The sequence below is a fragment of the Pongo pygmaeus genome, chromosome 22, assembly GCF_028885625.2.
Source record: "Pongo pygmaeus isolate AG05252 chromosome 22, NHGRI_mPonPyg2-v2.0_pri, whole genome shotgun sequence".
Lineage (NCBI taxonomy): Eukaryota > Metazoa > Chordata > Mammalia > Primates > Hominidae > Pongo > Pongo pygmaeus.
This window is the reverse complement of record NC_072395.2, coordinates 11,132,091-11,276,269: the sequence shown is the minus strand read 5'-3', so window position 1 is coordinate 11,276,269 and position 144,179 is coordinate 11,132,091.

Below are 144,179 nucleotides of genomic sequence, written 5' to 3'. Positions count from 1 at the left end.
GATTCTACAAAAAGACTGTTTCCAAACTGTTCAATCAAACCAAAGCTTCAAATGTGTGAGATGAATGCACACTTCCAGAGAAGTTTCTCAGAAAGCTTCCGTCTAGTTTTCATGTGAGTATATTTCCTTTTTCACCATACTCCTCAAAGCACTCCAAATATGCAATTGCAGATTCTACAAAAAGACTGTTTCCAAACTGCACAATCAAAATAAGGTTTCAACTCTGTGAGATGAATGTTCACATCACAAAGAAGTTTCTCAGGAAATTTCTGTCTAGTTTTTATGTGAATATATTTCCTTTTTCACCATAGTGCACAAACCACTCACAAATATCCCTTTGTAGAGTCTACATAAAGACTGTTTCCAAACTGCTCAATCAACGGAAAGTTTCAATTCTCTGAGGTGAATGAACACATCACAAAGAAGTTTCTCAAACAGCTTCTGTCTAGTTTTTATGTGAATGTATTTCCTTTGACATAGTAGGGTTCAAACCACTCACAAATATCCGTTTGCAGATTCTACAAAAAGACTGTTTAGAAACTGCTCAATCAAAGGAAAGTTTCAACTCTGTGAGATGAATGCACACATCACAAAGAAGTTTCTCAGAAAGCTTCTGTCTAGTTTTCATGTGAGGATATTTCCTTTTTCACCACAGCCCTCAAAGGCCTCCAAATATCCATTTAGAGATTCTACAAAAAGACTGTTTCCAAACTGTTCAATCAAAAGAAAGATTCAACTCTGTGAGATAAATGCACACATCACAAAAATTTCTCAGAAAACTTCTGTCTAATTTTTATGTGAAGATAGGTCCCTTTTCTCCATAGGCCTCAAACAGCTCACAAATATCCATTTGGTGGTTCTACAAAATGATTGTTTCTACACTGCTCAATCAAAAGAAAGTTTCAACTGGGTCAGATGAATGCAAAGATCACAAGTAAGTTTCCCAGAAAGTTTCTGTCTAGTTTTTATGTGAAGATATTTCCTTTTTCACCATAGTACTCAAAGGGCTCAAAATTATCCCTTTATAGATTTTACAAAAAGATGGTTTCCAAACTTCTCAATGAAAAGAAAGGTACAACTCTGTGAGATGATAGTACAAATCACAAAGAAGTTACTCAGAAAGATTCTGACTAGTTTTTATGTGAAGATATTTCCTTTTTCACCATAGGCCTCAAAGTGCTCCAAATATCCCTTTGCCAATTCTACAGAATGACTGTTTCCAAACTGCTCAATCAAAAGAAAGGTTCAACTCTGTGAGATGAATGCACACATCACAAAGAAGTTTCTCAGAAAGCTTCTGTCTAGTTTTTATGTGAATATATTTCCTTTTTCACCCTAGGCCTAAAAGCGGTCCAAATATCAATTGGCAGATTCTACCAAAAGACCTTTTCAAAAGTGCTCAATGAAAAAAAAAGTTCACCGATGTGAGATGAAATCACATACCACAAATAAGTTTCTAAGAATGCTTCTGTATACTTTTTATATGAAGATATTTCCTTTTTCACCATAAGCCTCAAAGCGCTCCAAATATCCCTTTGCAGGTTCTACAAAAAGACAGTTTCCAAACTGATGAATCAAAAGAAAGTTTCGACTGGGTGAGGTGACTGCACACATCACCAAGAAGTTTCTCAAACATCTTCTGTCTAGTTTTTATGTGAAGATATTTCGTTTTTCACCATAGGATTCAAAGCACACCAAATATCCATTTGCCAATTCTTCAAAATGCTGTTTGCAAACTGCTCAATACATAGAAAGGTTCAACTGTTTGAAGTGAAAGCACACATCAAAAAGAAATTTCTCAGAAAGCTTCTGTCTAGTTATTATTTGAAGATATTTCCTTTTTCACCATAGGCCTCAAGGGCTCAAGAATATCACATTACAGATTCCTCATAAAGACTGTTTCCAAACTGCTCAATCAAAAGAAAGTTTCAACTCTGTGAAATGAATGCACACATCACAAAGAAGTTTCTCAGAAAGTTTCTGTCTAGGTTTCTGAGATGATAATTCTTTTTTCAGCATAGGCCTCAAAGCGCTCTCAACTAACCCTTTGCAGATTCTAGAAAAAGACTGTTTCCAAACTGTGCAATCAAAAGAAAGGTTCAACACTGTGAGGTGAAATCCCGCATCAAAAAGGAATTTCTCAGAATGCTTGTGTCTAGTTTTCACGTGAAGATATTTCCTTTTCCACCATAGTCCACAAATCGCTCACAAATATGCCTTTGCAGATTCTACAAAAAGAGTGCTTCCAAGTTTCTCAGAAAGTTTCTGTCTAGGTTTCTGAGATGATAATTCTTTTTTCAGCATAGGCCTCAAAGCGCTCTCAACTAACCCTTTGCAGATTCTAGAAAAAGACTGTTTCCAAACTGCTCAATCAAAAGAAAGTTTTAACTCTGTGATATGAATGCAGACATCACAAAGAAGTTTCTCAGAAAGCTTCTGTCTGGTTTTTATGTGAAGATATTTCCTTTTTCGCCATAGGCCTCAAATTGCTCACAAATATCCCTTTGCAGATTGTACAACAAGATTTTTCCCAAACTCCTCAGTCAATGCAACGGTTTAACTCTGTGAAATTACTGCACAAAACACAAAAAAAATTACTCAGAAAGCTTCTGTCTAGGTTTTACGTGAAGGTATTTCCTTTTACACCATATGCCTCAAACCACTCACAAATATCCCTTTGCAGATTCTAGAAGAACAGATTTTCCAATCTGCTCAAACACTAGAAACTTTTAACTCTTTGAGATGAATGCCCACATCACAAAGCTATTTCTTAGAAACCTTTTGTCTAGTTTTTATGTGAAGATATTTCGTTTTTCACCATAGGCCTCAAAGGGCTCACAAATATCCCCTTAAAGATTCTACAAAAGGACTGTTTCCAAACTACTCAATCAAAACAAAGGTCCAAATCTGTGAGATGGAAGCACAAATCACAAAGCAGTTTCTCAGAAACATTCTGTCAAATTTTTTGTAAAGATATTTCCTTATACAGGATAGGCCTCAAATGGCTAAAAAATATCCGTTTGCAGATTCCACAAAAAGTCTGTTTCCAAACAGCTCAATCAAAAGAAAGGTTCAAATCTGTGAGATGAATGCACACGTCACAAAGAAGTTTCTCAGAAAGTTTCTGTCTAGTTTTTATGTGAAGATATTTCCTTTTTCAACATAGGCCTCAAAGTGCTCACAAATAACCCTTTGCAGATTCTACAACAGGATTGTTTCCAAACTGCTCAATCAAAAAAGAGGTTCAATTCTGTGAGATAAATGCACACATCACAAAGAAGTTTCTCAGAATTTTTCTGTCTAGTTTTTATGTGGAGATATTTCCTATTTCATCATAGGCCTCAAACTGCTCACAAATATCCCTATGCAGATTCTACAAGAACGGAGTTTCCAATCTGCTCAAGTAATAGAAAGGTTTACCTCTGTGAGTAAATGTGCACATCACAAGGCAGTTTCTCAGAAACCCTCTGTCTAGTTTTAATGTGAAGATATTTCTTTTTTCACTATAGGTCTCAAGGGGCTCACAAATATCCCTTTGCAGATTCTAGAAAAAGAATGTTTCTTAACTACTCAATCAAAAGAGAGGTTCAAGTCTGAGATGAATGCACACATCACAAAGCATTTTCCAACAAAGCCTTTGTCTAGATTTTATGTGAAGATATTGCCTTTTACACCATAGGCCGCAAAGGGCTCACACATATCCCTTTGCTGATTCTACAAAAAGACTGTTTCTAAATGGCTCAATCAGCAGAAAAGTTCAAGTCTGTGAGATGAATGTACACATCACAGAGAAGTTTCTCAGAAAGCTTCTGTGTATTTTTTATGTGAAGATATTTCCTATTTCACCATAGGCCTCAAAATGCTCACAAGTATACATTTGCAGATTCTAAATGAAGACTGTTTCCAAACTGCTTAATCAAAAGAAAGGTTCAACCCGATGAGATGAATGCATACATTACAAAGAAGTTCCTCAGAACGCTTTATCTAGGTTTTATGTGAAGATATTTTCTTTTTCACCATAGGCCTCAAAGTGCTCCCAAATATCCCTTTGCAGATTCTACAAAAAGACTGTTTCCAAACTGCTAAATCAAAAGAAAGATTCTACTCTGTTAGATGAATTCATACATCACAAAGCATTTTCTCAGAAAGCTTCTGTCTAGTTTTTTTTGTGAAGATATTTCCTTTTTCACCTTAGGCCTCAAAGGGCTCAGAAATAATCCTTTGCAGAGTCTACAAAAAGACTGTTCTGAACCTGCTCAATCAAAATAAACATTTTAATCTGTGAGATAAATGCACACATAACAAACAGATTTCTCAGCAAACTTCTGTCTAGTTTTTATTTGAAGATATTTCCTTTTTCACCAAAGGCCTCAAATCGCTCTAAATATCCCTTGGAAGATTCTACAAAAAGTGTGCTTGGAAATGTCTCAAGCAAAAGAAAGGTTCAAGTCTGCGAGAGGAAAGCACACATCACAGAGAAGTTTATCAGAAAGCTTCTGTCTAGTTTTTATGTGAAGATATTTCCTTTTACACAATGGTCTTCAAACCAATCAAAAATATCCCTTTGCAGGTTTTGCAAAAAGACTGTTTCTCAACTGTTCCATCAAAAGAAAGTTTCAACTCCTTGAGATGAATGCACACATCACAAAGAAGTTTCTCAGAAAGCTTCTGTCTAGTTTTTATGTGATGATATTTCCCTTTTCTCCATAGGCCTCAAAGCACTCAGAAATATGCCTTTGTAGATTCTACAAGAAAAGAGTTTCCAACCTTCAAAATGAAAAGAAATGTTTATCTCTTTGAGATGAATGCACAAATCACAAAGGAGTTTCTCAGAAAGCTTCTATCTAGTTTTTATGTTAATATATTTCCTTTTTCACCATATGCCTCAAAGTGTTCAAAAATATCACTTTGCAGATTCTACAAAAGACTCTTTCCAAACTGCTCAAGCAAAAGAAAGATTTAACTCTGTCAGATGAATGCATCTATCACAAAGAAGTTTCTCAGAAAAATTCTGTCTTGTTTTTATGTGAAGATGTGTCATTTTTCACCATTCGGCCAAAGCACTCACAAATATCCCTTTGCAGATTCTACAAGAACAGATTTTCAACTCTACTCAATGAAAAGAATCATTTACATCTTTGAGTTGAATGCACACTTCACAAAGGAGTTTCTCAGAAACCTTCTCTCTAGATTTCATGTGATGATATTTCATTTTTCACCATAGGCCTCAAAAGGCTCACAAATATCCCTTTGCAGAATCTACAAAAAGACTCTTTCCAAACTGCTCAATCAAAAGAAAGGTTCACCTCTGTGAGATGAATGGACATATCAGAAAGACGTTTCTCAAAAAGATTCTGTCTAGTTTTTATGTGAAGATATTTCCTTTTTCATCATAGGTCTCAAATGGCTCACAAATATCCCTTTTCAGATTCTACAAAAAGACTGTTTCCAAACTGCACAATCAAAAGACTGTTTCATCTCTTTGAGATGAATGCATGTAGCACAAAGAAGTTTCTCAGAAAGCTTCTGTATAGTTCTATGTGAAGATATTGCCTTTTTCACCAGAGGCCTCAAACTGCTGACAAATATCACTTTTGCACATTCTATAAAAAGACTGTATCAAAGCTGCTCAATGAAAAGAAAGGTTCAACTGTGTGAATCGAATGCACACATCACCAAGAAATTTCTCAGAAAGCTTCTGTCTAGGTTTTCTGTTTAGATATTTCATTTTTCACTGTAGGCTTCAAAGCGCTCCAAGTATCCCTTGGCAGATTCTACAAAAAGACTCTTTCCAAACTGTTCAATCAAAAGAAAGGTTCAACTCTGTTAGATGAAAGCATACATCACAAAGCAGTTTCTCAGAAACCTATCTGGTTTTTAGGTGAAGATATTTCCTTTTTCAGCATTGGCCTCACAGGGCTCACAAATATCCCTTTGCAGATTCCTCAAAAAGACTGTTTGCAAACTGCTCAGGCAATAGAAAGGTTTGCCTCTGTCAGATGAATGCACATGTAACAAATAAATTCCTCAGAAAGCTTCTGTCTTGTTTTACTGTGAAGATATTTCATTTTTCACCACAAACCACAAAGCCCTCAAAAATATCCCTTTGCAGATTCTATAAGAACAGAGTTTCCTATCTGCTCAATGAAAAGAAATATTTACCCCTGTGAGATGAATGCACACATCACAAAGGAGTTTCTCAAAAACTTTCTGTCTAGATATTATGTGAAGATATTCTCTTTTTCATCATAGGCCTCAAAGTACTTCCACATATCCCTTTGCAGATTCCACAAAAAGACTGTTTCCAAACTGCTCAATCAAATGAAATTTTCAACTCTGTGAGATGAGTGCACACATCACAAAAAAGTTTCTCAGAAAACTTCTGTCTAGTTTTTATATAAAGGTATTTGCTTTTTCAACGTAGGCCTCAAAAACCTCACAAATATCCTTTTGCGGATACTGCAAAAAGACTGTTTCCAAAGTGCTATATCAAAAGAAAGTTTCAACTCTGTGAAATGAATGCACACATCCCAAAGAAGTTTCTCAGAAAGCTTCAGTCTACTTTTTATGTTAAGATAATTCATTTTTCACCATAGGCCTCAAACCGCTGACAAATATCCCTTTGCAGATCATACAAAAAAACTGAATCCAAACTGCTAAATCAAAAAAATTTCAACTCTGTGAGATGAATGCACACAACACAAAGCAGTTTCTCAGAAACCTTCTGTCTAGTTTTTATGTGAAGATGTTTCCTTTTTCACTGTAGGCCTCAACCCACTCAAAATTATCCCTCTGCAGATTCTACAAAAATACTGTTTCAAAATTGCTCAATCAAAAGCAAGGTTCAACTCTGGGAAATTAATTCACACATACCAAAGAAGTTTGTCCAACAGCTTCTGTCTAATTTTTATGTGAAGATATTTCCTTTTGCACCATAGGCCTCAAAGTGCTCTCAAATATCCCTTTTCATACTAAAGAAGAACAGAGTTTACAATCTGCTCAATGAAAACAACTGTTTACCTCTGTGAGATGAATGCACACATCACAAAGATGTTTCTCAGAAAGCTTCTGTCTGGTTTTGGTGTGAAAATATTTCCTTTTTCACCATAGGCCACAAAGCACTCACAAATATTCCTTTACAGATTCTACTAGAACAAATTTTCCTGTCTTCTCAATGAAAAGAAACGTTTACCTCTGTGAAATGAATGCTCACATCCCAAAGCAGTTTCTCAGAAACATTCTGTCTAGTTTTTATGTTAAGATATTTGCTTTTTCACCATATTCCTCAAAGGGCTCACAAATATCCCTTTGCAGATTCTACAAAAACACTGTTTCCAAACTTCTCAATGAAAAGGAGGTTTCAACTCTGTGAGATGAATTCATATATTACAAACAAGTTTCTCAGAAAGCTTCTGTCTAGTTTTGATGTGAAGATATTTCGTTTTTCACCATAGGCCTCTAACTTTTCACAAATTTCCCTTTGCAGATTCGAGAAAAAAGACTGCTTCCAATCTGCACAATCAAAAGAAAGTTTCAACTGTGTGAGATGAATGCACGTATCACAATGAAGTTTCTCGGAAAGCTTCTGTCTAGTTTTATGTGAAGATATTTCCTTTTTCACCATTGGCCCCAAAGCACTCAAGAATATCCCTTTGCAGATTCTACAAAAATACTGTTTCCAAACTGATCAAGAAAAAGAAATGTTCAACTTTGGGAGATGAATGCACACATCACAAAGAAGTTTCTCAGACAGCTTCTGTCTAGCTTTTATGTGAAGATATTTCTGTTTTCTCCATAGGCCTCCAATTGCTCACAAATATCCCTTTTCAGACCCAACAAGAACTGATTTTACAATCTTCTCAATGAAAACAAACGTTTACCTCTGTGACATGAATGCACACATCACAAAATATTTTCTCAGAATGCTTCTGTGTGGTTTATGTGTGAAGATATTTCCTTTTTCACCATAGTCCTCAAGGCGCTCCAAATATCCCTGTGTAGATTCTACAAAAAGACTGTTTTTGAACTACTCGATCAAAAGAAATGTTCAACTCTTTGAGAAGAATGCCCAGATCACAAAATGTTTCTCGGAAACCTTCTTTCTAGTTTTTATGTGAAGATATTTACTTTTTCAACGAATGCCTCAAAGCACTCACAAATATCCCTTTGCAGATTCTACAAAAAGACTGTTTCCCAACTCTTCAATCAAAGGAAATTTTCAACTCTGTGAGATGAATGTAGACATCAGAAAGCATTTCCTCAGAAAGCTTCTGTCTAGTTTTGTGTGAAGATATTTCCTTTTTCACCGTAGGCCTCAAAGTGCTCGCAAATGTCCCTTTGCAGATTCTTAAATAACAGAGTTTCCAATCTGCTGACTGAAAAGAAACGTTTATCTCTGTGAGATGAATTGACACATCACAAATCAATTTCTCACAAACCTGCCATCTAGTTTTTATGTGAAGATATTTCCTTTTTCACCTTAGGCCTCAAAGGTCTCACAAATATCCCTTTGCAGATTCTACAAAGAGACTGTTTCCAAACTGCTCAATCAAAAGTAATGTTCATCTCTGTGAAATGAGTACACACATCACAAGGTAGTTTCTCAGAAACCTTCTGTCTAGGATGGATTTATGTGAAAATACTTACTTTTTCGCCATAGGCCTCAAAGGGCTCACAAATATCCCTTTGCCAATTCCAAAGAAAGACTGTTTTCAAAGGCTCAATGAAAAGGAAGGTTCATCTCTTTGAGATGAATAAACAAATCAAAGCAGTTTCTCAGAAATCTTCTGTTTAGTTTTGATTTGTAGATATTTCCTTTTTCACCATAGGCCTCAAAGTACTCAGAGATATCACTTTGCAGATTCTACAGGAACAGTTTCCAATCTGCTGAATGAAAAGAAACGTTTACCTCTGTGAGATGAATGCACACATCACAAATCAGATTCTCAGAAACCTTCTGTCTAGTTGTTACGTGAAGATATTTCCTTTTTCACCGTAGGCCCCAAAGCGCTCCAAATATCCCTTGGCAGATTCTACAAAAAGACTATTTCCAAACTACTCAGTCAAAAGAGAGTTTCAAATCTGTGAAATGAAAGCACACAATACAAAGCAGTTTCTGAGAAACATTCTGTCTAGTTTTTATATGAAGGTATTTCCTTATTCAACATAGGCTTCAAAGGGCTCAAAAATATCCTTTTGCAGATTCTACAAAAAGACTATCTCCAAACAGCTCGATCAAAAGAAAGGTTAAACTCTGTGAGATGAACACACACATCACAAGAACTTTCTCAGAAAGTTTCTGTCCAGTTTTTATGTGAAGTTATTTCCTTCTTCAGCATAGGCCTCAAACTGCTCACAAATATCCCTTTGCAGATTCTACAAGAACAGAGTTTGTAATCTGCTCAATTAAAGGAAACATTTACCTCAGTGAGATGAATGCACACATCACAAAGCAGGTTCTCAGCAACCTTCTGTCTGGTTTTTATGAGAAGATATTTCCTTTTTCACCATAGGCCTCAAAGGGCTCACAAATATCCCTTTGCAGAGTCTATAAAAAGACTGTTTCCAAACTGTGCAATAAAAAGAAAAGTCGAACTCTGTGAGATAATTGCACACATCAAAAAGAAGTTTCACAGAAAACTCTGTCTAGTTTTTATGTGAAGATATTTTCTCTATCACCATAGGCCTCAACCCGTATACAAATATCCCTTAGCAGATTCTACAAAAAGACTGTTTCCAAACTGCTCAATCAAATGAAAGGTTCAACTCTTTGAGATGAGTGCACACATCACAAAGAAGTTTCTTAGAAAGCTTCTGTCTAGTTTTTATATAAAGGTATTTGCTTTTTCACCATAGGCCTCAAATGGCTCACCAATATCCTTTTGCAGATACTACAAAAAGACTGTTTCCAAAGTGCTCAATCAAAAGAAAGTTTCAACTCTGTGAGATGAATGTACACATCACAAAGACGTTTCTCAGAAATCTTCTATCTAGTATTTATGTGAAGATAATTCTTTTTTCAAAATAGGCCTCTATCCACTGACAAATATCACTTTGCAGATTCTACAAAAAGACTGCATCCAAACTGCTCAACAAAAGAAAGTTTCAACTCTGTCAGATGAATGCACACAACCTAAAGCAGTTCCTCAGAAACTTTCTGTTTACTTTTTATGTGAAGATGTTTCGTTTTTCAATATAGGCCTCAAATGACTTAAAAATATCCACTTGCATATTCTACAAAAATACTTTTTTGTAATTGCTCAATGAAAAGAAAAGTTCAATTCTTGGAGATGAATGCACACATTACAAAGAAGTTTCTCAGACAGCTTCTGTCTAGTTTTTATGTGCAGATATTTCCTTTATCACCATAGGCCTCCAAGCGCTGAGAAATATCTCTTTTCAGACTCTACAAGAACAGAGTTTACAATCTGCTCAATGAACACAACCGTTTACCTCTGTGAGATGAATGCACACATCTCAAAGTAGTTTCTCAGAAAGCTTCTGCCTGGTTTGTGTGTGATGATATTTCCTTTTTCTCCATATGCCTCAAAGGGCTAAAAATATCCCTGTGCAGATTCTACAAAAAGACAGTTTCCGAACTGCTCAATCAAAAGTACGGTTCAATGCTGTGAGATGCATGCACACATCACAAAGGAGTTTCTCAGAAACCTTCTGTCTGGTTTTTATGTTAAGATACTTCGTTTTTCACAGTAGGCCTCAAAGGGCTCCAAAATATCCTATTGTTGGTACTACAAAAGGACTGTTTCCAAACTGCTCAATCAGAAGAAAGGTTCTAATCTGTGAGTTGAATCACACATCATGAAGAAGTTTGTCAGAAAGATTCTTTCTGGTTTTTGTTTGAAGATATTTCCTTTTTCACCATAGGCCTCAAAGCCCTCAGAAGTATCCCTTTGAAGATTCTACAAGAACAGAGTTTCCAATCTGCTCAATGAAAAGAAACATTTACCTCTGTGAGATGAATGCACACATCACAAAGCAGTTTCTCAGAAACATTATATATAGATTTTATGTGAATATATTTCCTTCTTTACCATATTCCTCAAAGGGCTCACAAATATCTCTTTGCAGATTCTACAAAAAGACTGTTTCCAGACAGCTCAATGATAAGAAATGTTCAACTCTGTGAGATGAATGCACATATTACAAACAAGTTTCTTAGAATGCTTCTGTCTAGTTTTGATGTGAAGATATTTCCTTTTTACCATAGGCCTCAAACTCCTCGCAAATATCCGTTTGCAGATTCTACAAAAATAGTGTTTCCAATCTGCACAATCAAAAGAAAGATACAATTCTGTGAGATGAATGAACACATCACAAAGAAGTTTCTCAGAAAGCTTCTGTTTATTTTTTATGTGAAGATAATTCCTTTCTAACCATTGGCCACAAAGCGCTCACAAACATCCCTTGGCAGACTCTACAAGAACAGAGTTACCAATCTGTTCAATGAAAGGGAATGTTTACCTCTGTGAGATGAATGCATACATCACAAATCATTTTCCCAGAAACTTTCTGTCTAGTTTTTATGTGAAGATATAACTTTTTTCACCATAGGCCTCCAAGGGCTCACAAATAACCCTTTGCAGATTCTGCAAACAGACTGCTTCGAAACTGCTCAATCAAAAGAAAGGTTTAACTCTGTGAGAGGAATGCACATATCACAAAGCAGTTTCTCAGAAACCTTCTGTCTAGTTTTTATGTGAAGATATTTCATTTCCCACCATAGGCCTCAAAGAGATCACAAATATCCCTTTGCATATTCTACAAGAACAAAGATCCCAATCTGCTCAATGACAAGAAACGTTTATCTCTGTGAGATGAATGCACACATCAAAAAGAAATTTCCCAGAATACTTCTGTCTAGATTTGATGTCAAGATGTTTTCTTTTTCACCGTAGGCCTCAAACCGCTCAAAAAATATCCCTTTGCAGATTCTACAAAAAGACTGTTTGCAAACTGATCAATCAAAAGAAAGGTTCAACTCTGTGAGATGAATGCACAAATCACAAGGAAGTTTCTCAGAAAGCTTCTGTCTAGTTTTTCTGGGAAGATATTTTTCTTTCACCATTGGCCTCTAACCACTGAAAACTATCCCTTTGCAGTTACTACAAAAATATTATTTCCAAACTGCTCAATCAAAAGAAAGTTTCAACTCTGGGAGATGAGTGCACACATCACAAAGAAGTTTCTCAGACAGCTTTTGTCTAGTTTTTATGTGAAGATATTTCCTGTTTCACCATAGGCCTCAAAGCGCTCTCAAATATCCCTTTTCAGACCCTACAAGAACAGGGTTTACAAGCTGCTTAATGAAAACAACCGTTTACCTCTGTGAGATGAATGCACACATCACAAAGGAGTTTCTCAGAAAGCTTCTGTGTGGTATTTGTGTGAAGGTATTTCCTTTTTCACCATATGCCTCAAAGTGCTACAAATATCCCTGTGCAGATTCTAGAAAAAGACTGTTTCTGAACTGCTTATTGAAAAGAAATGTTCAACGCTGTGAGATGAATGTACACATCTGAAAGCAGTTTCTCAGAAACTTTCTCTCTAGTTTTTATGTTAAGATATTTTATTTTTCACTATAGGCCTCAAAGTGCCCACAAATATTCCTTTGTGGATGCTACAAAAAGACTGTTCCAAACTGCTCAATCAAAAGAAATTTTCAACTCAGTGAGATAAATGCTCACATCAGAAATAAGTTTCTCAGAAAGCTTCTGTCTAATTTGTTTTAATTTTTTTAATTTTATTATTATTATACTTTAAGTTTTTGGGTACATGTGCACAGTGTGCAGGTTTGTTACATATGTATATATGTGCCATGTTGGTGTGCTACACCCTTTACCTCGTCATTTAACATTAGGTTTATCTCCTATTGCTACCCCTTCCCCTCTAATCCCACCCTACAACCATCCCCAGTGTGTGATGTTCCCCTTCCTGTGTCCATGTGTTCTCATTGTTCAATTCCCACCTATGAGTGAGAACATGTGGTGTTTCATTTTTTGTCCTAGAGATAGTTTGCTGAGAATGATGGTTTCCATTTTCATCCATGTTCCTACTAAGACATGAACTCACCATTTTTTATGACTGCATAGTGCTCCATGGTGTATATGTGCGACATTTTCTTAATCCAGTCTGTCATTTTTGGACATTTTGGGTTGGTTCCAAGTCTTTGCTATTGTGAATAGTGCTGCAGTAAACATACGTGTTCATGTGTCTTTATAGAAGCATGATTTATAATCCTTTGGGTATACATCCAGTAATGGGATGGCTGGGTCAAATGGTACTATTAGCTCTAGATCGCTGAGGAATCGCCACACTAACTTCCAGAATGACTGAACTAGTCTCACCCACAGTGTAAAAGTGTTTCTATTTCTCCACATCCTCTCCAGCAGCTGTTGTTTCCTGACTTTTTAATGATCGCCATTCTAACTGGTGTGAGATGGTATCTCATTGTGGTTTTGATTTGTATTTCTCTGATGGCCTGTGATGATGAGCATTTTTTCACGTGTTTTTTGGCTGCATAAATGTCTTCTTTTGAGAAGTGTCTGTTCATTTCCTTCACCCACTTTCTGATGGGGTTGTTTGTTTTTTTCTTGTAAATTTGTTGGAGTTCATTGTAGACTCTGGATATTAGCCCTTAGTCAGATGAGTAGATTGCAAAAATTTTCTCCCATTCTGTATGTTGCCTGTTAACTCTGATGGTAGTTTCTTTTGCTGTGCAGAAGCTCTTGAGTTTAATTAGATCCCATTTGTCAATTGTGGCTTTTGTTGCCATTGCTTTTGGTGTTTTAGAAATGAAGTTCTTTCCCATGCCTATGTCTTGAATGGTATTGCTTAGGTTTTCTTCTAGGGTTTTTATGGTTTTTGGTCTAACATTTAAGTCTTTAATTCATCTTGAATTAATTTTTTTATAAGGTGTAAGGAAGGGATCAAATTTCAGCTTTCTACATATGGCTAGCCAGTTTTCCCAGCACCATTTGTTAAATAGGGAATCCTTTCCCCATTGCTTGTTTTTGTCAGGTTTGTCAAAGATCAGATAGTTGTAGATATGCGGCATTATTTCTGAGGGCTCTCTTCTGTTCCATTGATCTATATCCCTGTTTTGGTACCAGTACCATGCTGTTTTGGTTACTGTAGCCTTGTAGTTTAGTTTGAGGTCTGGTAGTGTGATACCTCCGGCTTTGTTCTTTTGGCTTAGGATTGACTTGGTGTTGAGGGCTCTTTTTTGGTTCTATATGAACTTTAAGGTAGTTTTTCCCAATTCTGTGAAGAAAGTCATTGGTAGATCGATGGGGATAACATTGACTCTATAAATTACCTTGGGCAGCATGGCCATTTTCATGATATTGATTATTCCTACCCATGAGCATGGAATGTTCTTCTATTTTTTTGTATCCTCTTTTATTTCCTTGAGCAGTGGTTTGTAGTTCTCCTTGAAGAGGTCCTTCACATCCCTTGTCAGTTGGATTCCTAGGTATTTTATTCTCTTTGAAGCAATTGTGAATGGAATTTCACTCATGATTTGGCTCTCTGTTTGTCTGTTATTGGTGTATAAGAATGCTTGTGATTTTTGTACATTGATTTTGTATCCTGAGACTTTGCTGAAATTGCTTATCAGCTTGAGGAGATTTTTGGGCTGAGACAATGGGATTTTCTAGATATACAATCATGTCATCTGCAAACAGGGACAATTTGACTTCCTCTTTTCCTAATTGAATACGTTTTATTTCCTTCTCTTGCCTGATTGCCCTGGCCAGAACTTCCAACATTATGTTGAATAGGAGTGGTGAGAGAGGGCATCCCTCTCTTGTACCAGTTTTCAAAAGGAATGCTTCTGGTTTTTGCCCATTCAGCATGATATTGGCTGTGGGTTTGTCATAAATAGCTCTCATTATTTTGAGATACGTCCCATCAATACCTAATTAATTGAGAGTTTTTAACATGAAGGGCTGTTGAATTTTGTCAAAGGCCTTTTCTACATCTATTGAGGAAATCATGTCATTTTTGTCTTTTGTTCTGTTTATATGCTGGATTACATTCATTGATTTGCATATGTTGAACCAGTCTTGCATCCCAGGGATGAAGCCCACTTGATCATGGTGGATAAGCTTTTTGATGTGTTGCTGGATTCGGTTTGCCAGTATTTTATTGAGGATTTTTGCATTGATGTTCATCAGGAATATTGGTCTAAAATACTCTTTTTTGGTTGTGTCTCTGTGTGGCTTTGGTATCAGGATGATGCTGGCCTCATAAAATGGGTTAGGAAGCATTCCTTCGTTTTCTATCATTTGGAATAGTTTCAGAAGGAATGGTACCAGCTCCTCGTTGTACCTCTGGTAGAATTCGGCTGTGACTCTGTCTGGTCCAGAACTTTTTTTGGTTGGTAAGCTATTAATAATTTTCTCAATTTCAGAGCCTGTTATTGGTCTATTCAGAGATTCAACTTCTTCCTGGTTTAGTCTTGGGAGGGTGTATGTGTCGAGGAATTTATCCATTTCTTCTAGATTTTCTAGTTTATTTGCATAGAGGTGTTCATAGTATTCTCTGATTGTAGTTTGTATTTCTGTGGGATCGGTGGTGATATCCCCTTTATCATTTTTTATTGCATCTTTTTGATTCTTCTCTCTTTTCTTCTTTATTAGTCTTGCTAGCAGTCTATCAATTTTTATAATCTTTTCAAAAAACCCGCTCCTGTATTCATTGATTTTGTTCATGTGTTTCTGGCATCTCTATTTCCTTCAGTTCTACTCTGATCTTAGTTATTTCTTGCCTTCTGCTAGCTTTTGAATGTGTTTGCTCTTGCTTCTCAAGTTCTTTTAATTGTGATGTTAGGGTGTCAATTTTACATCTTTCCTGCTTTCTCTTGTGGGCATTTAGTGCTATAAATTTCTCTCTACACACTGCTTTGAATGTGTCCCAGAGATTCTGGTATGCTTTGTCTTTGTTTTCATTAGTTTCAAAGAACATCTTTATTTCTGCCTTCATTTTGTTGTGTACCCAGTAGTCATTCAGGAGCAGGTTGTTCAGTTTCCATGTAGTTTAGTGGTTTTCAGTGAGTTTCTTAATCCTGAGTTCTAGTTTGATTGCACTGTGGTCTGAGAGACAGTTTGTTATGATTTCTATTCTTTTACATTTGCTGAGGAGTACTTTACCTCCAACTATGTGGTCAATTTGGGAATATGTGTGGTGTGGTGCTGAAAAGAATGTATATTCTGTTGATTTGGGGTGGAGAGTTCTGTAGATGTCTATTAGGTCCTCTTGGTGCAGAGCTGAGTTCAATTCCTGGGTATCCTTGTTAACTTTCTGTCTCGTTGATCGGTCTAATGTTGACAGTGAGATGTTAAAGTCTCCCATTATTATTGTGTGGGAGTCTAAGTCTCCTTCTAGGTCTCTAAGGAGTTGCTTTATGTATCTGGGTGCTCCTGTATTGGGTTCATATATGTTTAGGACAGTTAGCTCTTCTTGTTGAATTGATCCCTCTATCATTATGTAATGGGCTTCTTTGTCTCTTTTGATCTTTGTTGGTTTAAAGTCTGTTTTATCAGAAACTAGGATTGCAACCCCTGCCTTTTTTGTTTTCCATTTGCTTGGTAGGTCTTCCTACATCCCTTTATTTTGAGCCTATGTGTGTCTCTGCACATGAGATGGGTTTCCTGAATACAGCACACTGATGGGTCTTGAGTCTTTATCCAATTTGGCAGTCTGTGTCTTAATTGGAGCATTTAGCCCATTTGCATTTAAGGTTAATATTGTTATGTGTGAATTTGATCCTGTCATTATGATATTAGGTGGTTGTTTTGCTCGTTAGTTGATGCAGTTTCTTCCTAGCCTTGATGGTCTTTACAATTTGGCATGTTTTTGCAGTAGTTGGTACCGATTGTTCCTTTCCATGTTTAGCGTTTCCTTCAGGAGCTCCTTTAGGGCAGGCCTGGTGGTGAAAAAATCTCTCAGCACTTGCTTGTCTGTAAAGTATTTTATTTCTCCTTCACTTATGAAGCTTAGTTTGCCTGGATATCAAATTCTGGGTTGAAAATTCTTTTCTTTAAGAATGTTGACTATTGACCCCCAGACTCTTCTGGCTTGTAGAGTTTCTGCCGAGAGAACAGGTGTTAGTCTGATGGGCTTCTCTTTGTGGGTAACCCGACCTTTGTCTCTGGCTGCCCTTAATATTTTTTCCTTCATTTCAGCTTTGGTGAATCTGACAATTATGTTTCCTGGAGTTGCTCTTCTTGAGGAGTATCTTTGTGGTTTTCTCTGTATTTCCTGAATTTTAATGTTGGCCTGCCTTGCTAGATTGGGGAAGTTCTCCTGGATAATATCCTGCAGAATGTTTTCCAACTTCACTCCATTCTCCCCGTCACTTTCCGGTACACCAGTCAGACGTAGATTCAGTCTTTTCACATAGTCCCATATTTCTTGGAGGCTTTTTTTGGTTTCTTTTTATTCTTTTTTCTCTAAACTTCTCTTTTCACTTCATTTCATTCATTTTATCTTCCATCACTGATACCCTTTCTTCCAGTAGATCGAATTGGCTACTGAGGCTTGTGCATTCATCACATAGTTCTCATGCCTTGGTTTTCAGCTCCATCAAGTCGTTTAGGGACTGCTCTGCACTGGTTATTCTAGTTAGCCATTCGTCTAATTTTTTTTCAAGTTTTTAACTTCTTTGCCATGGGTTTGAACTTCCTCCTTTAGCTTGGAGTAGTTTGATCGTATGAAGACTTCTTCTCTCAACTCGTCAAAGTCATTCTCCATCCAGCTTTGTTCCATTGCTGGTGAGGAGCTCCATTCGTTTGGAGGAGGAGAGGCACTCTGATTTGTAGAGTTTTTCCAGTTCTTCTGCTCTGTTTTTTCCCCATCTTTGTGTTTTTATCTACCTTTGGTCTTTGATGATGGTGATGTACAGCTAGGGTTTTGGTATGGGTGTCCTTTCTGTTTGTTAGTTTTCCTTCTAACAGTCGGGTCCTTCAGCTGAAGGTCTGTTGGAGTCTGCTGGAGATCCACTCCAGACTCTGTTTTCCTGGGTGTCAGCAGCAGAGGCTGCAGAACAGTGGATATTGGTGAACAGCAAATTTTGTGCCTGATCTTTCCTCTGGAAGTTTTGTCTCAGAGTTGTACCCGGCCATGTGAGGTGTCAGTCTGCTCCTACTGGGAGTTGCCTCCCTGTTTGGCTACTCTGGGGTCAGGGACCAACTTGAGGAGGCAGTCTGTCCGTTCTCAGATATCCAGCTGCATGCTGGGAGAATGACTACTATCTTCAAAGCTGTCAGACATGGACATTTAAGTCTGCAGAGGTTTCTACTGCCTTTTGTTTGGCTATGCCTTGCCCCCAGAGGTAGAGTCTACAGAGACAGGCAGGCCTTCTTGAGCTGTAGTGCACTCCCCCCTAGTTCAACCTTCCCAGCCGCTTTGTTTACTTACTCAAGCCTCAGCAATTGTGAATGCCCCTCCCCCAGCCACCCTGCCACCTTGAAGTTTGGTCTCAGTCTGCTGTGCTAGCAATGAGCGAGGCTCCATGGGCATAGGGCCCTCTGAGCCATGCATGGGATATAATCTGGTTTGCCATTTCCTAAAACAATTGGAAAAGCACAGTATTAGGGTGGGAGTGACCCGATTTTCCAGGTGCCATCTGTTACCCCTTTCTTTGACTAGGAAAGGGAATTCCCTGACCCCTTGTGCTTCCCAGGTGAGGTGATGCCTCGCTCTGCTTTGGCTTATGCTCAGTGCACTACACCTACTACCCTGCATGCACCATCTGACACTCCCCAGTGAGATGAAGCTGGTACCTCAGTTGGAAATGCAGAAATCACCCATCTTCTGCATTGCTCATGCTGGGAGCTGTGGACTAGACCTGTTCCTATTCAGCCCTCTGAAGATCAGCATCTGTGATAGTCTAGAGGGCTTCTGAGGCAAACAGGCAGCATCATTCTTCAGCCACTAAACCAAGAAGATCTGGGAAGGAGTCAATCAGAGAGCCTTGGGCCAGAGTTCCAGTTAATCTAGAAGTGGCTGCCAGGTTAGATGAACAGTCCGATTTTCAGTAGAGTCCCAACATAAAATTGGTGAGGTGTTCCTTGGGGTGGTCCGTCTGAGGACCCGAGGTCATAGGTGGATCTTTCTCATGTAGCAAATAGCTGGAGGACAGGTGGCTGACCTCCCAAGGGAGGTCTCCTGTTCCAAGTCATGGCACTAAAATTTCACTCACATCCATGTGAAGAGACCACCAGTCTTTGTATGAGTAACAAGGCTGTTTATTTCACATGGGTGCAGGCAGGCTGAGTCTGAAATGAGAGTGACCCTCTTGTTTCTAGTTTTTGTCTCAGTTATTTCCTTTTTCACCGTAGGCTTCATGCACTCCCAAATATCCCTTCGCACATTCTTCAAAAACAGTGTTCCCAAACTGATCAATCAAAAGAAAGTTTTAACTCTGTGAGATAAATGCACATATCACAAAGCAATTTCTCAAAGAGCTTCTTTCTAGTTTTTAACAGAAGATATTTCCTTTTTCACCATAGGGTTAATTGCACTTTCAAATATCCCATTGCAGATTCTACAAGCAGAGTTTCCAAACCGCTCAATCAAAAGAAAGATTTAAATCTGTGAGAAGAAGGTACACATCACAAAAGGGTTTCTCAGAAAGCTTATTTGTAGTTTTTATCCAAAGTTATTTCCTTTTTCACAATAGGCCTCAGTGTGTTAAAAATATCTCTTTGCAGATACTATAAAAAGAGTGTTTCCAAATTGCTCAATGAAAGAAATATTTACCTCTTTGAGATGAATGCACACATCAAAAAGCAGTGTCTCAGAAAGATTCTTTCTAGTTTTTAATCTGGAGATATTTCCTTTTTCACCATAAGCCTCGACACATTCCAAAATAATTCTTCGCAGCCCCGTCCAAAAGGGTATTTCCAAATGACTCCATCAAAGGAAAGATTAAAACTGTGAAATGAAGGCACACATCACAAATCAGTGTCTCAGAAAGCTTCTTTCCAGTTTTTATCTGAAGATATTTCCTTTTTCACCCTAGGCCTCAATGCGCTCCCAAATATTCCTTCGCAGATTCTATAAAAACAGTGTTTCTGAACTGCTCCATCAAAAGAAGGATTTAACTCTGTGAGACTAATGCAGACATCAGAAATCAGTTTCTCATAATGCTTCTTTCCAGTTTTTATCTGAAGATATTTCCTTGTTCACCATAGGCCTTATTGTGCTTCCTAACATCGCTTCAGAGTTTATACAAAAACAATGTTTCCAAACTGCTCATTCAAAAAAAAGTTTAATTCTCTGACATGAATGCATACATTACAAAATAGTTTCTAAAAAAGCTTCTGTCTAGTTTTTATCTGAAGATATTTACTTTTTCAACATAGGCCTCTCTGCACTCACAAATATCCCTTTGCAGATTCTACAAAAACAGTGTGTCCAAACTGCTCAATTGAAAGAAACCTTTAACTCTGTGAGAAGAATGCACACATCACAAAATTGTTTCTCAGAAAGATTCTTTCTAGTTTTTATCTGAAGTTATTTCCTTTTTCACCATAGGCTACGTGCACTGCCAAGTATTCCTTAGCAGATTCTACAAAAACTGTATTTCTAAACTGATTAATCAAAAGAAAGTTTTAACTCTGTGAGATGAATGCACACATCACAAAGCACTTTTTCAAAAAGCTTCGTCTAGTTTTAATCACAAGATATTTTCTTTTTCACCCTAGGGTTCAATGCGCTCCAAAACATCCCTTTGCAGATTCTACAAAAACAGTGTATTCAAACTGCTAAATCAAAAGAAAAGTCTAACTCAGTTAGCTGAAAGCACACATCACAAAGCAGTTTCACAGAAAGCTTCTGTCTAGTTCTTCTCTGAAGAGATTTCCTTTCCAATATAGACTTCAATGCCCTCCCAAATATCTTTTGGAAGATTCTAGAAAAAACATTGTTTAAAAACTTCTCAATCAAAAAACAGGTTTAACTCTGCCAGTTGAATGCACACATCACAGAGCAGTTTCTCAAAAATCTTATTTCTAGTTTTTATCCGACAATAGTTCCTTTTACACCATAGGCTTTTTCACACTACCTAATATTGCTTCACAAATTTTGGAAAAAAAATGTTTCTATACTGTTCCATCAAAAGAAAGTTTTAAATCTGTGAGATGAATGCACACATTACAAAACAATTTCTGAAAAAAGCTTCTTTCTCGTTTTTATCTGAAGATATTTCCTTTTTTACAATAGACTTCAATGTGCTCCCAAATATCCCTTCACAGATTCTGGAAAAACATTGTTTCCAAACTGAGCAATCAAAAGAAAGTTTTAACTCTGTGAGATGAAGGCACACATCCCAAAGAAGTTTCTCAGAAAGATTCAGTCTAGTTCTTCTCTGAAGATATTTCCTTTTCCACAGTAGGCCTCAATGCGCTCCCATATATCCCTTCACAGATTCTACAAAAACAGTGGTTCAATACGCTTAATCAAGAAACAGGTTTGACTCTGTGAGTTGTATGCACACATCACATAGTACTTTCTCAAAAATCTTCTTTCTACTTTTTATCTGAAGATATTTACTTTTTGACCATAGGCCTCAGTGTGCTCCCAAATATACCTTTGCAGATACTACAAAAACATTGTTTCCAAACATCTCAAACAAAAGGAAGGTTTAACTCTGTGAGATGAATGCCTGTATCACAAAGCAGTTTCTCAGATAGTTTCTGTCTAGTTCTTCTCTGAAATTATTTCCTTTTCTACTATAGGCCTCAATGCACTCCCAAATATCCTTTCACAGATTCTCTAAAATCAGTGTTTCCAAACTCTTCCATCAAAAGAAGCATTTAACTCTGTGAGATGAATGCACAGATTGGAACGCAGATTCTCATAATGCTTCTTTCCAGTTTTTATCTGAAGATTTTTCCTTTTTCACCTTTTTGCACTACATATCATCGCTTCACAGATTCTACAAGAACAGTGATTCCAAACTGCTCAGTCAAAGGAAAGTTTAACTCTGCGAGATGAATGCATACATCACAAAGCAGTTTCTCAAAAAGCTCCTTTCTTGTTTTTCTCCAAAGTATACCTTTTTCCCAATAGACTTCAATGCACTTCTATACCTCCCTTCACAGATTCTACAAAAACAGTGTTTACACCATTAAATGAAAAGAAAGGTTTAACACAGTGAGTTGAATGCACGCTTCACAAAGCAGTATCTCAGAAAGCTTCTGCCTAGTTCTTCTCTGAAGATATTTCCTATTCCACCATAGACGTTAATGTGCTCCAAAATATCCCTTCACAGATTCTACAAAATTAGTGTTTCAAAACTGCTCAATAAAAAAACTGGTTTAACTCTGTGAGATGAATGCACTCATAACATAGCAGTTTCTCAGAAATCTTCTTTCTAGTTTTTATCCTAAGATATTTCCTTTTTCAACTTAGGCTTCAATTCACTCCCAGATATCCCTTTGCAGATTCTACAAAAACAGTGTTTCCAAACTGCTCAATACAAAAACGGGTTTAACTCTGAGAGAGGATTGCACACATCAGAAAGCAGTTTCTCAGAAAGCTTCTTTCTAGTTTTCATCTGAAGTTATTTCCTTTTTCACCATAGGCCTCATATACTCCCAAATATCACTTGGCAGTTTCTTAAAAAAACAGTGTTTCTAAACTGCTCAATCAGAAAACAGGTTTGACCCTGTGAGATCAATGCACACATCACAAAGCCATTTCTCAAAAAGCTTCTTTCTAGTTTTTATCTGAAAATATTTCCCTTTTCACCCTAGGCTTCAATGCACTCCAAATATCCCTTTGCAGATTCTACAAAAACAGTGTTTTCAAAATGATCAATCAAAAGAAAGGTTTACCTCTGTGAGATGAATGCACTCATTAAAAACTAGTTTATGAGATAGCTTCTGTCTGGTTCTTCTTTGAAGATATTTCCTTTTCCACCATAGGCCTCAAAGCGCTCTCATATATCCCTTCACATATTCTATAAAAACACTGTTTCTGAGCTGTTCCAACAGAAGGATTTAACTCTGTGAAATGAACACACACTTCAGAATGCAGCTTGTTATAATGCTTCTTTCCAGTTTTCATAAGATATTTCCTTGTTCATCATAGGCCTTTTAGCACTACTAAACATTGCTTCACAGATTATACAAATCAGCGTTTCCAAACTCCTCAGTCAAAAGAAAACTTTAATTCAATGATATGAATGCATATATCACAACGCAGTTTACCAAAACCTTCTTTCTAGTTTTAATCCGAAGATAAGTCCTTTTTCGCCATACTCCTCAGTGTGCTCCCAAATATGCCTTAGCAGATTCTACAAAAACAGTTTTTCCAAACTTCTCAATCAAAAGAAACATTAACTCTGTAAGAAGAATGCACATATCACAAAGCTGTTTCTCAGAAAGCATCCTTGTAGTTTTTATCCAAAGATATTTCCTTTTTCACCATAGGCTTCAAAGTGCTCCCAAATACACCATCGCAGATTCCACAAAAACAGTGTTTGCAAACTGTTCAGTAAAAAGCAAGTTTAACTCTGTGAGATGAATGCACACATAGCAGAATGTTCCTCAAAAATCTTCTTTCTTATGTTTATCTGAAGATATTTCCTTTTTCATCCTATGTGTCATTGTGCTCCCATTTGCAGATTCTACAAAAACAGTGTTTCTAAACTCCTCAATCAAAAGAAACATCTAACTCTGTGAGGAGAATGCACACATCACAATGCAGTTTCTCAGAAAGCTTCTTTCCAGTTTTTATTTGAAGATATTTACTTTTTCACCATAAGCCTCTTTGTGCTACTTAATATTACCTCACAGATTCTACAAAAACAGTGTTTTGAAGCTGCTCAATCAAAAAATAGGTTTAACTCTGTGAGTTGAATGCACACCTCACAAAGCAATTTCTCAAAATGCTTTTTTCTAGTTTTTACCCAAAGATATTTCCTTTTTCACCGTAGGCCTCAGTGCACTCCCAAATATCCCTTTGCAGATTCTGCAAAAACAGTGTTTCCAAAATGCTCAATCAAAAGAATGGTTTAACTGTGTGACATGAATGTGCACATCACAAAGCAGTTTCTCAGATTGTCTCTTTCTAATTCCTCTCTGAAGACATTTCCTTTTCCACCATAAGCCACAATGTGCTCCCAAATATCCCTTCACAGATCCTATAAAAACACGGTTTCCTAACTGTTCCATCAAAAGAAGGTTTTAACTCTGTGATGTGAGCACACACATCAGAAAGCAGTTCCTCATGACGCTTCTTTCTAGATTTTTTTCTGAAGATATTTCCTTGTTCACCACAGGCCTTTTTGCACTAACATCACTTCTCATATTATACAAAAACAGTGTTTCTAAATGGATCAGTCAAAGGAAAAGTTTAACCCTGTGAGATGAAGGCATACATCACAAAGCAGTTTCTCAAAAACCTTCTTTCTACTTTTCTTCTGAAGATATTTGTTTTTCACCATAGACATAGTCCATGACTAAATATCCCTTTGCAGGTTCTACAAAAACGGTGTTTCCAAAGTGCTCAATCAAAAGAAACATTTAAATCTCTGAGATGAATGCACACATCACAAAGCCATTTCTCAGAAACTTTCCTTCTTGTTTTTATCAGGAGTTATTTCCTTTTTCACTGTAGGTTTCAATGCACTCCCAAATATCCCTTCACAGATTCTACAAAAAAAGTGTTTTGAAAAGTCTCAATGAAAAGAATGTTTAAACTCTGTGAGATGAATGTAGATATTCTCAAAAAGTTTCTTTCTGGTTTTTCAAATGGCTCCATCAAACGAAAAACTTACACTGTTTAATGAATGCACACATCACAATGCAGTGTCTCAGAAAGCTTCTTTCCAGTTTTTATCTGAAGATATTTCCTTTTTCACCATAGACCTCTTTGTGCTACTTAATATCACTTCACAGATTATACAAAAACAGTGTTTCCAAAGTACTCCATCAAAAGAAAAGTTTAACTCTGTCAGATGAATGCACGCATCACAAAGCAGTTTCTCAAAAACCTTCTTTCTAGTTTTTATCAGAACTTATTTTCTTTTTCATCATAGGCTTCAATATACTCCCAAATACTCCATCTCAGATTCTACAAAAACTGTTTTTGCAAATTGGTCAATAAAAAACAAGTTAAACTTGTGAGATGAATGCACTCATTGCAAGCAGTTTCTCAAAAAGCTTTTCTTATTATTATGCAAATATATTTCCGTTTTCACCCTGGGCTTCAAAGTGCTCCCAAATATACCTTTTCTGATTCTACAAAAACAGTGTTTCCAGTGATTCTACAAAAACAGTCAATCAATAGATATGTTTAACTCTGTGAGAAGAATACACAAATCACAAAGGAGTTTCTCAGAAAGCTTCTTTCCAGTTTTAATCTGAAGATATTTCCTTTTTCACCATAGGCCACTTTGTGCTACAAAATATAAATTTGTAGATTATAAAATAACAGTGTTTCCAAACTGCTCTATCAAAAGAAAGGTTTAGCTCTGTGAGATGAATGCACACATCACAAAGCAGTTTATCAAGAAACTTCTTTCTAGTTTTTATCTGAAGATATTTCCTTTTTCTCCATAGGCTTCAGAGAGCTCCCAAATATCCCTTCACAGATTCTACAAAAACAGTGTTTCCAAAAGGTCCAACCAAAAGAAAGTTTAACTTTGTGAGATGAATGCTGACATAACAAAGCAGTGTATCAGAAAGCTTCTCTCTACTTCTTCTCTGATGATATTTCCTTTTCCACCACAGGCGTCAAAGCTCTGCCAAATATCCTTTCACATATTTTACAAAAACAGTGTTTCAAAATTGTTCCATTAGGAGAATGACTTAACTCTGTGAGATGAATGCACACATGAGAAAGCAGTATCTCATCACACTTCTTTCCATTTTTTGTCTGAAGATATTTGCTTTTTCATCGTTGCTTTTGGAGCTACCTAATATTGCTTCACAGAATACACAAAAACAGTGTTTCCAAACTGCTTAGACAAATGAAATATTTAACTATATGAGATGAATGCACACATCACAAAGAAGTTTGTCAAAAAGCTACTTTCTAGTTTTTTTCCAATGATATTTCCTTTTCCAACATAGGCCTAACAGTACTTTCAAATATCAGATTGCAGATTCTATGAAACAAATGTTTCAAAACTGCTCAATCAAAAGAAATGTATAAATCTGTGACAAGAATGCACACATAACAAAGTGGGTTGCCAGTAAGCTTTTTGTATTTTTTATCCGAATATATTTCCTTTTTCCCTGTATGCCTCAATGCGCTCCCAATTTCCCCTTCACAGATTCTATAAAAACAGTGTTTCCAAACTGTTTCATCAAAAGAAGGACTTAACTCTGTGAAATGAACACATACATTAGAAAGCAGTTTCTCATAACACTTCTTTCCAGTTTCTATCTGAAGATATTTCCATTTTCAGCACAGTCCTTTTTGTGCTACCTAGCATCACTTCGCAGATTACAAAGAAACAGTGTTTCCAAACTGCTCAATCAAAAAGCCATGTTTAATTCTGTGAGGTGAATGCACTCATTACAAAGCAGTTTCTCAAAAAGCTTCCTTCTAGTTTTTATCCAAAGATATTTCCTTTTCCACCATAGGCTTCATTGCGCTCTCAAATATCCCATTGCAGTTTCTACAAAACAGTGTTTCCAAACTGCTCAATCAAAAGAAAGTTTCAACTCCATGAGATGAATACACACATCACAAAGAAGTTTCTCAGAAAGCTTCTGTCTAGTTTTTATGTGAAGATATTTCCTTTTTCAGCGTACGCCTCAATGTGCTACAAAATATCCCTTTGCAGGTTCTATAAAACAGTGTTTAGGAACTGTTCCATCAAAAGAAGGATGTAACTCTGTGAGATGAACACACATATCAGAACCAGTTTTTCATAATGCTTCTTTCGAGTTTTTAACTGAAGATATTTCCTTGTTCACCATAGGCCTTTTTGCACTTCCTAACATCACTTCACAGATCCTACAAAAACAGTATTTCCAAACTGTTCAATCAAAACAAAGGGTTAACTCTGAGAATTGAATGCACACGTCACAAAGGAGTTTCTCAAAAAGTTTCTTTCTAGTTTTTATCTGAAGTTATTTCCTTTTACACCAGAGGCCTCAGTGTGCTCCCAAATATACCATTGCAGATTCTATAAAAACAGTGTTTCCAAACTACTCAATCAAAAAATAGGTTTTGCTCTGTGAGTTCAATGCACATATCATAAAGCAGTTTCTCAAAAAGTTTCTTTCTAGTTTTTATCCGAAGATATTTACTTTTTCAACATAGGCCTCCTTGTGCTCCCCAATATACCTTTGTAGATTCTACAGAAACAGTATTTACAAACTGCTCAATTAAAAAACCCGTTTAACTCTGTGAGAAGAATACACACACCACAAAGTGGTACCTCAGAAATCTTCTTTGTAGTTTTTATCTGAAGTTATACCCTTTTTCACTATAGACCAAGTGCGCTTCCAAATATCCCTTCACAGAGTCTATAAAAACTGTGTTTCCAAGCTACTCAAACAATCGAATGGTTTAACTCTGTGAGATGAATGCAAACATCACAAAGCATTTTCTCATATTGCTGCTGTATAGTTCTTCTCTGAATTTATATCCTTTTCCACCATAGACCTCAATGCACTACCAAAAATACCTTTGCAGATACTTCAGAAACAGTGTTTCCAAACGGATCAATGAAATGAAAGTTTTAACTGTGTGAGAAGAATGCACACATCACTAAGCTATTTCTCAGAAAGACTCTCTGTATTTTTTATCAGAATATATTTCCTATTTCAACATAGGCCTCAATGCTTTCAAAATTATCCCTGAACTCCAAAAAATATTTTCAGATATTCTACAAAAACACTGTTTTCAAACTTCTCAATGAAAAGGAAGATTTCACTCAGTGAGTTGAGTGAACTCATCACAAAGCAGTTTCTCAGAAAGCTTATTTCTTGTTTTTATCAAAAGATATTTCCTTTTCCACCATAGGTCTCAATCCGCTCCCAATTATTGTGATGTAGATCCTACAACAACAGTGTTTCCAAATTTCTCAATCATAAGAAATCTTTAACTCTCAGAGATGACTGCACACATCACAAATCTGTTCACAGAAAGCTACTTATTTTTTTTTATCTGGAGATAATTCCTTTTTCACCATAGGTTGCAACGTGCTCCCGAATATCCCTTCACAAATTCTACAAAAACAGTGTTTGCAAACTGATTAATCAAAAGAAAGCTTTACCTCCGTGAGATGAATCAAGCATCACAAAGAAGTTTCTCAGAAATCTTCTTTCTACTTCTTCTCTGTTGTTATTTCTTCTTTAAAAATAGGCCTCAATTGGATCACAAATATCCCTTCACAGATTCTACAAAAACAATGTTTAGAAACTGCTCAATCAAAAGAAATATTTCAATATGTGATTTAAACACACACATCACACAGCAGATTCTCAAAAATTTCTTTGTAGTTTTTATCTGAAGTTACTTCCTTTTCCACCATATACCTCAATTTGCTCCCAAGGATGCCATTGCAGACACTACGAAAACAGTGTTTCAAAACTGCTCAAACAAAAGAAAGCTTTAACTCAGTGAGATGAATATACACGACACAAAGAATTTTCTCTAATAATTTATTTGTTGTTCTTCTCTGAAGATATTCCCTTTTCCACCATAGGCCTCAATGTGCTCCAAAATATCACTTTGCAGATTCTATAAAAGCAGTGATTCTGAACTGTTCCATCAAAAGAAGGATTTAACCTAGTAATGAAACGCACTCATCAGAAAGCAGTTTGTCATTACACTTCTTTCCTGTGTTTGAGAATATTTCCTTGTTTACCATAGGCCTTTTGTGCTGCCTGACATTGCTTCACAGACTATATAAAAACAATGTTTCCAAACTGCTCAGTATAAAGGAAAGTTTACCTCTGTGAGATGAATGCATACATGTCAAAGCAGTTTCTCAAAGAGCAAATTTCTAGACTTTATACGAAGTTATTTGCTTTTTCACCATAAGCGTCAGTGCTTTCTGAAATATCCCTTCACAGATTCTACAAAAACAGTGTTTACAAACTAATCAACCAAAAGAAAGATTTAACTCTGTGAGATGAATGCCCTCATCACAATGCAGTTTCTCAAAAAGTTTTTTTCTATTTTTTATCTGAAGATATTTCCCTTTTCACTTTTAGCTTCAATGTGCTTCCAAATATCCCGTCGCAGATTCTACAAAAAGAGGGTTTCCAAGCTCCTCATTCAAAAAACAGGTTTAACTCTGAATTTAACACACCCATCACAAAGATGTTTCTTAAAAGTTTATTTCTAGTTTTTATCCAAAGATGTTTCTTTTTTTGGCATAGGCCTAAGTGCACTCCCAAATATAGCTTTGCAGATACTACAAAAACAGTGTTTACAAACTACTCAATCAAAAGAAAGTTTTATCTCTGTGAGACGAATGCACACATCACAAAGCAGTTTCTCAGATAGCTTCTGCATTGTTTTTCTCTAAAGATATTTCCTTTGCCATCATAGGCCTCAATGCTCTCCCAAATATCTCTTCACCGATTCTGTAAAAACAGTGTTTGCAAATTTTCCATCAAAACAAGGATTTAACTCTGTGAGATGAACACACACTTTTAAAAGCAGTTTCTCATAATGCATCTTTCCTGTTTTTATCTGAAGATATTTCCTTGATGACCATAAGATTTTTGTGCTACCTAACATCACTTCACAGATTATACAAAAACAGTGTTTTGAATTGGTTCAGTTAAAATTGAAATTTAACTCTGATATGAATGCGTACATCACAAATCAGTTTCTCAAAAAGCTTCTTTCTAGTTCTTATTTGAAGATATTTCCTTTTTCAGCATAGGAATCTGTGTGCTCCAAAATATCCTTTTGCAGATCTATAAAAAGAGTGTTTCCAAACTGCTCAATCAAAACAAACGTTTAATTCTGTGATAAGAATGCACTCATCACACGGTGGTTCCTCAGAAACATTCTTTCTAGTTTTTAATCTGAAGTTATTTCCTTTTTCATGATAGGCTTCATGCACTCCCAAATATCCTTTCACAGATTCTACAAAAACAGTGCTTCCAATCTAATCAATCAAAAGAAAGTTTTAACTCTGTAAGGTGAATCCACACATCACAGAGTGGTTTGAAGAAAAGTCTCTTTCTAGTTTTTATATGAAGATATGTTCTTTTTCACCTTAGGTTTTTTTACACTACCAAATATCACTTCACAGATTTTGCAAAAACCGTGTTTCCAAACTGCTCAGTCAAAACAAATGTTTAACTATGTGACATGAGTGCACATGTCACAAAGCAGTTTCTCAGAAAGATTCTGTCTAGTTCTTCTCTGAAATTATTTCCTTTTCCTTCATAAGCCTCACTTCAATCCCAAATATTCCTTCACAGACTCTACAAATACAGTGTTTCCAAACTGTTTCTGTTGAAAGAAGGATGTAATTCTGTGAGATGAATGCACACATTAGAAAGCAGTTTATCATAATGCTCCTTTCCAGTTTTTATCTGAAGATATTTCCTTTTTGACCTTGGGCTTTTTTGTGCTACCTAGTATCACTTCACAGATTTTTCAAAAACTGTGATTCCTAACTGTTCAGTCAAAGGAAAGGTTTAACTCTGTGACAAGAATGCAGACATCACAAAGCAGTTTTTCAAAAGCCTTCTTTCTAGTTTTAATCAAAAGATATTTCTTTTATCACCATAGGCGTCAATGTGCTCCCAAATATCACTTCACAGATTCTACAAAAACAGTGTCTCCAAACTGCTCAATCAAAAAACAAGTTTAACTCTGTGAGTTGAATGCAAAAATCACAAAGCAGTTTCTGAAAAATCTTTGTAGCTTTTATCGGAAGATATTTCCTTTTTCACAGTAGGCCACATACACTCCAAAATATCCGTTCTCAGATGCTACAAAAACAGTGTTTCCATGCTTCTCAATGAAAAGAAAGTTTTAAATCAGTGAGATGAATACACACATCCCGAAGCAGTTTCTCTAAAAGCTTCTTTCTAGTTTTTATGTGAAGATATTTCCTTTTTCACCAAAGGCATTAATGTGCTCAAAATATCCCATTGCAGATTCTACAAAAACAGAGTTTCCAAACTGCTCAATCAAAAGAGAGGTTGAACACTGTGAGATGAATGCACACATCACAAAGCAGATTCTTGGAAAGCTTCCATCTTGTTCTTCTCTGAAGATATTTCCTTTCCATAGGCCTCTATGCACTCCCAAATATCCCTTCCCAAATTCTACAAAAACAGAGTTCCCCAACTGTTCCATCAAAAGAAGTATGTAACTCTGTGAGATGAATGCACACATCAGAAAGCAGTTTCTCATTATGCTTACTTCCAGTATTTATCTTAAGATAATTTCTTGTTCACCATAGGCCTTTTAGCACCACTGAAGATCACTTTACAGATTATACAGAAACAATGTTTCCAAACTGCTCAGTAAAAAGAAAATTTTAACTCTGTGAGATGAGTGCATACATCACACAGCAGTTTCTCAAAGAGCTTCTTTCTAGTTTTTAATCCAAAGATATTTCCTTTTCCACCATAGACCTCATGCACTCCAAAATATCCCTTTGCAGATTCTACAAAAACAGTGTTTCCAAGCTTCTCAATCAAGAGAAACGTTTATCTCTGTAAGAATAATGCACACATCACAAAGCAGTTTCTGATAAATCTTCTTTCTTGTTTTTTTCTGAAGTTGTTTCCTTTTTCACCATAGACCTCATGCACTCCCAAGTATCCCTTCAGAGATTCTACAAAAACAGTATTCTCAAACTGCTCAATCAAAATAAACTTTTAATTCTGTGAGAAGAATGCACATATCACAAAGCAGTTTCTCATAAAGCATCTTTCTTGTTTTTACTGAAGTTGTTTCCTTTTTCACCATAGGCCTCATGTGCTCCCAATTATCCCTTCTCAGATACTACAAAAACAGTGTTTCCAAACTGCTCAATCAAAAGAAAGGTTGAACTCTGTCAGATGAATTCACACATCACAAAGCAGTATCTCACATAGTTTCTGTCTATTTCTTCTCTTAAGATATTTCCTTTTCCACCATAGGCTTCAATGCACTCAAAAATATCCCTTTGCAGTTTATATAAATCAGTGTTTCCATACTGTTCCATCAAAAGAAGCATTTAACCCTATGAGATGAATGCAGACATCACAAAGCAGTTTCTCATATCCCTTCTTTCCAGTTTTAATCTGAAGATACTTCCTTGTTCACCATAGGCCTTTTTGCACTACTGAAAATCACTTTGCAAATTGTACAAAAAGAGTATTTAAAAACTGCTCAGACAAAAGAAATTTTAACTCTGTGAGATGAATGCACACATCATAAAGCCGTTTCTCAAAAAGCTTCTTTCTACTTTTTGTCTGAAGCTATTTCGTTTTTCACGATACTCCCCATGAGCTAAAAAATATCACTTTGCAGATTCTACAAACACAGCGTTTCCAAAGTGCCCAATCAAAAGAAAGGTTTAACTCTGTGAGATGAATGCACTCATCACCAAGAAGTTTCTCAAAAAGCTTCTTTCTAGTTTTCATCTGAAGATATTTCCTTTTTCACCATAGGCTTCAATGGACTCCCAAATATCCCTTCACAGATTGTACAAAAACTGTGTTTCCAAACTTTGCAATCAAAAGAAAGGTTTAACTCTGTGAGATGAATGCACACATCACAAAGCAGTTTCACAGAATGATTCTTTCTAGTTTTTATCTGAAGTTATTTCCTTTTTCACTATAGGTATCATATTCTCCCTAATATCCCATCGCAGAATTTCCAAAACCGTGATTCCAAACTGATCAATCAAAAGAAAGGTTTAACTCTGTGAGATGAATGCACACATCACCAGGCAGTTTCTCAAAAAGCTTCTTCCTAGTTTTTATCTGAAGATATTACCTTTTTCATCATAGGCCTCATGTGCTCCAAAATATCCCTGCATAGTTTGTACAAAAACAGTTTTACCCATCTGCTCTATTGAAAGAAAGGCTTAATACTGTGAGATGAATGCACACATCATGAAGCGTTTTCTCAGAAAGCTTCTTTCTAGTTTTTATCGGAAGTTAATCTTTATCACCAGAGGCCATGTTTGCTCCCAAATATCCCATCGCCAATTCTACAAGTATTTTGAAATTGATCAATCAAAACCAATGGTTTATCTCTGTCAGATGAATCCACACATCACAAAGCAGTTTCTCAAAAATCTTCTTTCTAATTTTTAATCCGAAATTATTTCCTTTTTCACCCTAGGCTTCAATGTGCTCCCAAATATGCCTTCACAGATTTTACAAAAACAGTGTTTCCAAAGTGGTCTATCAAAAGAAAGGTTCAACTCTTCTAGATGAATGCACACATCAATAGGAGTTTCTCACAAAGCTTCTGTCTAGTTCTTCTCTGAAGATATTTCCTATTCCACCTTAGGCCTCAATGCACTCCAAAGTATCCCTTCGCAGATTGTACAAACACAGTGTTTCCAAACTCTTCCATCAAAAGAAGGACTTAACTCTGTGAGATGAATGCACACATCAGAAAGCAGTTTCTCATAAAGCTTCTTTCCAGTTTTTATCTGAAGATATTTCCTTTTTCACAATAGGCTTTTAGGTGCTACATAAGATCACTTCACCTATTTTGCCAAAACATTGTTTCAAACAGCTCAATCACAAAAAGATTTAACAGTATGAGAAGAGTGCACACACACAAAGCAGTTTCTCAAAAAGATTCTTCGTAGTTTTTACCCAAAGATAATTCGTTTGTCATCATAGGCTTCCATGTGAGCCAAAATATCCCATTCTAGATTCTAAAAAAACAGTGACTCCAAACTGCTCAATGAAAAAAAAAAGATTAACTCTGTGAGTTGAATGCACACATCACAGAGCAGTCTCTTAAAACGCTTCTTTCTGGTTTTTATTCAAAGATATTTCCTTTTTCTCCATAGGCTTCTTGTGCTCCCAAATATCCCTTCATATAGTCTACAAATACTGTTTCCAAAATGATCACCAAAAGAAAGTATTAACTCTGTGAGATGAATGCACATATCACAAAGTAGTTTCTGAAAAAGATTCTTTCTACTTTTTATCCAAAGATATTTCCTTTTTCACCATAGGCTTCAATGTGCTCCCAAATATGCCTTCGTGGATTCTAAAAAAGCAGTGTTTCCAAAGTGCTCAATCAAAAGAAAGCTTTAACTCAGTGAGAGGTATTCAGATTGCACAAACCAGTTTCTCAGAAAGCTTCTGTCTAATTTTCTCTGAAGATATTTCGTTTTACAACATAGGCCTCAATGCACTCCCAAGTATCCCTACACAGATTCCTCAAAAACAGTGTTTCCAAACTGTTCCATTAAAAGTGGGACTTAGCTCTGTGAGACGAATGCACATATCAAAAAAGCAGTTTCTCATAACACTTCCTTCCAGTTTTTATCTGAAGATATTTCTTTTTTCACCATAGTGTTTTCTGCATTACCTGATGTTGCTTCACAGATTTTGCAAAAACAGTTTTTCCAAACTGCGCCATCAAAAGGAAGGTTTAATTCTGGAAGATGAATGCACACATCACACAGCACTTTCTCAAAAAGTTTCTTTCTGTTTTTTATCCTAAGATATTTCCTTTATCACTGTAGACTTCAAAGCATTCCCAAATATCCTGTCATTGATTCTACAAAGCAGTGTTTCCAAACTGCTCAATCAAAAAACAAGTTTAACTCTCTGAGTTGAATGCACATATCAAAAAACAATTTCCCAAAAACCTTCTTTCCTGTTTTTATCTGAAGATATTTCCTTTTTCACCATAAACCACAGTGCACTCCCAAATATACCATAGCAGATTCTACAGAAACAGTGTTTCAAAACTGCTCAATCAACAGAAAGGTTTAACTCTGTGTGATGAATGCACACATCACAAAGCAGTTTCACAGATAGCTTCTGTCTAGTTCTTCTCTGAAGATATTTCCTTTTCCAAAGTAGGGATCTATACACTCAAATATCCCTTCACAGATTCTAAAAAAATGTTTCCAAACTGTTCCATCAAAAGAAGGACTTAACTCTGTGAGAAGAATGCACACATCACAAAGACGTTTCTCAGAAAGCTTCTTTCAATTTTTTATCTGAAGATATTTCCTTTTTCACCATAGTCCTCATTTGCTCCTAAATATCCCTTTGCAGATTGTACAGAAACAGTGTTTCCAAACTGCACAATCTAAAAAAAGTTTTAACTCTGTGAGATGAATGAACACTCACAAAGCAGTTTCTCACAAAGATTATTTCTAATTTTTATCTGAAGTTATTTTCTTATTCAGCATAGAAGTCGTGTGAACCCAAATATCCCTTCGCAGCTAGTATATGTATTTGAAACTGATCAATCAAAAGAAAGTTTTAACTCTGTCAGATGAATCCACACATCACAAAACAGTTTCTCAAAAAGCTTCTTTCTAGTTTTTATCTGAAGATATTTCCTTTTTCACCATAGGCTTCAATGCTCTCTGAAGTATGCTTCACAGATTCTATGAAAACAGTGTTTCCAAACTGCTCAATCAAAAGAAAGTTTAACTCTGTGAGATGAATGTACACATCACAAAACAGTTTCTTAAAAAGTGTCTTTCTAGATTTTATCCAAAGATGTTTTCTTTTTCAATTTATGATGCAATGCACTCCCACATATGCCTTCACAGATTCTACCAAAACAGTGTTTCCAATCTGCTCAATCAAAAGAAATTTTTAGCTCTGTGAGATGAATGCACACATCACAAAGCAGCTTGTAAGAAAGTTTCTGTCTCATTTTTCTCTGAAGATACTTCATTGTCCACCACAGGCCTCAATGCACTCCCAAATATCCCTTTGCAGATTCTACAAAAACAGTGTTTCCAAGCTGTTCCATCAAAAGAAGGACTTAACTCTGTGAGATGAACACAGACGTCATAAAGTAGTTTCTCATAATGCATCTTTCCAGTTTTTATCCGAATATATTTCCTTGTTCACCATAGGCCTTTTCACGCTACCTAGCATTGCTTCGCAGATTATACAAAAACAGTGTTTCTAAACTGCTCAGTCAAAAGAAATGTTTAACTCTGTGAGATGAATGCATACATCAAAGCAGTTTCTCAAAAAACTGAATACTACTTTTTATATAAAGATATTTCCTTTTTCACTATAGGCATCAGTGTGCTCCCAAATAGCCAATTGCAGATTCTGTAAAAACAGTGTTTCCAAACTGCTCAATCAAAAGAAACGTTTATCTCCATGAGAAGAATGCACACATCACAAAGCAGCTTGTAAGAAAGCTTCTTTCTATTTTTTATCTGAAGTTATTTCCTTTTTCACCCTATGCCACATGCTCTCCCAAATATACCTTCACAGATTCTCAAAAACAGTGTATCTATACTGATCTATCAAGAGAAATGTTTAACTCTGTGAGATGAATGCACACTTCATAATGCAGTTTCTCAGATAGCTTCTATCTAGTTATCCTCTGATAATATTTCCTTTTCCAAAATAGGCTTCAATGCACTCGCAAATATGCTTTTGCAGATTGTATAAAAACAGTGTTTCTGAACTGTTCCATCAAAAGAGTGATTTAACTCTGAGATGAATGCACACATCAGAAAGCTGTTTCCCATAACGCTTCTTTCCCGTTTTTATGTGAAGATATTTCCTTGTTCACCATAAGCTTTTTTGTGCTACCAAATATTGCATCACAGGTTTTGAAAAAACATTGTTTCCAAAATGCTTAGTCAAAAGAAAGGTTTAACTCTGTGAGATGAATCCACACATCACAAAGCAGTTTCTCAAAAGCTTCTTTCTAGTTTTTATCCCAAGATATTTCCTTTGTCACCATAGGCTTCAATGCACTCCCAAATATCCCATCGTGATTCTACAGAAAAAGGGTGTTCAACTGCTCAATCAAAAAACAGGTTTAACGTCATCTGTTGAAGGCCCACATCACAAAGCAGTTTATAAAAAGCTTTTCTCTATTTTTTCCGAAGATATTTTCTTTTTCACCATGGGCCTCTGTGGCTCCCAAATATACCTTTGTAGATTCTAGAAAAACAGTGTTCTCAAACTGCTCATTCAAAAGATTTAACTCTGTAAGATGAATGCACACACCACAAGGCAGTTTCTCAGATAACTTCTTTCTAGTTTTTATCTGATGTTATTTCCTTTTTCACAATAGGCCTCATGCACTCCCAAATATCCCTTTGCAGATTCCACAAAAGCAGTGTTTCCAAAGTGATCAGTCAAAAATCAGGTTTAACTCTGTGTGATGAATGCAGACGTCACAAAGCCATTTCTCAAAAATCATCTTTCTATTTTTTAACAGAATATATTTCCTTTTTCACCATAGGCATCACGCACTGCCAAGTATGCCTTTGCAGATTGTGCAAAAACAGTGTGTCCAAAGTGCTCAATCAAAAAAAAAGTTTAACTCTGTAAGAGGAATGCACACATCACAAAGCAGTTTCTCAGAATGCTTCTTTCTAGTTTTATCTGAAGTTATTTCCTTTTTCATCTTAGGCCTCGAATCCTCCCAACTTCGCAGTTTCTACAAAATAGTTTTTCCAAAATCATTAATCAAAAGAGTGTTGTAACTCTGTGAGATGAATGCACACATCACAAAGCAGTTTCTCAAAAAGCTTCTTTCTACTTTTTATCTGAAGATATTTCTTTTTTCAACCTAGGCTTCAATGCATTCCCAAATATCCCTTTGCAAATTCTACAAAATAGTGTTTCCAAACTTGTCTATCAAATGAAAGGTTTAACTCTGTTAGTTGAATGTACACATGACAAAGCAATTTCTCTGAAAGATTCTGTATCGTCCTTCTCTGAAGATATTTCCTTTTCCACCATAGGCAACAATGCACTCCAAAATATCCCTTCACTGATTCTACAAAAACAGTGTTTCCAAATTGTTCCATCAACAGAAGGATTTAACTCTGTGTGATGAGCACACACATCAGAAAGCAGTTCTTCCTAACACTTCTTTCTAGTTTTTATATGAACATATTTCCTTTTTCAACATAGGCTTTTTATGCTACCTAGTATACCTTCACAGATTTTGCAAAAACAGTGTTTCCAACATGCTAACTCAAAAGTAACATTTAACTGTTTGAGATGAATGCACACATTAGAAAGCAGTTTCTCAAAAAGCTTCTTTCTAGTTTTTATCCGAAGCTATTTCCTTTTTCATCATAGGCTTCAAAGAGCTCACAAATATCCCTTTGCAGATTCTACAAAAACAGTGTTTCCAAACTGCTCAATCAAAAGAAAGTTTTAACTCTGTGCGAGGAATGCACACATCACAAGCAGTTTCTCAGCCAGCTTCTGTCTAGTTCTTCTGTGAAGATATTTCTTTTTAAACCATAGGTGTCAATGTGCTCCCGAATATCCCTTTGCAGGTTCTACAAAAACTGTGTTTCCAAACAGCTCGATCAAAAAACAACTTTAACTCTGTGAGTTGAATGCACACATCACAAAACAGTTTCTCAAAAATTTTATTTATGGTTTTTATCCGAATATATTTCCTTTTTCACCATAGTCTTTTGGGAGCTCCTAAATATACCTTTTCAGATTCTACAAAAACAGTGTTTCAAAACTGCTCAATCAAAGTAAGGTTTAACTCTGTGAGACGAATGCACACATCACAAAGCAGTTTCACAAAAAGGGTCTTTCTAGTTTTTATCCGAAGGTATTCCCTTTTTCACCATAGGATTCAACGTGCTCCCAAATATCCTTTTGCAGATTCTACAAAAACAGTGTTTACAAACTGCTCAGTCAAAAGACAGGTTTAACCCTGTGAGATGAATGCATACATCATAAAGCAGTTTCTCAAGAACCTTCTTTCTAGTTTTTGTCTGAAGACATTCCCTTTTTCACCATAAACATCACTGTGCTCCCAAATATCCTTTTGCAAATTCTAAAAAAAGCAATGTTTCCAAGCTCCTCAATCAAAAGAAAGGTTTAATTCTGTGAGAAGAATGCACACATCACAAAGCAGTTTCTCAGAAAGCTTCTTTCTAGTTTTTATCTGACATCATTTCCTTTTTCAACATAGGCCTCATGTGCTCCCAATTATCCCTTCACAGATTATATAAAACAGTGTTTCCAAACTGGTCAACCAAAAGAAAGTTTTAACTCTGTGAGATAAATGTACACTTCACCCAGCACTTTCTCAAAAGAATCTGTCCCTTTCTTTTCTGAAGATATTTCATTTTCCAACATAGGCCTCCATGCACTCCCAAATATCTCTTTACATATTCTACAATAACAGTGTTTCCAAACTGTTAGATCAAAAGAAGGACTTAACTCTGTGAGATGAACACACACATAAGAAACAACTTTCTCATAACAGTTATTCCCTGTTTTTGTCCAAAGATATTTTCTTTTTCACCATAAGCTTCAATGCACTCCCAAATATCCCTTTGAAGATTCTACAATGATATTTTTTCCAAACTGCTCAATCAAAGAAAGTTTTAACTCTGTGAGATGAATGCACACATCACAAAGCAGTTTCTCAGATACATTGTCTCTATTGCTTCTCTGAAGTTATTTCCTTTTTCACTATAGGACATTTTGTGCTATCTAAATTTGCTTCACAGATTATGCAAAGACAGTGTCCAAACTGCCTAAGAAAAAGAAAGGTTTAACTCTGTGAGAAGAATGCATACATCACAAAGTGGTTTCTCAGAAAGGTTCTTTCTAGTTTTTCTTAGAAGTTATTTCCTTTTCCACCATAGGCCTCGTGCGCTCCCAAATATCCCTCCACAGATTCTACAAAAACAGTGTTTTCAAACTGATCAATCAATAGAAAATTTTAAATCTGTGAGATGAATGTGCACATCACAAAGCAGTTTCTCAAAAACTTTCTTTCTACTTTTTATCCAAAGACAGTTGCTTTTTCTCCATAGGCTTCAATGTGCTCCCAAGTATCTCTTCTCAGATTGTACAAAACAGTGTTTCCAAAATGCTCAATCAAAAGAAAGGTTTAACTCTGTTAGCTGAATGTAAACATCAGAAAGCTGTTTCTCAGAAAGATTCTGTCTAGTTCTTCTGTGAACTTATTTCTTTTTCCCCCATAGGCCTCAATGCATTCCCAAATATCCCTTCTCAGATTCTACAGAAACAGTGTTTCCAAACTATTCCAAAAAAGAACTTAACTCTGTGAGATGAGCACACTTCAGAAATCAGTTTCTCACCATGCTTCTTTCCATTTTTTATCTGAATATATTTCCTAGTTCACCATTGGCTTTTCTGTGATAACTTATAACACTTCACAAATTTGGCAAAAACAGTGTTTCCAAACTGTTCAGTCAAAAGAAAGTTTAATTCTGTGAGATGAATGTGCACATCACAAAGAGTTTCTCTTAAACTTCTTTCTAGTTTTCATCTAAAGATATTTCGCTTATCACCATAGGCTTCCATGAACTTCCAAATATCCCACTGCAGATTCTAAAACAACAGTGTTTCCAAACTACTAAATCGAAAGAAATCTTTAACTCTGTGATTTGAATGCCCACATCACAGAGCAGTTTCTCAGAAATCTTCCTTCTAGTTTTTATCTGAAAACTTTTACTTTTTCACTATAGGCCACGTGCACTCATGAATATCCCTTCGCAGATACTACAAAACCAGTGTTTCTGAACTGATCAATAAAAAGAAAGCTTTAACTCTGGTAAATTAATGCACACTTCACAAAGAAGTTTCTCATAAAGCTTCTTTCTAGTTTTTATCTGGAGATATTTCCTTTTCAACTATAGGCCTCAAGGCACTCCCAAATGTCCATTCGCAGATACTATAAAAACACTGTTTCCAAACTGTTCTGCCAAAAGAATGATTTAACTCTGTGAGATGAATGCACACATCACAAAGCAGTTTCTCTGAAAGCTTCCTTCCAGTTTTTGTCCAAAGATATTTCCTTTTTCACCATAGGCCTCATGCACTCCCAAATATCCCTTTGCAGATTCTACAAAACAGTGTTTCCAAACTGTTCCATCAAAAGGATGACATAACTCTGTGTAATGAATGCACACATTGGAAAGCAGTTTCTCTTAACGCTTGTTTCCAGTTTTTATCTGAGGATATTTCCTTTTTCACCATAGGGTTTTTGTACTACCTAATGTCTTCTTGTAGATTTTGCAAAAACAGGGCTTCCAAGCTGCCCAGTCAAAGAAAGTTTTAGCACTATGAGATGAAGGCACATATCAGGAAGCAGTCTCTTAGAAATATTCTTTCTTGTTTTTATCTGAAGACATTTACTGTATCACTATAGGCTTCGATGCCCTCTGAAATATCCCATCGCAGATCCTACAAAAACAGTGTTTCTGAAATGCTCAATCAAAAGATTTAACTCTGTGAGATGAATGCACACATCACAAAGCAGTTTCTCACATAGCTTCTGTCTAGTTCTTCTCAGAAGATATTCCCTTTCCACCGTAAGTCTCAATGCACTCCCAAATATCCCTTCACAGATTCTATAATGACAGTGTTTCCAAACTGTTCCAGCAAAAGAATGATTTAACTCTGTGAGATGAATACACACATCAGAAAACAGTTTCTCACAACAGTTCCTTCCAGTCTATATCAGAAGTTATTGCCTTGTTCACCAAAGGCCTTTTTGTGCTACAAAACTTCACTTTGCAGATTATACGGAATCAGTGTTTCCAAAATATTCCATCAAAAGAAATACTTAACTCTGTGAGATGAATGCACACATCAGAAAGCAGTTTCTCAAAATGGTCCTTTCCAGTTTTTATCTGAAGATATTTCCTTTTTCACCACAGGCTTTTTTGTGCTAGCTAATATCACTTCACAGATTTTGCAAAAACAGTGTTTCCAAACTGCTCAGTCGAAAGAAAAGTTTATCTCTGTGAGTCAAACTCACCCATCACAAAGTAGTTTCTCAAAAAATTTCTTCTAGTTTTTGTCCAAAGATATTTCCTTTTTCACCATAGTCCTCAGTGTGCTCCCAAATATACCTTTGAAGATTCTTCAAAAACAGGTTTTCCAAAGGGCTCAATCAAAAGAGAGGTTTAACCCTGAGAGATGAGGGCAGACATCACAAAGCAGTTTCTCAATAGGATTTTCTCTAGTATTTACTGAATATAATTCCTTTTTCACCATAGGCTTCAATGCGATCCAATATATGGCTTCTCAGATTCTACAAAAACTGTGTTTCCATAGTGCCCAATCAACATAAAGGTTTAACTTTGTGAGATGAGTGTGCATATCACAAAGCAGTTTCTCAGCTAGCTGCTGTCTATTCCTTCTCTGAAGATATTTCCTTTTCCACCTTAGGCCTCAATGCACTCCCAAATATCCTTTCAAATATTTTATAACAACAGTGTTTCAGAACTGTTCCATCAAAGGAAGGATTTAACTCTGTGAGATGAATGCACACATCAGAAGGCAGTTTCTCATAACACATCTTCCCAGTTTTTATTGGAAGATATTTCCTTGTTTACCAAAGACCTTTTTGTGCTACCAAACATTGCTTGGCAGATTATACAAAAACAGGGTTTCCAAGCTACTCAGTCAAAAGAAAAGTTTAACTCAGTGAGGTGAATGCATATATCACAAAACAGTTTAACAAAAAGCTTCTTTGCAGTTTTTGTCTGAAGATATCTCTTTTTTAACCATAGTCATCAGTGCACTCCAAAATATCCCTTTGCAGATACAAAAAAAAAACAGGGTTTCCACTGCTCAATCAAAGGAAATGTTTACCTGTGTAAGAAGAATACACATATCACAAAGTAGTTTTTCAAAAAGCTTCTTTGTAGTTTTTATCCGCAGATATTTCCTTTTTCATCATAGGCTTCAATGCGCTCCCAGATATCCCTTTGCAGATGCTACAAAAACAGTGTTTCCAAACTGCTCAATAAAAAGCAAGTTTTAACTCTGTGAGATGAATGCATACACTGCAATGCAGTTTCTCAGAAAGTTTCTGTCTAGTTCTTCTATGACGATATTTCCTTTTCCACCATAGGCCTTAATGTGCTGTGAAATATCCTACGCACATTCTACAGAAACACTGTTTCCAAACTTCCATGAAAAGAAGGACTTAACTCTGTGAGATTAACGCACACATCAGAAAACCATTTCTCATAACACTTCTTTCCGTGTTTTGTCTGAAGATGTTCCCTTTTTCACCATAGGCTTTTTTACATTACCTAATATCACTTCAGAGATTTTGTAAAACAGTGTTTCCAAACTGCTCAGTGAAAAAAACGTTTTACTCTGTCAGATAAATGCACAGATCACAAAGCAGTTTCTCAAAAAGCTTCTTTCTAGTTTTCATCCAAAGATATTTCCTTCATCACCATACGGTTCACTGTGTGCCTAAATATCACATCTCAGATTCTACAAAAACACTGTTTCCAAACTGCTCAATCAAAAAACAGGTTTAACTCTGTGATTTGAATGCACACATCACAAAGCAGTTTCTCAAAAAGCTCCTTTCCATTTTTTATCCGAAGATATTTCCTTTTTCACCATAGGCCTCATATGCTGCCAAATATCCTGTTGCAGATTCTACAAAAACAGAGTTTCCAAACTGATCAATCAAAAGAAAGATTTCACTCTGTGAGATGAATGCACACATCACAAAGTACTTTCTCAAAAAGCTTCTTTCTAGTTTTTATCCGAAGATATTTCCTTTTTCACCATAGGCATCAATGTTCTCCCAAATATGCCTTTGCGTATTCTACAAAAACAGGGTTTCCAAACTGCTCAATCAAAAGTAAGGTTTAACTCTGTGAGAAGAATGCACAAATCACAAAGCAGGGTCTCAGAAAGCTTCTATCTACTTCTTCTCTGAAGATAATTCCTTTTCCACCATAGTCTTAATGCCTTCCCAAAGATACCTTCACAGCTTGTATAAAAACAGTGTTTCTAAACTGTTCCATAAGAAGAAGGACTTAACTCTGTGAGATGGACACACACATCACAAAGCAGTTTCTCAGAAAGCTTCTTTCTAGATTTACCTGAAGGTATTTCCTTTTTCAACATAGTCCTCATGAGCTCCCAGATATCCTTTCGAATATTCTACAAAAAGAGTGTTCCCAAACTGATCAATCCAAAGAAAGGCTTATCTCTGTTAGATGAATGCACACATTAGAAAGCAGTTTCTCACAAAACTGCTTCCTAATTTTTATCCAAATATATTTTCTTTTTCACCACAGGCTTTTTCACCACAGATATGTGTTCCCAAATATCCCTTCGCAGATTCTACAAAGACAGTGTTTCCAAACTACTCAATCAAAAGAAATGTTTAAGTCTGTGAGATCAATGCACACATCACAAAGCAGTTTCTCATAAGGAATCTCTCTCGTTCTTCACTGATCATATTCCCTTTTCCACTATAGGCCTCAATGCACTCCAAAATATCTCTTTGCACATTCTACAAAAACAATGTTTCCAAACTGTTCCATCCAAAAAAGGTCTTAACTCTCTGAGATGAATGCACCCATCAGAAAGCAGTTTCTCATAACACTTCTTTACAGTTTTTAGCTGAAGATATTTACTTTTTAACCACAGGTTTCTTTTGGGTAAATAATATCACTCGCAGATTTTGCAAAAACAGTGTTTCAAACTGTTCACTCAAAGGAAAGGTTTAACTCTCTGAGTTGAACATACACATCACAAAGTAATTTCTCAAAATGTTCTTTCTATTTTTTTTCTGAAGATATTTCCTTTTTCACCATAGGCCTCAGGGTGCTCCAAAATATACCTTTGCAGTTTCAACAAAAACAGTGTTTCCAAACTGATCAATCAAAGAAAGTTTTAACTCTGTGAGATGAATGCACACATCACAAAGCAGTTTTTCAAAAATTCTCTTTTTAGTTTTTATGTGAACATATTTACTTTCTCACTCTAAGCCTCAGAGTGCTACCAATTATCCCTTTCCAGATTCTACAAATACATTGTTTGCAAACTGCTCAATCAAAAGGAATGCTTACCTCTGTGAGATGAATGCACACATTACAAATCAATTTATCAGAAAGCTTATGTCTAGTTCTTCTCTGAAGATATTTCCTTTTCCACCATCAGCCTCAATGTGCTCCCAGATATCCCTTCACAGATTCTACAAAAACAGTGTTTTGAAATTGTTCCATCAAAATAAGGACTTAAGTCTGCGAGACAAACACACACTTCAGAAAGTAATTGCTCATATCGCTTCTTTCCAGTCTTTATCAGAAGGTATTTACTTTTTCACTATATGTTTTTCTGCACTACCTAATTTTGTTTCACAGATGTTGCAAAAAGAGTGTTTCCAAAATGCTCAGTCAAAAGAATGGTTTAACTCTGTGAGATGAATGCACACATCACAAATTAGTTTCTCAAAATGGTTCTTTCTAGTTTTTATCCAAAGATATTTCCTTTTTCACCATAGGCTTCAATGCGCTGCAAGTATCCTCTCACAGATTCTACAAAAACAGTGTTTCCAAATTCTCAATCAAAATAAAGATTTGATTCTGTGAGATGAACCCACACATCAGAAAGCGGTTTCTTGTAACACTTTTTTCCAGTTTTTATCTGAAGAAATTTCCTTTCTCACCATAGGACTTTTTGGACTATGAAACGGTGCTTCACAGATTATATAAAATAGTATTTCCAAATTGCTCAGTCAAAAGAAAAGTTTAACTCTGTGAGATGAATGCATACATCACAAACCAGTTCCTCAGAAAGCTTCTTCCTAGTTTTTATCTGAAGATAATTCCTTTATCATTATAGGCTTCATTGTGCTCCCAAGTAACCCTTTGCAGATACTACAGAAACAGTATTTCCAAACAGGTCAATCAAAAGAAACATAACTCTCTGAGAAGAATGCACACATCACAATGCTGTTTCTCAGAAAGCTTCTTTCTAGTTTTTATCTGAAGTTATTTCCTCTTGCACCCTAAGCCTCCTGTGCTCTCTAGTAACACTTTGCACATACTACAATAACAGTGTTACCAAACTGATCAATGAGAAGAAAGGTTTAAATATTTCAGGTGAATGCACCCATCACAAGGCAGTGTCTTTGAATGATTCAGTCTATTTCTTCTCTGAAGATATTTCCTTTTCCACCATAGGCCTCAGTGCACTTCCAAATATACCTTTTCAGATTGTACAAAAACAGTTTTTCCTAACTGCTCAATCTAAAGAAATGTTTAACTCTGTGAGATGAATGCACACTTCACAAAGCAGTTTCTCAGACAGCTTCTGTCTAGTTCTTTTCTGAAAATATTTCCTTTTTCCACTATAGGCCTCAATGCGTTCCCAAATATCCCTTCGCAGATTCTATAAAAACATTATTTCCAAACTGTTCCATCAAAAGGATTTAACTTTGTGAGATGAATGCACAATTCAGAAAGCAGTTTCTCATAAAGCTTCTTTCCAGTTTTTATCTGAAGATATTTCCTTGTTCACCATACGTCTTTTTGTGCTACAAAATATAGCTTCTAAGATTACACAAAAACAGTTTTTCCAAACTGGTCTGTCAAAAGAAATGTTTAGCTCTGTTACATGAATGCACACATCACAAAGCAGTTTCTCAAAAAGCTTCTTTCTAGTTTTTATCCGAAGTTATTTTCTTTATTGCCATAGGCTTCAAAGCGCTCCATAATATCCCATCACAGATTCTACAAAAACAGTGTTTCTAAACTGCTAAATTAAAAAACAGGTTTAACTCTGTGAGTTGAATGCATTCATGAGAAAGCAGTTTCTCAAAACACATCTTGCCTAGTTCTTATCCGAAGATATTTCTTTTTTCACCATAGGCCTCAGTGCACTCCCAAATATTGCTTTGCAGATTGTATAAAAACAGGATTTCCACACTGCTCAATCAAAACAAAAGTTTAACTCTGTGAGATGAATGCACACATCAAAAAGCAGTTTCTCAGAAAACTTATGTCTCATTCTTCTCTGAAGTTATTTCCTTTGCCACCATAAGCCTCAATGAACTCCCAAATATCCCTTTGCAGATTCTACAAAAACAGTGTTTCCAAACAGTTCCATCATAAGAAGGAATTAACTCTGTGAGATGAATGCACACATCTGAATGCAGTTTCTCATAATGTTCTTTCCAGTTTTTGTCTGAAGATAGTTCCTTCTTCACCACAGGGTTTTTTGTGCTACCTAATATCGCTTCACAGATTTTGCAAAAACAGTGTTTCCAAACTGCTCAGTCAAAATAAAGGCTTAACTCTGTGAGATGAATGCACAAATCACAAAGCAGTTTATCAAAAATCTTATTTCTAGTTTTCATCCTAATATATTTCCTTTTCCAACATAGGCTTCCATGCGCTCCCAAATATCCCTTTGCAGATTCTACAAAATCGTTATTTCCAAACTGCTCCTTCAAAACATAGGTTTAACTCTGTGAGATGAATGCACACTTCACAAAAGAGTCCCTAAGAAAGCTTCTGTCTAGTTCTTCTCTGAAGATATTTCCTTTTCCACCATAGGCCTCAATGTGCTCCCAAAGATACTTTAGCAGATTCTACAAAAACAGTGTTTCCAAACTGTTCCATCAAAAGAAAGACTTAACACTGTGAGATGAATGCACACATCAGAAAGCTATTTCTAATAAAGCTTCTTTCCAGTTTTTATGTGAAGATATTTCCTGGTTCACCATATGTTTTTTTGTGCTACCTAATACCGTTTCTCAGATTTTGCAAAAACAGTGTTTCCAAACTGCTCTATCAATAAAAAAAGTTATAACTCAATGCCCACATCACAAAGCAGTTACTCCAAAAACTTCTCTCTAGTTTAAATCGAAGGTATTTTATTTTCCACCATAGACCTAACTGTGTTTTCAAATATCCCATTGCAGATTATACAAAATCAGTGAGTCCAAACTGCTCAATAATAAAAACTTATTTAACTCTGTGAGTAGAACACACACATCACAAAGCAATTTCTCAGATAGCTTCTTTCTAGATTTTATCCAAAGATATTTCCCTGTTCGCCATAGGTATCACTGTGATCACAAATATCCCTTTGCAGATTCTTCAAAAACAGTGTTTCCAATCTACTCAATGAAAAGAAACGTTTAACTCTGTGAGAAGGTTGCACACACCACAAAGTGGTTTCTCAGAAAGCTTCTTTCTATTTTTTATCTGAAGTTATTTCCTTCTTCACCATAGGTCTCGAATGCTCCCAAATATCCCTTTGCAGATCCTACAGAAACAGTATTTCCAACCTGTTCAATCAAAAGAAAGGTTTAAGTCTGTGAGATGAAAGCACACATCACAAAGCAGTTTCTCAAAAAGCTTCTAGTTCTTCACTGAAGATATTTTCTTTTCCACAATAGTCCTCAATGCACTCGTAAATATACCTTCACAGATTCTTCAAAAACAGTGTTTCCAAACTGTTAAATCAAAAGAAGGACTTAACCCTGTGAGATGAACACACACATCAGAAAGCTGTTTCTCATAACAATTCTTTCCAGTTTTATCTAAAGATATTTCCTTGTTCACTATATGCTTTTCTGTGCTATCTAATATCACTTTGCAGATTTTGCAAAAACAGTGTTTCCAAACTGCCCCATGAATAAAAAGGTTTAACTCTGTGAGATGAATGCACACATTACAAATAAATTTCTCTAAAAGCTTCTGTCTAGTTCTTCTCAGAAGTCATTTCTTTTCCACAACAGGTCTCAATGTGCTCCCAACTATACCTTCGCAGATTCTACAAAAACAGTGTTTCCAAACTGTTCCATCAAAAGAGAACTTAACCCCCTGTGATGAATGCACACATCAGAAAGCTGTTTCTCCTAACGCTTCTTTCCAGTTTTTATCTGAAGATATTTCCTTGTTCACAATAGGCTTTTTTGTGCTGCTTTATATCACTTCTTAGATTTTGCAAAAACAGTGTTTTCCAAACTGCTCCATCATTAAAAATGTTTAACTCTTTGAGATCAATTCACACATCACAAAGCAGTTACTGAAAATCATCTTTCTAGTTTATATCTGAAGATCTTTCCTTTTCCACCATAGGCCTTACTGCGCTTTCAAACATCCAATTGCAGATTCTACAAAAACAGTTTCTCCAAACTGTTCAATCAAAAAAGAGGTTTAACTCTCTGAGTTGAATACACACATCACAAAGCAGTTTCTCAAAAATCTTCTTTCTAGTTTTTATCCAAGCATATTTCCTTTTTCACCATAGTCATCTGTGCCTTCCAAACTATCCCTTTGCAGATTCCATAAAAACAGTGTTTCCAAACCTCTCACTCAAAAGAAACGTTTAACTATGTGAGAAGAATGCACTCATCACAAAGCAGTTTGGCAGAAAGCTTCTTTCTAGTTTTAATCTGAAGTTATTTCCTTTTTCACCATAGGTATGCCTCAAACGCTCCAAATATCCCTTTGCAGATTCTGCAAAAACAGTGTCTCCAAACTGCTCAGTCAAAGGAAATATTTAACTGTGTGGGATGAATACACACATTACACAGCAGTTTATCAGATACCTTCTGTCTATATCTTCTCTGTAGATATTTCCTTTTGCACCATAGGCCTCAATGGGCTCTCAAATATCTCTTTGCAGATTCAATAAAAACAGTGTTTCCAAACTGTTCCATTGAAAGAATAATTTAACTCTGTGAGATGAACGCACATATCAGAAAGCAGTTTCTCATAACTCTTTTTTCCAGTTTTTATCTGAAGATATTTCCTTTTTCAGCATAGGCTTTTTTGCGCTACCTAAAATCACTTCACAGATTTTGCAGAAACAGTGTTTCCTAACTGCTCAGTCAAAAGAAAGGTTTAACTCTGTGAGTTGAATGCACACATCAGAAAACAGTTTCTCAAAAAACTTATTTCTAGTGTTTATCCGAAGATATTTCCTTTTTCAGCATAGGCCTCAGTGAGCTCCCTAATATGCCTTTGCTGATCCTACAAAAACAGTGTTTCCAAACTGCTCAATGAAAAGAAAGGTTTATCTCTGTGACATGAATGCACACATCAGAAAGCAATTTCTCAGATAGCTTCTCTCTAGTTCTTCTCAATGATATTTCCTTTTTCACCCTAGGCCTTAATGCTATCCTAAATATCCCTTCCAGATTCAATAAAAACAGTGTTTCTGAACTGTTCTTTTTAAAGAAGGATATAACTCTGAGAGATGGACACACACATCAGAAAGCAGTTTCTCATAATGCTTCTTTCCAGTTTTTATCTGAAGATATTTCCCTGTTCAACATAGGCCATTTTGTACCACATAACATAGCTTCAAAAATTATACAAAAACTGTGTTTTCAAACCGCTTAGTGAAAAGAAAATTTTAACTCTGTGAGATGAACGCATACATCACAAAGCAGTTTCAAAAAGCTGCTTTCTAGTTTTTATCCAAAGATATTTCCTTGTTTAACAATAGGCCTCAGGGCACTCCCAAATATCCTGTGGCAGATTCTACAAAAGCAGTGTTTCCAAACTTATCAATGAAAAGAAAGTTTTAACTCTGTGAGAAGAATACACACATCACAGAGCATTATTTCAGAGAGTTTCTTTATAGTTTTTATCCAAAGATGTTTCATTTTTCACTGTAGACTTAAATGTGCTCCCAAATATCCCTTTGCAGATTCTACAAAAAAAGGGTTTCCAAACTGCTCAGTCAAAAGAAAGTTTTAACTCTTTGAGGTGAATGCACACATCACAAAGCAGGTTCTAAAAAAACTTCTTTTTAGTTTTTATCCAAACATATTTTCTTTTTCACCATAGGCCAAACTGCACTTTCAAATATCCCACTGAAGAATCTACAAAAACAGATTTTCCAAACTCCTTAATCAAAAGAAAGGTTTAAATCTGTGAGAAGAATGTGCACATCACAAAGCAGTTTCCCAAAAACCTTCTTTGTAGTTTTTATCCGAAGTTTTTTCCTTTTCAACCATCGGGTGAATGCAATCACAAATATCCCTGGCAGATTCTGCCAAAATAGTGTTTCCAAACTGCTCAATCAGAAGAAAGCTTGAACTCTGTTAGATGAATGCACACATCAAAAAGCAGTTTCTTTGGAAGGCTCTTTCTAGGTTTTATCTGGATGTATTTCCTTTTTCACCATAGACCTCAAAGCTCTCCCAAATAACTCTTTGCAGATGCTGCTAAAAGGGCTTTTCCAAACGGCTGCATTAAAGTAAAGATTTAAAAATGTGAAATGAATGTGCACATCACAAATCAGTGTCTCAGAAAGCTTCTTTCGAGTTTTTATGCAAAGATATTTCCTTTTTCAACATAGGCCTGTTTACACTACATAATATCATTTCTCAAGTTTTACAAAAACATTGTTTCCAAACTGCTCTATCAAAAGAAAGGCTTAACTCGGTGAGATTAATGCACATATCAGAAAGCGGTTTCTCAAAAATTTCCTTCTAGTTTTTGATCTGAAGATATTTCCTTTTTCAACTTAGGCTTCAATGCATCCCAAATATACCTTCACAGATTCTACAAAAACAGTGTTTCCAAACTGTTCAATCAAGAAGGACATAACTCTGTGAGATGAATGCACACATCAGAAAGCAGTTGCTCATAACAATTCTTTCCATTTTTTTTTTCTGAAGATATTTCACTTTTCACCATAGGCTTTTTTGCGCTACCTCATATCACTTCACAGATTATACAAAAACAGTGTTCCCAAACTTCTCAGTAAAAAAGAAAGGCTAAACACTGTGAGATGAATTGGCACATCACAAAGTAGTTTCCCACAAAGCTTCTTTCTAGTTTTTATCCAAAGATGTTTCCTTTTCACCATAAGCTTCAATGCATTCCCAAATATCCCTTCGCAGATTCTGCACAGAAAAAAGTGTTTCCAAACTGTTCAATCAAAAGAAAAGTTTAAATCTGTGAGAGGAATGCATACATCACTAAGCAGTTTCTCAGAAATCTTCTATCTATTTTTTCTTTGAAGATAGTTCTTTTTCCACCATATGCCTCAATGCAATCCCAAATATCCCTTTGCAGATTCTACAAAAAAAGTGTTTCCAAACTGTTTCATCAAAAGAAGGAGTTAATTCTGTCAGATGAATGCACACATCAGAAAGCAGATTCTCAACGCTTCTTTCCAATTTGTGTTTGAAGACATTACCTTTAACAACATAGTCATTTTTGTGCTAATATCACATCACAGATTATACAAAAAAAAAGTGTTTCCAAACTGCTCAGTCAAAAGGAAGGTTTAACTCTGTGAGATGAATTCAGACATCACAAAGCAGTTGCTCAAAAAACTTCTTTCTTGTTTATATCTGAAGATATTTCCCTTTTCACCATAGGCCAAACTGTGCTTTAAAATATTCCATTACAGATTCTACACAAACAGTGTTTCCAAATTACTCAATCAAAAAGCAGTTTTACCTCTGTGAGTTGAACACACACTTCACAAAGCAGTTTCTCAAAAAGCTTCTTTCTAGTTTTTATATGAAGATATTTCTTTTTTTCACCAAGGCATCAGTGTGCTCCCAAATATCCCTTTGCAGATTCTACACAAACAATGTTCCCAAGCTGCTCAATCAAAAGAAAAGTTTAACACTGTGAGAAGAACGCACACATCACAAAGCGTTTTCTCAGAAAACGTCCTTCTTGTTTTTATCAGAAGTTATTTCTTTTTCACCATAGTCCTCATATGCTCCAAAATGACCCTTCACAGATTCTACAAAAAGAGTGACTCCAAACTGGTCAATCAAAAGAAAGGCTTACCTCTGTGGGATGAAAGCACACATCACAAAGCAATTTCTCAAAAAGCTTCTTTCTAGTTTTCGTAGGAAGATATTTCCTTTTTCACCATAAACTTCAAAGCGCTCCCACATATCCCTTCACAGATTCCACCGAAAAACAGTGTTTCCAAACTGCTCACTAAAAAGAAAGATTTAACTCTGTGCCATGAATTCACACATAAACAGCAATTTCTCAGATAGCTTCTCTCTAATTCTCTGAAGGTATTTCCTTTGTCACCCTAGGCCTCAATATGCTTGTAATATTCCCTTGCAGATTGTATAAAAACAGTGTTTCTGAACTGTCCCATTAAAAGAAGTATTTAACTCTGTGAGATGTATGCATACATCACAAGGAAGCTTCTCAGATAGCTTCTGTCTAGTTCTTCTCTGAAGATATTTCCTTTTCCAACATAGGCCTCAATGGGGTCAAAAAAATATCGCTTCACTGATTGCACAAAATGAGTGTCTCTGAACTGTTCCATCAAAAGAAGGATTTTACTCTGTGAGATGAATGCCCACTTCAGAAAGCAGTTTCTCATAATGTTTGTTTCCTGTTTTTATCTGGAGATATTTCCTTTTTCACCATAGGTGTTTTCATGGTAATTAACATTGCTTTGCAGAGTATACAAAAACAGTGCTTCCAAACTGCTCAGTCAAAATAATTGTTTAACTCTGTGAGATGAATGCATACAGCACAAAGCAGTTTTATGATAAAGCTTCTTTCTAGTTTTTATCTGAAGATATTTCCATTTCAACATAGGCTTCAGTGCACCTCCAAATATCCCTTTGAAGATTCTACAAAAAGAGTGTATCCAAACTATACCATCAAAAGAAGGATGCAACTCTGTGAGATGAATGCACACATCAGAAAGCAGTTTCTCATAATGCTTCCTCCCAGTTTTTTTTTTAATTTTTTTCTTTATTATTATTACTATACTTTAGGCTCTATGGTACACGTGCACAATGTGCAGGTAAGTTACATATGTATACCTGTGCCATGCTAGTGTGCTGCACCCACCAACTCATCATCTAGCATTAGGTATATCTCCCAATGCTATCCCTCCCCCTTCCCCTCACCCCACAACAGTCCCCGAAGTGTGATGTTCCCCTTCCTGTGTCCATGTGTTCTCATTGTTCAATTCCCACCTATGAGTGAGAATATGTGGTGTTTGGTTTTTTTGTTCTTGTGATAGTTTACTGAGAATGATGATTTCCAATTTCATCCATGTCCCTACAAAGGACATGAACTCATCATTTTTTATGGCTGCATAGTATTCCATGGTGTATATGTGCCACATTTTCTTAATCCAGTCTATCATTGTTGGACATTTGGGTTGGTTCCAAGTCTTTGCTATTGTGAATAATGCTGCAATAAACATACGTGTGCATGTGTCTTTATAGCAGCACGATTTATATTTCCTTTAAAAACATAAGCATTTTTGAGCTAAATAATATTGCTTTGCAGATTATACAAAATCAGTGTTTTGATACTCCTCAATCAACATAAAGGTTTAACTGTGTGACAAATATGTACACATCACTAAGCAGTTTCTCTGAAAGCTTTTGCCTCGTTCTTCTCTGAAGATATTTCCTTTTCCACCATAGGCCTCAATGTGCTCCCAAATATCCCTTCACAGATTCTACACAGTGTTTCCAAACTGTTCAATGAAAAGAAGGACTGAACTCTATGAGAGGAATGCACACATCAGAAAGCAGTATCTCATAATGCTTCCTTCCAGTTTTTATCTGAAGATATTTCCTTTTTCATCATATTCTTTTTTTGCATTACCTAATATCACTTTGCAGATTTTGCAAACACAGTGTTTCCAAACTGCTCAATCAAAAGAAACGTTTAATTTTGTCAGAAAAATTCACTCATCACAAAGCAGTTTCTAAGGTAGCTTCTCTCTAGTTCTTCTCTAAAGGTATTTCCTTCTCAACATAGCACTCAGTACACTCCCAAATATACCTTTGCAGATTTACCAAAACAGTGTTTCCAAACTGCTCAATCAAAAGAAACGTTTAATTTTGTCAGAAAAACTTACTCATCACAAAGCAGTTTCTAAGGTAGCTTCTCCCTAGTTCTTCTCTAAAGGTATTTCCTTCTCACCATAGCACTCAGTACCCTCCCAAATATCCCTTCTCAGCTTCTATAAAAACAGTGGTTCTGAACTGTTCCACCAAAAGAAGGATTTAACTCTGTGAAATGAACCCACACATCAGAAACCTGTTTCTCATAACACCTCTTTCCAGGTTTTTAATTAATTAATTAATTTATTTATTTATTTATTTATTTGTTTGTTTATTTATTTCTCCCCCCTCCCCCCACCCCACAACAGTCCCCGAAGTGTGATGTTCCCCTTTCTGTGTCCATGTGTTCTCATTGTTCAATTCCCACCTATGAGTGAGAATATGCGGTGTTTGGTTTCTTGTTCTTGTGATAGTTTACTGAGAATGATGATTTCCAATTTCATCCATGTCCCTACAAATGAGGTGAACTCATCATTTTTTATGGCTGCATAGTATTCCATGGTGTATATGTGCCACATTTTCTTAATCCAGTCTATCATTGTTGGACATTTGGGTTGGTTCCAAGTCTTTGCTATTGTGAATAATGCCACAATAAACATACGTGTGCATGTGTCTTTATAGCAGCATGATTTACAGTCCTTTGGGTATATACCCAGTAATGGCATGGCTGGGTCAAATGGAATTTCTAGTTCTAGATCCCTGAGGAATCGCCACACTGACTTCCACAAGGGTTGAACTAGTTTACAGTCCCACCAACATATTTCCTTGTTCACCATAGGCCCTTTTGCACTACATAACATCACTTCATAGATTATACAAAACTCTGTTTCCAAACTGCTCACTCAGAAAAAAGATCTAACTCTGTGAGACGAATGCATACATTATGAAGCAGTTTCTTAGAAACTTCAGTCTCATTCATCCCTGAAGATATTTCCTTTATCACAATAGGCTTCAATGCAATCCCAAATATCAAGTTGCAGATCCTTCAAAAACAGTTTTTCCAATCTGCTCAATCAAAACACAGGTTTAACTCTCAGAATTCAATGCACTCGTTGCAAAGCGTTTTCTCAAAAAGCTTTTTTGTAGTTTTTACTGAAGATATTTCCTTTTTCACCATAGGCCTCAGTGCACTCCAAAATATACCTTTGCAGATTCTACAAAAACAGTGTTTCCAAACTGCTACATCAAAAGAAAGGTTTTACTCTGAGATGAATGCACACGTCAGAAAGAAGTTTCTCATGATGGTTATTTCCTGTGTTTATATGAAGATATTTCCTGGTTCACCATAGTCTTTTTGCACTACCTAATATCGCTTTGCAGATTCTACAAAAACAGTGTTTCCAAACTGCTGAGTCAAAAGAATGGTTTAACTCTGTGAGATGAATGCACACACCACAAAGCAGTTTATCAAAAAGCTTCTTTATGCTTTTTATCTGAAGATATTTGCTTTATCACCATAAGCTTCAATGTGCTTGCAAATATCCCGTTGCAGTTTCTACAAAAACAGTTTTCTAAACTGCTCAATGAAACAACAGTTTTAACTCTGTGAATTGAACCCACACATCACAAAGCAGTTTCTCAAAAAGCTTCTTTCTAGTTTTTATCTGAAGGTGTTTCCTTTTTCACCATAGGCCTCAGTGCACTCCCAAATATCCTGTCGCAGATTCTACAAAAACAGTGTTTCCAAATGGCTCAATCTAAAACAAAGTTTAACTGTGAGTTGAACGTGCACATCACAAAGCAGTTTCTCAAAAGAGTTCTTTCTAATTTTTATCCAAAATATTTCTTTTTACACTATAGCCCTAAATGCACTCCCAAATATACTGTTGTGGATTCTACAAAAACAGTGTTTGCTAACTGCTCAATCAAAAGAAAGGTTTTGCTCTGTGAGATGAATGCACACATCACAAAGCCGTTTCTCAGATAGCTTCTGTCAAGTTCTTCTCTGAAGACATTTCCTTTTCCACCACAGGCCTCAATGTGCTCCCAAATATCCCTCTGCATATTCTATAAACACAGTGTTTCCCCACTGATCCATCTAAAGAAGGGTTTATCTCTGGGAGATTAATACCCACATCAGAAAGCAGTTTCTCATAACGCCTCTTTCTGATTTTTATCTGAATATAATTACAAGCTCACATAGGCCTTTTTGCGCTACCTAACAATGCTTTGCAGATTATATAAAAACAGTGTTTCCAAACTACTAAGCCAAAGGAAAATTTTAACTCATGAGATGAACATGTACATCAGAAAGCAGTTTCTCAGAAAGCTTCTTTCTAGTTTTTATCCGAAGATTTTTCCTTTTTCACCTTAGTCAGCTGTAAGCTCCCAATCATCCCATTGCAGATTCTACAAAAACTGTGTTTCCAAGTTGCCCAATCAAAAGAAACATTTAAGACTGTGAGAAGAATGCACACATCACAGAGCAGTTTCTCAGAAAGCTTCTTTCTAATATTTATCTGAAGCTATTTCCTTTTTCAACAAAGGACCCATGCACTCCCAAATATCCATTTGTAGATTCTACAAAAACAGTGTTTCCAAACTGATCATTCAAAAGAAAAGTTTAACTTTGAGAGACGAATGCACACATCACAAAGCAGTTTCCCAAAAACCTTCCCACGAGTTTTTATCTGGAGTTATTTCCTTTTTCACCATAGGCTTCAATGTGCTCCCAAATATCCCTTAGCAGATTCTACAAAAACAGTGCTTACAAACCGGTCAATCAAAAGAAAGTTTTAACTCTGTGAGATGAATGCACCAATCACAAAGCAGTTTCTCAGAAAGTTTCTGTCTAGTTCTTCTCTAAAGTTATTTCCTTTTCCAGCATAGGCCTCAATGCACTCCCAATTATCCCATCACAGATCCTGTGAAAACGGTGTTTCCAAACTCTTCCATCAAAAGAAGGATTTCACTCTGTGAGATGAATGCACTTATCAGAAAGCAATTACTTATAATGCTTCTTTCCAGTTTTTATCTGAAGATATTTCCTTCTTCACCATAGGCCTTTTTGCACTACAAAACATCATTTCACAGATTATACAGAAAGTGTTTCCAAGCTGCTTAGTCAAAAGAAAAGTGTAAATCTGTGATAGGAATGTATCAATCACAAAACAGTTTCTCAAAATGCTTCTTTCTAGTTTTGATTCAAAGATATTTCCTTTTTCACCATAGACATCAGTGTGCTCCCAATTACTCCTTGCAGATTCCACAAAAACAGTGTTTCCAAGCTGGGCAATCAAAAGAAATGTTTAACTCTGAGAGATGAATGCACGCATCACAAAGCAGTTTCTCAAAAGCTTCTTTCTTGTTTTTATCCATAGATATTTACTTTTTCACCAAAGGCTTCAATGCTATCCCAAGTATCCCTTTGCAGATTATACTAAAACAGTGTTTCCAAACTGCTAAATCAAAAGAAAGGTTTAACTCTGTGAGATTAATGCACACGTCACAAAGAAGAATCTCAGAAAGCTTCTGTCTAGTTCTACTCTGAAAGTATTTCCTTTTCCACCATAGGCCTCAATGCAGTCCCAAATATCCCTTCACAGATTGTACACAGTTTTCCAAATTGTACCATCCAAAGAAGGACTTAACTCAGTGAGATGAACGCACAGTCAGAAACCAGTTTCTCATAATGCTTCTTTCCAGCTTTTATCTGAAGATATTTCATGATTCACCATAGGGTTTTTTATACTACGAAATATGGCTCCACAGATTTTGCAAAAACAGTGTTTCCATACTGTTCAGTCAAAAGTAAGGTTGAACTCTGTGAGATGAATGCACGCATCACAAAGCAGATTCCCAAAAAGCTTCTTTCTAGTTTTTTTGAAGGTATTTCCTTTATCACCATATGTTTCAATGCACTCCAAAATATCCCATCACAGATTCTACAAAAACAGTGTTTCGAAACTGCTCAGTCAAAAAACAGGCTTAATTCTGTGAGTTGAATGCAGACATCACAAAACAGTTTCTCAAAATGATTCTCCCTAGTTTTTATCTGAAGATATTTCCTTTTTCACCAAAGGCCTCATTGTGCTCTCAAATATCCTCTTGCAGATTCTACAAAAAGAGTGTTTCCAAACTGCCCAGTTAAAAGAAAGGTTTAACTCTGTGAGATGAAGGAACACATAACAAGGCAATTTCTCAGATAGTTACTGTCTAGTTCGTCTCTGAAGATATTTTCTTTAACACCATAGGCCTCAACGCATTCTCAAATATCCCTTCACAGATTCTATAAAAATAATGTTTCTGAACTGTTCCATCAAAAGAAGGATTCAACTCTGTGAGATGAAGGCATGAATCACAAAGCTTTTTGTCAAAAAGCATATTTGTAGTTTTTATTTGAATATATTTCCTGTTTCATCATGGACATCAGTCTGCTCCAAAATATCCCTTTACAGATTCCACACAAAAAAACAGTGTTTCAAACTGTTCAATAATAAAAAAAATGTTTACCTCTCTGAGAAGAATGCACACATCACAAAGCAGTTTTTCAGAAAGCTTCTTTCTACTTTTTAACTGATGTTATATGCTTTTTTAAGATAGGATTCTTGCGCTCTCAAATATCACTTTGCAGATTCTACAGAAACAGTGTTTCCAAACTACACAATCAAAAGAAATGTTTAACTCTGTAAGACAAAGGCACATATCACAAAGTAGTTTCTTAGAAAGCTAGTCTCTTGTTCTCTGAAGTTATTATCTTTTCCACCATAGTCCTCAATGCACTCCCAAATATCTCTTTGCAAATTCTACAAAAACTGTGTTTCCAAACTGTTTCATCAAAACAAGGACATAACTGTCTGAGGTGAACACACACATCAGAAAGCATTCTCTCATAATGCTTCTCTCCAGTTTTTATCTGAAGATATTTCCTTGTTGACCATAGGAGTTTTGGCACTAACTAATATTACTTCTCAGATTTTGCAAAAACAATGTTTCCAAATTTCTCAGTCAAAAGAAAGGTTTAACTCTGTGAGATGAATGCATACATCATGAAGCAGTTTCTCAAAAAGTTTCTTCCTAGTTTTTATCTGAAGATATTTCTTTTTTCACCCTAGGCCTCAATGCACTCCTAAATATCCCTTCACAGATTCTACAAAAACAGTTTCCAAACTGCTCAATCAAAAGAAAAGTTTAACTCTTTGAGATGAATGCACACATCTCAAAGCAGTTCCTCTCATCGCTTCTGTCTAGTTCTTCTCTGAGGCTATTTCCTTTTCCACCATCAGCTTCAATGCGCTTCCAAATATCCCTTCACAGATTTTACAAAAACAGTGTTTCCATACTGCTCTATCAAAAGAAAGTTTTAACTCTGTGAGATGAATGCACACACCAAAAAGCAGTTCCTCCAAAAGCTTCTGTCAAGTTCTTCACTGAAGTTATTTCCTTTTCCACCTTAGGCCTCAATGCAATCCCAAATATCCCTTTGCATATTCTACAAAAACAGTGTTTCCAGACTGTTCCATCAAAAGAAGGACTTAACTGTGTGAGATGAATGCAAATATCAGAAAGCAGTTTCTCATAATGCTTCTTTCCAGTTTTTATCTGAAGGTATATCTTTTTCCAGCATAAGCTTTTTAGTGCTACCTAATATCTCTTCACTGATTACAGAAAAACAGTTTTTCAAAACTGCTCAATCAATAGAATGGTTTAATTCTGTGACAGGAATGCATACATCACAAAGCAGTTTCTCAAAAAGCTTATTTCTAGTTTTTATCCCAATACATTTCCTTTTTCACCATAGGCCTAACTGTGATTTCAAATATCCCATTGCAAATTCTCCAATAACATTTTTTCCAAGCTGCTCAATCAAAGGAAAGGATTAAATCTGTGAGAAGAATGCACATTCCAGAAAGCAGTTTCTCAGAAAGTTTCTTTGTAGTTTCTATCCGAAGTTATTTTCTTTTTCACCATACGGTCTGTGCACTGCCAAATATCCCTTTGCAGATTCTGCCAAAACAGTGTTTCCAAACTGCTCAATAAAAAGAAAGGGTTCCCAAATAGAGCTGTGCAGATTCCACAAAAACAGCACTTCCAAAAAGTCTAGTTCTTCTTTGAAGATATTGTTTTTCCACAACAGGCCTGAAAGTGCTACCAGATATACCTTCACAGATTCTATAAAAACATTGTTATCAAGCTTTTCCTTCAAAAGAAAGACTTAACTCTGTGAGATGAATGCTTATATTAGAAAGTAGTTTCTCATAATGCTTCGTTCCAGTTTTTATCTGAAGATACTTCCTTGCTCACCATGGGCCATTTCATGCTTTATAACATTGCTTTGAAGATTAAATGAAAACAGTGTTTCCAAACTGCTCAGTCAAAAGAAAAGTTTAGCTCAGTGAGATGAATGCATATAAATCAAAGCAGTTTCTCAAAAAGCTTCTTTCTAGTTTTTAATCTGAAGATATTTCGTTTTTCACAATAGGCATCAGTGCACTCCCAAATATCCCTTTGGAGATTCCACAAAAAAAGTGTCTACAAACTCTTCAATCAAAAGAAACATTTAACCCTTTGAGAAGAATGAACACATCCTAAAGTGGTTTCTCAGAAACTTTCTTTCTATTTTTTATCTGAAATTATTTCTTTTTTCACCATAGGCTGCATGCACTCTTAATGTCCCTTCACAGATTCTACAAAAACAGTGTTTCCAAACTGCTAAATCAAAAAAAGGTTTAACTCTGTGAGATGAATACACATATCACAAAGCAGTTTCTTAAAAACTTCTTTCTAGTTTTTAACTGAAGATATTTTCTTTTTCACCATAGGCTTCAATGTGCTCCCAAATATCCATTCACAGATACTACAAAAGCAATGTTTCCTAATATCTCAATCCAAAGAAAGGTTTACCTCTGTGAGAGGAAAGCGCACATCCCAAAGCAGTATCTCTGAAAGCTTCTGTGGAGCTCTTCCCTAAAGATATTTCCTTTTCTGTCATAGGCCTCAAAGTGATGCCAGATATCGCTTCACAGATTCAAAAAAAAAGAAAAAAAAACCAGTGTTTCCAAACGGTTCCATCTAAAGACGGACTTATGTCTGTGAGATGAATGCACACATCAGAAAGCAGTTTGTCAGAACGCTTGTTTGCAGTTTTCATCTGATGTTATTTCCTTTTTCACCATAGTTTTTTTTGCACTAACAAATATTGCTTGGCAGATTTTGCAAAAACACTGTTTCAAAACTGCTCAGTAAAAGGAAAGGTTGAACTCTGTGAGAAGAATGCACACATCACAAAGTGGTTTCTCAGAAAGCTTCATTCTATTTTTTATCTGAAGGTATTTCCTTTTTCACTGTAGGCTTTTTTGCACTACCTCATATTGCTTCACAGATTTTGTATAAACAGGGTTTCCAAACTGCTCAAAGAAAGGTTTATCTCTCTCAGATGAATGTACACATCACAAAGCAGATTCTCAAAAATCTTCTTTCTAGTTTTCATCTGGAGATATTTCTGTTTTCACCAGAGGCCTCAGGGCCATCCCAAGTATACCTTCGCAGATTCTAAAAAAATTGTTTCCAAACTGCTCAATCAAAAGAAAGGGTTAACTCTATGAGGGAATGCACGCATCACAAAGCAGTTTCCTCACACAGCTTCTGTCTGGTTCTTCTCTGAAGATATTCCCTTTTCCACCATAGGCCTCAATGCCCTACAAAAATCTCTTCTCAGATTTTATAGAAATAGTGTTTCTGAAATGTTCCATCAAAAGAAAGATATAACTCTGTGAGATTAATGCAAACTTCAGAAAGCAGATTCTGATAATGCTTCTTTCCTGTTTTTTTTTGAAGATATTTCCTTGTTCACCCTAAGCCTTTGTGCACAACCTAACAATGTTTCACAGATTATACAAAAACAGTGTTTCCAAACTGCTCGGTAAAATGTAAAGCTTAACTCTGTGAGGTGAATGCATACATCACAAAGAAGTTTCTAAAGAGCTTCTTTCTATATTTTATCCGAAGATTTTTCATTTTTTTACCATAGGCATAAGTCTGCTCCCAAATATATATTTGCAGATTCTATGTAAACAGTGTTTCCAAACTGCTCAATCCAAAGACACTTTTAATTCTTTGAGAAGAATGCACACATCACAAAGCCGTTTCTCAGAAATCTTCATTCTAGTTTCTATCACCATATGTGTCAAGGCACTCCCAAAAAAAACTTTCTAATTTTTATCCAAAGATATTTCCTTTGTCACCATAGGCATCAGAGCGCTCCCAAATATCCCATCACAAATTCTACAAAAACAGTGTTTCCAAACTACTCAATGAAAAAACACGTTTAACTCTGTGAGATGAATGCACACATCACAAAGCAGTTTCTCTAAAAGCTTCTTTCTAGTTTTTGTCCAAAGATATTTCCTTTATCGCCATAGGCATCAGTGCTTTCCAAAATAACTTGTTGTAGATTCTATAAAAACAGTGTTTCTGAAATGTTCCATCAAAATAAGAATTTAACTCTGTAAGATGAATGCACACATCTGAACACAGTTTCTCGTAATGCTTCTTTCCAATTTTTATCTGAAGATATTTCCTTTTTCACCATAAGCTTTTTTCTTCTGTATAATATAGCTCCTCAGGTTTTGCAAAAACAGTGTTTCCAAACTGCTCAGTCAAAAGAGAGGTTTAACTCCGTGAGATGAATGCATGCCTCATGAAGCAGTTTCTTAGAAAGCTTCTTTATAGTTGCTATCCAAAGATATTTCCATTATCACCATAGGCTTTAATGCACTCTAAAGTGTCCCATTGCAGATTCTACAAAAACAGTGTTTCCATCTACTCAATCAAAAAACAGGTTTAACTCTGTGATTTGAATGCACACATCACAAAGCAGTTTCTCAAAAAGCTTCTTTTTATTTTTTATCTGAAGATATTTCCTTTTTCTCCATAGGCCTCAGTGCACTCCAAAATATACCTTTGCAGATTCTAGAAAAACAGTGTTACCAAACTGCTCAATCAAAAGAAAGTTTTTACTCTGTGAGATGAATGCACACATTACAAACCAGTTTCTCAGATGCCTTCTGTCTAGTTTTTCTCTGAAGTTATTTCTTTTTCAACCATAGGGTTCAATGCACTCCTGAATATCCCTTTGCAGATCCTACAAATCAGTGTTTCTGAACTGTTCCATCAAAGGAATGATTTAGCTCTGAGATATGAAAGTGCACATCAGAAAGCAGTTTCTCATAAGCTTCTTTCCAGTTTTTATCTAAAAGTATGTCTTTGTTCACCATAGGCCTTTGTCTGCTACCTAACATCCCTTCACAGATTATACAAAAACAGTGTTTCCAAACTGCTCAGTCAAAAGAAAAGTTTAATTCTTTGAGGTGAATGGATGTATGACAAAGGAGTTTTATAAAGGGCTTCCTTCTAGTTTTTATCCTAAGATATTTCCTTTTTCAGCACAGGCATCACTGTGCTCCCAAATATCCCTTTGCAGATTCAACAAAAACAGGGTTTCCAAACTGCTCAAACAAAACAAACTTTTAACTCTGTAAGAAGAATGCATACATCACAAAGCTGTTTATCAGAAAGTTTCCTTCTAGTTTTCATCTGAAGGTATTTCTTTATCACCATATGTGTCAAGGCATTCGCAATTATTCCATCACAGATTCTACAAAAACAGAGTTTCCAAACTGCTCAATGAAAAAACACGTTTAACTCTGTGAGATGAATGCACACATTGCAAAGCAGTTTCTCTGAAAGCTTCTTTCTAGTTTTTATCCAAAGATACTTCCTTTGTCACCATAGGCATCAGAGTGCTCCCAAATATGCCATCACACATTCTACAAAAACAGTGTTTCCAAACTGCTCAATCAAAAGAAAGTTTTAACATGATTAGATGAATGCAAATGTCACAAAGCTGTTTATCAGAAAGATTCTGTCTAATTCTTCTCTGAAGATACTTCTGTTCCCACCAGTGGACTCAATGCGTTACCAAATATCCCTTCTCAGATTTCTACAAAAACAGTGCTTCCAAACTGTTCCCTCAAAAGGACTTAACTGTGAGATGACCACACACATCAAAAAGCATTTTCTCATAACGTTTCCTTCCAGTTTTTATCTGAAGATATTTCCTTGTTCTCCATAGGCTTTTTTGTGCTACCTAATATTGCTTTGCAGATTTTGCAAAAAGAGTATTTCCAAACTACACTGTCAAAAAAAGTTTTAACTCTGTGAGGTGAATGCACACATCACAAAGCATTTTCTCAAAAAGCTTCTTTGTAATTTTTATCCAAAGATATTTCTATTTTCACGATTGGCTTCTTTGTGCTCTGAAATATCCCACCACATACTCTACAAGAACAGTGTTTCTAAACTGCTCAATCAAAAGAAAGGTTTAACTCTGTGAGATGAATGCTAACATCACAAAGCAGTTTCTCAAAAAGCTTCTATCTAGCTGTTATCGGTAGATATTTCCTTTATCACCATAGGCTTCAATGTGCTGCCAAATATCCCATCACATATTCTACAAAATCAGTGTTTCCAAACCAATAAATCCAAAAACAGGTTTAATTCTGTGAGTTCATTGCACGCTTCACAAAGCAGTTTCTCAGATAGCTTCGTCTAGTTCTTCTCTGAAGATATTGCCTTTTCCACCATAGGCTTCAATGCAATCACAAATTTCCTATTGCAGATTCCACAAAAACAGTGTTTCAAAACTGTTCCAAAAAAGAAGGACTTAACTTTGTGAGATGAATGCACACATCAGAATGCAGTTTCTCACAACCATTCTTTCCAGTTTTCATCTGAAGATATTTCCCTGTTCACCATAGGCCTTTTGGTGCTACCAAATATTGCTAAGCAGATTTTGCAAAAACGGTGTTTCCACACTGCTCGATGAAAAGAAAGCCTAACTCTATGAGATGAATGCACACATCACAAAGCAGTTTCTCAGAAAGTTTCTGTGTAGTTCTTTGCAGATATTTCTTTTTACACCATAGCCCTCACTGCGCTCCCAAATATCCTTCACAGATTCTACAAAAACACTATTTCCAAACTGCTCAATCAAAAGAAATGTTTAATTTTGTGAGATGAATGCACACATCACAAAGCAGTTTCTCAGAAGGCTTCTGTCTAGCTCTTCTCTGAAGATATTTCCTTTTCTACCTTAGGCCTCAATGCATTCCTAAATACCCCCTCACAGATTCTACAAAAACACTGTTTCCAAACTTTTCCATCAAAAGAATGACTTACCTCTTTAGATGAAAACATACATCAGGAAGCAGTTTCTCATAACGCTTCTTTCCAGTTTTTATCTGAAGATATTTCCCTGTTCACCATAGGCCTTTTTGCACTACTAAACATTGCTTCACAGATTATACAAAAAGAGAGATTCCAAACTGCTCAGTCAAAAGAAAAGTTGGACTCTGTGAGATGAATGCATACATAACAAAGCAGTTGCTCAAAAAGCTTCTTTCTAGTTTTTATCTGAAGATATTTCCTTTTTCGCCATAGTCATCAGTGGGCTCACAAATATCCCTTTGTAGATTCTACAATAACAGTGTTTCCAAATTGCTGAATCAAAAAAAACAAAACGTTTAACTCTGTAAGAAGAATGCATATATCACAAATTAGTCTCACAAATAGCTTCTTTGTAGTTTTTATCTGAAGTTATTTCCTTTTTCACCATAGTCCTTGTGTGTTCCCAAATATCCCTTCTCAGATTCTAAAAAAAACAGTGCTTCTAAACTGATCAATAAATAGAAAGGTTTAACTCTGTGAGATGAATGCACACATCACAAAGCTGTTTCTCAAAAAGTTACTTTCTAGTTGTTATCTGAAGATGTTTCCTTTTTCACCATAGGCCTCAGTGTGCTCTGAAATATACCTCTGCAGATTCTACAAAAACAGTGTTTCAAACTGCTCCAACAAAAAAGAGGTTTAACTCTGTGAGATGAATGCACATATCATGAAGCAGTTTCTCAGAAAGCTTCCGTCTAATTCTTCTCTGAACTTACTTCCTTTTCCAGTATTGGCCTCAATGCACTCCCAATTATCCCTTCACAGATTCTATTAAAACAGCATTTCCAATCTGTTAAAGAATGAGCTCTGTGATATGAATGCACACATCAGAAAGCATTTTTTCATAACACTTCTTTCCAGTTTTTATCTGAAGATATTTAGCTGTTCACCATAGGCCTTTTTGCACTACTTAACATTGCTTTGCTGATTATACAAAAACAGTGTTTCCAAACTGTTCAGTGAAAAGAAATATTTAACTCTATGAGATGAATGCATACATCACAAAGGGGTTTCTCAAGAAGCTTCTTTCTAGGTTTTATCTGAAGATATTTCCTTTTTCACCAGTCATCAGTGCGCTCCCAAATATCATTTTCCAGATTCTACAAAAACAGTGTCTCCAAATTGCTCAATCAAAAGAAACGTTTACCTCTGTGAGTAGAATGCCCCCATCACAAGGCAGTTTCTCAGAAAGTTTCTTTGTAATTTTTATCTGAAGTTACTTCGTTTTTCACCATAGGACTCACGGGTTCCCAAATATATTCCTTTGCAGACTCTACATAAAAATTGCTGCCAAACTGACATTTCAATAGAAAGTTTTAAATCAGTGAGGTGAATGTACACATCACAAAGTAGTTTCACAAAATGCTTCTTTCTAGTTTTCATCTGAAGACATTTCCTTTTTCACCATAGGCCTTTTCGAGCTACCTATCATAGCTTCGCAAATTGTACAACAATGGTGTTCCCAAACTGCTCAGTCAAAGGAAAAGTTTAACTCTGGGAGATGAATGGATACACCACAAAGCAGTTTTTCGAAGGACTTCTTTCTATTTTTTATCCAAAGATATTTCCTTTTTTATCATAGGCATTAGTACACTCCCAAATATCCCTTTGTAGATTTTACAAAAACAGTGTTTCCAAACTGCTCAATGAAAAGAAAGATTGAGCTCAGTGACAAGAATGCACACATCACAAAGAAGTTCCTCAGAAAGCTCCTTTCAATTATTTATTTGAATTTATTTCCTTTTTTACCATAGGCCTCGTGCACTCCCAAATATCCCTTCGCAGATTCTACAAAAACAGTGATTCCAAACTGTTCGATCAAAAGAAACGTTTAACTCTGTAAGATGAATGAATATCTTACAAAGCAGGTCCTCAAAAAGCTTCTTTCTGATTTTTATCCACAGATATTTCCTTTTTCACCATAGCCTTCAATGCACTCCCAAATATTCCCTCACAGATTCTACAAAAACTGTGTTTCCAAACAACTCAATCAAAAGAAAGGTTTAAATCTGTGAGATGAATGCAAACATCATAAAGCAGTTTCACAGATACCTTCTGTCTAGTTCTCTGCAGGTATTTCCTTTTCCACCTTAGGCCTCAATGTGCTCCCAAATATCACTTTGCAGATCCTACAAAAGCAGTGTTTTTAAACTGCTCCATCAAAAGAAGGACTAAATTCTGTGAGATGAACGCACACATCAGAAAACAGTTTCTCTTAACGTTTCTTCCAGTTTTTATCTGAAGGTATTTACTTTTTCACGTAGGGTTTTTTGTGCTACAAAATATTGCCTTGCAGATTTTGCAGAAACAGTGTTTCCAAACAGCTCAGTGAAAAGAAAGTTTTAACTCTGTGAGGTGAATGCAAACATCACAAAGAATTTTCTCAACAAGCTTCTTTCTAGTTTTTATCTGAAGGTATTTCCTTTATTACCATAGGCTTCAATGTGCCTCCAGATATCCCATCGCAGATTCTACAAAAACCGTGTTTCCAAACTGCTCAATCAAAAAACAGGTTTAACTCCAAGTTGAACGCACATTTCACAAAGCCATTTCTCAAAAAGCTTCTTTCTAGTTTTTATCTGTAAATATTTCCTTTTTCACCTTAGGCCTCAGTGTGCTCCCAATTATATCTTTGCAGATTCTCAAAAACAGTTTTTCTGAACTGCTCAATCAATAGAAAGGTTTAACTCTTTGAGATTAATGCACACATCACAAAGCAGTTTCTCAGATAGCTTCTGTTCAGTTCTCTGAATATATTTCGTTTTCCACCATAGGCCTCAATCCACTCCCCAAATACCTTAACAGATCCTGTAAAAACAGTGTTTCTGAACTGTTCAATCAAAAGAAGAGTTTAGCTCTCTGATTTGAATGCATACATTAGAAAGCATTTTCTCAAAATGCTTCTTTCCAGTTTTTATCTGAAGATATTTCATTTTCAACATTTTCCTTTCTGGGCTACTCAACATCACTTTGCAGATTATACAGAAACAGTGTTTCCAAACTTTGCAGTCAAAAGAAAATTTTAACTCTGTGAGATGAATGCATACATCACAAAGCAGTTTTTCAAAAAGCTTCATTCTAGTTTATATCCAAAGATATTTCCTTTTTCACCATAGGCACCAGTGCACTCCCAAATATCCCTTTGCAGATTCTACAAAAACAACTTTTCCAAACTGTTCAATCAAAAGAAACGTTTAACTCTGTGATAAGAATGCACACAACACAAAGCTGCCTCACATAAAGCTGCTTTCTAGTTTTAATCTGAGGTTATTTCCTTTTTCATCTTAGTCCTGGTGCACTCCCAAATACCACTTTGTAGATTTTAGAAGTGTTTCCAAAATGCTCAGTTATAAGAGATTCTACAAAAACAGTGTTTCCAAACTGCTCAATGATAAGAAACATTTAGCTCTGTGAGAAGAATGCACACATCACAAAGCGGTTTCTCAGAATGCTTCTTTCAAGTTTTATTGAAGTTATTTCCTTTTTGAACATAGGCTTTGAGTGCTCCCAAGTATCCCATTGCAGATTCTGTAAAACCAGTGTTTGCAAATTGATCAATCAACCACAAGTTTTAACTCTGTGAGATGAATGCACACTTCACAAAGCAATTTCTCAAAAAGTTTCTTTCCAGTTTTTATCCAAAGATATTTCCGTTTTCACCATAGCCTTCAATATCGCTCCAAAATAGCCCACCACAATTATACAAAAACAGTGTTTCCAAACTGGTCAATCAAAAGAAAGTTTTAAATCTGTGAGATGAATGGAAGTGTCACAAGGCAGTTTCTCAGGTAACTTCTGTATAGTTTTTCTCTGAAGATATTTGCTTTTCAACCACTGGACTCAATGTGCTCTTCAATATCCCTTTGCAGATTCTATAAAAACAGTGTTTCTGAACTGTTCCATCAAAAGATGGATTTAACTCTCTGAGTTGCACACACACATCAGAAACAAGTTTCTCATATGCTTCCTTCCAGTTTTTATCTGAAGATATTTCCTTGTTCACCGTAGGCCTTTTTGCATGACCCAACATCACTTCAAAGATTATACACAAACAATGTTTCCAAATTGCTCAGTAAAAGTTTAGCTCTTTTAGATGAATGCATTCATCACAGAGCAATTTCTCAAACAGCTTCTTTCTGGTTTTTATGTGAATATATTTCCTTTTTCACCCTGAGCATCAGTGTGCTCCCAAATATTACTTTGCAGATTCTACAAAAACAATGTTTCCACACTGCTCAATTAAAAGAAACGTTTAACAATGAGAAGAATGCACACATCACAAAGGGAATTCTCAGAAAGATTCTTTTTAGTTTTTATCTGAAGTTGTTTCCTTTTGCACCACAGGCCTCATGCACTCCCAAATATCCCTTTGCAGATTCCACAGAAACAGTGTTTCCAAACTGATGAATCAACAGAACAGTTTAACTCTGTGTGATGAAGTCTCACATCACAAAGCAGCTTCTCAGAAAGCATCTTTCTAGTTCTGCTCTGAAGACATTTCTTTTTCCACCATAGGCCTCAATACACTGCAAAATTTTCCTTTGCAGATTCTACAAAAAGAGTGTTTCTGAAATGTTCCATTAAAGAAGGACTTCATTCTTTGAGATGAATGCACACAACAGAAATCAATTTTTCATAACACTTCTTTCCAGTTTTTATCTGAAGATATTTCCTTTACCACAATTGGCCTCAATGCACTCCCAAATATCCATTGGCAGATTCTATAAAGACAGCCTTTGCAAACTTTTCCAAAAAAGAAGGATTGAACTCTGTGAGATAGACACACATATCAGAAAGCAGTTTCTCATAAGGCTTCTTTCAAGTTTTTATTATAAGATATTTCTTGTTCAAAATTGTTCTTTTTTCAATGCCTAACATGGCTTCAGATATTATACAAAATGAGTTTCCAAACTGTTCAGTCAAAGGAAAAGTTTAACTTTGTGAGATGAATGCATACATCACAAAGCAGTTTCTCAAAGACCATCATTTTAATTTTTATCTGAAAATATTTCCTTTAAAACCATAGGCTAAAGTGCACTCTCAAATATCCCTTTGCAGATTCGCCAAAAACAGTGTTTCCAAACTGCTCAATCAAGGCAAACGTTTAACTCTGTAGAAGAATTCACACATCAGAAAGCAGTTTCTCAGAAAGCTTCTTTCTAGTTTTTATCTGTAGTTATTTCCTTTTTCACCTTAGGCCTCTTGCATTCCCAAATATCCCTTTGCAGATTCTACAAGTGTTTCCAAATTGATCAATTAAAAGAAATGTTTAACTCTGTAAGCTGAATGCACACATCACAATGCAGTTTCTCAAATAACTTCTTTCCACTTTTTATCTGAAGATATTTCCTTTTTTACCTTTTTCACCATAGGCTTCAATGCGATCCAAAATATCCCTTTGCAGATTCTACAAACACAGTGTTTCCAAACTACTCAATCAAAAGAAAACTTTACATCTGTGAGATGAATGCACACATCACAAAGAAGTTTCTCAAAAAATTTTTGTCTAGTTTTTATCTGAGGATATATCCTTTTCAACCCAAAGCCTCAATACACTCCCAAATATCTCTCCACAGAGTCTATAAAAACAATTTTGCAAAACTGCTCAAAGGAAAGGCTTAACTCTGGGAGATGCATGTAAACTTCACAAAGAAGTTTCTCAGAAAGCTTCTTTCTGGTTCTTCTCTGATGATATTTCCTTTTTCACCATAGGCCAGAAAGCACTCCCAAATATCCCATTGCAGAATCCACAAAAACAGTGTTTCCAAACTGCACAATGAAAAGAAAGTTTTAACTTTGTGAGATGTATGCACACATCAGAAATCAGTTTCTCATAATGCTTCTTTCCAGTTCTTATCTGAAGATATTCCCTTGTTCACAATTGGCCTTTTTGTCCTTCATTACATCACTCTGCAGATGATACAAAAACAGTGTTTCCAAACTACTCAGTCAGAAGGCAAGTTTAAATCTGTGACATAAATGCATACATAACAAAGCAGTTTCTCAAAAAGCTTCTTTTTAGTTTTTATCCAAAGATATTTCTTTTTCACCATAGGCTTCAATGTGCTCTCAAATATCCCATTGCAGATTCTACAAAAGCAGTGTTTTGAAACTGCTCAATGAAAAAACAGGTTTAACTCTGTGAGATGAACACACACATAAAAAAGCAGTTTATAAAAAGTTTCCTTGTAGTTTTTTACTGAATGTATTTCTTTTATCATGATATGCCTCAATGTGCTCCCAAATATGCCTTTGCATATTCTACAAAATCTGTTACCAAACTGCTCTATGAATAGAAAGGTCTAGCTCTCCGAGAAGAATGCAAACATTACAGAGCAGGTTCTCAGAAAGCTTCCCTCTAGTTTTTTCAGAAGATATTTCCTTTTTCAACATAGGACTTTGTGTGCTCAAAACTATCCCTGCGCTCCCAAATATCCCTTCGCAGATTCTACAAAAACAGTGTTTCCAAAGAGACCAATCAAAGGAAAGGTTTAACTCTGTGAGATGAATTCACACATCACAAAGCAATTTCTCAGAAAGCTTCCGACTAGTTCTTCTCTGAAGATATTTCCTTTTCCACTGTAGGCCTTAATGTGCTCTCAAATATCCCTTCACTGATTCTATAAAAACAGTGTTTCCCAACTTTTCCATCAAAAGTAGGATTTAACTCCATGAGTTGAATGCAAACATCAGAAATCAGTTTCTCGTAATGTTTCTTTCCAGTTTTCATCTGAAGATATTTCCTTCTTCATCAGAGGCCCTTTTGTGCTTCCTAACATTGCTTTGCAGATTATACAAAAACGGTGTTTCCAAACTGCTCAGTCAAAAGAAAAGTTTAACTCAGTGACATGAATGCAAACGTCACAAAGCAGTTTCCAAAAAATCTTCTTTCTAGTTTTTATCCAAAGATATTTACTTTCTCACCATAGGCCTCAGTGCACACCAAACATACCTTTGCAGAGTCTACTAAAACATTGTCTCCAAACTACTCAATCAAAAGAAAGGTTTAACCCTGTCAGATGAATGCACACATACCAAAGCAGTTTCTCAGATAGCTTCTATCTAGTTGTTCTCTGAAGATATTTCCTTTTCCACCACAGGCCTCAATGCACTCCCAAATATCCCTATGCAGATTCATAAAAACAATGTTTCCAAACTGTTCCATCAAAAGAAGGCTTTAATTCTGTGATGCAAGTGCACACATCAGAAAGCACTTTCTCATAACGCTTCTCTCGTATTTTTATATGAAGATGTCTCCTTGTTCACCATAGACCTTTTTGCGCTAACATTGCTTCATAGATTATAAAAAACAGGGTTTCCAAAATGCTCAGCCAAAGGAAAGTTTAACTTTGTGAGGTGAATGCATACATAACAAAGGAGTTTCTCAGAAAGCTTCTTTCTAATTTTACTCTGAAGATATTTCCTTTTTCACCATAGGCATCAGTGTGCTACTAAATATCCCTTTGCAGATTCTACAAAAATAGTGCTTCCAAACTACTCTATTAAAAGAAATGCATAACTCTGTGAGAAGATTGCACACAACACAAAGCAGTTTCTCAGAAAGCTTCTTTTCAGTTGATATCAGAAATTATCTCCTTTCTCAACATAGGCTTCACTGGGCTCCCAAATATCCCTTCACAGATTTTAAAAAAACTGTTTCCAAACTGCTCAATCAAAAGAAACTTATGACTCTGAGATGAATGCACACATCCCAAAGCAGTTTTTCAGAAAGATTCTGTCTAGTTCTTCTCTGAAGATATTTCCCTTTCCACCCTAAGCCTCAATGCACTTCTAAATTTCCCTTCACACATTCTACAAAAACAGTATTTCCAAACTGTTCCATCAAAAGAAGGACTTAACTCTGTGAGATGAATACATACCTCAGAAAGCAGTTTCACATGATGCTTCTTCCAGTTTTTACCTGAGGATATTTACTTGTTCACCATAGGCCTTTTTTGCACCACCTAACATCACTTTGCAGATTATATGAAAACAGTGTTTGCAAACTGCTCAATCAAAAGAAAGGTTAAACTCTGTGAGATGAATGCACACATCAGAAAGGAGTTTCTCCAAAAGCTTCTTTCTAGTTTTTATCTGAAATTATTTCCTTTTTCACCATTGTCTTCAATGCACTCCCAAATATCCCTTCATGGATTCTATAAAAACTGTGTCTCCAAATTGCTCAGAAAAAGAAAGGATGAACTCTGTTGACTCAATTCACACATCACAAAGCAGTTTCTCAAAAATCTTCTTTCTGGTTTTTATCTGAAGACAGTTCCTTTTTCACCATAGAAATAGTTCGCTTGCAAATATCCCTGAGCAGATCCTACAAAAACAGTGTTTCCAAACTGCTCTATCAAAAGAAAGGTATAACTCCATGAGATGAATTCACACATCCCAAACCAGTTTCTCAGAAAGCTTCTGTCTAGTTCTTCAATGAAGATAATTCCTTTTCATCTTTAGGCCTCATTGCTCTCCCAAATATCCCTTCACAGATTTTCCAAAAACAGTGTTTCCAAGCTGTCCCATCAAAAGAAGGACTTAACCTTGTGAGATGAATGCACACATCAAAAAGGAGTTCCTCATAACAGTTCTTTTAAGTTTTTATCTGAAGATATTTCCTTGTTCACCAAACGCCTTTTACCCCTACCTAACATCTTGTCACTTATCACAGAAAAACAGTTTTTCCAAACTGCTTAGTGAAAAGAAATGTCTAACTCTGTGACATAAATGCATAAATCACAAAGCAGTTTCTCAAAATGTTGCTTTGTAGTTTTTATCCGAAGATATTTCCTTCTTCACCATAGGCATCAGAGCACTCCAAAATATCCCTTTGCAGATTCCACCAAAACAGTGTTTCCAAACTGCTCAATCAAAGGTAACGTTTAAATATGTGAGAAGAATGCATGCATCACAAAACGGTTTCACAGAAAGCTTCTTTATAGTTTTTATCTGAAGTTATTTCCTTTTTCACCATAGGCCTTGTGTGCTCCCAAATATCCCTTTGCAGAATCTATAAAAACTTTGTTTCCAAACTGATTAATCCAAATAAAGGTATATCCCTCTGAGATGAATGCATACATCTCAAAGCAGCTTCTCAAATAGGTTATTTCTAGTTTTTATCTGAAGATATTTCCTTTTTCACCATACACCATGTGCACTCCCAAATATTCAAGCACAGATCCTACAAAAACAGTGTTTCCAAACTGCTCAATAAAAAGAAAGGTTAATGCATACATCACAAAGCAATTTCTCAGAAAGCATCTGTCTAGTCTTCTATGAAGGTAATTACTTTTTAACCATAGGCCTCAATGCACTCCCAAATATCTCTTTGCAGATTCTACAAAAACAATGTTTCCAAACTGTTCCATCAAAAGAAGGACTTAACTCTGTGAAATGAACACACACATGAGAAAGCAGTTTCTCATAATGCTTCTTTCCAATTTTCTTCTGAAGATAATTCCTTGTTCACAATAGGCTTTTCTACACTATCTGATATCGCTTCACAAAATTTGCAAAAACACTATTTCCAAAGAGCTCATTTTGGAAAAAAGTTTTAACTCTGTGATGTGAATGCACACATCACAAAGCAGTTTCTCTAAGAGCTTCTTTCTACTTTTTTCCAAAGATATTTCATTTATCACCATAGGCCTCAATGAACTCCCAAATATTCTGTCGCAGATTCTACAAAAACAGTGTTTCCAACCTGCTCAATCAAAAAAACAGGATTAACTCTGTGAGTGTGACATGTCATCAAAAAGAAGTTCCTCAGAAACCTTCTTTCTAGTTTTTATCCAAAGAAATTTCCTTTTTCACCACAGGCCTTGTGTACTCCAAAGTATCCTTTCACAGATTCTGCAAAAACAGTTATCCCAAACTGCCCAATGAAAAGAAAGGTTTAACTGTGTGAGACGAATGGACACATCATGTAGCAGCTTCTCAAAAATCTTCTTTCTAGTTTTTATTCGAAGATATTTCCTTTTTCACCATAGGCTTCAATGCACTCCCAAATATACCTTCACAGATTCTACAAAAAAAGTGTTTCCAAACTGCTCAAAGAAAATAAAGGTTTAACTCAGTGAGATGAAAGGTTTAATTCACTGAGATGAATGCAGAACTCACAAAGCAGTTCCTCAGAGAGCTCAGAGAGCTTCTGTCTAGCTCTTCTCTGATGATATTTCCTTTTATACCATAGACCTCAAAATGTTCCCAAATATCCGTTTGTGGAATCTTTAAATACTGACTTACCAAACTCTTCGATCCAAAGTAAGATTTAACTCTGTGAGATGAATGCAGATATCAGAAAGCAGTTTCTCACATCATTTCTTTTTTTTTTCTTTTTTTGAGACAGAATCTCTCTCTGTCGCCCAGGCTGGGGTGCAGTGGTGCAATCTTGGCTCACTGCAAGCTCCACCTCCTGGGATCATGCCATTCTCCTGCCTCAGCCTCCCAAGTAGCTGGGACTACAGGTGCCCACCACCACACCCAGCTAATTTTTTGTGTTTTTAGTAGAGATGGGGTTTCACTGTCACACATCGTTTCTTTCCAATTTTTATCTTAAGATAATTCCTTGTTTACCATAGGCGTTTTGAGCTACCTAACATCACTTAGCAGATTCTATAAAACCAGTGTTTCCAAACTGTTCAATCAAAAGAAACGTTTATCTGTGTGAGAAGAATGCACACATCATATAACGGTTTCTCAGAAAGCTTCTTTCTACTTTTAATCGGAATTTATTTCCTTTATCAGCATAGGCTTCGTACACTCTGAAATATCCATTTGCAGATTCTACAAAAACTGTTTCCAAACTGATCAACCAAAGGCAAGGTTTAACTCTGTGAGTTGAATGCAAACATCACAAAGCAGTTTATCAAAAAGCTTCTTTCTAGTTTTTATGTGAAGATATTTCCTTTTTCACCATAGGCTTAAATGCACTCCCAAATATCCCTTCACAGATTCTACAAAAAAAGTGCTTCCAAACTGCTGAATCAAAAGAAAGGTTTAATTCTGTGAGATGATTGCACATCACAAAGCAGTTTCTCTGAAAGCTTCTGCCTAGTTTTTCTCTGAAGATATTTCCTTTTCCAACATAGGCTTCAATGAGTTCCAAAATATCTCTTCATAGATTCTACAAAAACAGTTTTTCCAAACTGCTCAATCAGAAAAAGGGTTTACCACTGTAAAATGAGTACACCCATCACAAAGAGGTTTCTCAAAAAGCTTCTTTCTAGTTTTTATCCTAAGATATTTCCTTTATCACCATAGGCTTCAATGTGCTCCCAAATATCCCGTAGCAGATTCTACAAAAACAGTGTGTGCAAACTGCTCAATCAAAAAACAGGTTTAACTCTGTGAATTGAATACATGCATCACAAAGCAATTTCTCAAAAGGCTTCTTTGTAGTTTTTAATCCATAGATATTTCCTTTTTCACCATATGCCTCAGTGCACTCCAAAATATACCTTTGCAGATTCTACAAAAACAATGTTTCCAAACTGCTCCATCAAAAGAAAGGTTTAACTCTGTGAGATGTATGCCCCCATCACAAAGCAGTTTCTCAGATAGCTTCTGTCTAGTTCTTCTCTGAATCTATTTCCTTTTCCACTGTAAGCCTCAATGCGCTCCCAAATGTCCCTTCACAGTTTCTGTAAAAATAGTTTCCAAACTATTTCATCTAAAGAAAGATTTAACTCTGTGAGATGAATGCACACCTCAGAAAGCAGTGTCTCATAACCTTTCCTTCAGTTTTTATCCTAAGACATAGTATTGCTTCACAGATTTTGCAAATACAGTGTTTCCAAATTGTTCAATCAAAATAATGGCTTAATTCTATGAGATGAATGCACACAACACAAAGCAGTTTCTCAGAAAGCTTCTTCCTAGATTTTATCTGAAGATATTTCCTTTTTCACAATAGTCTTCAATGCACTCCCAAACATATCTTTGCAGATTCTATAAAAACAGTGTTTCCAAACTGCTCAATAAAAAGAAAGTTTTAACTCTGTGAGATGAATGGATACATCACAAAGCAGTTTCACAGAAAGCTTCTGGTTAGTTCTCTGAAGATATTTCCTTTTCCATCATAAGCCTAGGTTTGCTACGAAATACCCCTTCGCTGATTCTACATAAACACAGTTTCCAAACTGTTCCATTAAAAGGAGGACTTAACTCTTAGAGGTGAATGCACACATCAGAAAGTTATTTATCATAACGCTTCTTTCCATTTTTTATCTAAAGTTATTTCCTTTTTCACCATAGGCTTTTTTGCGTTACCTAATATCCTGTCACACATTTTACAAAAACAGTGTCACCAAACTGATCAATCAAAAGAAAGGTTTAACTCTGTAAGTGAATACAAATCACAAACCAGTTTCTCAAAAAGATTCTTTCCAGTTTTAATCCTAAGATATTTCTTTATCACCCACCATAGGCTTAAATGTGCTCCTAAATAGCCAGTCACAGATTCTACAAAAACAGTGTTTCCAAACTGCACAATCAAAAAACAGATTTAATCCTATGAGTTGAATTCACACATAACAAACAGTTTCTCAAAAATATTTTTCTACTTTTTATATGAACATATTTTTTTCACCATAGGCTTCAGTGTGGTCCCAAATATACCTTTGCAAATTCTGCAATAACAGTGTTTCCAAACTGATCAATCAAAAGAAAGGTTTAACTCTGTGAGATGAATGCAATTCACATAATAAAGCAATTTCGCAGATAGCTTCTCTCTACTTCTTCTCTGAAAATATGTCCTTTTCCACCATAGACCTCAATGTGCTCCCAGTTATCCCTTTGCAGATTCTATGAAAACAGTGATTCCAAACTGTTCAATCAGTAGGAACATTTAACTCTGTGAGATGAACTTACACATCAGAAAGCAGTTTATCATAAATCTTCTTTCTAGTTTTTATCTTAAGATATTTACTTGTTTACCAGAGGCCTTTTGGCACTACATAGCATAGCTTCCCAGATTATACAAACACAGTGTTTGCAAACAGCTCAGTCAAAACAAAAGTTTAACACTGTGAGATGAGTGCATGCATCATAAAGCAGTTTCTCAAAAAGCTTCTTTCTAGTTTTTATCCAAAGATATGTCTTTTATCACCATAGACTTCAATGTGCTCCCAAATATCACGTCACAGATTGTACAAAAACACTATCTCCAATCTGCTCAATCAAAGAAGAGATTTAACTTGGTGAGTTGAACGCACACATACCAAAGCAGTTTCTCTGATATCTTCTGTCTACTTCTTCTCTGAGCATATTTCCTTTTCCACCATAGGCCTCAATGCACTCCCAAATATCCCTTCACAGACCCTGTAAAAACAGTGTTGCTCAACTGTTCCATTAAAACAAGGATTTAATTATGTGAGATGAATACATACATCACAAAGCAGTTTCTCATAATGCTTCTTTAGAGTTTTTACATGAAGACATTTCCTTATTCACCACAGGCCTTTTTGTGATACCTATAATTGCTTCGTAGATTATATAAAAACAATCTTCCCAAAATGCTCAATCAAACGAAATGTTTAAGTCTGTGAGATGAATGCTTACCTGACAAAGCAGTTCCTCAAAAAGCTTCTTTCTAGTTTTTATCCAAAGATATTTCCATTTCACCATAGTCATCAGTGTGGTCCAAAATACCCCTTTGCAGATTCTACAAAAACAGTGTTTCCAAACTGCTGAGTACAAAAACAGGTTTAACTCTGTGAGTTGAATGTACACGTCCCAGAGCAGTTTCTCCAAAATGTTCTTTCTAGCTTTTATCCAAAGGTATTTCCTTTTCCATCATCAGGCTCAATGAGCTCCCAAATATCCCTTTGTGTATTTTATAAAAACAGTGTTTCCAAATAGTTCCATCAAAAGAAGGATTTAACACTGTGAGATGAACGCACTCATCAGAAAGCAGTTTCTCATAATGCTTCTTTCCAGTTTTTAGGTGAAGATATTTCCTTGTTCACCATAGGACTTTTTGCACTATCCAATATTGCTTCGCAGATTACAGAAAAACAGTGTTTCCAAAGTGCTAAGTCAAAAGAAAAGTTTAACTGTGTGAGATGAATGCATACATCACAAAGCAGTTTCTCAAAGAGCTTCTTTCTAGTTTTTTTCTGAAGATATTTCATTTTTCACCGTAGGCATCAGTGCACTCCCAAATATCCCTTTGCAGATTCTACAAAAAGAGGGTTTCCAAATTGCTCAATCAAAAGAAAGGTTTATCCCCGTGAGAAGAATGCACAAGTCATAAAGCAGTTTCTCAGAAAGCTCTTTCTAGTTTTCATGGGAAGTTATTTCCTTTTTCACCATAGGCCTCATGCGAGCCAAATATCCCTTCACAGATTCTACAAAAACAGTGTTTCCAAACTGATCAATCTAAATAAAGGTTTACCTCTGTGAGATGAATGCACACTTCATAAAGCAGTTTCTCAAAAAGCTTCTTTCTTCTTTTTATCTGAAGATATTTGCTTTTATCACCCTAGGATTCAATGAACTCCCAAATATGCCTTCGCTGATTCTACATAAACAGTTTTTCCAAACTGCTCAAATAAAAGAAAGATTGAAATCTGTGAGAAGAATACACACATCAGAAAGCACTTTCTCAGAAAGCTTCTATCTAGTTCTTCTCTGAAGATATTTCCTTTCCACCATAGGCCTCAATGTGTTCCCAAATATCCCTTCACAGATCCTACAAAAACAGTGTTTCCAAACTGTTCCATCAAAAGAATGACTTAAATCTGTGTGGTGAACACGCACTTCAGAAAGCAGTTTCTGATAACGCTTCTTTTCAGTTTTTATCTGAAGATATTTTATTTTTCACCATAGGCTTTTTTGCACTACCTAATATCACTTTGCAGGTTTGCAAAAACAGTGTTTCCAAACTGCTCAGTCTAAATAAGTGTTTAAATTTGTGAGATGAATACACACATCACAAAGATATTTCTCAAAAAGGTTCTTTCTAGTTTTTATCCAAAAATGTTTCCTTTTTCACCATAGGCTTCAATGCAGTCCCAAATATCCCGTCACAGATTCTACAAAAACACTGTTTCCATTCTTCTCAATTGATCAAGTTTAACTCGGTCAGTTGAACACACACATCATAAAGCAATTTCTCAAAAAGCTTCTTCTTAGTTTTTATCTGAAGATATTACCTTTTTCACGATAACCCCTAGTGAGCTTCCAAATATCCCATCACAGATACTTCATATGCAGTGTTTCCATACTGCTCAATCAAAAAATAGATTTAACTCTGAGTTGAATGCACACTTCACAAAAAGTGATTTCTCAAAAAGCTTCTTTCGAATTTTTATCCAAACATTTCCCTTTTCACCATGGGCCTCATTAGCTCCAAAATGTCATTTTGCAGATTCTACAAAAAAAAGTGTTTCCAAACTGATCAATGGAAAGATTGGTTTAACTCTGTGAGATGAATGCATGCTTTGCAAAGCAGTTGCTGAAGAAGCTTCTTTCTAGTTTTAATCTGAAGATATTTGCTTTATCACCATGTGGTTATATGAGCTCCCAAGTATTCCTTTGCAGACACTATATAAACAGTGTTTCCAAACTGTTCCTTCAAAGAAGGATTTATCTCAGTGAGATGAATGTACACATCAGAAAGCAGTTTCTCATAACGCTTCTTTCCAGTTTTTATCAGTAGGTATTTCCTTGTTCAGAATAGGCATTTTTGAGCTACCTAACATCGCTTTGCAGATTAAACAAAATCAGTGTTTCCAAATTGCTCTGTCAAAATAAAAAATTATCTCTGTGTGATGAATGCAAAAATAAGGAAGCAGTTTCACAAAAAGATTCTTTCTAGTTTTTACCCAAAGATATTTCCTTTTTCACCATAGGCTTCAATGCACTCCCAAATAGCCCATCGCAGATTGTACAAAAACAGCATTTCAAAACTGCTCAAAGAAAAAAAATTCAAATTTATGTGTTGAATGCACACTTCACAAAACACTTTCTCTAAAAGCTTCTTTCTAGTTTTTATCCAAAGATATTTCGCATTTCACCATAGGCCTCAGTGCACTCCCAAATATACATTTGCAGATTCTACAAAAATAGTGTTTACAAACTGAAAAATCAAAAGAAACTTTTAACTCTGTGAGACGAATGCACACATCTCAAAGCAGTTTCTCAAATAGCTTCTTTCTAGTTTTTCTCTGAAAATATTTCCATTTTCACCATAGGCTTCAAGGTGCTCCCAAGTATCCCTTCACAGATTCTACAAAAACAGTGATTCCAAACTGTTCTATGAAAGAAGGATGTATCACTGTGAGATGAATGCAAACATCTGAAACCAGTTTCTCCTAACGATTCTCTCCAGTTTTTAACTGAAGATATTTTCTTTTTCACCATAGGCTTATTTGTACAACCTTGTATCGCTTCACAGATTTTGCAAAAAGAGTGTTTCCAAGCTGCTCATTCAAAAGAAAGGTTTTACTTTGTGAGATGAATGCACACATCACAAAGTGGTTTCTCAAAAAGCTTCTTTCTTGTTTTTATCTGAAGATATTTCCTTTTTTCACCATAAGCTTCAGTAAGCTCTCAAGTATCCCTTTGAAGATTCTACAAAAACAGTTTTTCCAAACTGCTCAATTCAAAAGAAAGGTTTAACTCTGTAAGATGAATGCACACATCAAAAAGCAGTTTCTCAGAAAGCTTCTATCTAGTTCTTTTCTGAAGATATTTCTTTTCCCACGAGAGGCCTCAATGCGCTCCCAAATATCACTTCATAGATTCAGTGAAAACAGTGTTTCTGAATTGTTCCATCAAAAGAAGGACTTAACTCTGTGGGATAAATGCACACATCAGAAATCAGTTTCTGTAACACTTCTCTCCAGTTTTCATCTGAAGATATTCCCTTGTTCATCATAGGCTTTTCTGTGCTACCTAACATCACTTCACAGATTTTCAAAAACAGTGTTTCCAAACTGCTCAACAAAAAGAATGGTTTAACTCTCTGAGATGAATGCAGATATCACAAAGCAGTTTCTCAGAAACCTTCTTACTTGTTTTAATGTGAAGGTATTTCCTTTTTCACTATAAGGCTTCATTATGCTCCTAAATATGCCTTCAAAGTTTTTACAAAACCCTTGTTTCCAAACTGCTCAATCAAAAGAAAGGTTTAACTCTATGTGGTGAATGCACACATTAGAAAGCAGTTTCTCTGAAAACTTCTGTCTAGTTCTTCTCTAAAGATATTTCCTTTTCCACAGTAGGCTTTGATGCACTCCCAATATCCCTTCACAGATTCTACAAAAACAGTGTTTCCAAACTGTGCCATCAGAAGAAGGATTTAACTCTGTGAGATGAATGCACACTTCAGAAAGCAGTTTCTCATAACTCTTCTTTCCAGTTTTTATCTGAAAGTATTGTGTAGTTCACCATAGGCCCTTTTGTGCTAAAAATTTCACTTCACAGATTCAACAAAAACAGTATTTCCAAACTGCTCAATCAAAAAGCATGTTTAACTCTGTGAGATGAATGCACACCTCATAAAGCAGTTTCTCAAAATATTTCTTTCTAATTTACATCTGAAGATATTTTATTTTTCACCTTAGAACTAACTGTCCTTTAAATATCACTTTGTTGATTCTACAAAAACAGTGTTTCCAAACTGCGCAATTAAAAGAAACTTTTAACTCTGTGAGAAGAATGCACACATCACAAAGTGGTATTTCAGAAAACTTCTTTCTAGACTTTACCCAAAGACATTTCTTTTTTCATCATAGTCTTCAATGCATTCCCAAATATCAATTCGTAGATTCTACAAAAAGAGTGTTTCAAAACTTCTCAATCGAAAAACAGGTTTGAATCTGTGAATTGTATGCATGCACACTCATAGGAGTTTCTCAAAAGTCTTCTTTCTAGTTTTTATCTGAAGATATTTTCTTCTTCATCATAGACCTCTGTGCACTCCCAAATATTCTTTTGCAGATTCTACAAAAATAGGGTTTCAAAACTTCTCAATCAAAAGAAAATTGGACTCTGTGAGATGAATGCACACATCACAATCCAGTTTCTCAGATAGTTTGTGTCTAGTTCGTCTCTGAAGTTATTTCCTTTTCCACTACAGTCCTCAATACACTCCCAAATACCCTTCACAGATTCTCTAAAACCGTGTTTCCAAACTCTTCTGTCAAAAGACACATTTAACTCTGTGAGATGAACTCACATACAATGCAGTTTCTCAACACTTCTTTCCAGTTTTTATCTGAAGATATTTCCTTGTTCACCATAGGCCTTTTTGCACTACCTAACATCACTTCACAGATTATGCAGAAACAGTGCTTCCAAACTGCTCAGTCAAAAGAAAAGTTTATCTCTTTGAGATGAATGCATACATCACAAAGCAGTTTCCCAAAACCTTCTTTCTGGTTGTTATCTGAAGTTATTTCCTTTTTCACCATAGTACTCAGTGTGCTCTCAAATGTCACTTCAAAGATTCTACGAAAAAAGTGTTTCCAAGCTGCTCAATGAAATTTAACTCTGTGAGATGACTGCACACATCACAAAGCAGTTTTTCAGAAAGCTGCTCTCTAGTTCTTCTCTGAATGTATTATCTTTTCCACCATAGGACTAAATGTGCTCCAAAATATCCCATCGCAGATTCTACAAAAACATTGTTTCCAAACAGTTCCATCAAAAGTAGTAATTAACCCAGTGAGATGTAAGCATACATCAGTAAGCAGTTTCTCATAATACTTCTTTCCAGATTTTATCTGAAGATAATTCCTTGTTTACCATAGGCCTATATGCATTGTCTAACATCACTTTGCAGATTATACAAAAACAGTGTTTCCTGACTGCTCCATCTAAAGAAAGGTTTAACTCTGTGAGATGAATGCACGCTTCATGAAACACTTTCTCAAAAAGCAACTTTCTAGTTTTTATGCAAAGATATTTCTTTTTTCACCATTGGCTTCAATGCAGTCCCAAATATCCCTTCGCAGATTCTACAAAAACAGTATTTCCAAACTGTTCAATCAAAAGAAATGTTTAACTCTGTTAGTTGAATGCACACATCACAAAGCAGTTTCTCTGAAAGCTTCTGTCTAATTCTTCTCTGAAGATACTTCCTTTTCCACTATAGGCCTCAATGTGCTCCCAAATATCCCCTCACAGATACAACAAAAACAGTGTTTCCAAACTGTTCCATCAAAAGAAGGAATTACCTCTGTGAGGTGAATGCACAAATCATAAAGCCGTTTCTCATAACGTTTCTCTCCAGTTTTTATGTGAAGATATTTCCTTTTTCACCATAGGCTTTTTTGCTCTACCTAATATCGCTTCACAGATTTCACAAAAACAGTGTTTCCAAACTGCTCCATCAAAAGAAAGGTTTAACTCTGTGAGATGAATGCACACATGACAAAGCAGTCTGAGATAGCTTCTGTCTAGTTCTTCTCTGAAGATATTTCCTTTTCCTCCAAATGCCTCAATGCACTCCCAAATATCCCTTCACAGAATCTATAAAAAGAGTGTTTAAGAACTCATCCCTCTAAAGAAGGATTTAACTCTGTGAGATGAACACACACATCAGAAAGCAGTTTGTCATAATGCTTCTTTCCATTTTTAATCTGAAGATATTTCCTTCTGCACCATAGGCCTTTTTGCACTACTTAACATCACTTTGCAGATTATTGAGAAATAGTGTTTCCAAACTGCTCAGTCAAAAGAAAAGTTCAAATCTGTGAGATGAATGCATACATTACAAATCAGTTTCTCAAAAAAGTCTTTCTAGTTTTTATCTGAAGATAGTTCGTTTTTCACCATAGACATAGTGTGCTCCAAATTATCCCTTTGAGATTCTAAAACAACAGTGTTTCCAAACTGCTCAATCAAAAGATACATTAAAATCTGTGAGAAGAATGCACACATCATAGAACCATTTCTCAAAATCATTCTTTGTCGTTTTTATCTGAAGTTATTTCCTACTTTATATTTGGCCTCATGCCTTCCCAAATATCCCTCTGCAGATTCTTGAAAAACAGTGTTTCCAAGCTGATCAATCAAAAGAAAGGTTTAATTATGTGAGTTGAATGCACACATTACAAAGCAGTTTCTCAGAAACTTCTTTCTAGCTTTATCTGGAGATATTTCCTTTTTCACCATAGGCCATAATGTGCTCCCAAATAACCCTTCACAGATTCTGCCAAAATGGTGTTTCCAAACGGCTTCCTCAAGGAAAAATTGAACACTGCGAAATGAATGCACACATCACAAATATGTGTCTCAGAAAGTTTCATTCCATTCCAGTTTTTGTCTGAAGTTATTTCCTTTTTCAACATATTATTCTTTGTGCTATCTAATATCACTTTGCAGATTATACAAAAACAGTATTTCCAATGTGCTCTATCAAAAGAAAGATTTAACTCTGTGAGATGAATGCACACATCACAAAGCAGTTTCTCAAAAAGCTTATTTCTTGTTTTTATCCGAAGTTATTTCCTTTTTCCCCATAGGCTTCAATGTACTCCAAAATACACCATCGCAGTTTCAACAAAAACAGTGTTTGCAAACTGCTCTATCAAAAAAAAAGGTTTATCTCTGTGAGATGAATGCACACATAACAAACAGTTACTTAGAAAGCCTCTTTCTAGATTTTATCCGAAGATATTTCCTTTTCCACCGTAGGCTTCAATGAGCTCCCAAATATCCCTATGCAGATTCTACAAAAACAGTGTTTTCAAAAGGCTCAATCCAAAGAAAGATTAAACTCTGAGATAAATGAAGACATCACAAAGCAGTTTCTCAGAAAGCTTCTGTCTAGTTCTTCTCTGACAATATTTCCTTTTCCACCATAGGTGTCAATGTGCTGCCAAATATCCCTTTGCAGTTTGTATAAAAATACTGTTTCCAAAGTTTTCCATCAAAAGGCCTTAACTCTGTGAGATGAATGCACACATCAGAAAGCAGTTTCTCCTAATATTTTTCCAGTTTTTTACTGAAGATATTTCCTTTTTCATCATAGGCTTTTTTGAGCTACCTAACATCACTTCGCAGATTACACAAAAACAGTGTTTCCAAACTGCTCAGTCAAATGGAATGTTTAACTCTGTGAGATGAATGCACACATCACAAACTCGTTTCTCAAAAAGTTTCTTTCTAGTTTTTATCCGAACACATTTCCTTTTTCCCATAGGTGTAACTGTGCTTTCAACTATCCCTTTGCAAATTCCACAAAAACAGTGTTTCCAAACTGCTCCATTGAAAGAAAGTTTTAAATCTGTGGCAAGAATGCACACATCCCAAAGCGGTTTCTCAGAAAGATATTGTATTTTTTATCTGAATTATTTCCCTTTTCACCATAAGCCTCTGGGCGCTCCCAAATATCCCTTCACAGATTCTACAAAAACAGTGTTTCCAAACAGTTCGACCAAAAGTAAGGTTTTACTCTGTGAAATGAATGCACACATCTTGAAGCAGTTTCTCAGAAAGCTTCTGTCTAGTTTTTTGTCTTGAGATGTTTCCTCTCTCAACTCAGGCCTCAATTGGCTCCCAAATATCCCTTAGCAGATTCCACCAAAATTATGTTTCCAAATGGCTTAAACAAAGGAAAGATTTAACACTTTGTAATGAATGAAGACATAACATATCAGTGTCTCAGAAAGGTTCTTTCCAGCTTGTATCTGATATTTCCTTTTTCACCACAGGCCTCTTTACACTACCTAATATCACTTCACAGATTATACAAAAACAGTGTTTCCAAACTGCTCTATAAAAAGAAAGGTTTACCTCTGTGATATGAACACACACATCACAAAGCAGTTTCTCAAAAAGCTTCCTTCTAGTTTTCATCTGAAGATATTTCCTTTATCACCATATGCTTCAATACGCTCCCAAATATCCCATTGCAGATTCTACAAATACAGTGTTACCAATCGGCTCAATAAAAAACAGGTTTAACTCTGTTATTTCAGTGCACATATCACAAAGCAGTTTCTCAAAAAGCTTCTTTCTAGTTTTTATCTGAAGATATTTCCTTGATCACCATATGCTTGTATACTTTCCCAAATATCCCATTGCAGATTCTACAAGAACAGTGTTACCAATCTGCTCAATAAAATACAGGTTTAACTCTATGATTTGAGTTCACATATCACAAAGTAGTTTCTCAAAAGGCTTCTTTCTACTTTTTATCCTAAGATATTTCCTTGTTCACCATAGGACTCAGTGCTATATAACTTTGCAGAATCTACAAAAACAGTGTTTCCAAACTGCTCAATCAAAAGAAAAGTTTAACTCTGTGAGATGAATGCACATGTCACAAAGCAGTTTCTCAGATACTTCTGCCTAGTTCTTCTCTGAAATTATTTCCTTTACCACCATAGGCCTCAAAGCACTCCTAAATATCAATTAGCAGATTCTAAAAAAAAACAGTGTTTCTGAACTATTACATCAAAAGAAGAATTGAAATCTGTGAGATGAATGCACTCATCACAAAGCAGTTTCTCATAATGCTTCTTTCCAGCTTTTATCTGAAGATATTTCCTTGTTCACAGCAGGCCTTTTGGCACTACAAATCATCACATCATGCATTATACAAAATCAGTGTTTCCAAACTGTTCAATCAAAAGAAAAGTTTAACTCTATAAAATGAAAGCATAACTCACAAAGCAGTTTCTCAAAAACTTCTTTCTAGTTTTTATGTGAAAATATTTCCTTTTTTGCCATAGACAAAGTGCGCTCCCAAATATGCACTCCCAAATATCCCAAATATTGCAGATTCTACAAAAACAGTGTTTCCAAACTGCTCAATCGAAAGAACCTTTTAGGTCTGTGATAAGAATGCACACGTTGCAAAGATGTTTGTCATGAAACTGCTTTTTAGTTTTTATTGAAAGTTATTTCCTTTTTTACCATAGACCTCTTGTGCTCCCAAATATCCCTTCACAAATTCTACAAAAACTGTGTTTCCAAACTGATTAATCAGAAGAAATCTTTAACTCTTTGAGATGAGTGCACACATCACAAAGCAGTTTCTCATAAAGCTTCTTTCTTTTTTTAATCTGGAGATATTTCCTTCTTCATTATAGGCCTCAATGTGCTCCCAAATAACCCTTCACAGATTCTGCCAAAAGGGTGTTTCCAAAGGGTTCAATTGAAGGAAAGTTTAACACTATGAAATGAATGCACACATCACAAATCAGTGTCTCAGAAAGCTCCATTACAGTTTTTGTCTAATGTTATTTCCTTTTTCAAAATAGGCCTCTTTGCACTACCTAATATCACTTTGCAGATTGTACAATACAGTGTTTCCAATCTGCTCTGTCAAAAGAAAGGTTTAACTCTCTGATGAATAGACACCTCACAAAGCGGTTTCTCAAAAAGCTTCTTTCTACTTTTTATCTGAAGTTATTTTGTTTTTCAGCATAGGCTTCAATGCACTCAAAATACTCCATCACAGATTCCACAAAAACAGTGTTTGCAAACTGTTCAATAAAAAGCAAGTTTAACTCCATGAGATGAACGCACATATAGCACCCAGTTTCTCAAAAATCTTCTTTTTTATTTTTATCTGAAAATATTTCCTTATTCATCCTAGGCCTCAATTCACTCCCAAATAAACATTTTCAGATTCTACATAAACAGTATTTGCAAACTCCTCAATCAAAAGAAACGTCTAATTCTGTGAGGAGAATGCACACATCATCACAAAGCAGTTTCTCAGAAAGATTTTCTAGTATTAAATCAAAGATATTTCCTTTTTCACCATAGGCCTCAGTGCACTCCCAAATATCCCTTTGCAGATCCTGCAAAAACAGTGTTTCCAAAATACTCAATCAAAAAAAAGTTTAAGTCTGTGACACGAATGCACACATCACAAAGCAGTTTCTCAGGTTGTTTCTGTCTAGTTCCTCTCTGAAGATATTGCCTTTTCCACCATAAGCCACATTGTGCTCCCAAATATCCCTTCACAGATTCTATAAAAACAGTGTTTCTGAACTGTTCCATCAAAAGAAAGTTTTAACTCTGTTATGTGAGTGCCTACATCAGAAAGCAGTTTCTCATGACACTTCTTTCCAGGACATATCTGAAGATATTTCCTTGTTCACCATAGGCCTTTTTGCACCAACATCACTTTGCATATTATAAAAAAAAAGTTTCTAAATGGATCTGTCAAAAGAAAAGTTTAACTCTGTGACCTGAATGCATACATCACAAAGCATTTTCTAAAAAAGCTTCTTTCTACTTTTTATCTGAAGATATTTGTTTTTCACCATAGACACTGTGTGAGTAAAATATCCCTTTGCAGATTCTACAAAAACAATGTTTCCCAACTGCTCAATCAAAAGAAACTTTTAAATCTGTAAGGAGAATGCACACATCACAAAGCCGTTTCCAAGTAACATCCTTTTTATCTGAAGTTATTTCCTTCTTGACCACAGGCCTTGTGCACTCCCAAATATCCGTTCATAGATTCTACAAAAACAGTGTTTACAAACTGATCAATCACAAAATAGATTGAACTATGTGAGATGAATGCACACATCACAAAGCAGTTTCTCTGAAAGTTTCTTTCTGGTTTTAACCTGGAGATATTGCCTTTTTCACTGTAAGCCTCAATGGACCCCAAAATAACCCTTTGCATATTCTGCCAAAGGGTTGTTTCCAAATGGCTCCATCAAATGAAAACTTTAACAGTGTTAAATGAATGCACACATCACAAATCAGTGTCTCAGAAAGCTCCTATCCAGTTTTTATCTGAAGATATTTCCTTTTTCACTGTAGGCCACTTTTCACTACTTAATATCACTTAGCAGATTAGATAAAAAGAGTGTTTCCAAACTTCTCTATCAAAAGAAAGGTTTAAATCTGTGAGGTGAATGCACACATCACAAAGCAGTTTCTCATAACGTTTCTTTGTAGTTTTTATCTGAAGATATTTCCTTTTTCACTGTAGGGTTCAATGTGCACCCAAATATCCCTTCACAGATTCTACAAAAAAAAATTTTCCAAAAGTCTCAATGAGAAGAAAGCTTGAACTCTCTCAGATGAATGCAGACATCACAAAGTAGTTTCAGAAAGCTTCTGTCTAGTTCTTCTCTGACGATATTTCCTTTTCCACAATAGGACTCAATGTGCTACCAAATAGCCCTTTGCAGATTCTACAAAAACAGTGTTTCCAAAGTGTTCCATCAAAAGAAGGACTTAACTCTATGAGATGAATGCACACATCAGAAACCAGTTCCTCATAATGATTTTTTTCCAGTTTTTAACAAAAGATATTTCCTTTTTCATTATAGGCTTTCTTAGGCTACAAAATATCACTTTTCAGATTACACAAAAACAGCATTTCCAAACTGCTTAGTCAAATGAAAGTTTTAATTCTGTGAGATTAATGCACACATCATAAAGCAGTTTCTCAAAAATTTCTTTCTGGTTTTTACTTGAAGTTAATTCTTTTTTCACCATAGGTTACTGTGAACTCTGAAATACACCATCTCAAATTCTACAAAAACAGTGTTTGCAAATTGGCCGATAAAAAAGATGTTTAACACTGTGAAATGAACACACTCATTACAAGCAGTTTCTCAAAAAGATTTTCTTATTTTTATCTGAAGATATTTCCTTTTTCATCCTAGTTCTCAATGTGCTCCCGAATATACCTTTGCTGATTTAACTAAAACAGTGTTTTCAAACTCCTCAATCAATAGATATTTTTAACTCTGTGAGAAGAATGCACACATTACAAAACTGTTTCTCAGAAAGCTTCTTTCCAATTTTAATCTGAATATATTTCCTTTTTCACCATAGGCCTATTTCACTACATAATATTGCAGATAATACAAAAACAGTGTTTCCAAACTGCTCAATCAAAAGAAAGGTTTAACTCTGTGAGATTAATGCAGACATCACAAAGCAGTTTCTCAGAAAGTTTCTATCTAGTTCTTCTCTGATATTTCCTTTTCCATCATTGGCCTTAATGTGCTGGCAAATATCCCTTCACAGATTTTTCAGAAACAGTGTTTCTAAAGTGTTCCATTGAAAGAACACTTAACTCTGTGAGATGAAGAGACACATGAGAAAACAGTATTTCATAAGGCTTGTTTCCAGTTTTTATCTGAAGATATTGTCTTTTTCATCATAGGCTTTTGGAGGTACCTAATATTGCTTCACAGATTACACAAAAACAGTGTTGCCAAACTGCTCAGTCAAATGAAATGTTTAATTCTGTGAGATGAATGTACACATCACAAAGAAGTTAATCATAAAACTGCTTTCTAGTTTTTTTCCAATGATATTTCCTTTTTTAACGTAGGCCTAACAGCACTTTCAAATATCTGATTGCAGACTCCATAAAAACAGTATTTCAAAACTGCTCAATCAAAAGAAATGTCTAAATCTGTGACAAGAAGGCACACTTCACAAAGTGGTTTCTCAGAAAGCTGTTTGTATTTTTTATCTGAAGTTATTTTATTTTTCCCAGTAGGCCTCAATGCACTCCCAAATATCCCTTCGCAGATTCTATAAAAACAGTGTTTCCAAACTGTTCCATCAAAAGAAGGATGTAACTCTGTGAGATGGATGCACACTATAGAAAACAGTTTCCCAAAACTCTTCTCTCCAGGTTCTATCTGAAGATATTTCCTTTTTCAGCACAGGCCTTTTCTGCTACCTAGCATCACTTCACAGATTATGCAAAAACAGTGTTTCCAAACGGCTCAATCAAAAGTCACTTTTCACTCTGTGAGATGAATGCACATATCACAAAGCAGTTTCTTTAAAAGCTTCTTTCTAGTTTTTATATGAAGTTATTTCCTTTTTCACCATAGGTCATGTGTGCTGCCAAATATCCCTTCGCAGATTCTACAAAAACTGTGTTTTCAAATGGATCTATCAAAAGAAAGGTTTAAATCTGTGAGATGAATGCGCACATCACCAAGTAGTTTCTCAAAAAGCTTGTTTCTACTTTTTATCCAAAGATATTTACTTTTTCACCCTAGGCTTCAATGCCCTCCCAAATATCACTTTGCAGACTCTTCAAAAACATTGTTTCCAAACTGATTAAAAAAAAGAAAGGTTGAACTCTGAGAGATGAATGTAGACATCACAAAGCAGCTTCTCAGAAAGATTCTGTCTAGTTTTTCTCTGAAGATATTTCCTTTTCCACCACAGGCCTCAATGAGCTCCCAAATATCCCTATGAAGATTCCATAAAAACTTGTTTCCCAACCGTTCCATTAAAAGAAGGACTTAAATCTGTGAGACGAATGCACACCTCAGAAAGCAGTTTCTCATAACGCTTCTTCCAGTTTTTATCTGAAGATAATTCCTTGTTCACCATAGACTTTTATGTGCTGCCAAATATCACTTTGTAGATTTTGCAAAAAGAATGTTTCCTAACTGCTCAGTCAAAAGAAATGTTTAGCCCTGAGAGATGAACAGACATTTCACAAAGCAGTTTATCAAAAAAGGTTCTTTCTAGATTTTATCCTAAGATATTTCCTTTTTCACCATAAACCTCAGTGTGCTCCCAAATATCCCTTCACAGATTCTACAAAAGCAGTGTTTCCAAACTGCTCAATCAAAAGAAATATTTAACTCTGTGAGATGAATCCACACATCACAAAGCAGTTTCTCAGAAAGTTTCTGTCTAGTTCCTCTCTAAAGATATTTCCTTTTCCAAAATAGGCCTCAATGCACTCCCAAATCTCCCATTGCAGATTCTACAAAAACAGTGTTTCCAAACTGCTCAATCAAAAAACAAATTTAAGTCTGTGAGATGAATATAAACATCACAAAGCAGTTTCTAAAAAAGCTTCTTTCTAGATTTTATCTAAATATATTTCCTTTTTTCACCATAGGCTTCAATGATCTCCCAAATTTTCCATCACAGGTTCTACAAAAATAGTGTTTCCAAACTGCTCAAGCAAAAGAAAGGTTTAACTCTGTGAGATGAATGCACACCTCACTAAGCAGTTTCAAAGAAAGCTTCTGTCTAGTTCTTCTCTGAAGATAATTTCTTTTCCACCAAGACCTCAATGCACTCGCAAATACTCTTTTGCAGAGTCTACAAAAACAGTTTTCAAACTGTTCCATCAAAAAAATGACTTAACTCTGTGAGATGAATGCACACATCAGCAGGCAGTTTCTCATAACGCTTCTTTCTAGTTTATATCTGAAGATATTTCCTTCTTCTCCATAGACGTCAGTGCGCTCCCAAATATCCCTTCTCAGCTTCTACAAAAACAGTGATTCCAAACTTCTCAAAAAAAATAAACGTTTACCCGTGTTGACTGAATTCATACATCACAAATCAGTCTCACAAAAATGTTCTTTATAGTTTTTATCTGGAGATATTTCCTGTTTCACCATAGGCCTCAATTTGCTCTAAAATAACCCTTTACAGAATCTGCCAAAAAAGGTATTTCCAAAGGGCTCCATCAAAGGAAAAATTTAACAGTGTTAAATAAATGTACACATCAGAAGAATGTGTACATCTCAGAATGATTCTTTACAGTTTTTATCTGAAGATATTTCCTTTTTTACCATAGGCTTCTTTGCATTACTTAATATCCCTTCACAGATTGTACAAAAACAGTGTTTCCAAGCTCTTCCATTAAAAGAAGGACTTAACTCTGTGAGGTGAATGCACACATCTGAAAGCAGTTTCTCATAATGCTTCTTTCCAGTTTTAATCTGAAGATATTTCCTTTTTCATCATAGGCTTTTTGAGCTACTTTATATTGCTTCACAGGCTACTCAAAAACAGTGTTTCCAAACAGTTCCATCAAATGAAAGGTTTAACCCTGTGAGACGAATGCACACATCACAAAGCAGTTTCTCAAAAAAACTTCTTTCTAGTTTTTATCCAAAGATGATTTTCCTTTTTCACCATAGGCCTAACTATACTTTCAAATATCCAACTGCAGATTCGACATAAACAGTGTTTCCAAGCTGCTCAATTAGCAGCCACTTTTAACTTTGTGAGATGAATGCACACATCACAAAGCAGTTTCTGAAAAAGCTTCTTTCTAGTTTTTATCTGAAGCTATTTCCTTTATTACCATAGGCTTCAATGAGCTCCAAAAATCCCATCGCAGATTCTACAGAAACAGTGTTTCCAAACTCCTCAATCAAAAAATAGGTTTAACTCTGTGAGCTGAATGGACACTTCACAAATCAGTTTTTCTGAAAGCTTTTTCTAGTTTTTACCCAAAGAAATTTCCTTTTTCACATAGGCCTCAGTGCACTCCAAAAATATCCCTTTACATATTCTACAAAAACAGTGATTCCAAACTTCTCTATCAAAAATAAGCTTTAACTCTGTAAGGCAGATGCACACATCACAAAGCAGTTTCACAGATTGCTTCTGTGTAGTTCTTCTCTCAAGATATTAATTTTTCCACTATAAGCCTCAATGATCTCCCAAATATCCCTTCACAGATGGTATAAAAACAGTGTTTCTGAACTATTCCATCAAAAGAAGACATTAACTCTTTGATATGAACACACACATCCGAAAGCAGTTTCTCATAATGCTTCTCTCCATTTTTTATGAAGATATTTCCTTATTCACTATATGCCTTTTTGTGCTAACATCGTTTCACAGATTCTACAAAAACAGTATTTCCAAACTGATCATCAAAAGAACTTTTTAACTCTGTGAGATGAATGCACACATCACGAAGCAGTTTTTCAGAAAGCTTCTGACTAGTTCTTCTCTGAAGATATTTCCTTTCCACCATAGGCCTCAAAGCACTCCCAAATATCCCTTCACAGATTCCACAAAAGCAGTGTTTCCAAACAGTTCCATCAAAAGAAAGTTTTAACTCTGTGTGATGAATGCACACGTCACAAAGTAGTTTCTCAGAAAGCTTCTGTCTAATTTTTTTCTGAAAATATTTCCTTTTCTACCCTAGGCCTCAGTACACTCTGAAATATACCTAGCAGATTCTACAAAAACAGTGTTTCCAAACTGTTCCATCAAAGGAATGACTTAATTCTGTGAGAGAAACTCACATATCAGAGAGCAGTTTCTCATAAAGCTCTTTCCCAGTTTTTATCTGAAGATATTTCCTTGTTCACCATAGGCCTTTTGGCACTACCTAACATCGCTTTGCAGAATATACAAAAACAATGTTTCCAAACTTCTCAGTCAAAAGAAAAGTTTAAATCTTTGAGATGAATGCACACATCACAATGCAGTTTCTCAAAGAGTTTCTTTCTAGTTTTTCTCTGAAGATATTTCCTTTTTCACCATAGGCATCAGTATGCTCCCAAATACCCCTTTATGGATTCTACAAAAAGAGTGTTTCCAAACTGCTCAATCAAAAGACTTGTTTAACACTGTGAGAAGAATGCACACATCACAAATCCGTTCCTCTTAAAACTTCTTTTTTTTTAAATCTGCATTATTTTCTTTTTCAACATAGGCCTTGTGAGTTCCCAAATATTGCTTCAGAGATTCTACAAAAACAGTGTTTCCAAACTGATCAATCAAAAGAAACTTTTAATTCTATGAGAAGAATGCACACATCACAAAACAGTTTCTCATATAGCTTCTATCTATTTCTTCTTTGAAGATATTTCCTTTTCCACCATAGGCTTTTATAATTTACCTAATATCGCTCCACAGATTATACAAAAGCAGTTTCCAAACTCCTCATTCAAAAGGGAAGTTTAACTCTGTGAGATGAATGGAAACATCACAAAGCAATTTCTCAAAAATTTCTTTCTAGTTTTTATCCGAATATATTTCCTTTTTCACAATAGGCCTAAATGTGCTTTCAAATATCCCATTGCAGATTCTACAAAAATAGTGTTTCCAAACTGCTCAGTCAAAATAAATGTTTAAATGTTTGAGAAGAATGGACACATTACAAAGTGGGTTTTCAGAAATCTTCTTTGTATTCTTTATCCGAAGTTATTTGCTTTTTCACCATAGGCCTCAATGTGCTCCCAGATATCCTTTCACAGATTCTACAAAAACAGTGTTTCCAAACTGAACAATCAAAAGAAAGTTTTAACCCTATGAGATGAATGCACACATCACAAAGCAGTTTCTCAGAAAGCTTCTGTCTACGTTTTCTCTGAAGATATTTCCTTATCCACTATTGGCCTCAATGCGCTCCCAAATATCCATTCGCACATTCTACAAAAGCACTGCTTCCAAACAACTCTGTGAGTTGAACCCACATGTCACAAAGCAGTTTCTCAGAAAGCTTCTTTCTAATTTTTATCCGAATATAATTCCTTTTTCATCACAGGCCTCAATGTGCTCCCAAATATCCCTTCACAGATTCTACAAAAACAGTGTTTCCAAACTATTCTATCAAAAGTAGGACTTAACTCTGCGAGTTAAATGCACACATCAGAAAGCAGTTTCTTTCTCATAACGCTTCTTTCCAGTTTTTATCTGAAGTTATTTCCTTTTTCACCATAGGTTTATTTGTGCTACCTAATATCACTTCACAGATTTTGCAAAAACAGTGTTTCCAAATTGCACAGTCAAAAGAAAAGTTAGACTCTGTGAGATGAATGAATACAACACTAACCATTTTCTCAAAAAGCTTCTTTCTAGTTTTTTCCTGAAGTTATTTCCTTTTTCACCATAGGCTTTGTGTGCTGCCAAATGTCCCTTTGCAGACTCAAGAAAAACAGTGTTTTGAAACTGCCTAATCAAAAGAAAGGGTTAACTCTGTGAGATGAATGCAGATATCACAAAGCTGTTTCTCAGAAAGCTTCTTTCTAATTTTTGTCTTGAGATAATTCCTTTTCCACATAGGCCTCATTGCACTCCTAAATAACCCTTCTCAGGTTCTGTAAAAAGTGTGTTTAAAAATGGCACCATTAAAGGAAAAATTTGTCACTGAGAAATGAATGCATATCTCACAAATCAGTGTCTCAGAAAGCTTCTTTGCAGTTTTAATCTGAAGATATTTCCTTTTCCACCATAGGCCTCAATGTGCTCCGAAATATCCCTTTATAGATTCTATAAAAACTGTGACTCTGAACTGTTCCATCAAAAGGACTTTACACTGTGAGATTCATGCACTCATTAGAAAGCAGGGTCTTATGTTAAATGACGAGTTACTGGGTGCAGCACACCAACATGGCACATGTACATATAAGTAAATAACCTGCTCTTTGTGCACATGCACCCTAAAACTTAAATTACAATAAAAAAGTATAAAAAAAGAAAGCAGTTTCTCACAACCCTTCTTTCCAGTTCTTACCTGAAGATATTTCCTTTTTCAGCTTAGGCCTTTTTGCACTACTTAGAATCACTTCACAGATTACACAAAAACAGTGTTTCCAAACTGCTCAAACAAAAGCTGCATTTAAGTTTGTGAGATTAATGCACAGTCAAAGAGTAGTTTCTCAAAACGATTCTTTGTAGTTTTTATCCAAAGCTATTTCCTTTATCACCATAGGCTTCAATGCACTCCCAAATATTCCATTGTAGATTTTACAAAAACAGTGTTTCCAAACTACTTAAACAAAAAATAAATTTAACACTGTAGTTTAACGTACACCTCACAAAGCAGTTTCACAAAACTTTTTTCTAGTTTTTACCTGAATATATTTCTTTTTTCACCATAGGCCTCATTGCACTTCCAAATATCCCTTTGCAGATTCTGTGAAAACTGTGTTTCCAAAATGCTCAATCAAGAGAAAGTTTTAACTCTGTGAGATGAATGCACACATCACAAAGCAGTTTGTCAGATAGTTTCTGTCTAGTTCTTCTCTGCAGATTCTTCCTTTCAAACCATGAGCCTCAATGCACTCCCAAATATCCTTTCACACATTCTATAAAAACAGTGTTTCTGAACTGTTCCATCAAAAGAAGCTTTTAACTCTGTGATGTGAATTCACACATCAGAAAGCAGTTTCTCATAACTCTTCTTTCCAGTTTTTTTCTGTAGTTATTTCTTTATTCACCATAGGCCTTTTTGTGCTAACATCACTTCATAGATTGTCCAGAAACAGTGTTTCCAAACTGCTCTGTCAAAAGAAAAATGTAACACTGTGAGATGATTGCATGTATCACAAAGCAGTTTTTCAAAAACTTTTTTCTAGTTTTTATCTGAAGATATTTCCTTTTTCACCATAGACACAGTGTGCTCTCAAATATCCCTTTGCAGATTCTACAAAAACAGTGTTTCCAAACTGCTCAATCAAAAGAAAAGTTTAACTCTGTGAGAAGAATGCACAGACCACAAAGCGGCTTCTCAGAATCCTTCCTTCTACTTTTTATCTGATGGTATTTTTTCCTTTTTTCACCTTAGAACTCATGCGCTCCCAAATATCCCTTCATACATTTTACAAAAACAGAGCTTCCAAACTGATCTATCAAAAGAAATGTGTAACACTGTGAGATGAATGCACACTTCACAAATCAGTTTCTCAAAAATCTTCTTTTTAGTTTTTATCTGAAGAAATATCTTTTATCACCAGTCTTCAATGCCTTCCCAAGTATCCCATTGCAGATTCTACAAAAACAGTTTTTCCAAACTGCTCAATCAAAAGAAAGGGGTAACTCTGTGAATTGAATGCACACATCACAAAGCTGTTTCTCAGAAAGCTTCTTTCTAGTTTTAATGTGAAAATATTTAGTATTTCACCATAGGCCTCAGTGCATTCCCAAATATACCTTTGAAGATACTACAAAAACAGTGTTTCCAAACTGCTTAATCAAAAGAGAGGTTCAACTATATCAGATGAATGCACATATCACAGAGAAATTTCTCAGAAACCTTCTGTCTAGTTTTTATATGAAGATGTTTCCTTTTTCACCATGGGCCTCAGTGCACTCCCAAATATACGTTTGCAGATGCTACAAAAACAGTGTTTCCAAAGTCCTCAATCAAAAGAAGGTTTAACTCTGTGAGATGAATGCACACATCACAAAGTAGCTTCTCAGAAAGCTTCTTTCTAGTTTTAATCTGGAGATATTACCTTTTTCACCATATGCTTCAATGCGCTCCCAAATAACCCTTCGTAGATTCTGCCAAAAGTGTGTTTCCAAACTGCGCCATGAAGGGAAAGATTTAAAACAGTGAAATCTATGCACACATCAGAAATAAATGACTCAGAAAACTTTTTCCAGTTTTTATCTGTAGATATTTCCTATTTCACAATAGGCCTCTTTCTGCTACCTAATATCACTTTGCAGATTATACAAAAACAGTGTTTCCAAACTGTTCTATCAAACTAAAGGCTTAACTCTGTGAGATGAATGCACATATCAGAAAGCAGTTTCTCCAAATGCTTCATTATAGTTTTTATCTTAAGATATTTACCTTTTAACTATAGGTTTCAATATGCTGCCAAATATGTCTGCAGATTCTTCCAAAACAGTGTTTCCAAACTGTTCAATTAAAAGAAAGGTTTAACTCTGTGAGATGAGTGCTCACAACACAAAGAAGTTTCTCAGAACCCTTCTGTCTAGTTCTTCTCTGAAGATATTTCCTTTTCCAACATAGACCTCAAAGGTGTCTCAAATATCCCTTCACAGATTCTATAAAGACAGTTTTTCTAAAATGTAACATCAAAAGAAGGACTTAACACTGTGAGATGAGCATACACGTCAAAAAGCAGTTTCTCATAACGCTTCTTTTCAGTTTTTATTTTTAAATATTTCATTTTTCACCATAGGCTTTTTTATGCTACCTAATATTGCTTCACAGATTTTGCAAAAACAGTGTTTCCAAACTGCTCAGCCAAAAGAAAGGTTTAACTCTGTAAGATGAATGCACACATCACAGAGCAGTTTCTTAAAAGACTTCTTTCTAGTTTTTATCCCAGGATATTTCTTTTATCACCATTGAGTTCATTGTGCTCCCAAATATCCCATAGCAGATTCTAAAAAAACAGAGTTTCCAAACGGCTCAATCAAAAAACCGTTTTAACTCTGTGAGTTGAATGCATACAGCAAAAACCAGTTTCTCAAAAAGGTGCTTTGTAGTTTTTATCTGAAGATACATCCTTTTTCAGCATAGGCCACATGTGCTCCCAAATATCCCTTCTCAGATTCTACAAAAACAGCGTTTATGAACTGCTCAATAAACACAAAGGTTTAAATCTGTGAGATGAATGCAAACATCATACAGCAGTTTCTCAAAAGGATTCTTTCTAGTTTTTATCTGAAGATATTTCCTTTTTCACCATAGCCTTCAATGCGCTCCCAAATATGCCTTCCCAGCTTCTTCAAAAACAGCAATTCCAAACTGCTCAATGAAAAGAAAAGTTTAACTCTGTGAGATGAATGAACTCATCACAAAGCAGTTTCTTAGAAAATTTCTGTCTAGTTCTTTTATGAAGATTTTTCCTTTTCCACCATTGGCCTAAATGCACTCTGAAATATCCCCTCACACATTCTATAAAATGAGTATTTTGAAACTGTTCCATCAAAAGAAGGATTTAACCCTGTGAGATGGATTCACACATCAGAAAGCAGTTTCTCATAATGCTTCTTTGCAGTTTTTATCTGAAGATATTTCCTTGTTCACCATAGGCCTTTTTGCACTACGTGACATCTCTTCACAAATTATAGTAAAACAGTGTTTGCAAACTGCTCAGTCAAAAGAAAAGTTTAACTCTGTGAGATGAATGCATACTTCCCAATGCAGTTTCTCCAAAAGCTAGTTTTTAATCCAAAGATATTTCACTCATCACTGTTGGCATCAGTGAATTTAAATATCCCTTTGAAATTTCTACAAAAACAGTTTCTCCAAACTGCTCAATCATAAGAATGGTTTAACTCTGTGAGAAGAATGCACACCTCACAAAAAGCGTCTTTCTAGTTTTTATCTGAAGTTATTTCCTTTTTCACTGTAGGCCTCATGCACTCCCAAATATCCCTTTGCAGATTCTATAAAAAGATGGTTTCCCAAATGATCAATGAAAAGAAATATGTATCTCTGTGAGATGAATGCACACATCACAAAACAGTTTCTCAAAAAGCTCCTTTCAAGTTTTTATCAGAAGATATTTCCTTTTTCACCATAGGCTTTAAATGTGCTCCCAAATATTCCTTCGCAGATTCTACAAAAACAGTGTTTCCAACCTGCTCAGTTAAAAGAAACTGTTAACAACTCTGTAAGATGAATGCACACATCATAAAGCAGTTTCTTTGAAAGCGTCTGTTTATTTCTTCTCTGAAGATATTTCCTTTTCCAATGTAGGACTCAAAGCACTCCCAAATACGCCTTCACAGCTTCTACAAAAACTGTGTTTCCAAACTGATCAATCAAAACACAGGTTTAACTCTTTGAATTGAATGCATACATCACAAATCAGTTTCTCAAAAAAATTATTTCTAGTTTTTATCCACAGATATTTCCTTTTTCAACATAGGCCTCAATGTGGTCCCAAATACACCTTTGCAGATTCTACAAAAACAGTGTTTCCAGACTGCTCAATCAACCAAAAGGTTTAACACTGTGATATGAATGCACACATCACAAAGAAGCTTCTCTGAGAGCTTCCGTCTAGTTCTTCTCTGAAGATATTTCCTTTTCCATCATAGGCCTCACTTCGCTCCCAAATATCCCTTTGCACATTCTACAAAAACAGTGTTTCCAAACTGTTCCATTAAAAGAGGACTTAACTCTATGAGATGAACGCACACATCAGAGAGCAGTTTCTCAAAACAATTCTTTCCAGTTTCTATCTGAAGATATTTACTTTTTCACCACAGGCTTTTTTGCACTACCAAATACAGCTTCACAAATTTTCCAAAAACAGTGTTTCCAAACTGCTGAGTGGAAAGAAAGATTTAACTCTGTGAGATGAATGCATACATCACAACACAGTTTCTCAGAGAGCTTTTGTCTAGATTTAATCTGAAGATATTTCCTTTTACACAATAGACATCAGTGCATTCCCAAATATCCTTTGCACGTTCTAGAAAAACAGTATTTCCAAACTGCTCCATGAAATACAGGCTTAACTCTGTGAGTTGAATGCACATATCACAAAGAAGTTTCTCAAAACGCTTCATTATAGTTTTCATCCTAAGATATTTCCTTTTTCACCATGGGCCTCAGTGTGCTCCAAAATATCCCTCTAGAGATTCTCTAAAAATAGTGTTTCCAAACCTCTCATTCAAAAGAAACATTTACCTTTGTGAGAAGAATTCACATATCACAAAGCAGTTTCTCAGAAATCTTTCTAGTTTTTATCTGAAGTTATTTCCTTTTTCACAATAGGCCTTGTACACTCCCAAATATCCCTTCACAGGTGCTACAAATACAGTGCTTCCAAACTGATCAATCAAAAAAAAGGTTTAACTGTGAGATGAATGCACACAGCACAAAGCAATTTCTTCAAAAGCTTCTTTCTAGTTTTTATCCAAAGATGTTTCCTTTTTCACCATAGGTCTTAGTGCGCTCCCAAATATACCTTTGCAGATTCTACAAAAACATTGTTTTCAAACTGCTCAATCAAAAAATTAGTTTATCTCTGTGAATTGAATGCATGGCACAGAGCAGTTCCTAAAAAGCTTCTTTCCTGTTTTTATCAGAAGATATTTACTTTTTCACCATAGGCATAAATGTGCTTCCAAATATCCCTTCAGAAATACTACAAAAACAGTGTTTCCAAAGTGCTCAATCAAAAGAAAGGTTTAACTCTGTGAGATGAATTCACACATCACAAAGCAGTTTCTCAGAAAGCTTCTGTTTAGTTCTTCTCTGAAGATATTCCCTTTTCCACCATCGGCTTCAATGGGCTCCCAAAAATCCCTTCGCAGATCCTATACAAACAGTGTTTCCTAAAGGTTCCATCAAAATAATAATTTTAACTCTCTACGTTGAACACACACATTGGAAAGCAGTTTCTCATAATGCTTCTTTCCAATCTTTATCTGAAGATACTTCCTTGTTCACCTTAGGCCTTATTGTGCTACCTAACATCACTTTGCAGATTATACAAAAACAGTGCTTCCAAACTGTTCAGTCAGTAGGAAAGTTTAACTATTTGAAATTAATGCTTACATCACAAAGCTGTTTCTCCAAAAGCTCTTCCTAGTTTTTATCCAAAGATATTTCCTTTTTCACTATAGGCCTCAATGCTCTCTCAAATATTCCATTGCAGATTCAACATAAACAGTGTTTGCAAACTGTTACATCAAAAAAGGACTTATCTCTGTGAGATGAAAGCACATATCACAAAGCAGTTTCTCATAACGCTTCTTTCCACTTTTTATCTGAAGATATTTTCTTTTTCACCATAGCCTTTTTCACACTGCATAATATCGCTTCACAGATTTTGCAAAAACAGTGTTCACATAAAAGAAAGGGGTAGCTCTGTGAGATGAATGCACACATCACAAAGTAGTTTCACAAAAAGATTCTTTCTAGTTTTTATCAGAAGTTACTTCCTTTGTCACCATAGTCTTCTATGCATACCCAAATGTCCTGTTGCAGAATCTACCAAAACAGTGTGTCCAAACGGCTCAATCAAAAAACAGGTTTAACTTTGTGAGTTGAATGCACACATCACAAAGCAGTTTCTCAAAAAGCTTCTTTATACTTTTTATCTGAAGTAAATTCCTTTTTCTCCATAGGCGACAGTGTGCTCCTAAGCATTCCATCACAGATTCTACAAATACAGTGTTTCTAAACAGCTCAATAAAAATAAAGGTTAAAATCTATGAGGTGAATGCACACATCACCCAGCAGTTTCTCATAAAGCTTCTGTCTAGTTCTTTTCTGAAGATATTCCTTTTTCCACCATAGGCCTCATCATGCCCCCAATTATCGCTTCACAGGTTCTATTAAAACAGTGTTTCTGAACTGTTCCATCAAAAGAAGGATATAACTCTATGAGATGAAGGCACACATCAGAAAGCAGTATCTCATAACCCGTCTTTCCAGTTTTTATCTGAAGGTATTTCCTTGGTTACCATAGGCCTTTTTGCACTACCTAACATCACTTCACCGATTATCCAAAACAGTGTTTCCAAACTGCTCAGTCAAAAACAAAGTTTAACTCTATGAGATGAATGCATAAATCACAAAGCTGTTTCTGAAAAATCTTCCTTCTCATTTTTATCTGAAGATATTTCTTTTATCACCATAGGCTTCAATGCGCTCCCAAATATCCCATCATAGATTCTATAAAAACAGTGTTTCCAAACTGCTCAATCAAAAAACCATTTTACCTCTGTGTTGAGCCCACACATCACAAAGCAGTTTCTCAAAAAGCTTCCTTCTAGTTTTTATCCAAAGATACATCCTTTTTCACCATAGGCCTCAATGTGCTCCATATTTCCTTGGAATATTCTACAAAAAAAGTGATTCCAAACTGTTCCATCAAAAGAAGGACTTAACTCTCTAAGATGAACACACACATCAGAAAGCAGTTTCTCCTAATGTTTCCTTCCAGATTTTATGTGAAGATGTTTCCTTTCTCACCATAGGCTTTTTTGCACAACTGAACATCGCTTAGCAGATTTAGCAAAAACAGTGTTTCCAAACTGCTCCATCAAAAGAAAAGTTTAACTCTGTGAGATGAACGCACACATCACAAAGCAGTTTCTCAGATAGCTTCTGTCTAGTTCTTCTCTGAAGATATTCTGTTTTCCACCTTAGGGCTTCTATGTGCTCCCAAATATCCCTTTGCAGATCCTATAAAAACAGTGTTTCCAAAAGGTTCCATCAAAAGAAAGACCTAACACTCTGAGCTGAATGCACACATCAGAAAGCAGTTTATCATAACCCTTCTTTCCAGTTTTTGTTTGAAGATGTTTTCTTGTTCACCATAGGCCTTTTTGCACTACCTAACATTGCTTTGGACATTTGGAAAAAAACAGTGTTTCCAAAGAGCTCTGTCAATAAAAAAGTTTAACTCTTTGAGATTAATGCAGACATTACAAAGATGTTTCTCAAAAAGCTTCTTTCTAGTTTTTATCCTAAGATATTACCTTTCTCACTGTAGGCCTCAAGGCACTCCCAAATACCTCACTGCAAATTCTACAAAAACAGTGTTTCCAAACTGCTCCTTCAAAAAACAGTTTTATCTTTATGAGTTGAACACATACATCACAAAGCAGTTTCTCAAAAAGATTCTTTTTTGTTTTTATCTGAAGATATTTCCTTTTTCACCATAGGCTTTTTGACACTACCTATCACTTCACAGAATTTGCACATACAGTGTTTCCATACTGCTCATTCAAAAGAAAGGCTTAACTCTGTGAGACAAATGTGCACATCAGAAAGCAATTTCTCATAACACTTCTTTCTAGTTTTTATCCGAAGTTTCTTCATTTCTCACCATGGGCTTCAAGGCATACCAAAATATCCCATCTCAGATTCTACCAAAACAGGGTGTCCAAACTGCTGTATCAAAAAACAGGTTTATCTCTGAGAGTTGAATGCACACATCACAAAGCAGTTTCTCAAAAAGCTTCTTTATACTTTTTATCCAAAGTAATTTCCTTTTTTCACCATAGGTCTCAGTGTGCTCCGAAATAGTCTGTTGCAGATTCTACTAGTACAGTCTTCTAAACAGCTCAATTAAAAGAAAGATTTAACTCTGTGAGATGAATGCAGACATCACACGGCAGTTTCTCAGAAAGCTTCTGTCTAGTTCTTCTTTGAAGTTATTTCCTTTTCCACTGCAGGTCTCAATGTGCTCCCAAATATTCCTTTGCAGATCTTCTAAAAACATTGTTTCTCAGCTGTTCTTTCAAAAGAAGGATTTAACTCTGAGAAATGAATGCACACATCAGAAAGTAGTTTCTCATAATGCTTCTTTCCAGTTTTTATCTGAAGATATTTCCACTTTCAACAGAGGCCTCTTTGTACTCCTTATTATCACTTTGCAGATTATACAAAACAGTATTTCCAAATGTCTCTATCAACAGAAAGGATTAACTCTGTGAGATTAATTCACACATCACAGTGCAGTTTCTCAAAAAGCTTATTTCCGGTTTTTATCTGAAGATATTTCCTTTATCACCATAGACTTCAATACACTTCCAAATATCCCATCACAGATTCTACAAAAACAGTGTTTCCAAACTGCTGAATCAAAAAACAGGCTTAACTCTGTGAGATGAATGCACACATCAGAAAGCAGTTTCTCAGAAAGCTTCTTTCTGCTTTTTATCCGAAGATATTTCCTTTTTCACCTTAAGCCTCAGTGTGCTCCCAAATATACCTTTGTAGAATCTACAAAACCAGTGTTTCCAAAATGCTCAATCAAAAGAAAGGTTTACCTCTATGAGATGAATGCACTCATCACAAAGCAGTTTCTAAGATAGCTTCTGTCTAGTTCTTCTCTGAAGATATATCCTTTTCCACCATATGCCTCAATGCACTCCCAAATATCACATCGCAGATGCCATAAAAACAGGGTTTGTGAACTGCTCCATCAAAAGAAGGATTTAAATCTGTGAGATGAACACACACATCAGAAAGCAGTTTCTCATAAAGCTTCTTTCCAGTTTTTATCTGAAGATATTTCCTTGTTCACCACAGACATTTTGTGCTACCTCACATGGCTTCGCAGGTTACACAAAAACAGTGTTTCCAAACTGCACCATAGACTTCAGTGTGCCCCCACATATCCCTTTGCAGATTCTACAAAAACAATGTTTCCAAACTACTAAATGAAAAGAAAAGTTTAACTCTATGAGAAGAATGCACACATCACAAAGTTGTTTCTCAGAAAGCTGCTTTCTAGTTTTTATCTGAAGTTATTCCCTTTTTAACCTTTGGCTTTGTGCACTCCCAAATATCCCCTCACATATTATACAAAAACAGTGTTTCCAAAGTGATCATTCAAAGAAAGGTTTAACCCTGTTATATGCATGCAAACATCAGAACGCAGTTTCTCAAAAAGCTTCTTCCTAGTTTTTGTCTGAAGATATTTCCTTTACCACCATAGGCATAAGTGTGCTCCAAAATATCCCTTTGCAGATCCTACATAAGCAGTGTTTCCAAACTATTCAATTAAAAGAAACTTTTAACTCTATGAGAAGAATGCACACATCACAAAGCGGTTTCTCAGAAAGCTGTTTCTAGTTTTTATCTGAAGTTATTTCCTTTTTCACCTTTGGCCTTGTGTGCACCAAAATCTCCCATTGCAGATACTACAGAAACAGTGTTTCAAAACTGTTCAATCAAAATAAAGGTTTAACTCTGTAAGATAAATGCACACATCACAGAGAAGTTTCTCAGAATGCTTCTGTCTACTTTTTATCTGGAGATATTTCCTTTTTTACCATAGGCCTCAATGGGCTCCCAAATAACCCTTTGCAGATACTTCCAAATGGGTGCTTCCAAAGGCTCCATTAAAGGAAAACTTTAATTCTCTGAAATGAATGCACACATCACAAATCAGTGACTCAGATAGCTTCATTCAAGTTTTTATCTGAAGATGTTTTCTTTCTCACTATAGGCCTCTTTGTGCTACCCAATATCACTTCACAGATTAAACAAAAACAGTTTCCAAACTGCTCTGTCAAAATAACAGTTTAACTTTGTGTGATGAATTCACACATCACAAAGCAGTTTCTCAAAAAGCTTTTTTGTAGTTTTTATCCAAAGATATTTCCTTTATCACCATAGGCTTCAATGTGCTCCCAAATATCCTGTCATAGATTCTACAAAAACAGTGTTTCCAAATTGCTCAATCAAAAGAAACGTTTAACTCTGTGAGAAGAATGCACACATCACAAAGCAGTTTCTCATAAAGCTTCTTTCTAGTATTTATCTGACTTTATTTCCTTTTTCATAATAGGCCTCTTGTGCTCCCAAATATCCCTTCACAGATTCTATCATAACAGTGTTTCCAAACTGCTCAATCAAAAGAAAGATTTAACTCCTTGTGGTGAATGCACACATCACAAAGGAGTTACTCAGAAAGCTTCTTTCTAGTTTTTATCTGGAGATATTTCCTCTTTCACTGTAAGCCTCAAAGTGCTCCAAAATAAACCTTCACAGATTCTGCCAAAAGGGTGTTTCCAAAGGCTCCATCAAAGGAAAGATTAACACTGTGAAGTGAATGCAAATATTACAAATCAGTGTCTTAGAAAGCTTTTTTCCCGTGTTTATCTGAAGATATTTCTTTTTTCACCATAGGCTTCTTTTCACTAGTAAATATCACCTGGAAGATTAAGCAAAAACTGTGTTTTCAAACTTCTCTATTTGAAGAAAGGTTTAACTCTGTGAGATGAATGCACACATCACAAAGCAGTTTCTCAAAAAGATTATTTCTAGTTTTTGTCCGAAGATATTTCCTTGATCACCATAGGCTTCAATGTGCTCCCAAATATGCCATCACATATTCTACAAAAACAGAGTTTCCAAACTGGCCAATGAAAAAACATATTTAACTCAGAGAGTTGAATGCATATATCACAAAGCCATTTATCAAAAAGCTTCTTTCTTGTTTTTATTTGAAGATATTTCCTTTTTCAGCATAGGCATCAGTGCACTCCCAAATATACGTTTGCAGATTCTACAAAAAGAGTGTCAACAAACTGCTCAATCAAAAGCAAGGTTAACTCTGTGAGATGAATGCATACAACACAAAGCAGTTTCTCAGAGAGCTGCTGACTAGGTCTTCTCTGAAGATATTTCCTTTTCTACTGCAGGCCTCAGTATGCTCCTGAATATTCCTTTGCAGATCCTATAAAAACAGTGTTTCTGAACTGTTCCATCAAAAGAAGGCGTTAGTTCTGTGAGATGAATAGACACATGAGAAAGCAGTTTCTCATAACGCTTCTTTCCAGTATTTATCTAAAGACATATCCTTGTTCACCGTAGGCCTTTTTGTGCCACCTAAGATCGCTTTGCAAATTATAAAAAAACAGCTTTTCCAAATTGCTCAGTCAAAACAAAAGTTTAACTCTGGAAGATGAATGCACACATCACAAAGTAGTTTCTCAGAAAGCTTCTTACTAGATTGTATCAGAAGATATTTCCTTTCTCACCATAGGCTTCAAGGCACATCCAAATATCCCTTCACAGATTCTAAAAACACAGCATTTCCAAACTGCTCAATCAAAGACTTCTTTAATTCATGAGATGAAAGCATTGACCACAAAACAGTTTCTAAAAAGGCTCCTTTCTAGTATTTATGTGAGGATATTTCCCTTTTCACCATAGGCCTCAAAGCACTCACAAATATCAATTTGCATATTCTACAAAAACAGGGGTTCCAAACTGAACAATGGAAAGAAAGGTTCAACTCTGTTAGAGGAATGCACACATCACAAAGCAGTTTCTCAGAAATCTTCTGTCTAGTTTTTATCAGAAGATATTTCCTATTTCACCATCGGCCTCAAGGCAAATCCTAAAATCCCTTCACAGATTCCACAAACACTGTGTTTTCAAACTGTTCAATCAAAACAATGGTTCTTATGTGAAGTTAATTCCCGTTTCACTATGGGCCTCAAAGCACTCCCAAATATCCCTTTGCAGATTCTACAAAAAAAGTGTTTCCAAAAGGCTCAATCAAAACAAAGTTTCAGCTCTGTGAAATGAATGCACACATCACAAAGAAGTTTCTCAGAAATCTTCTGTCGAGTTTTTATGTGAAGATATTTCCTTTTTCACCACAGGCCTCAAAGCACTCATAAATATCCCTTTGCAGATTCGACAAGAAGAGAGTTTCCAATCTGCTCAATGAAAAGAAACGTTTACCTCTGTGAGATGAATGCACGCATCACAAAGCAGTTTCTCAGAAAGCTTCTTTCTAGTTTGTATCAGAAGATATTTCTTTTTTCACCACAGGCCTCCAAGCAAATCCAGATATCCCTTCACAGATTCTACAAACACCATGTTGCCAAACTGCTCAATGAAAACCATTTGTTAAATTCTCTGAGGTGTATGCACACATCACAAAGCAGTTTCTCAGAAACTTTCTTTCTAGTTTGTGTCTTAAGATATTTCATTTTACACCATAGGCCTCAATGCACTCTGAAATCTCACTTTGCTGATTATAGAAGAACAGTTTCCAAACTGCTCAATGAAAAGAAATGTTTAACCCTGTGAGATGAATGCACAGATCACAAAGTAGTTTCCAACAAACCTCCTTTCTAGTTTTTATGTGATGATATTTCCTTTTCACCGTAGGCCTCAAAGTGCTCACAAATATCCATGTGCAGATCCTGGAAAAACAGTAGTTCCAAACTGGTCAATCAAAAGCATGGTTCAACTCTGTTAGGGGAATGCACACATCACAAAGCCGTTTCTCAGAAAGCTTCTGTCTAGATATTATGTGAAGATATTTCCTTTATCACCATAGGCCTCAAAGCATTCTGAAATGCCCCTTTTCAGATTCTACAGAAGCAGTGTTACCAAAATGCTCAATCAAAAGAAAGTTTTAACTCCGTGAGATCAATGCACATATCACAAAGCAGATTCTCTGAAAGTTCCTTTCTAGTTTTTACATGAGGATATTTCGTTTTTCACCATAAGACTCAAATGGCTCAAAAAATATCCCTTTGTGGATTTTAAAAAAACAGTGTTCTCAAAGTGCTCAATGAAAAGAATGGTTCAACTCTGTGAGATGAATGCACACATCCAAAGCAGTTTCTCAGAAAGCTTCTGTCTAGTTTGTATCGGAAGGTATTTCCTTTTTCACTGTAGACCTACATGTGAATCTAAATATCCCTTTGCAGTTTCCACAAACACTGAGTTTCCAAACTGCTCAATCAAAAGAATGGTTAAACCCTGTGAGATGAATGCACACTCTGCAAAGCAGTTTTTCAGAAAGCTTCTGATTAGTTTGTATCAGAAGATATTTCCTTTGTCAAAGTAAGTCTCAAGGCAAATCCAAATATCCCTTTGCAGATTCTACAAACACTGTGTTTCCACACTGCTCAATCAAGAGTCTAGTTTATCTCAGTGAGACCAATGCACAGATCACAAAGCAGTTTCTCAGAAAGATATTTTCTAGTTTTTATGTTAGGATATTTCCTTTATCATCATAGGCCTCAAAACGCTCACAATTATCCATTTACTGAGTCTAGAAAAATAGTGGTTCCAAACTGCTCAATCTCAAAATGGTTCAACTCTGTTAGAGGAATGCACACATTACAAAGCCATTTCTCAGAAAGCTTCTGTCAAGTTTTTATGTGGAGATATTTCATTTTTAACTGTAGGCCTCAACACACTCCCAAATATCCCTTTGCAGATTCTACAAAAACAGTTTCCAAAATGCTCAATCAAAGGAAAGTTTTAACTCTGTGAGATGAATGCACATATCACAAAGCAGTTTCTCAGAAATGTTCTGTCTAGTTTTTATTTGATGATGTTTCCTTTTTCACCATAAGACTCAAAGGGCTCCAAAATATCCCTTTGCAGATTCTACAAAAACAGTGGTTCTAAACTGGTCAATCAGAAGAGATGAATGCACACATCACAAAGCAGTGTCTCAGAAACCTTCTGTCTAGTTTTTATCAGAAGATATTTCCTTTTTCACTGCAGACCTACATGGGAATCTAAATATTCCTTCGTAGTTTCTACAAACACTGAGTTTCCAAACCGCTCAATGAAAAGAATGGTTAAACTCTGTGAGATGAATGCACACTTCACAAAGCAGTTTCTCAGAAAGATTCTGTCTAGTTTCTATTGGAAGATATTTTCTTTTTCACCATAGGCCTCAAAGCGCTCACAAATATCCCTTCTCAGATTCTACAAACACAGTGTTTCCAAACAGCTCTATCAAAAGGTTGGTTCAACTCTGATAGAGGAGTGCACAGGTCACAAAGCAGTTTCTAAGAAAGCTCCTTTCTTGTTTTTATGTGAGGACATTTCCTTTTTCGCCATAAGCCTCAAAGCGCTCCCAAATATCCATTTGCAGATTCTACAAAAACAGTGTTTCCAAAATACTCACTCAAAAGAAAGCTTTAACTCTCTGAGATGAATGCACATATCACAAAGCAATTTCTCAGAAAGCTCCTTTCTAGTTTTTATGTGAGGATATTTCCTTTTTCAACATAAGACTCAAAGGGCTCCAAAATATCAATTTGCAGATTCTACAAAAATAGTGGTTCCAAACTGCTCAATCAAAAGTATGGTTCAACTCTGTGAGATGACTGCACACATCACAAAGCAGTTTCTCAGAAACTCTCTTTCTAGTTTGTATTGGAAGATATTTCATTTTCATCACATGCCTCCAGGAGAGCCCAAGTATCCCTTCGCAGATTCTACAACGTGTTTTCAAACTATTCAATGAAAACAATGGCTAAACTCTGTGAGATGAATGCAACATCAAAAAGCAGTTTCTCAGAAACTTTCTTTCTAGTTTGTATCTTAAGATACTTCCTTTTTCACCGTAAGCCTCGATGCACTCCTAAATATCCTTTTGAAGATTCTAGAAGAATAGAGTTTCCAAACTGCCCAATGAAAAGAAACGTGTAACTCTGTGAGGTGAATGCACACATCACAAAGCAGTTTCTCAGAAAGTTTCTGTCTAGTTTTTACCAAAGATATTTCTTTTTTCACCATAGACTTCAAAGCACTCACAAATATCCCTTCAAAGATTCTACAAACACTGAGTTTCCAAACGGTCCTATCAGAAGAATGGTTCAACTCTTTTAGAGGAATGAACAGATCACAAAGCAGTTTCTAAGAAAGCTCCTTTCTAGGTTTATGTGACGATATTTGCTTTTTTCACCACAGTACTCAATGTGCTCCCAAGTATCCCTTTGCAGATTTTAGAAGTACAGAGTTTCCAAACTGTTAAATGAAAAGAAATGTTTAACTCTGTGAGAGTAATTCACACATCACAAAGCAGTTTCTCAAAAAGCTTCTGTCTAGTCTGTATCAGGAGATATTTCCTTTGTCAGCGTAGGCCCCAAGGCAAATCCAAATATCCCTTCGCAGATTCTACAAACACTGTTTTTCCAAGCTGCTCCATAAAAGGAATCATTTAACAATGTGATATGCAGGCACAGATCACAAAGCAGTTTCTAAGAAAGCTCCTTTCTAGTTTTTATGTGAGGATATTTCCTTTTTCACCATAAGCCTCAAAGGGCTCCAAAATATCCCTTTGCAGATTCCACAAAAACAGTGGTTCCAAACTGGTCAATGAAAATAATGGTTCAACTCTGTGAGATGAATGCCCACATCACAAAGCAGTGTCTCAGAAAGCTTCTGTCTAGTTTATATCAGAAGGTATTTCCTTTTTCACCGTAGGCCTACAATCGAGTCCACATATCACTTCCAGATTCTACAAAAACTATTTCCAAACTGCTCAATCAAAAGAATCATTAAAATCTGTCAGCTGATTGCACACATCACAAAGCAGTTTCTCAGAAAGATTCTCTCTAGTTTGTATCAGAAGATATTTCCTCTTTCACAATAGGCCTCAATGCACTCCCAAGTATCCCTTTGCAGATTCAAGAGGAACAGAGTTTCCAAACTGCTCAATGAAAAGAAACGTTTTACTCTGTGAGGTGAATGAGCACATCACAATGAAGTTTCTCAGAAACCTTCTGTCTAGTTTGTATCAGAAGATATTTCCTTTTTCACCGTAGGCCTCAAAGCACTCACAAACGTCCCTTTGCAGATTCTGCAAACACTATGTTTTCAAACTACTCTATGAAAAAGAATGATTCAACACTGTTAGAGGAATGCACAGATCACAAAGCAGTTTCTAAGAAAGCTCATTTATTGTGTTTATGTGAGGAAATTTAGTTTTTTTGCCATAGGCCTCAATGAGCTCCCAAATATCCCTTTGCAGATTCTACAAATGCAGTGTTTCCAAAATGCTTAATTAAAAGAAAGTTTTAACTCTGTGAGATGAATGCACATATTACAAAGCAGTTTGTCAGAAAGCTCCTTCCAAGTTTTTATGTGAGGATATTTCCTTTTTCACCATAAGACTCAAAGGGCTCCAAAATATCAATTTGCAGATTCTACAAAAACAGTGGTTCCAAACTTCCCAATCAAAAGAATGGTTCAACTCTGTGAGATGAATGCACTCATCACAAAGCTCTTTCTCAGAAACCTTCTGTGTAGTTAGTAGCGGAAGATATTTCCTTTTTCACCATAGGCCTCTATGCACTCCTAAATACCACTTCTCAGATTGTACAAACACTGTGTTTCATAACCGCTTAATCAAAAGTGTAGTTTAAATCTGTTAGGTGAATGTTCATATCACAAAGCAGTTTCTCAGAAACTTTCTTTCTAGTTTGTATCAGAAGTTATCCTTTTTCACCATAGCCCTCAAAGCTGTCCCAAATGTGCTCCCACATATCCCTTGGAAGATTCTACAAAAACAGTGTTTCCAAACTGCTCAGTCAAAGAAAAGTTTTAATTCTGTGAGATGAATGCACATATCACTAAGCAGTTTCTCAGAAAGTTTTTTTCCAGTTTCTATCAGAAGATATTTCCTTTTTCACCATAAGACTCAAAGGGCTCCAAAGTATCCCTTTGCAGAAATTACAGAAACAGTGACTCCAAACTGCTCAATGAAAAGAACTGCTCAACTCCTATGAGATGAATGCACACATCATAAGACAGTTTCTCAGAAAGCTTCTGTGCAGTTTGCATTGGAAGATATTTCCTTTTTCACCATAGGCTTCAAGGCACTACCAAATATCCCTTCGCAGATTCTACAAACTCTGTGCTTCCAAACTGCTCAATCAAATGAATGGTTTAACTCTCTGAGATGAGTGCACACATCACAAAGCAGTTTCTCAGAAACTTTCTTTCTAGTTTTTATTTGGAGATATTTCCTTTTTCTCCATAGATCTCAAAGGGCTCCCAAATATTCCTTTGCAGATTGCAGAAAAACAGTTTTTCCAAACTGCTCAATCAGAAGAAATATTTTACTCTGTGGGATGAATGGACACAATACAAAGTAGTTTCTCAGAAAGCTTCTTTCCAATTTTTATATGAAGTTATTTCCTTTTTCATCTTAAAACTCAAAGGACACCAAAATAGCCCTTCACACATTCTACAAAAAGAGTGTTTCCAAATTGCTCAATTGAAAGAATGGTTTAACTCTGTGAGATGAATGCACACATGACAAAGCCGTTTCTCAGAAAGCTTCTTTCTAGTTTTTATGTGAGGATATTCCCTTTTTCAACACAGATCTCAATGCACTCCCAAATATTCCTTTGCAGATTCTACAAAAACGGTGTTTCCAAACTGCTCAATCAATAGAAAGTTTTCACTCTGTGAGATACATGCACATATCACATAGCAGTTTCTCAGAAGGATCCTTTCTAGTTTTTATGTGAGTATATTTCCTTTTTCACAATGAGACTAAAAGGGCTCCAAAATATCCCTTTGCAGATTCTACAAAAACAGTGGTTACAAACTGCTCAATCAAAAGAATGGTTCAACTCAACTCTGTGATGTGAATGCACACATCACAAAGCTCTTTCTCAGAAACCATCTGTCTAGTTTGTATCAGAAGATATTTCCTTTTTCACCACAGGCCTCAATGCTCTCTCAAATATCCCTTCACAGATTCTACAAACACTGTGTTTCAAAATTGTTCAATCAAAAGAATGGTTTAACTCTGTGAGATAAATGTTCACATCACAAAGCAGTTTCTCAGCAACTTTCTTTCTAGTTTTTATCAGAATATATTTCCTTTTACAAGATAGGCCTCAGAGCGCTCCCAAATATCCCTTTGCAGATTCTAGAAAAACAGTCTTTCCAAACTGCTCAATGAAAACAAACGTTTAACACTGTGAGATGAATACACACATCACACAGCAGTGTATCAGAAATCTTCTGTCTAGTTTGTATCTGAAGATATTTCCTTTTTCACACTAGGTCTTAATGAGCTCCCAAATATCCCTTCATGAATTCTGCAAAACTTTGTTTCAAAACTGCTCAATCAAAAGAATGATTTCACTCTGTGAGATGAATGCACACGTCATGAAGAAGTTTCTCAGAATCTTTCTTTCTGGTTTGTATCAGAAGATATTTCCAATTTCAACATAGGCCCCAAAGTGCTCCCAAATATCCTTTTGCAGATTGTAGAAAAACAGTTTTTCCAAACGGCTCAATCAGAAGAAATATTTTACTCTGAGAGATGAATGGACACAACACACAGCAGTTTCTCAGAAAGCTTCTTTCTAATTTTTAAGTGAAGTTATTTCCTTTTTCATCTTAAGACTTCAAGGACACTCCAATATCACTCCTCATATTCTACAAAAAGAATGTTTCAAAATTGCTCAATCAAAAGAATGGTTTAGCTCTGTGAGATGAATACACACATCACAAAGCAGTTTCTCAGAATGCTCTTTTCTGTTTTTTTTTCTTTTATTATTATTCTTATTATTATTATTATTATTATACTTTAGGCTCTATGGTACATGTGCACAATGTACAGGTAAGTTACATATGTATACATGTGCCATGCTGGTGCGCTGCACCCACCAACTCATCATCTAGCATTAGGTATATCTCCCAATGCTATCCCTCCCCCCTCCCCCCAACCCACAACAGTCCCCGAAGTGTGATGTTCACTTTTTCACCACTGGCATCGATGTTCTCCCAAATATCCCTTCACAGATTCTGTAAAAACTGTGTTTCCAAACTGCTCAATCAAAATAAATGTTTCACTCTATGAGATGAATGCACATATCACAAAGCAGTTTCTCAGAAACTTTCTTTCTAGTTTGTATTGGAAGATAATTCCTTTTTCGCCATAGGCCTCACTGTACTCCCACATATCCTTTGGCAGATTCTTCAAAAACTGTGATTCCAAACTGCTCAATCAAAGAAAGGTTTAACTTTGTGAGTTGAATGCACATATCAGGAAGCAGTTTCTCAGAAAACTTCTTTCTTGTTTTTATGTGAAGGTATTTCCTTTTTCACCATAGATCTCAATGTGTTCCCAAATATCCCTTTGCAGATTCTACAAACACTATGTTTCCCCACTGCTCAATCAAAAGAATGTTTTCACTCTGTGATGAATGCACACATCACAAAGCAGTTTCTCAGAAACTTTCTTTCTAGTTTGTATCAGAAGATATTTCCTTTTTCATGATAGGCCTTAATGTGCTCCCAAATACCCTTTGCAGATTCTAGAAAAAGTCTTTCCAAACTACTCAATGAAAATAAACTTTTAAGTCTGTGAGATGAATGCACACATCATAAAGTAATATTTCAGAAATCTTCTGTCTAGTTTCTACCTGAAGATATTTCCTTTTTCACCATAGGCTTAAATGCGCTCCCAATTATCCCTTCACAGATTCTGCAAAAATTGTGTTTCCAAACTGCTCAATCAAAAGAATGGTTGAACTGTGTGAGAGGAATGCACACATCAAAAATCATTCTCTCAGAAACTTTCTTTCTAGTTTGTATCGGAATATATTTCCTTTTTCACCCTAAGCCTAAATGTGCTCCAAAATATCCCTTTGCAGATTGTAGAAAAAGAGTTTTTCCAAATTGCTCAATCAAAAGAAATGTTTAACTCTATGAGATGAATGGACACAACACAGAGCAGTTTCTCAGAAAAGTTCTTTCCAATTTATATGTGAAGGTACTTCCTGTTTCAACTTTAGACTCAAGCTACTCCCCAGTATCCCTTGGCAGATTCTACAAAAAAATTGTTTCTAAATTGCTCAATCAAAAGAATGGTTTAGTTTCGTGAGATGAATGCACACATCACAAAGCAGTTTCTCAGAAACTTTCTTTCTGGTTTGTATTGGAAGCTATTTCCTTTTTCTATATAAGCCTCAATGCCCTCCAAAATATCCCTTTGCAGACTATAGAAAAACGGTTTTTCCAAACTACTCAATCAAAAGAAATGTTGAACTCTGTGAGATGAATAGACAAAACACACAGCAGTTTCTCAGAGAGCTTCTGTCTAGTTTTTATGTGAAGATATTTCCTTTTTCACCATAGGCATCAATGCGCTCCCAAATAACCATTTGCAGATTCTACAAAAGCAGAGTTTATAAAAGCTCAATCAAAAGACAGGTTTAGCTTTGTGAGATAAATGCACATATCACAAAGCAGTTTCTCAGAAAGCTTCTTTCTAGTTTTTTGTGAGGCTATTTCCTTTTTCACCATAGGCCTCAATACACTGCCAAATATCCCTTCAAAGATTTTACAAAAACAGTGCTTCCAAACCGCTCAATCAAAGGAAAGGTTTAACTTTGTGAGATGAATGCACATATCACAAAGCCATTTCTCAATAAGCTTCTCACTAGTTTTTATGTGAAGATATATCTTTTTTCACAGTAAGACACAAAGGGCTCCAAAATATCCCTTTGCAAATTCTACAAAAACAGTGTTTCCAAATGGCTCAATCAAAAGATTTAACTCTGTGAGATGAATGCACACATCACAAGAAATTTCTCAGAAACTTTATTTGTAGTTTCTATCAGAAGATATTTCCTTTTTCACCGTAAGACTCAAAGGGCTCCAAAATATTCTTTTGCATATTCTACATAAACAGTGATTCCAAACTGCTCAATGTAAATGAAAGTTTAACTCTGTGAAATGAATGCACACATCACAAAGCAGTTTCTCAGAAACTTTCTTTCTAGTTTGTATCAGAAGACATATCCTTTTTCACCATAGGCTTCAATGTACTCCCAAATAACCCTATGCAGATTGTATAAAAATGGTTTTTCCAAACTGCTCAATCAAAAAAAAATGTTTAACTCTGTCAGATGAATGGACACAACACAGAGCAGTTTCTCAGAAAGCTTCCTTCTAGTTTTTATTGAGGATATTTCCTTTTTCACCATAAGACTCAAAGGGCTCCAAATTATCCCTTTGCAGATTCTACAAAAACAGTGATTCCCAACTGCTCAATCAAAAGGATAGTTTAAATCTGTGAGAAGAGTGCATACATCACAAAGCAGTTTCTCAGAAAGCTTTTCTCTAGTTTGTATCGGAAAATATTCCCTTTCTCACCATAGGCCTCAATGCACTCCCTAATATCCCTTCGCAGATTCTACAAACACTGTGTTTCCAAACTGCTCAATCAAAAGAATGATTTAGCTCTGTGAGATGAATGCACAAATCACAAAGCAGTTTCTCAGAAACTTTCTTTCTAGTTTGTATAGGAAGATATTTCCTGTTTCACCATAGGCCTCAATGTGCTCCCAAATATCTCTTTGCAGATTCTAGAAAAAGAGTCTTTTGAAACTGCTCTATGAAAAGAAACATTTAACTCTGTGAGATGAATGCACACATCACAAAGCAGTATATCAGAAATCTTCTGTCTAGTTTGTATCTGAATATATTTCCTTTTTCACCATAGGCCTCAATGCACTCACAAATAACCCTTCACAGATTCTGCAAAAACTGTGTTTCCAAATTGCTCAATCAAAAGAATTGTTTCACTCTGTGAGATGAATGCACAAATTACAAAGCAGGTTCTCAGAAAGTTTCTTTCTAGTTTGCATCTGTAGATATTTCCTTTTTCACCATAGGCCTCAATGTGCTCCCAAATGTCCCTTAGCAGATTGTAGAGGAACAGTTTTTCCAAACTGCTCAATCAAAAGAAGCATTTAAATCCGTAAGATGAATGGACACAACATACAGCAGTTTCTCAGAAAGCTTCTTTCTAATTTTTATGTGAAGTTATTTCCTTTTCCATCTTTAGACTCAAAGGACTCCCGAATATCCTTTTGAAGATTCTACAAAAAGAGTGTTTCCAAATTGCTCAATCAAAAGAATGGTTTAGCTCTGTGAGATGAATGCACACATCACAAAGCAGTTTCTCAGAGACTTGCTTTCTAGTTTGTATTGGAAAATATTTTCTTTTTCTCCATAGGCCTTAATGCACTCCCATATATCCCTTTAAAGATTGTAGAAAAACAGTGTATCCATACTACTCCAACAAAAGAAATGTTTAACTCTGTAAGATGAATGGACATAACACAAAGCAGTTTCTCAGAATGATTATTTCTAGTTTTTATATGAAGATATTTCCTTTTTCACCATAGGCCTCAAAGCGCTCCCACATATCACTTTGCAAATTCTACGAAAACAGTGTTTCCAAACTGCTCAATCAAAAGAAAGTTTTATCTCTTTGAGATGAATGCACGTACCACAAATCAGCTTCTCAGAAAGATTCTTTCTAGTTTTTATGTGAGGATATTTCCTTTTTCACCATAAGATTCAAAGGGCTCCAAGACTTCCCTTTGCAGATTCTACAAAAACACTGGTTTGAAACTGCTCAATCAAAAGAATGGTTCAATTCCTTGAGATGAATGCACACATCATAAAGCAGTTTCTCAGAAAGCTTCTATCTAATTTGTATTGGAAGATATTTCATTTTTCACCCTAGGCCTGAATGTGAATCCCAATATCCCTTCGCAGATTCTACAAAAACTTTGTTTCCAAACTTCTCCACCAGTAGAAAGGTTTAATTCTATGAGATAAATGCACATATCACTAAACAGTTTATCAGAAATCTTGTGTCTAGTTTGTATCAGAAGATATTTCCTTTTTCACATAGGCCTCAATGCACTCCCAAATATCCCTTTGAAATTTCTACAAAAACAGTTTCTCCAAACTGCTCAATCACAAGAATGGTTTAACTCTGTGAGATGAATGTACACATCACAAAGCAGTTTCTCAGAATGATTCCGTCTAGTTTGTATCTGAAGATATATTCTTTTTCACCATAGGCCTCAATGCACTCCAAAATATCCCTTCGCAGATTCTACAAAAACAGTTTTTCTAAACTGCTCAATCAAAAGTATGGTTTAACTCTATAACATGTATGCACATTTCACAAAGCAGTTTCAGAGAAATCTTCCCTCTAGTTTGTGTCTTAATATATTTCCTTTTTCACCATAGGCCTCCAGTGACTCCCTAATATCCCTTCGCAGTTTCTACCAAAGCAGTGTTAGAAACTGCTTAATCACAAGAAAGGTTTAACTCTCTGAGATGAGTGCACACATAACAAAGTGTTTTAGAGAAAGCTTCTTTCTAGTTCTTATTGGAAGATATTTCCTTTTTCACCTGAGGCCTCAATGTGATCCCCAATATCCATTTGTATATCCTACAAAAACAGTGTTTCCAAACTGCTCAATCAAAAGAAGGATTTAACTCTGTGAGATGAATGTACACATCTCAAAGCAGTTTCTCGGAAAGGTTCTTTCTAGTTTTTATGTTAAGGTATTCCCTTTTTCACCATAAGACTCAATTTTCTCTGAATTATCCCTTTGCAGGTTCTAAAAAAAGAGTGCTTACAAACTGCTTTATCAAAAGAAAGGTTTAAATCTCTGAGATGAATGCACACATCACAAAACAGTCTTGCAGAAAGCTTCTTTCTATTTTTTATATGAAGAACATTTATTTTACACCATAAGACTCCATGGGCTCCCAGATACCCCTTTGCAGATTCTACAAAAATAAATGTTTCCAAACTGCTCAATCAAAAGAATGGTTTTACTCTGTGACATGAATGCACACATCACAAAGCACTTTCTCAGAAAGTTTCTTTCTATTTTGTATCTGAAGATATTTCTTTTTTCACAACAGGCCTCAATGTGCTCCCAAATATCACTTCACAGATTCTACAAAAACAGGGTTTTGAAAGTACTTAATCAAAAGAATGGTTTAACTCTGGGAGATGAATGCACACATCACAAAGCAGTTTCAGAGAAAGCTTCTTTCTAGTTTGTATCTGAAGATATTTCCTTGTTCATCTTAGGGCTTAAAGCTCTGTGAAATATCCATTTGCAGATTCTAGAAAAACAGTCTTTCCAAACTGCTCAGTCCAATAAAGGTTTAACTAAGTGAGATGAATGCACACATCACAAAGCCGTTTATCAGAAAACTTCTTTCCAGTTTTTATATGAAGATACTACCTTTCTCAACTTAAGACTCAATAGGCTACCAAAAATCCCTTTGCAGATTCTACACAAACAGTATTTCCAAACTACTCAATCAAAAGAATGGTTTAACTCTGTGAGACAAATGCACACATTACAAAGCACTTTCTCAGAATGCTTCTGTCTAGTTTGTATCTGAAGATATTTCTTTTTTCACCATAGACCTCAATGCACTCCCAAATATCCACTTGCAGATTCTAGAAAAACCGTGTTTCCAAACTGCTCAATCGAATTCATGATATATCTCCATAAGATGAATGTACACAGCACAAAGTAGTTTCTCAGAAACTTTCTTTCTAGTTTTTATGTGAATATGTTACCTTTTAACCATAATAATCAATGGCCTCCCAAATAACCCTTTGCAGATACTACAAAAACAGTGTTTCCAAACTGTTCAATTCAAAGAAAATTTAACTCTATGAGATGAATGCACACATCACAAAGGATATTCTCAGAACGTTTCTTTCTAGTTTTTATCTGACGATATTTCCTTTTTCACCATAGGCTTCAGGGAGCTCACAAATATCCCTTCAGAAATTCTAGAAAAGCAGTGTTAGAATCTGATCAATCACAAGAAAAGTTTGACTCTGTGAGATGAATGCAAACATCTCAAAGAAGTTTCTCAGTAAGCTTCTCTATAATTTTTATGTGAAGGTATTTCCTTTTTTACCATAAGAATCAATGGGCTCCCAAATATCTCTTTGCAGATTCTACAACAACAGTGATTCCAAACTGCTTAATCAAAAGCAAAGTTTAACTCTGTGAGATGAATGCACACATCACAAAACAGTTCCTCAGAAAGTTTCTTTCTAGTTTGCATCTGAAGATATTTTCTTTTTCACCATAGGCTTGAAGGTGTCCCTAAATATCCCTTTACAGATTCTAGAAAAACAGTCTTTCCAAACTGCTCAATCAAAGAAAGGTGTAATTCAGTGAGATGAATGCACACATCAGGAAGAAGTTTCTCAGAAAACTTCTATCTAGTTTGTATCTGAATATATTTCCTTTTTCTCCATAGACCTCAACACGCTCCAAAATATCCCTTTGCAGATTTCACAAAAACAATGTTTCCAATCTCCTCAATCAAAAGAAAAGTTTGACTCTGTGAGATGAGTGCACACATCACAAAGCAGTTTCTCAGAAATCTTTATATTTTTTCTCTGAGTATATTTTTTCTTCACCATAGGCTTCAATGTGCTCCCAAATATTCCTTCACAGATTCTACAAAAACAGTGTTTCCAAACTGCTGAATAAAAAGAAAGGTTTAACTCTGTCAGATGAATGCACACGTTACATAGCTGTTTCTCAGAAAGCTTCTTTCTAGTTTTTATCTGAAGATATTTCCTTTTTCACCATAGGCCTCAATGTGCTCTCAAATATCTCTTCGCAGATTCTACAGTAACAGATTTCAAAATGCTCAACCAAAAAAAGGTTTAACTCTGTGAGACAGATGCACTAATCACAAAGCAGTTTCTCAGAAAGCTTCACTTTAGTTTTTATCTGAAATGATTTACTTTTTCACCATAGGCCTCAATGTGCCCCAAAATATCCCTTTGCAGATTCTACAAAAACAGTGTTGCCAAACTGTTTAATCAAAAGAAATATTAAGTCTGTGAGATGAATGCACTCATTGAAGTGCAGTTTTCCAGAAACCTTCTTCTAGTTTTTGTTTGAGGATATTTCCTTTTTTACCATTGGTGAGAATGCATTCCCTAATATCCCTTCACAGATTCTACAAAAACAGTGTTTCCAAACTGCTCAATCAAAATAAAGTTTTGGATAAATATCATTGAGATGAATGCACACATCACAAAGCAGTTTCTCAGAAAGCTTCTTTCTAGTTTTTATCTGAAGATATTTTATTTTTCACTGTAGGCACAATGCACCCCAAATATCCTTTGGCAGATTCTACAAAAACAGTGTTTCCAAACTGCTGAATGAAAAGAAGGGTGTAACTCTGTGAGATGAATGCACCCATCAGTAATCAGTGTCTTGCAAAGCTTCTTCCTAGTTTTTATCTGAAGGTGTTTCCTTTATCACTACAGGCCTCAATGCATTCCCAAATATTGCTTCAAAGAATCTGCAAAAACATTGTTTCCAAACTGCTCAATCAAAAGAAAGACTTAACTGTATGTGATTAATACTCACATCACAAAGCAGTTTCTCAGAAAGCTTTTTCTAGTTTTTATCTGAGTACTTTTCCTTTTTCACAAGAGGCCTCAATGTGCTCCAAAATATCCCTTTGCAGATTCTTCAAAACCAGTGTTTCCAAATGGCTCAATTAAAGAAATTTTAACTTTGTGAGGTGAATGCACACGTCACAAAGCAGTGTCTCAGAAAGCTTCCTTCTAGTTGTTTTCTGAGCATGTTTTATTTTCACCAAAGGACAAACTGTGCTCCCAAATATCCCTGTGCAGATACTACAAAACACTATTTCCAAACTGTTCAACCAAAAGACAGGTTTAACACTGCGAGATAAATGCACACATCACAAAGAAGTTTCTCAGAAAGCTACTTTCTAGTTTGTATCTTAAGATATTTCCTTTTTCACCAGAGGCCTCAATGCTCTCCCAAATAAAGCTTTGCAGACTCTTCAAAAACAGTGTTTCCAAACTGTACAATCAAAAGCATGGTTTAACTCTGTGAGATGAATGCCCACATCACAAAGCACTATCTCAGAAAGCTTCTTGCTGTCTTTTATCTGAAGATATTTCCTTTTTCACCATAGTCCTCAATGCACTCCAAAATATCCCTTCACTGATCCTATAAAAACTGTATTTCCAAAGTGCTCTATAAAAGGAAAGGTTTAACTCTGTGAGATGAATTCACACAACAGAATGCAGTTTTTCAGAAAGCTTATTTCTGGTTTTTATCTGAGGATATTTCCTTTTTCTCTGGAGGCCTCAATGCACTCCCAAATATAGCTTTGCAGATTCTTCAAAAAGAGTCGTTCCAAACTGTACAATCAAAAGCATGGTGTAAATCTGTGAGATGAAAGCACACATCACAAAGCAATGTCTCCAAGAGGTTCTTTAATTTTTTATCTGAAGATATTTCATTTTTCACAATAGGCCTCAATGCGCTCCCAAATACCCCATGGCAGTTTCCACAAAAACACTATTTCCAACATGTGCAATAAAAAAAAACGTTTTAACACTGAGAGATGAATGCACACATCACCAAGCAATTTCTCAGACAGCTTCTTTCTAGTATTTATCTGAAGATATTTCCTTTTTCATCATAGGTCTCAACGCACTCCAAATATCCTTTTGCAGATTCTATAAACACTGTGTTTCCAAGGTGCTCAATCAAAAGAATGGTTTAACTCTGTGAGATGAATGAACACATCACAAAGCAGTTTCTCAGAAGGCTTCTTTCTAATTTTTATCTAAGGATATTTCCTTCTTCACCATAGGCCTCAATGCACTTGCAAATATCCCTTGGTAGATTCTACAAAAATAGTGTTTCCAATCTGCTCCATCAAAAGAAACGTTTGAGTCTGTGAGATGAATGCACATATCACAAAGCAATATCTCAGAAAGCTTCCTTCTAGTGTTTATCTGAAGATATTTCCTTTTTCACATAGGCCTCAATGCACTCCCAAATATATCTTCACAGAGTCTTCAAAAACAGTGTTTCCAAACAGCACAATCAAAATAATGGTTTAACTACCTGAGATGTATGCCCACAATACAAAGCACTATCTCAGAAAGTTTCTTTCTGTTTTTTACCTGAAGATATTTCCTTTTTCACCATAGACCTCAATGTGCTCCAAATATCCCTTCGCTGACCCTACAAGAACTCTGTTTCCAAAGTGCTCTATAAAAGGAAAGTTTAACTCTGTGAGAAGAATGCACACAAAAAAATGCAGTTTTTCAGAAAGCTTCTTTCTGGATTTTATCTGAGGATATTTCCTTTTTCACCCCAGGCCTCAGTGCACTCCGAAATATCATTTCACAGATATTATAAAAACAGTGTTTCCAAACTGCTCAATCAAAAGAAGAGTGTAACTGTATGAGACGAATGCAGACATCACAAAGCAGTTTTTCAGAGAGCTTCTTTCTAGTTTTTATGTGTAGATATTACCTTTTTCACCATATGCCTCAATACACTCCCAAATATCCATTCGCAGATTGTATAGAACAGTGTTTCCAAACTGGTCAATCAAAAGACAGGTGAAACTCTTTGAGATGAATCACACATCGAAAAGCAGTTTCTCAGAAAGCTTCTTTCTAGTTTTTATCCGAGGATATTTCCTTTTTTTACCATAGGCCTCAATGCACTCCTAAATATTCTTTTGCAGATTCTACAAAAACAGTGTTTCCAAACTGCTCAAAGAAAAGAAAGCTTTAACTCTGTGAGATGAATGTGTACATCCCAAAGCAGTTTCTCAGAAAGCTTCTTTTTTTTTTTTTTTAGCATATTTCCTTTTTCAGCACTGGCCTCATAGCATTCACAAATATACCTGTGCTGCCAAATATCCCTTTGCAGCTTCTACCAAACAGTGATTCCATACTGCTAAATCAAAAGAAAGGTTTAACTCTGTGAGATGAATGCACACATCACAAAGCCGTGTCTCCAAGTTCTTTTAGTTTTTATCTGAAGGTATTTCATTTTTCACCTGAGGCCTCAATACGCTCCCAAATATCCCATGGCAGGTTCCACAAAAACACCGTTTCCAAACTGTGCAATAAAAAAAAAAATGTTAAACTCTGAGAGATGAATGCCCACTTCACAAAGCAGTTTCTCAGAAAGCTTCTTTCTATTTTTTTTCTGAAGATTTTTCCTTTTTCATCATAGGCCTCAATGCACTCCAAATATCCCCTTGCAGATTCTATAAAAACTGTGTTTCCAAAGTGCTCAATCAAAAGAATGGTTTAACTCTGTGAGATGAATACACACATCACAAAGCAGTTTCTCAGAAAGCTTGTTTCTAATTTTTATCTGAGCATATTTCCTTTTTCACCGTAGACCTCAGTGTGCTCACAAATATCCCTTCACAGATTCTACAAAAATAGTGTTTGCAAGCTTCTCAATCAAAAGGAAGGTTTAACCATTTGAGTTGAATGCACTCATCACAAAGCAGTTGCTCAGAATGCTTCTTTCTAGTTTTTTCTGAAGATATTTCCTTTTTTACCATAGGCCTTAATGTGTTCCCAATTATCCCTTCACAGATTCCACAAAAACAATATTTCCAAACTGCTCAACAGAAAGAAAGAAGTAACTCCGTGAGATGAATGCACACGTTAAAAAGAAGTTTCTCAGAGATCTTCTTTCTCGTTTTTATCTGAGGATATTTACTTTTTCACCACAGGCCTAAATGCATTCCCAAATATCCCTTCCCAGATTCTACAAAAATAATGTTTCCAAACTGCTGAATCAAAGGACAGCTTCAACTCTGAGATGAATGCACACATCAGAAAGTAGTTTCTCAGAAAGCTTGTTTCGAGTTTTTATCAGAAGATATTTCATTTTTCACTGTAGGCTTCAATGTGCTCCCAAATATCCATTGGCAGATTCTACAAAAACTGTGTCTCCAAACTGCTCAACCAAAATCAAGGTTTAACTCTATGAGATGAATGCACACATCACAAAAGCAGTTTCTCAGAAATCTTCTTTCTTGTTTTTATCTGAAGATACATCCTGTTTACCATATGCCTCAATGCACTCCCAGATATAGCTTCTTAGGTTCTACAAAAACAGTCTTTCCAAACTTCTCAATCAAAAGAAAGGTTCAACACTGTGATATGAATGTACACATCACAAAGCACTTTCTTAGAAAGCTTCTTTCTAGTTTTTATGTGAAGATATTTCCTTTTTCACCATAGGCCTCTATGCATTCCCAAATATCCCTTTGCAGATTCTGCAAAAATAGTGTTTCCATATATCTCGATCAAAATAAAGCTTTAACTCTGTGAGAGGAATGCTGACATCTCAAAGCAGTGTCTCAGAAAGATTTTTCTAATCTTTATCTGAGGATATTTCCTTTTTCACCACAGCCCTCAATGTGCTACCAAATATCCCTTTGCAGATGGTACAAAAACAGTGTTTCCAAACCGCTCAATGAAAAGAAATGTGTAACTCTGTGAGATGAATGCATTCATCACAAAGCAGTTTCTCAGAAAGCTTTTTTCTAGTTTTTATCTGAGGACATTTCCTTTTTCACCATAGACCTCAATGTGCTCCCAAGTATACCTTCCCAGATTCTACAAAAACAGTGTTTCCAAACTGATGAACCAAAACAAGATTTTAACTCTCTTAGATGAATCCACACATCACAAAGCAGTTTGTGATAAAGCTTCTTTCTAGTTTTTGTCTGAAGATATTTCCTTTTACACCATAGGCTTCAATGCCCTCCAAAATAACCCTTCCTGGATTCTACAAAAACAATGTTTCCAAACTGCTCCATCAAAAGAAAGACTTACCTCTGTGAGATGAATGCACACATCACAAAGCAGTGTCTCAGAAAGCTTCTTTCTAATTTTTATCTGAAGATATTTCCTTTTTCACCATAGGCCTCAATGAGCCCCCAAACATCCCTTAGCAGATTCTACTAAAACAGTGTTTCCAAACTGCTCAATCAAAGGAAAGGTGTAACTGTGAGATTAATGAACACCTTACTAAGCATTTTATCTGAAAGCTTCTTTCAAGTTTTTATCTGAAGATATTTTCTTTTTCACCATAGGCCTCAATGCACTCCCAAATATCTCTTCCCATCTTCTACAAAAATAGTGGGCCCGAGGGATTCCGTGGGCACGAACTAGTAATGCCCAGTGTCCTTTTTGCCCTGTGCATGCATGGTGGGGAGACACTTTTGACTTTGGGGGTCCTATGCTGCACTGTTACTGTTTCCCTTCCATGCCAGAGGTTCCTCCACTTCCCCTTTCAAGTCTTCCTGTCTCCTTGGGCTGGCCCACATGGGCCCGATGAGCTTCATGGTCATGAACCAGGGATGCCCAGGGTCCCTTGGGCCTGCGTATTTGTGGTTGTGATCGCTTTCGCCGGTTGTGGGGGACTTCTGCCATAACCTTTCTGTTTTCCTTCCACAACACAGGTGCCTCGACCTCCCCTTTCAAGCCTTCCTGCCCCCTAGGATTGGTCCCTGCATTCCCGAGGAGCTCCATGGGCATAAACCAGGGACTACCAGGGTCCCCTGGGCCCTGCCTATGTGAGACTGGGAGGCACTTTCTCCCGTGAGATGGGACCTCTGCTGCGCCATTTCTGTTTTCCTTCCACACTACAGGTGCCTCGACCTCCTTTTCAAGCCTTCCTGCCGCCTTGGACTAGCCCCTGTGGTCCCGAGTCCCTCCGTTTGGAAGAACCAGTGATGGAAATTGTCCCCTGGGTCCCATGCATGTGCGGTGGGGAGACCCTTTTCCCCTTGGGGGGAGACCTCTGCTGCACCATTTCTGTTTTCCTTCCACAGCATAGGGTGCCTCAACCTCCCCTATCAAACCTATCTGCCACCTTAGGCTGGATCACGTGGTCCTGAGGCTGTCTGTGGGCATGAACGAGGGAATTCCAGGGTCCCCTGGGCCCCAGGCATTTGCAGTGGGGAGTCACTTTCGCCCTTGGGGGGAACCTCTGCCTCACCGTTTGTGTTTTCCTTCCACACCATAGGTGCCTCAACCTCCCCATTCAAGCCTTCCTGCTGCCTTGGGATGAGCTCCGTGGGCCTGAGGTGCTCCACTGATGCGAACCTGGGACAACCAGGATCCACTAAGCCCCATGCATGCATAATGTGAAGACACTTTCATCCATAGCAGGAAACCTCTGCCTTGCCTGTGGTGTTTTCCTTCCACTACACTGGTGCCTCCACCTCCCCTTTCAAGCCTTCCTGCCACCTTGGGCTGGTTCCTGTGGACCTGAGGTGCTCTGTGGGCATGAAACAGGGACACCCAGAGTCCTCTGGACCCTGAGCATGTGCAGTGGGGAGGCAATTTCGCCCATGGGGGTGACTTCTGCCTCACCGTTTGTTATTTCCTTCCACAACACGGGTGCCTCCACCTCCATTTTCAGGCCTTCCTGATGTTTTGGGCTGGCCCTTGTGGGTCCAAGGCGCTCCGTGGGCATGAACCAGGGATGAACACAATCTCCTAGGCCCTATGCATGTGCAGATAGGGAGGCACTTTCACCTGTTGGTGGGGACCACTGCCTCTCCATTTGGGTTTTCCTTCCACAAAACAGTTGCGTTCACCTCCCCTTTCAAGCCTTCCTGCTGCATTGGGCTTGCCCACTTGTGCCCGAGGTGCACGATCCCTGGGCATGATCCAGGTACACCCAGGGTTCGTTGGGCCCTACGGATGTGTGGTGGGGAGGCACTTTCACCTATGGGGAGGAACCTCTGCCTCGCCATTTGTTTTCCTTCCACAACACAGATGATTCCACTTCCCATTTCAAGACTTCCTGCCACCTTGGGCTGGTCCCCATGGGCGTGAGGCACTCTATGTGTGTGAACAAGGCATGCCCTGGGTCCTCTGGCCCCACACATGTGCAGAGGAAAGGCACTTTCGCCCAGGTGCGTGGACCTCAGCCTCGTCATTTGTGTTTTCCTTTCACAGCACAGGTGCCTTCAGCTCCCCTTTCAACCCTTCCTGCTGCCTTGGTCTGGCCCCTGGGGGACCAAGGTGCTCCACGGGTATGAGCCAGGGAGGCCCAGGGTGCCCTGCACCCCACGCCTGTGCAGTAGGGAGGCACTTCCCCCTGATGCGTGACCTCTGCCTCGCCATTTCTGTTTTCCTTCCACAACACAGGTGCCTCTACCTCCCATTTCAAGACTTCCTCCCACCTTGGGCTGGCCCCTGTGGGCCCGAAGTTCTCTGTGGGAACAAACCAGGGATGCCCAGGATACCCTTGGCTCCAAACATGCGTGGTGGGGAGGCACTTCCGCCCGTGGGTGGGTAGCTCTGCCACGCTGTTTGCGTTTTCTTCCACAACATAGGAGTCTCCACCTCCAATTTCATGCCTTCCTGCCACCTTGAGCTGGCCCCTGTGGGCAAGAGACACTCTGTGCACATGAACCTTGGATAGCCAGGGTTCTCGGGACCTTGCACATGTGTGGTGGGGAAGCACTTTTGCCCGTGGGGGCGACCTCTGCCTCGCCATTTTTGTTTTCCTTCCACACCTCAGGTGCCTCTACCTCCCATTTCAAGACTTCCTGCCGCCTTGGGCTGGCCTCTTGGGCCTGTGGCCCTCCGTGGGCATGAACCAGGGACAACTAGGGTCCCCTGGGCCCCACGCATGCGCAGTAGGGGGGACCTTTCTCTTGTTGGGGGTGGGCTCTGTCTCACCCTTTGTGTTTTCCTTTCACAACACAGGTGCTTCCACCTCCCGTTTCAAGCATTACTGCCGTCTTGGGCTGGCCCCCGTGGGCCCAAGGCACTGCATGGGCAAGATCCAGGAATGCTCCTTGTAACCTGGGCCCCATGCAAGAGAGGCGGTAGGCACATTTGCCCATCGGGAGGGACCTCTGCCTCACCGTTTGTGTTTTCCTTCCACAACATGGGTTCCTCCTCCTCCCTTTCAAGCTTTGTTGCCGATTTGGTTGGGCCTCCGTGGGCCCAAGGCACTCTGTTGACATGAAGCCGCAATGTCCAGGGTCCCTGGGCCCTTCACATGCGTGGTGGATAGGCACTTTCTCCAGTGGGGGGACTTCTGCCTCGCCATTTGTGTTTTCCTTCCACAACACGGGTGCCTCCACCTCCCTAATTCAAGCCTTCATGCCGTCTTGGGCTGGCCCCTGTGGCCGAAAGGCGTTACGTGGGTGTGAACCAGGGATACCCAGGGTCCCTTGGGCTCCATGCATGCACAGTGGGGAGGCACTTTCGCCCGTGGTGGGGGACCTCTACCTCTCCGTTTGTGTTTCCATTCAACAACACGGGTGGCTCCACATCCACTTTCAAGCCTACCTCTCCCCTTGGGCTGGCCCCGGGGGCCTGAATACCTCCTAGGGCATGAACCAGGGATGCCCAGTGTCCCTTGGGCCCTGCACATGTGCAGTTGGGAGACCCTTTTGCCCGTGGGAGGGAAACTCTGCCTCGCCGTTTGTTTTCCTTCCACAGCATAGGTGCTTCAACCTCCCATTTCAAGGTTTCCTGCCGCCTTGGCCTTGATCCTGTGGGCCTGACGCGCTGTGTGGGTGTGAACCAGGGACCCCCAGGGTCCCCTGAGCCCTGTGCATGCACGGCGGGGAGGCACTTTCACCCATGGGGGGGAACTCTGCCTCTCCGTTTGTGTTTTCCTTCCACAACAGAGGGGCCTCAACGTTCCCATTCAAGACTTCTTGCTGCATTAGGCTGGCCCACGTGGGCCCGTGGAACTCCATGGGTGCAAATCAGGGATGCCCAGGGTTCCCTGGGCCCTGTGCATGTGCCATGGGAAGGCACTTGCGCCCGTGAGGTGGAGCATCTGCCGCGCTGTTTTTGTTTTTTTTCCACAACACAGTTGCCTCCACCTTCCATTTCAAGCCTTCCTGCCTCCTTGGTCTTGTCCCCGGGGAGCAGAGCACTCGGGGGTGTGAAGCAGGGTCACCCAAGGTCCCGTGGGCCCCATGCATGTGCAGTTGGGAGATACTTTCGCCGTGGGGTGGGGACCTCTGCGTCACTATTTGTGTTTTCTTTCTACAACACAAGTGCTTCCACTTCCATTATCAAGATTTCCTGTCACCTTTGGCTGGCCCCCGTTCGCCTGAGGCACTCCGTGGGCATAACTGAGGGACGCCCAGGGGACCCTAGGCCCTGCACATGCGCGGTGGGTAGGCTTTTGCCAGTGGAGGGGGACCTCTACCTCGCTGTTTGTGTTTTTCTTCCACACAACGGATGCCTCAACTTCTCATTTCAAGCGTTAATGCCACCTTGCCTTTTTCCATGTGGGCCCGAGGTGCTCTGTAGGTGTGATCAAGGGACGCCTGGGGTCCCCTGAGCCCCACGAATGTGCAGTGTGAAGGCACCTTTGCCCATGGAGGGGGATCTCTGCCGTGCCGTTTGTGTTTTCGTTCCACAAATCGGGTGCCTCCACCTCCCATTTCAAGCTTTCCTGCCGCCTTGGGCTGGCTGCTGTGGGCTGACGCTCTCCGTAGGCACGAATCAGGGACGCCTGGATTCCCCTGAGTCCCATGCATTTGCGGTGTGGAAGCACTTTCCCCCGTTGGGGGAGACATCTGCCTCGCTGTTTGTGTTTGCATTCTACAACACGGGTTCCTCCACCTCCCCTTTCAAGCATTCCTGCCACCTTGGGCTGGCCACCATGGGCCCAAGAACCAGGTGCATGTGAACGAGGGATGTCCAGGGTTCCCTGAGCACCACGTATGCACTCTGGGGAGGCAACTTCGCACCTGTGGTGGGACCACTGCCTCACTCTTTGTGTTTGCATTCCAAAACACGGGTGCCTCCACTTCCCCTTTCAAGTCTACTTGCCCCCTTGGGCTGACCCTTGGGGTGTGAGGAGCTCCGTTTGCACAAACCAGGGATACCCAGGCTCCTCTGGGCCCCACACATGTGTGGTTCAGAGGCACTTTCGCCCGTGGGAGGGAACCTCTGCTCCGCCGTTCGTGTTTTCCTTCCACAACACACTTGCCACCAACTCCCATTTTAAGGTTTCCTGCAGCCTTGGGCTGGCCCCCATTGGCCCGAGGCTCTCTGTGGGTACAAATCAGTAAAGCCCAAGGTCTCCTGGGTCCTACGCATGCGCGTTAAGATGGAACTTTCGTCCGGGGGGCAGACCTCTGCCACGCCATTTGTGTTTTCCTTCCACACCACCAGTGCCTCCACCTCCACTTTCAAGCCTTCCTGCCACCTTGGGTTGGCACCCTTGGGTTGAGACACTCTGTCAGTGTGAACCAGGGATGCCCTTGGTCCCCTGGACCCCGCTCATGCACAGTGGGAAGCACTTTTGCCCTTGTGTGGGGACTTCCGTCTTGCCGTTTTTGTTTTCCTTCCACAACATGGGAGCCTCCACATCCCCTTTCAAGCCTTCCTGCCTCTCTGGGCTGGCCCCCGTCTGCCTTAGGCACTCTGTGGGCATGAGCAAGGGAAGTCCAGGGTCCCCTGGACCCCACACATACACGTTGCGGAAGCACTTTCACCCGTGGGGGAGACATCTCCTTTGCCATTTGTGTTTCTCTTTCACAACACAGGTGCCTCCACCTCCCCTTTCAAGCCTTCCTGCGCCCTGGGCTGGCCCCCTGGGACGAAGCGCTCCATGGGCCTGAACCAGGAACGCCCAGGGTCCCCTCGGCCCCATGCATGAGCGGTGGGTAGGCATTTTCATCTGTGGAGTGGGACTTCTGCATCGCCGTTTGTGTTTTCCTTCCACAACACAGGCGCTTCCACCTCCCATTTCAATACTTCCTGCAGCCTTGTGCTGGACGCTGTGTGTCTGAGATGCTCCGTGGGCACGAATCAGGGACATCAAGAATCCCCTGGATGCCACGCTTGTGCAGCAGGGTGGCAATTTCGCCATTGGTAAGGAGGTTGCTTCACCGTTTGTTTTCCTTCCACAACATGAGTGCCTCCACCTTCCCTTTCAAGCCTTCCTGCCAACTTGGGCTGCTCACCATGGGCTCGAGGCACTCCCTTGGCATGAACTAGGGATGCCCAAGGTCCCCTTGGCTTCACGCAAGTGCGGTGGGATGGCACTTTCCCCACAGGGGGGAAATGCCTCGCCGTTTGTGTGTTACTTCCATTCCACAGATGCCTCCACCACCCTTTCAAGCATTCCTGCCGCCTTGGGATGGCCACCGTGGGCTTGAGGCGCCCTGTGAGCAGGAACTAAGGATGCCCAGGGTCCCCTGGGCCCCACCAATGCGCGGAGGGGAGGCACTTTCACCCGTGGGGGGGTCCATTGCCGTGCCTCTTGTGTTTTCCTTCCACCACACTGGTGCCTCCACCACCCCTTTCAAGAATTCCTGCCACTTTGGGCTGGCCCCCGTTGGCCTGAGGTGCTATGTGGGCATGAACCATGAAAGCCCCGGGTCCACTGGGCCCTGCACAAGCACAGTGCGGATGCACTTTTGCTCATGGGTGGGAATCTCTGCCTCACTGTTTGTGTTTTCCTTCCCCAACCCAAGTGCCTCCACATCTCCTTGCAAATCTTTCTGCCATGGGTTTCATTCATGGGATGATGCACTCTGTAGCCATTTTCCAGGGACGCCCAGGGTTCCCTGGGCCCCACGCATGTGCAGTGGGGAGGCAATTTCACCCGTGGGGATGAAACTCTGCCTTGCCATTTGTGTTTTCCTTCCACAACCCAGGTGCCTCCACCTCCCATTTCAAGTCTTCCTGCCGCCTTTGGCTGGCCCCCGTGAGCATAGGCACTCCGTGGACGCATACCAGGGATGGTCAGTGTACCCTGGGTCCCGCCCATGCGTGGTGTTGAGGCACTTCCTCCCGACAGGGAGAACTTTGCCTCACTGTTTGTCTTTTCCTTCCACAACACTGGTGCCTCCACCTCCCATTTCAAGCCTTCCTGCCACCTTGGGCTGGCCCCTGAGGGCACAAGGAGCTCTGTCCACACGAACCAGGGATACCCAAGGTCCCCTAGGCCCCATGCATGCACGGTGGGGGGGCACTCTCTCTCGTGGTGAGGGACCTCTGCCTCTCCATTTGTGTTTTCCTTCCACAACACAGATGCCTCCACTTCCCCTTTCAAGCTTTCTTTATGCCTTTGGCTGCCCCCCTTTGGCCCCAGATGCTCCGTGTGCATGAACCAGGGACCCTCATGTTCCCCTGGCCTCGCACATGCACGGTGGGGAGGCCCTTTTGCCCGTGGTGGGAGACCTGTGCCTCGCCGTTTGTTTTCCTTTCACAACATAGTAGCCTCCACTTCCCCATTCAAGCCTTCCTGCCACCTTTGCCTGGCTCCCGTGGGCTTGAGGCACTCTGTGAGCATGAACCAGGAATGCCCTGCATCCCCTGGGTCCCAGTATGTGCGGTGGGGGGCACTTTCTCCCATGGGGTGGGACCTTTGCCACACCGTTTGTGTTTTCCTTCCACACCACAGGTGCCTCGAGCTCCACTTTCAAGATTTCCCGCTGCCTTGGGCTGGGCCACGTGGGCCGAGGCACTCTGAGGGCATGAAATAAAGACGCCCATGGTTGCCTTGGTCCTGCACATGTGCAGTGGGGAGGTACTTTCGCCCTTGGGGGGGACCTCTGCCTTGCTGTTTATGTTTTCCTTCCACAACACAGGTGCTTCCACCTCTCCTTTCAAGCATTCCTGCCACTTTTGGCTGGCCCTCGAGGGCAGAGATGCTCTGTGGGCACGTTCCAGGTATGCCCAGTGTCTCCTGGGCCCCATGCACGCGCGATGGGGAGGCACTTACCCCGCAGGGGGAAGCTAGGCCTTGCCATTTCTGTTTTCCTTCCACAACACAGGGGCCTCCACTTCCCATTTCAAGCCTTCTTGCCACCTTGGGCTGCCACCGTGGGCTCGAGGCACTCCGTGGGCAGGAACTAGAAACGCCCAGGGTCCCTTGGGCCCCACCCATGCGTCGAGGGGGTGCACTTTCACCTATTGGGGGGACCATTGCCACACCACTTGTGTTTTCGTTCCACCACACTGGTCCCTCCACCACACCTTTCAAGCATTCTTGCCGCCTTCTGCTGGCCCCCGTTGGCCCGAGGCACTCCATGGGCATGAACCAGGGAGGCTCAGGGTCCATTGGGCCTTATGCTTGGGTGGTGGGGGTTCACTTTCCCCCGTGGTTGGGGACCTCTGCCTCGCCGTTTGTGTTTTCCTTCCCCAACCCTGGTGCCTCCACCTGCTCTTGCAAGGCTTCCTGCCTCCTTGGGCTAGCCTCCGTGGGCAGAGGCGCTCTGTGGGTGCATACCAGGGATGGTCAGTGTACCCTGGGCCCTGCCCATGCACGGTGTCGAGGCACATCTTCCCGACGGGGGGACCTCTGCCTTGCGTTTATGTTTTCCTTCCACAACACAGGTGCCTCCACCTCCCCTCACAAGCCTTCTTGACGCCTTGAGATGGCCCCCTTTGGCCCCTGGGCCTCTCCCATACACGGGAACTTTGGCTGTGCCTTTTTTGTCCTTCCACAACACACATGTGCCTCAACCTCCCCTTTCAAGCCTTCCTGCCGCTTTAGTCTGCCCCTCGTGGCCCCGAGGCGCTCTATGGTCATGAACCAGGGACGCCCAGGATCTCGTTCGTGGGGGGTACCTCTGCCGAGCCGATTTTTTTCTTCCATACCACACAGGTGCTTCGACTCCCCCTTTGAAGATTTACTGCCGCTTTGAGATGCCCCCTTGGGCCTGAGACACTCTGTGGGCATGAAGCATGGAAACCCACAATCCGCCACACAAGTGGGGTTGGGAGGCAGTGTCTCCCGTCGGGGAGACATCAGCTGCGCCCTTTTTATCCTTTCCACACCACACAGGTGCCTCGACCTCCTCTTTTAAGGCTTCCTTCCGTTTTGGGCTGCCAAATGGGCCTGAGAATGGCCCTGTGCGTGTGAACCAGGGAAGCCCAGGATCCCTTGAGCCCTGTGCATGCGTGGTTGGGAGGCAATTTCACCCGTGGTGGAGACTTCTGCTGTGCCGTTTTTTTCCTTCTACACCACACAGATGACTTGACCTCCCATTTCATACATTCCTGCCGCTTTGGGCTGCACCCTGTGGGCCTGAAACCCTCCATCCTCACGAATCAGGGATGCCCAGGATGCTGTGGGACCCACGTATGCGTGGTTGAGAGGCTTGTTCGTTTTTCGGGGGGACTTCTGCCGTGCTGTTTTGTTTTTTTCGTTTCACAGCACAGGTGCCTCGACCTCACATTTCTTTTTTTTTCTCTAACTTTATTATATGAATACAGTATATAGTAAATATAACATATAAAATGTGTTCATTAATTGTTTATACTATTGGTCAACAGTAGGCTAATAGTAGTTAAGTTTTGAGGAGTCAACAGTTACACATAGAGTTGACTGTGTTAGGTCAGTGCCCCTAACTCCCATGTTGTTCAAGTTTATTTTATTTTATTTTATTTTATTATTATTATACTTTAAGTTTTAGGGTACATGTGCACAATATGCATGTTAGTTACACATGTATACATGTGCCATGCTGGTGTGCTGCACCCATTAACTCGTCATTATTTAGCATTAGGTATATCTCCTAATGCTATCCCTTCCCCCTCTCCACACCCCACAACAGTACCCAGACTGTGATGTTCCCCTTCCTGTGTCCATGTGTTCTTATTGTACAATCCCCACCTCTGAGTGAGAATATGTGGTGTTTGGTTTTTTGTTCTTGTGATAATTTACTGAGAATGATGATTTCCAATTTCATCCATGTCCGTACAAAGGACATGAACTCATCATTTTTTATGGCTGCATAGTATTCCACGGCGTATATTTGCCACATTTTCTTAATCCAATCTATCATTGATGGACATTTGGGTTGGTTCCAAGTCTTTGCTATTGTGAATAGTGCCGCAGTAAACATAAGTGTGCATGTGTCTTTACAGCAGCATGATTTATAGTCCTTTGGGTATATACCCAGTAATGGGATGGCTGGGTCAAATGGTATTTCTAGTTCTAGATCCCTGAGGAATAACCACACTGACTTCCACAAGGGTTGAACTAGTTTACAGTCCCACCAACAGTATCAAAGTGTTCCTATTTCTCCACGTCCTCTCCAGCACCTGTTGTTTCCTGACTTTTTAATGATTCCCATTCTAACTGGTGTGAGATGGTATCTCATTCTTGTTTTGATTTGCATTTCTCTGATGGCCGGTGAAGGTGAACACTTTTTCATGTGTTTTTTGGCTCATAAATGTCTTCCTTTAAGAAGTGTCTGTTCATATCGTTTGCCTACTTTTTGATGGGGTTTTTTGTTATTTCTTCCCCGGTGTTCCATCCGGCGAGTGACCCCCTCTGCCGCGAGTTGGCTACCCACCTGCTCCCGTGCCGAGTCGCGACCGGTGTCGACCTCACATTTCATAATTTTCTGCCACTTTCGGCTGTCCCCTGTGGGCATGAGACATTCTGTGGGCATGAACCAGGGACACCCAGGATACCCTGGGACCCGCGCATGCATGGTTGGGAGGCAGTTTCTCCTATGGTGGGGACTTCTGCTGAGCAGTTTGTTTTTTCTTTAAATACCACACAGGTGCCGTGACCTCCTCCCCTTTCAAGCTTTCCTTCCGATTTGTGAGGAAGGGGCCTGAATGGGCCTGAGACGCCCTGTGAATGTGAACCAGGGAAGCTGAGGATCCCCTGGCCACGCGAATGAGTGGTTGGGAGGCAGTTTCACCCGTCGTGGGGACCTCTGCCACGCCTTTATTTTTTCCTTCCACATCACACGGGTGCCTCGACCTCCCCTTTCAAGTCTTCCTGCCGCTTTGGCCTGACTCCAGTGGGCCAAAGACTCTCCATGGGCTTGAACCAGGGAGGCCCAGGATCCTTTAGGTCCCGAGCGTGTGCGGTGTGGAGGCACTTTCGCCCGTGATGGGCGAACCTCTGCCTCGCCCTTTGTTTTTTTCCCTCTGCAACACAGATGCCTTCACCTCAACTTTCAAGCCTTCCTGCCACCTTGGGCTGATCCTGTGAGCCCGAGGAGCACTGTGCGTGCAAACCAGGGACCGTAAGATTTCCCTGGGCCCCACACAGGCACGGTGGGGAAGTTCTTTCACCTGTTGGGGAGGACCACTTATTCAACTTTTGTGTTTTCCTTCCACAACACAGGTGACTCCACCTGCCCTTTCAAGTCTTCCTTCCGCCTTGGGCTGATCCCGTGAGCCCAAGCCACTTCATGGCTGCTACCCAGGGATACCCATGGTCCCTTGTGCCACACACCAGCACTGTTGAGAGCCACTTTCGCCCATGAAGGAACATCTGCCGAGCAGTATTTTTTCCTTCCTCACCACACAGGTGCCTTGACCTCCCCTTTCAAGACTTCCTGCGCTTTAGGCTGTACCCCGTGGGGATGAGATGCTCCGTGGGTATGAATCAGGGATGCACGGGATCCCCTGCACCCAGCACATGTGCGGCTGGGAGGCACATTAGCCAGTGGGGGGACCTCTGCCACGCCGTATTTTGTTCCTTCCTCACCACACAAGTGCCTTGACCTCCCATTTCAAGCTTTCCTGCTGCTTTGGTCTGCCCTCTGTGGGCTTGAGATGCTCCATGGGTGTGAACAAGGCATGCCCAGGATCCCGTGTTCCCCACACAGACGTTGTTGGGAGGCAGTTTCTCCCGTGGGGGGCACGTCTATGGCACCGTTTTTTTTTTTTCTTTCCACACAGGTGCCTCGACCTCTGCTTTCAAGTTTCCTGTCGTTTTCAGCTGCCCCCGTGGTCCCAAGACTTTGAGTGTGTGCGAACCAGGGATGCTCAGAATCCCCTGGGCCCCACGCATGCGTGGTTGCAAAGCACTTTTGCCTGTGGGGGAACTTCGGCCACGCCATTTTTTTTCCTTTCACCACCTCACAAGTACCTCGACTGCTGCTTTCAAGCATTTCTGCCGCTTTAGCCTTGTGGGCCTGAGACACCCTGTGGGCGTGAGCCAGGGAAGCCTGGGATCCCCTGGGCCCCACGTATGCGCGGTTGGGAGGAATTTTCGCCTGTGGGGGGACATCGGCTCCACCGTATTTTTTTCCTTTCACACCACAGATGTGCCTCTACCTCACCTTTCAAGCGTTCCTGCCGCTTTGGGCTGCGCCACGTGAGGTATAAATGGTCCGTGCGTGTGAATCCATGACTTCTGGATCCCCTGGGGCACGTGTATGGGTGGTTGGAAGGCACTTTCGTCTTTGGGGGTACCTCTGCCACGCCATTTTCTTTCCTTCCACACCACACAGGTGCCTCGAACTCCCCGTTCAAGACTTCCTGCAGCTTTGGGCTGCCCCACGTGAGCCCAAAACACTCCATTGGCATGAATCAGGGATGCTCAGGATCCCCTACACCCTGTGCATGCGTGATGGGGAGGCTCTTTCGCCCCTGGGGTGGGATCTCTGCCTTGCTGTTTATTTTTTCCTTCCACAACAAAGGTGCCTCCACATCCTCTTTCAAGACTTCATGCCACCTTGGGCTGGCCCCCGTAGGGCCGAGGTGCATGCTGGGTGCAAAACTTGGAACCCCAGAGTCCCCTGGGCACCAGGCATGTGCACTGGGGAGGCCCTTTTTCCCGTTGTGGGAGACCTCTGATTTGTCATTTGTGTTTAACTTCTGCAAAACAGGTGACTCCACCTCCCCTTTCAAGACTTCCTGCCACTTTAGGCTGGACCCCTTAGCCTGAGGCACTCCTTGGGCACAGATAAGGGATGCCAGGGTCCCCTGGGCCCTGTTCGTGTGCAGTGGGGATGCACTGTGGCCCGTGTGGGGGGACCTCTGCCTCGCCGTTTGTGTTTTCCTTTCACAACACTGGTGCGTGCACCTCCCCTTTCAAGCCTTCCTGCTGCCTTCAGCTGTCCCCTGTGGGCCAAGGCCCTCCGTGGTTAAGAAACTGGGAAGCCCAGGATACCAGGGCTTCAGGCATGCACTGTTGGGGGACATTTTCGCCCGTGGGGGACCTCTGCTGAGCCGTTTGTGTTTTCCTTTCACAACACTGGAGCTTGCACCTCCCTTTTCAAGCCTTCCCGCGGCTTTAGGCTGCCCTCTGTGAGCCCGAGACGCTCCGTGGGGGTGAAACAAAGATGCCCAGGACCCTCTGTGCTCCACGTATGCGCAGTTGGGAGACACTTTCGTCTGTGTAGGGAAGTCTGCCGCTCTGTATTTTTTTCCTTCCACACCACACAAGTGCTTCCATTTCCCCTTTCAAGACCCTGCAGCTTTGGGCTGCCCCTGCGTCCCCGAGGCTCTCCGTGGGTGCAAAACAGGGATCCCTAGTAACCCGTGGGACCCTCACATGTGCGATTGGGAAGCACTTTCAGACTTGGGGCGACCTCTGACATGCCGATTTTTAACTTTCAAACCCCAAATGTGACTCGACCTCCCTTTCAAGCCTTCCTGTCGCTTTGGGCTACCCCCGTGGTGCCCCGAGGCACTCTGTGGGCACAATACAGGCATGCCCATTATCTCCTGGGCCCCGGGCATGCGCGCTTGGCAGGCACTTTTGCCTGTGGGTGGGACCTCGGCCGCGACTTTCTTTTCCTTCCACACAACACAGGTGCCTCGAACTCTCCTTTCAAGCTTTCCTGACACTTTGAGCTTCTCCCTGTGGGCCAGAGACATCCTGTGGGCGCGACCCACGGAAGCCCAGGATACCCTGGGCCCCAGGCATTCACTGTTGGGAGGTACTTTGGCCTTTGGGGTGGACCTCGGCCGGGCCGTTTTTTTTTCTTCCACACCACAAAGGTGCCTCAGCTTCCCCTTTCAAGACCTCCTGCCGCTTTAGGCTGCCCCTGTGGGCCCGCAGTGCTCCAAGGGCGTCAACCAGGGATGGCCAGGATCCTCAGGGTCCTGAGCATTCACCGTTGGGAGGCACTTTCCTCCGTGGAGGGTACCTCCACCATGCCATTTTTTTTTCTTCCACACCACACAGGTGACTCGACCTCCATTTTCATGCCTTCCTACCGCTTTGGACTGCACCCCGTGGACCTGAATCACTCCATGAGTGTGAATTAGGGATGCCCAGCATCTCCTGGGCCCCACACATGCGTGGTTGAGAGGCATTTTCGTCTTTGGCAGGGACCTCTGCCATGCAACTTTGTTTTCCTTCCACAACAAACAGATGCCTCCACCTCCCATTTCAATCCTTCCTGCCGCTTTGCGTTGCCCCCTGTGGGCCTGAGATGCTCCTTGCGTGTGAATCAGGGACACCCAGGATTCCCTGCTATGCACGCATGTATGGTTTGGAGTCACTTTCATCCGTGAGAGGAATCTATGAAGCGACTTTTTTTTCCTAGCATACCACCCAGGTGCCTCGACTTCCTTTTGACACCTTACTGCCACTTTTAGCTGCTCCCTGTGGGCCTGAGACATGCTGTGGCATGAAGCAGGGACACCCAGGATCCCCTGGACCCCGCACATATGCTGTTGGGAGCACTTTCGCCCTTGGTGGGGACCTCTGTCACGCTGTTATTTTTTCCTTCCACACCACACAAGTGCCTCAACCTCACCTTTCAAGCTTTCATGCAGCTCGGACTGTCCCCTGTGGGCCCAAGACGCTCCTTGGTCCTCAACCAGGGATGCCCACAATCCCCTGGGCACAATGAATGCGTGGTTGGGGGCACTTTCGCCTGCTGGGGGGACCTCAACTACTCCATTTTTTCTTCCTTCCACAACACACGGGGGACTCGACTTCCCATTTCAATCATTCCTGCTGCCTTGGTCTCACCCCTTTGGGCCTGAGACAATTCGTGGGTGTGAACCAGGGAAGCCCAGGATCTCCTCAGTCCCAGGCATGCGCGGTTGGGAAGCACTTTTGCCCTTAGGGGGACCTCTGCCGCGCCGTTTTTTTTTAACCTTCCATACCACACAGGTGGCTCAACTTTCCCTTTCAAG